Consider the following 126,401-nt stretch of genomic DNA (forward strand, 5'->3'; position numbering starts at 1 on the left):
TAAAGAGGGGTGCAGGGAGGTGTACAAGGGTGACAAATGGGTTTAGAAAAGTGAACATGGGTGACAAGGATGTGGTCAGAGGGTTGGACAATGGAGGGTGAACATGGGTGACAGAGGGTTGGATGGGGGGGGGGGTGGACATGGATGACAGGAAGGTGGATATGGGAGACAGGATCAGAGGGGTGGACAAGGGGGTAAAAGAGGGACAGGAGTGACGGGTGGACTGGAGTGACAAAGGGACAGATGGGTGACAGGGTAGACGGGGGTAAACATGAGTGATGGGAGTGGACAACGCAGACATGGATGACGGAGGGTGGACATAAGTGACGGGGGGGACAAGACGGACATTGATGACTGGGGGTGGACAGGGAGGTGGACAAGGCGGACATGGATGACAGGGGGGTGGACATGGGTGACAGGGGGTGGACGGTGGGGGGGGTTGGACAGGGTTGAGAAGGGGGTAACAGGGGTGGAAAGGGTACAATAGCTTAAGCAAGCCGGCCCGCGCAGCTTGCAGTTCCACGGCAGGCACGGGAGTCCGGCACAGATGCAGCTCGTTCCGCCCCAGGGCAGCATTTTCGGCTAACAGCGGACGCAAGGGGGAGGGGGGCGCTGTGTGCGCAGTGCGCACGCAGGCTTCCCTTCCCCCACGCGCCGTCATAAACGCGCATGCCGGGGCGGGACATTAAAATCTTGCGGCGCCGCAGGCAGTGCAAAACGGCACACACGTGTGCCGCGGCACCGAATCACTGCCCTATGCGAAGGATAGGGGATAATCGGGATAGGAGGGGAAAAACTCTGGACCCGTTGCAATAAACTTCAGAAGTCACTGGTACAATGAAAATTTTCTTTATTCACCTATGTCAGACGCGTTTCGAGGTTTAGGATACCTCTTTCTCAATGACCTTGGTGCTTATACAGACAATATAAAATAACAGTTTTATATAATAAAAGATGGATGCCTTAAACGGTGTCAGGTGGTACTTAAGATCTGTCATAGACATGCGCTGATGTAGCGCTGCTAGCTGACGTGTGTCGCTCCCACGTCAGTAGTTCATTCATAAAAAAATACTCTAACATAGTAAAACATACGATAATATTAAAAGATACTTTGTTTCAATTTTCAAGTGAAATTGAAACTAAAAGTTTCTTTTAATATTATCGTATGTTTTACTATGTTAGAGTATTTTTTTTATGAATGAACTACTGACGTGGGAGCCACACACGTCAGCTAGCAGCGCTACATCAGCACATGTCTATGACAGATCTTAAGTACCACCTGACACCGTTTAAGGCATCCATCTTTTATTATTTAAAACTGTTATTTTATATTGTCTGTATAAGCACCAAGGTCATTGAGAAAGAGGTATCCTAAACCTCGAAACGCGTCTGACATTGGTACAATAAAAATTTTCTTTATTCACCTATGACTTCTGAAGTTTATTGCAACGGGTGGCGCCGAGGATCCAGAGTTTTTCCTCTCCTATCCTGATTATCTATCTACTATCGAGTGAGGCTGCCACCTCCTCGACATCTCTGGACGGCTGCACCATTACTTCCACACCGAGACAATCCAGGTTGCTGCATGCCTAATGCAACCAGGCAAGGTGAGTGGTTTTTGCATATACCGCTCACTCTAAATATTTACATCTGGTTCACACGTACTGCCCTATGAGAGCTCTGTCTTTTTTTTTTTCCCCTTTTTTTTTTTTTTCATTTTTATACAGTACAATGGATAGGGGATAAGATGCCTGATCACGGGGGTCCAGCCATTGGGAACCTCGTGATCTTTCACGCAGCACCCAGTTACCATCAGCCCGCGGTGTCACGCCCCCTCCAATAGGCTTGCATTACGTTAATACTGAAATCAAAGTCTTACCAAAAAGTCCCATCAAACTACAGATCACAATGCAAAAAAAAAAGCCCTCATACAGTCCGGTATACAGAAAAATATAAAAATATTAGGGGTAAGAAGGACAATTTTAAGCATACTCATTTTCACACAAGTTATAATTTGGTATTGTTTTAATCGTATGGCCACATAGGAAAAAAAAGATTTAATTTTCAGTGAAAAGTGCACTGTGTGGATACGAAAGCCTCAAAGAGTTGCAAAATAGCATGTGTTTTTGTGATGTCATTACAAAGTACATCTGGTGGTGAAAAAAAAGCCCTTATATGGGTCTTTAGGGGGAAAATTGAAAGCGTTAAGGCTATTAGGAAAGGAGGAAAAAACTAAAGTTCAAAAAAATAAAAAATTCCTGTGTTGTTAAGGGGTTAAAACCTTTACTACAAAAATCCATTGCAAAGGGCAAGTCCACCTTTTCAACAAGACGGTAGCAGTTTGTAGTTGAGTCCTTAGATCCAGATGACAGCTAGAGGCCAGGACCCAACTACAAACTGCTACCTTCTTCCCATTATGAGTAGTGAGTGGCAGCTTTTAGACAAAACTTTCACATAAGCCCCTAAATGAGTGTTGCTTCTTAAAGGGGTACGAGTGCGGAGCCGTGACATCACAATACTCTGGCACCGTTATCGGCCGTCATCAAACCCGGATCGAACATGCTCCGGGGCTGATGGTAAAGGGGTGCTGCATGAAAGATCACGGGGGTCCCCCGTGATCAGGGGATAAGATGTACGCCGGAGTACTCCTTTAAGAAGCAACGCTCTCATTTAGGGGCTTATGTGAAAGTTTTGTCTAAAAGCTGCCACTCACTACTCATAATGGGAAGAAGGTAGCAGTTTGTAGTTGCGTCCTGGCCTCTAGCTGTCATCTGGATCTAAGGACTCCACTACAAACTGCTACCGTCTCACTGAAAAGGTGGACTTGCCCTTTGCAATGGATTTTTGTAGTAAAGGTTTTAACTAGGGATCGACCGATTATCGGTTTGGCCGATATTCACGATTTTGGAAGTTATCAGTATCGGCAATTGCCATGCCGATAATGCCACGGCCCCCCCGGCCAGAGACCACCGCCGCATTGCCTCCCCCAGCCCCGGTTTTATAATTACAATTACCTGTTCCCGGGTCCACGCTACTTCTGGCTCCTGCGGCGTCCTGCGCTATTGCTGTGACGAGACACTGCACAATGACAAGTGACGTCCTCAACGCACAGTGACAGCTCAGGACTTCGCCGGAGCCAGAAGCAGCCCGGACCCCGGGAACAGGTAATTATAAAACCGGGGATGGGGGATGCAATGGGGCAGCGGCTGTGGTTGGACTCAGGACCGGCAGGGGGAGAGAAGCGGGCGGCGGCGGCGGTCTCTGGCCAGAGGATAGGCGGGGGGGGTGGGTGTTAGCGGCAGTGCTGGTTGGACTCAGGAGGACCCCAGGACAGGCAGGGGGAGAGAATCGGGTGGCGGCGGTCTCTGGCCCCGCAAAAGTCGCTGCAGTTCATTGATTTAAAGCGCCTGCTTTAAATTATCTGCAGCGGCTTCTGGGGGGGGGGGTTATAGCCGATAAGTTATACTGGAATATCGGTATAAGTTATCGGCTATCTGACTCAAAAATCACAGATTATCGGTATCGGCCCTAAAAAAAAAAATCAATATCGGTCGATCCCTAGTTTTAACCCTTTAAGGACAAAGGAATTTTTCATTTTTTGAACTTTAGTTTTTTCCTCCCCTCCTTCTAATAGCCTTAACGCTTTAAATTTTCCACCTAAAGGGTACGTTCACACGAGCGGATTTTTTTTTGCGGGTTTTCCGCTGTGTATTTGAAAGTGGGCGGGCTCTTGGGCGGTGGAATTTACGCTGCGGAAAATCCGCCACATGTGCCATTGAAGTCAGTAGTGACTGCGGCGCATTTTCTGCCGCGCAAATTCCACCGTGGAAAATCTGCTGCAGACAGCCGAGAAGAGCCCGCCCACTTTCAAATACGCAGCGGAAAACACGCAAAAAAATCCGCTCGTGTGAACGTACCCAAAGACCCATATAAGAGCTTTTCTTTTTTTTTTTTTGCGCGCACCACCAATTGTACTTTGTAATGACATCACAAAAACACATGCTATTTTGCAACTCTTTGAGGCTTTCGTATCCACACAGTGCACTTTTCACTGAAAATTAAATCTTTTTTTTCCTATGTGGCCATACGATTAAAACAATACCAAATTATAACTTTTTGTGTGAAAATGAGTATGCTTAAAATTGTCCTTCTTACCCCTAATACTTTTTAATTTTTTTGTATACAGGACTGTATGAGGGCTCTTTTTTTGCATTGTGATTAGAGATGAGCGAACTTGCAGGGTTGTGATCAACTGAGAAGATGGGGCGGAGGATGCCTACATGCCTCCATCCTGTTCCAATAGAAAAGAGAACCTCAGCAGCCTGCACTAATACTGTAATCAAAGTGTTACCAAAAAGTCCCATCAAACTACAGATCACAATTAGAGATGAGCGAACTTACAGTAAATTCGATTTGTCACGAACTTCTCGGCTCGGCAGTTGATGACTTATCCTGCATAAATGAGTTCAGCTTTCAGGTGCTCCCGTGGGCTGGAAAAGGTGGATACAGTCCTAGGAAAGAGTCTCCAGCCACCGGAGCACCTGAAAGCTGAACTAATTTATGCAGGATAAGTCATCAACTGCCGAGCCGAGAAGTTTGTGACGAATCAAATTTACTGTAAGTTCGCTCATCTCTAATTGTGATCTGTAGTTTGATGGGACTTTTTGGTAACACTTTGATTACAGTATTAGTGCAGGCTGCTGAGGTTCTCTTTTCTATTGGAACAGGATGGAGGCATCCTCCGCCCCATCTTCTCAGTTGATCACAACCCTGCAATTTGCTGTGGTCCTGATCAGCTCCCTAAGTTAGCCAGCAACTATATTTCCCCCATTTTGACAAAGTTTGCAGCATTTAAACGCCAGATATTAGCCTGAACAGCAATGTCCAGTATTAGCTGTGGGTTTTGGCTGTTGATAACAGCCGGGACCCACCTGGTATGAAGCTTACTCAGCTCCTGAGCACACTTTAAATACCGGGAGCAGGGCATAGGTACATTTTCACCCTGCATCCTTAAGGGGTATTCAGACTTAAAGGAGAACTCCAGGATATAAAAATTGTTGCCCATACTGCCGGCAGTAAAAAAAAAAATAAAGATTTACATACCTTCCTCTGCTCCCCCGGGGCCTCCGGTAACTGGCTCCGGTCTCCGCCACGATCCACTTCCTGGTTGCCGGTGGTCGGAGAATCATACTGCGCTCAGCCAATCACCGGCCGCAGTGAAGTCCCGACTCGGCCGGGGATAGGCTGAGCGGCAGTGTGAGAACGCTTCAGGACACAAAATTCTTCACTACACCGGCACCTGCTGCCGGAGCCAAAAACGTCAGGCTGAGCGGCAGTGTATCGCCGGCCGAGTCGGGACTTTGCTGCGGCCGGTGATTGGCTGAGCGCAGTAAGACTCTCCCACCACCGGCAACCAGGAAGAGGATCACGGCGGAGACCGGAGCCGGTTACCGGAGGCCCCAGGGGAGCGGAGGAAGGTATGTACATCTTTATTTATTTTTTTACTGCTGGCAGTATGGGGAACAATTTTTATATTCTGGAGTTCTCCTTTAAGGTGGAGCAGTTGCTTAGGACAATTCCCAGAATATATTGCTTTCCCTCCGCTCTTCATCACTACCCTCCCATCCAGCTTACTCCCTGCCCAGAGCTGCTGCAAAATGTTTTACAGCATATTGTCTCTTCACACCACCAGTGAGGTAATGAGCCAGCAGCAGCAGCTGCTGTCCCTGTCTGCTCCTCTGCCTGTACCATTGTTAACACAAGGCAGCATCCTCATTCTATCCTGTGCTGCAATAAAGATGTACAGTCATGGCTGGCCGTAAATGTTGGCACCCTTGAAATTTTTCTAGAAAATGAAGTATTTCTCACAGAAAAGGTTTGCAGTAACACACATTTTGCTATACACATGTTTATTCCCTTTGTGTGTATTGGAATTAAACCAAAAAAAGGGAGGGAAAAAAGCAAATTGGACATAATGTCTCACCAAACTCCAAAAATGGGCTGGACAAAATTATTGGCAACCTTTCAAAATTGTGGAAAAATAAGATTTCAAACATGTGATGCTCCTTTAAATTCACTCATAAAAATCACACCTGAAAGCAGATAAAAAAGGAGAGAAGTTCACTTAGTTTTTGCATTGTGTGCCACACAAAGCATGGACAACAGAAAGAGAAGATAATTGTCTGAGGACTTTAGAACCAAAATTGTGGAAAAATATCAACAATCTCAAGGTTACAAGTCCATCTCCAGATATTTAGATTTGCCTTTGTCGACAGTGCACAACATTATCAAGAAGTTTGCATCCCATGGCACTGTAGCTAATCTCCCTGGGTGTGGACGGAAGAGAACAATTGATGAAAGGTGTCAACGCAGGATAGTCCGGATGGTGGATAAGCAGCCCCAAACAAGTTCCAAAGATATTCAAGCTGTCCTGCAAGCTCAGGGAGCATCAGTGTCAACGCGAACTATCCGTCTACATTTAAATGAAATGAAATGCTATGGCAGGAGACCCAGAAGGACCCTACTGCTGACACCGAAACATGAAAAAGCAAGACTACATTTTGCCAAAATGAGCTTGAGTAAGCAAAATCCTTCTGGGAAAATGTCTTGTGGACAGATGAGACCAAGATTGAGCTTTTTGGTAAAGCACATTATTCTACTGTTTACCGAAAACAGAATGAGGCCTACAAAGAAAAGAACACATTACCTATAGTGAAATATGGTGGAGGTTCAATGATGTTTTGGGGTTGTTTTGCTGCCTCTGGCACTGGGTGCCTTGAATGTGTGCAAGGCATCATGAAATCTGAGGATTACCAACGGATTTTGGGTCGCACTGTGCAGCCCAATGTCAGAAAGCTGAGTTTGCATCCGAGATCTTGGGTCTTCCAGCAGGACAGTGACCCCAAACATACATCAAAAAGCACCCAGAAATGGATGGCAACAAAGCACTGGAGAGTTTTGAAGTGGCCAGCAATGAGTCCAGATCTAAATCCCATTGAACACTTGTGGAAAGATCTTAAAATTGCTGTTGGGAAAAGGCGCCCTTCCAATAAGAGAGACCTGTAGCAGTTTGCAAAGGAAGAGTGGTCCAGCATACCGGCTGAGAGGTGTAAGAAGCTTATTGATGGTCATAAGAAGCGACTGATTTCAGTTAGTTTTTCCAAAGGGTGTGCAACCAAATATTAAGTTAAGGTTGCCAATAATTTTGTCCAGCCCATTTATGGAGTTTGGTGTGACATTATGTCCAATTTGCTTTTTTTTCCTCCCTTTTTTGGTTTAGTTCCAATACACACAAAGGGAATAAACATGTGTATAGCAAAACATGTGTTACTGCATGTGTTACATTTATGGCCATGACTGTATTTGTATTTATTATAGGGAGACGGTGATGTAAGCTGTAGGGGCTGATCAGAGGTGATGACATCACTCGGGGCAGAGCTTGAGCTCAGAGACCAGACCCAGACAAGCTTTTTCAGACAGCAGAGGATGATGCGTTGTCTCAGGAGAGAGGGGCCAGGGAGACTGTTAAGACAATACCACACTGGTAATGAAAGGGATATACACAACTTCCTGTCAGGGTTAAATAAAGCACAAACATGCTGAAGCCAGTACAGTTAGTGATAAAACTATATTGGAAAATTTAAATAAAACTATCTACCTAAAGACACAATTTTCTGATACCAGAATACCTATTTAAACACACTATTAGAATGCCTACTAAAAATTCTTGTTTAACATAAAAACTTAAAGGGGTACTTCGGGGAACTAAACCCATAGCCCATCCTTTCTATCTAATCAACCTATTTAATTGTCTTAATATCATTCATTAGCTATATAGAGCAGATTCCCCTCTTTGGTTGTCACTTACATGCACCCCACCCTCCTCAGAGACATAAACCATGTTTTCTCTGAGCTGCACTGAGTCATGCTCCCTTTAGCTGGGAGGTGTGTGCAGCCTTAGCCAATCACACACTGAACTCCTGAACACACGGGTGGGGGCTGGTGAGCTGGCTAGCAGAGCTGCACTGATTGCTGGGAGATGTAGGCAAGGGGAGGGAAAAATGGCAAAAAATATCAAGCAGCCAGAGAAGACAACAGTGGCCACAGGAGCCATGCATAGCCATCAGGCTTTTATTTTTTTTGCTTTTTCTTGACTGTGGGAGGGGCTAAATTCAGGTTTCTGCATGAATTTATTTAGGAATCTGAATTCATTTAGGTGTCTGAGTTTTGAATTTAGGAGTCTGAATTTATTTATAGGTCTGGGCTATGAATTTATTTAGACGTTTAGCAAATTCATTTATTCAGGGGTCCAGGGTCTGAATTTATTTTAGGGGTCTGAGGTATGATTTTATTTAGGTGTCTGGAGTCTAAATTTATTCAGGGGTCTGGGATATACATTTTATTTAGATGTTTAGGGAAGTAATTTATTCTGTGGTCTGGGGTATGAATTTACAGTAGGGGTCTGGGTTGTTGCTGTAGAGGGTGTGATGTTTTTAAAAATGAGGGGCCGGAATTGCAGTTGTCAGTAGAAGTTGTCATGGCGGTCTGGGCCAGATGGAGAGAAAAAAATAAGAAAAAGTTAATGACTCCAATCAGAAAAGGCCTCACCTTTGAGTTACTGGATTATAGAAGATCTGTCACCTCTTCTAAGGGAAATAATTGAATTGCCCATGATATAATTTTAGTGTGTCTTGTATCTTTAGTGTACTCTGTTTTCTGTCCCTTTTTTTTGTTATTCCTCTTGAAAATGTATGAATAAGGCCTGGTCTACAAAGAGACTTTTTGTAACACAATGATTTATCAGTACAACCTTTGTTACCAGTCCTTTGGTCAATATGATGTGTCCCTACATACTCTGATACGGTCAGCATGTAAGGACAAGGATGAAGGGACACTTTTCATATATTTCCAGGAACAATAATAGGAATAACACAATATAGGGGGAGATTTATCAAAACCTGTCCAGAGGAAAAGTTGCTGACTTGCCCATAGCAACGAATCAGATGGCTTCTTTCATTTTTGAAAAGGTCTCTAAAAAAAAAAGAAGTGATCTGATTTTTGCTATGGGCAACTCGGCAACTTTTCCTCTGGTTAGGTTTGATAAATTTCCCCCATAGAGTTTTAAGAAAAGATGCTCCAGAAATATGTTATCAGCATAAACAAGAAAACAACAAAAAAAAGGTTCTTTGGCCACTGGTTTCCTTGAACACTGGATGTAATATCAAGTAAGATTATTATTATTATTATTAATAAGTATTATTATTATTATTTTGTGAAGGATACAAGTGTTTACTACAAAAGATGTGACAGAAAAACATACAGATCCTCTGTAATTCTGTATTCTGCCTGTGTATGTGTATGATCAGACTTGTATTCTCTTTTTATATTCTGCAGCGTGATCATCTATAAAGTGCCTATTCAGACCTGGTATCCTCCATGTGATCACCGTACGGCAGTATTAGTGGTTATATTGGCACATGTGCATGTCCTTGTACACGTCCCTGTACATTTGTCTTATGTACATGTCCCTGCTTGTATGATTTAGGTTTCTCAATATTTCATTTTTATTTTTATCACCAAAGTAAAGCCTAATTTGCTGCAGCACAATGCTTTTATATTGTGCCAGGGCTGCTTTTTAGTCCCAATCTGAACCTTATATTGTTAAAGGGGTTATCCAGGAACAGAGCCAATTTCTTTCCACACCTGTCCCTAAGTTGTGTGTGGTATTACAACTTGGCACCATTCATTTTAATGGAACTGAGCTGCAGAACCACGCCCAACCTGGAGACAGACAGGGAGCGGTTATTGAAAGAAATTAGCTCTGTTTTTTTTTATTTTCCTGGATAGCCCCTTTAAGCTGTTAGTGTCCCCCATATTATTACTAGGATTGACCAACTGTTGTATTTTATGGCTCCCAAAATCATCGTACCAGCAGTTGGGACACTGTATTGCTCCACAACTAAGGCAAGATTGAAGGTATCTCCTTCACAACATTTATGCAAATTAAGGCAACATTGACTGCCTGTCAATGGCAAAACTTGTAATGAGCACCATGACGCCATATTTTCTTCTGCTAATCGCATGGAAGTAGTTCAGGCAGAGCCAGGGGTGTATAGTGAAAGTGCAGCTGTGTCTGGATGGTGAACAAGGAAACTATTCCTCTCTACTGGTGATCCGTCCAGAGCATGTTTGCCATGTGTGCGTGCCTTCATGAAATCACTGCTCCTCCGTGGTCAGAATGGCCAAGATGGTGGGAAGTTTGTCTAAACCACCATCCTTCTCTATCCAAGGAAGTGCCCCCTTTCAAGATCTGTCAACTGGCAAAATGCACAATTTTGCAGCAATCCAAGATTTCCATCTTTGAGCGTTCATATTTTTTCTCAATGGCCCAGATTTATCAATCTGCCTGAAACCCGAACTGTCTGGTTTTCCCATAGTATCCAATCACATCTCAGCTTTAACCCCTTAAGGACGCAGCCCTTTTTCACCTTAAGGACTGAGCCCTTTTTCGCAATTCTGACCACCATCCCTTTACGCATTAATAACTCGAAAATGCTTTTACCGAATATTCTGATTCTGAGATTGTTTTTTCGTGACATATTCTACTTTATTTTGTTGGTAAATTTTCGGCGTTACTTGCATCCTTTCTTGGTGAAAAATCCCAAAATGTTATGAAAATTTTGAAAATTTTGCATTTTTCTAACTTTGAAGCTCTCTACTTGTAAGGAAAATGGATATTCCAAAGAAATTTTTTTTTTTCATTCACAAATACAATATGTCCACTTTATCTTGGCATCAAATATGGACATATTTTTACTTCGGAAAAAAATTTGAGGGCGTCAAAGTAGAGCAGCAATTTTCAAAAATGTCATGAAAATGGCAAAATCTGAAGGGACAGATGTTACAGAACTACAACTCCCAGCATGCCTGGGCAGTCTAGGCATGCTGAGAGTTGTAGTTTGGCAACATCTGGAGGGCTACCGTTTGGGCACCACTGTAACAGTGGTCTCCAAACTGTGACCCTCCAGATGTTGCAAAACTACAACTCCCAGCATGCCCAGACAGCCTTTGGCTGGGAGTTGCAGTTTGGCACCCACTAGGAAGGGCAGCAGTAAATATTGCTTACTGAGACCCCCCCCCCCACCACCACCGTCGTTTCCCTACCTGCGTCTGTCTCCAGCGACGATCTGCGGTCCCCACGCATCTTCTCCTCCAGGTACCGGCCTCCATCTTCTCCACACGTTCCCCCACGACATCCAGGGGTGGGCAGGACGGGGGTTGCCATGGCAACCCACTGTTCTGCGCTGCCATTGGTCAGAATCAGTTCTGACCAATGGCAGGGGATAGGAGGAGATTGCAGCACTGCGACCTTGCTCCTATCCATCAGGATGATCGGGGGTGTCACTGACAGCTCCGATCATCCCTATTTTCCGGGTGATCGGGTCACCAGAGACCCGATGAGCCCAGAATAGCAGAAAATCGCATGTCTGAATTGACATGCGATTTTCTGCGATCGCCGACATGGGGGGTCTCAGGACCCCCCTCGGCGATGTGCCGGGATGCCTGCTGAATGATTCCAGCAGGCATCCCGGTCCGGTCCCCAATCGGCTAGCAGCGGGGACCGGAATTCCCACGGGCGTATGCATACGCCCCACGTCCTTAAGGACTCGGGATGCAGGGCTTATGCATACGCCCGGCATCCTGAAGAGGTTAATTTAACAAAGCCTGTTATGAAACATTGGGTGTTAGGTCATTTGGCAGTCAGGCCTTTTGCAGACATCAGCCATAGTTGCTCTACTAATACAGCCTGCCTCAGGCAGTATGAACAAGCAGAGCACCTATCTCACTGATCACTGTTATGCAATTGCATAGCATTGAAAATGTAAGCAATCGAAAGACTTAAAAAGTGTCAGGAAAATAATTAACCCATTATTTTTGCACTTTGTTTTTTTCCTCCTTATTTTCTTAAAATCATAACTTTTTTTTTTTTTTTTTTGTGCCACCAATTTTACTTTGTAATGACAACATCTATGGTGAAACCAGAAAAAAAATAAAAACCATGACATTTTAGGGGCTTCCGATTCTATGCAGTGCACTTTTCGGGGAAAATGACACCTTATCTTTGTTCTGTAGGTCCATATGGTCGCAAGGATACTCAATTTATATAGGTTTTATTTTGTTTTACTACTTTAAAAAAAATTATAACTACATGCACCAAAATTAGTATGCTTAAAATTGTCATCTTCTCACCCCTATAACTTTATTTTTCTGCATATGGGGATGTATAAGGGCTAATTTTTTGCACCGTGATCTGAAGTTTTTATCGGTATCATTGTTTTACCGGTATTGTTTTGATGGGACTTTTTGATCACTTTTTATTAGTGTTTTTAGGGTATACAAAATGACCAAAAATACCCAATTTTGGATTCTTTTACGTATACGTCATTGACCGTGTAGTTTAATCAACGTTATATTTTTATAGTTCAGATATTTAAGCACAGCAATACCACATGTTTGTTTATATTATGTTTACATATTTTTTATATTTAATTTCTGAATAGGGGGGTGATTTAAACTTTTAGTATGGAACGGGTTAATTTACATTTATAAACTTTTTTTTTTTTTTTTACACCATTTTTAGTCCCCATAGGGGACTATTACATGCAATCTTCTGATTGCATGCACTGTTCAATGCTGTGCCATAGCATAGCATTGATCAGTGTTATTGGTGCTTTGCTGCTCCAGCCTGCTGAGCAGGCATGGAGCAGCAGATCGCTGATCGGACGGAGAGTAGGCAGGTGGGGACCCTCCCCCTGTCCTCTCAGCTGTTTGGGATGCCACATCTACATGCCATGGCAGTCTAGAACAGCCCGACTGAGCAGCCGGGAACCGTTTACTTTGATCAATTTTGACCGCCGCATCTAAGGGTTTAATGGCGGGCATCACCGCGATCGGTGATGTTCGGCATTAGACACGGGTCCTTGCAGCTGATAGCCCCCGGGACCACCTTGCTATGACGCGGGGTCAGCCCATGACCCCGTGTCATAGCAGAGGAGCGGGACCAGGGCGTACAGGTACGCCCTTGGTCTCCAAGGCGTTAAACTGAATATCAATACATCCCCCTACCTAAGGAATTAAAATCAGCCCCTTTTCCCTATTGTTAAATAAAGAAATGTAATAAATACAAACCATATTTGGTGTCACCATGTGCAGAAGTGTTCAAGCTATTAAAGGAAAACTGTCAGCCTGTTCACTCACACTAAACTCAATACACTGGGTTATAGTGTGAGTTAACAGGAGTCCAACAAGGGGTCACTTACTTAACTATGCCCAGTAGGTTTTGAGATATATCCCCCAGAAGATCCTCTGCTAAATACAGTAAATCATGCGCAGGGGGTGGGGCTTCACAGGGGGCAGGGCTTCATGACTTCACTGTGGAGTCACAGACAATGAATATGTAAATTGAGCTGGCGAAGCCCCGCCCCCTGAACGCAATTCACTGAATTCAGCAGAGGATCTTCTGGGGGACATATCTCAGGACCTACTAGACATATTTAAGTAAGTGACCCCTTGTTGGACTCCTGTTCACCCAAACTATAACCCAGTGTATTGGGTTTAGTGTGGGTGAACAGGCTGACAGTTTTCCTTTAACTCCCCTTAATGACCAAGCCCCATTTTTAAATTCAAATAATATTTATATTGGTAATAACTTTGGAAGCTTCTACTGATTGTGACATATTGCACTGTATATTATACGTTTTGGATGATGTGTTCAGCGGTTTGTTTGTTTTTTTGTGAAAAAACAAACAAAATTAGCATTTTTTTTTTTAGAAAAGAAATTCTCTACTTAAGAAATACTCATGCTAAATCAGTTAATTAACCATTACAATATGTCTACTTTATGGCATTATGAAAATGTTTTATATATATATTTTTTTTTTTATAAATGAAAATGTTTTTAAATTTTTAAGGGAACATCCATTCTAAAGTGGCCTATATGCTAGAAACCACCATAAATCACCTCATTTTAAAAACTGCACCCCTCAAATTATTCAGAATGACTAAGTTTATTAATCCGTTTGATAGTTCACAATTAAAGCAACCAAGCCCATTTTCACCTTAAAGGGGTACTCCGCCCCTTGACATCTTATCCCGGGACCCCCGCGATCTCTCCTGCTGCACCACCGTACATCAGCAGCCTGTAGCTATGTTTGCTCCGTGGCTGATGACGGAAGATACAGGGGCCGGGGTAGCGTCACAATACCCCGGCCCCTGTATCGCCCATCATCAGCCACGGAGCAAACATAGCTCCAGGCTGTTGATGTACAGGGGTGAAGCAGGGGAGATCGCAGGGGTCCCCGGCAGTCAGACTCCGCGATCAGACATCTTATGCCCTATTCTTTGGATAGGGGATAAGATGTCTAGGGGCGGAATACCCCTTTAAGGACCAGGCCATTTTTCCTTTTTGCACTTTTGTTTTTTCCTCCTCTCCTTCTAAAAATCATACTGCTTTCAATTTTGCACCAGGGGCTTGTTTTTTGCCCACCAATTGTATTTTGTAATAACATCAACCATTTAATAACCAAATCTACCGCAAAACCAAAAAATTATATATTTGTGGGGTGAAATTGAAGAAAAAAAAATGTATTTTTATTTTTGGGGGCTTCTGTTTCTACACTGTACAATTTTCGGTAAAAATGACAAATTATGTTAATTCTGTAGGTCTATATGGTTACAAGGATACCTAATTTATATAGGTTTTGTTTTATTTTACTACTTTAAAACAATCCTAACTACATGCACCAAAATTAGTATGTTTAAAATTGTGATCTTCTAACCCCTATAACTTTTACATTTTTCTGCATATGGGGCTATATGAGGGCAAATTTTTTGCGCCGTGGTCTGTAGTTTTTATCAATGCCATTTTTGTTTTGATCGCTTTTTATTAGTTTTTTATGGTATATGAACAATTTTGGACTTAAGTATTTTTTTCACATAAACGCCATCGACCCCCCCCCCCCCCCCCCCCCCCCCAATGTGAATGTACAGGGTACATTCACACGGGCATGTTTACAGTAAGTTTCCTGCTTCAAGTTTGAGCTGCGGCAAATTTTCTGCCGCGGCGCAGACCCCAAGCGGGAAACTCACTGTAAACCCGTCAGTGCTAATGTACCCTAAAAACACTACACTACACTACACTAACACATAATAAAGGGTAAAACGCTACATATACACACCCTTACACTGTGTCCCCCCCCCCAGTAAAAATAAAAAACATATTGTACGGCAGTGTTTCCAAAACAGAGCCTCCAGCTGTTGCAAAACAACAACTCCCAGCATTTCTGGACAGCCACTGACTGTCCAGGCATGCTGGGAGTTTAGCAACAGCTGGAGGCACCCTGTTTGGGAATCACTGGCATAGAATATCCCTATGTCCACCCCCTATGCAATCCCTATTTTAGTCCTCAAATGCGCATGGTGCTCTCAAATTTTTACACTAACATGCTGATGTTGCCCCATGTTTTTTATTTTCACAAGAGGTAAAAGGAAAAAAAGACCCCCAAAATTTGTAACGCAAATTTCTCCTGAGTACGGAAATACCCCATATGTGGGCGTAAAATGCTCTGCAGAAGCACAACAAGGCTCAAGAGTGAGAGCGCACTGAGGCCTAAATTGGTGATTTGCATGGGGTTGGCTGATTTTACAGCGGTTCTGACATAAATGCAAAAAAATAAATACCCACATGTGACCCCATTTTGGAAACTACACCCCTCACAGAACGTAACGAGGGGTATAGTGAGCCTGAACACCCCACAGGTGTTTTGACGAATTTTCATTAAAGTTGGATGGGAAAATTAAGAAATGCTAAAATGCTGGTGTTACCCTAAATTTTTCATTTTCACAAGGGAAAATAGGAAAAAAAAGCCCCCCAAAATTTGTAACCCCATTTCTTCTGAGTAAGAACATACCCCATATGTGGATGTAAAGTGCTCTGCTGGTGAACTACAATGCTCAGAAGAGAAGGAGCGCCATTGGGCTTTTGGAGAGAAAATTTGTCTGGAATTGAAGGCCACATGTGTTTACAAAGCCCCCATAGTGCCAGAACAATGGACCCCCCACCCCACCTGTGACCCCATTTTGGAAATGACACCCCTCACGGAATGTAATAAGGGGTGCAGTGAGCATTTACGCCCCACAGGTGACTGACAGATTTTTGGAACAGTGGTCCGTGAAAATGAAAAATTTAATTTTTCATTTGCACAGCCCACTGTTCCAAGGATCTGTCAAATGCCAGTGGGGTGTAAATGCTCACTGCACCCCTTGTTAAATTCTGTGGGGGGTGTAGTTTCCAAAATGGGGTCACATGTGGGGGGGGGGGGGGGGGGTCCACTGTTCTGACACCACGGGGGGGCTTTGTAAATGCACAAGGCCCCGATCTCTATTCCAACCAAATTCTCTCTCCATAAGCTCAATGACGCTCCTTTTCTTCTGAGCATTGTAGTTCACCCGTACTTGACATCCAAACATGGGGTATTTCCATACTCAGAAGAAATGGGGTTACAAATTTTGGGGGGCATTTTCTCTTATTACCCCTTGTAGAAATGTAAAATTTGGGGAAAAAACAGCATTTTAGTGAGGAAAAAAATAAAAATGTATTTACACATCCAACTTTAACTAAAAGTTGTCAAACACCTGTGGGGTGTTAAGGCTCACTTGACGCCTTGTCACGTTTCCTGAGGGGTGTAGTTTCCAAAATAGTGTGCCATGTGGGGTTTTTCTTGCTGTTCTGGCACCATAGGGGCTTCCTAAATGTGACATGCCCCCCAAAAACCATTTCAGAAAAACTCACTCTCCAAAATCCTATTGTTGCTCTTTCCCTTCTGAGCCCTCTAGTGCACCTGCCGAACACTTGACATACACATATGAGGTATTTCCTTACTCGAGAGAAATTGGGTTACAAATTTTAGGAAGATTTTTCACCTTTTACCCCTTGTAAAAATTCAAAAACTGGGTCTACAAGAACATAGGAGTGTAAAAAAAATAAAGATTTTGAATTTTCTCTTTCACTTTGCTGCTATTTCTGTGAAACACCTAAAGGGTTAACACACTTACTGAATATCATTTTGAATACTTTGAGGGGTGCAGTTTTTTAATGGGGTCATTTGTGGGGTATTTCTAATATGAAGACTGAACTGGTCCTTGAAAAAGTCTGATTTTGAAAATTTTTTGAAAAATTGGAAAATTGCTGCTGAACTTTGAAGCCCTCTGATGTCTTCCAAAAGTAAAAACATGTCAACGTTATGATGCCAACATAAAGTAGACATATTGTATATGTGAATAAATATATAATTTGGAATATTCATTTTCCTTATAAGCAGAGAGCTTCAAAGTAAAAAAAAAAAAAAATACAACATTTTCACATTTTTCATCAAATTTTTTAATTTTTCACCAAGAAATGATGCAAGTATCGACGAAATTTTACCACTAACATAAAGAAGAATATGTCACGAAAAAACAATCTCAGAATCAGAATGAAAGGTAAAAGCATGCCAGAGTTATTAATGCTTGAAGTGACAGTGATCAGATTTGCAAAAAAGGCCTGCGTCCTTAAAGGAGAACTCCAGAATATAAAAATTGTCCTCCATACTGCCGGCAGTAAAAAAAAAATAAAGATGTACACACTTCCTTCGCTCCCCCGGGGCCTCCGGTAACTGGCTCCGGTCTCCGCCACGATCCTCTTCCTGGTTGTCGGTGGTCGTATCGGTAGTCATACTGTGTTCAGCCAATCACCGGCCGCAGCGAAGTCCCAACTCGGCCGGCGATAGGCTGCGCGGCAGTGTAAGAACGCATCAGGACACAAAATTCTTCGGCCGGGGGCTGAAAACGTCACACTGACGCTCAGCCTATCGTTGGCCGAGTCGGGACTTCACTGCGGCCGGTGATTGGCTGAGCGCAGTATGACTCCCCGACCACCAGCAACCAGGAAGAGGATCGTGACCGGAGGCCTTGGGGAAGCGGAGGAAGGTATGTACATCTTTATTTTTTTTACTGCCGGCAGTATGGGGGACAATTTTTATATTCTGGAATTCTCCTTTAAGGTGAAAATGAGCTGCATCCTTAAGAGGTTAAGGCATTGAGGCCCAAATTGGCTTAGTCACTAAGAGAGAGATATATCAAAACCTGTCTTAGGAACCACATTGCTTCTTTCATTTTGCAGAGGCCTTGTTAAAAATGAAAGAAGCGAGCTGATTGGTTGCTATGGGCAACTGGTCAACTTTTCCTCTTGACAGCATGATAAATCTCCCCCTAAAGGAAAAAGTATTTGGGGTCCTCCATTGGTTGGTCTCACTTAGTCCCAGACCAGTAGGGTTGTTAGCTGTAACCCCTTCCCTTCCAGCAGGCACACTAGAGCACTATGAAGCGTGCCCTTCTGCCCTTCAGCCCCCTAAGCGCTGCTCTGTACCCCGCCCTTCACCTCAGGTGTCTCTCGGACCGCTCACCCTCTCCGAAGCCCCGCCCTCATATAACTTCTATCCAATCATCCAGAAGAAAAACAAGTTTTGCTTTACGCCCCTTCACTCTGGCCAATCAGTGAGCGAGCAGGCAGGGGGGCGGTGTCAGTCAACGCCACTGTGCAGCACGTGTGTGTCACCGAGCTGTGAGTGACAGCTGCAGATTCGGCATGGAGGGGAGCAGCAAGGGCAGGAGGAGGGAACCCGAGGTGAGGAGGGGGGCTGCGGGGTCATTGCGCTCCGGGGCGACGCCATAACGATATATAGGGGCTATACAAGGGCTCCTGGTTGCGGGGGTCACCTCTGGGAAGTGAGTTTGTAATAAAAGTTATAGGAACATTAGGAAGAGATAGCAGGGGGAGGGGTCAGTAGTAGTGTGCTATGGATTTTGGAACTTGTGGTTCCACAGTAGCAGAAATAACTGAAGTTGCATTAGTTATGGTCAAAGTATAGTGTGCTGTGGAAAATGTCAGCTTCTGGGATCTGTGTTTCCTAGTGTGTCTCCAGCTGTTGCAAAACTGCAACTCCTAGTGTGCCTCCAGCTGTTGCAAAACTGCAACTGCCAGCATGCCCGGACAGCCATCGGCTGTCCGGGCATGCTGGGAGTTGTAGTTTTGCAACAGCTGGACATACATGTGTTAGGGTACACTTCTCTAGTGACATGTGCCCCTGCAGTGTTACACCCCCCCTGTAGCTGCACTTGCCAATCTTGTGTGGCATTTTGACTGTATGCCAGTCTCCAGAGATCAGCGTGCCACTGTATAGCGCAGACAGTTATTCAGGATCATACTATACGCAGTCACATAACTCCCAGCAGCCTCTAGTTGCCCGTCCACTTTATTCTAAGCACTAGCACTTTATCCTAAGCAGTGAGTGCCAGCCCACGTGCCCAAACATGCCATAAGGAATCCTATTAACCCCTTTACGCTTTAGTTTTTCCCTCCTCGCCTTCTAAAAATCATAACTTTTATATTTTCATCCACAGACGATTATGCGGGCTTGTTTTTTGCGCGACCAGTTGTCCTTTGTAATGCCATCACTCATTTAACCATATAATGTATGGCGCAACCAAAAAAAGACTATTTGTGTGGGGAAATTGATATTTGCATATTTTGGAAGGTTTCCTTTTTAACGCTGTACACTTTATGGTAAAATAGACATGTTTTCTTTATTCTGTGGGTCAATACGATTAAAATCATACCCATAATTAGATACTTTCTTTTTTTATTATTGTACCGTTTAAAAAAAAAATCTCTCTCTTTTTAACCAAATTAGTACGTTTAAAATCCCTCTTTTGCTGACCTATAACTTTTTCATTTTTCCGTATAAGCGACGGTATGAGGGCTCATTTTTTGCGCCATGATATGTACTTTTTTTTTATACCACATTTGCATATATAAAACTTTTAATACATTTTGTTATCAATTTTTTTTGTAATAAAATGTTATAAAAAAGCAGCAATTAGTTTTTGTTTTTTTTACGTTCACGCCGTTCACTGTACGGGACAATTAACATTATATATTAATAGTTCAGATATTTACGCATGCGGCGATACCAAATATGTTTCTTAAAATTTTTTTTTTACAGTTTTTGGCGGTAAAATTGGAAAAAAGGGACAATTTACATATTGGGGGAGGGGATTTTTCTCTTTTTTCTTTTTTTTTTTTTTTTATAAACTTCTATTTTTACACTTTAATAGTCCCCATAGGGGACTATTTACTGCAATCAGTTGATTGCTAATACTGTTCAGTGCTATGCATAGGACATAGCACTGATCAGTATTATCAGTCATCTTCTGTTCTGGTCTGCTTGATCTCAGACCAGAGCAGAAGACACCGGGAGATGGACAGAGGCAGGTGAGGGATCTCCGTCCGCCGCTCTGAATGATCGGATCCCCACGGCAGCGCTGCAGGCGATCATCTGTTTTAGTGACCGCACTCCCGCAGATGCCTTTGATCTGTATTGATCACTGCATCTGAGGGGTTAATGGCAGACATCCGCACGATCGCGGATGTCGTCCATTGCCGGCGGGTCCCTGGCTGCTATAAGCAGCCGGGACCTACCACGCATGACCCTAGCATCGCTTTGATTCTCGCGGTTATGTACAGGACAAAATGTACGTCCTGGTGCGTTAAGTACCACCACACCATTTATGTCCTGCGTCGTTAAGGGATTAATGCAAAGCCCAAATGCAGAGCAGTACTTTTTACATTACTCATTTTAGCATCTTTTTTTTTTTTTTTTTTTTTACAGTCCACTTTACGTTAGCACTGATACAGTCTATTTATTCTGTGGGTCAATAAGATTAAAACGAGGCCCGTAGTTACATTGTTTTCTACTGTACTACTTTAAACCATCGCAACCAACTCCACCCCAAAAGAAATTTAGCAGAAAAATCCCTTCAAGTGGATGGATTTTGCCTGCCATCTAGTATCTCTAACTCATGCAGACATTATGGCCAGTTTTATAAGAAGCCAATTACCCTGTATGTTTTTGAAGCGTGTAAGGAAACCATAGTAAACCCAGATATAACACACAGATTCCCCCCCCCCCCCCCCATGCAGATGTTTTCCCCAGATAAATTAAAGGGGTACTCCGGTGCAAAACAATTTTTTTTTTTTTTTTAAATCAACTGGTGCCAAAAAGTTGTACAGATTTGTAAATTACTTCTATTTAAAAAATCTTAACCCTTCCAGTACTTATCAGCTGCTGTATGCTCCACAGGAAGTTCCTTTTCTTTTTTAACTTCTTTTCTGTCTGACCACAGTGCTCTCTGCTGACACCTCTGTCCATGTCAGGAACTTTACAGAGTAGGAGAAGTTTGCTATGAGGATTTGCCCCAACTCTGGACAGTTCCTGACATGGACAGAGGTGTCAGCAGAAAGCACTGTGGTCAGACAGAAAGGAAATTAAAAAAGAAAATAACTTCCTCTTTAGAATATATCAGCTGATAAGTACTGGAAGGATTAAGATTTTTAAATAGAAGTAATTTACAAATCTGTTTAACTTTCTGGCACCAGTTGATAAAAACAAAAAAAAAAAAAACACTACAGAACTTATCCATGAGATCATAGGCAGAAGGGCACTGCCAGCAGAAAGTACCCCTGAGTTACAAGACAGAGGTAGAATAAATTTCTCTCTAACATAAGTAAAAGGCTGGGGTCACATTTGGAAGAATGCTGCTGCAGTTTTCTGATCCAAAGACAGAAGTGGATCCAGCAAAAAGATGAAGTATAAGTTTGTTCTTTGTATTTTCCATTCCCAATAGATCCACTATTGGTTTTATGGCCTAAGGGTAGGGTCACACGGAGTGCATTTCCCCCTGTGGATGCACAGAGGGCAGGCACAAGAGTGAGCTCTCTGCTGCAGCTAGGTAGCTCTGTGTGTCTGCTCATAGTAGCGGAGTTCCTGATGGCAGTCAGAAGCAGACACACAGAGCTTACCATGCCACAGCAGAGAGCTTGCTCTTTTGACTGCTGTCAGTGCATTTGCTCCACCTGACCCTACCCTTAGGCTTGCTTCACATGGGTGTATTATGGCCGTAATACAGACCTGTATATGCGTCCATAAGTCCCAGATCTGATTACCTGAAATGACCTACAGTCAGGCCGGGACTTGCGGCCATAATACCCTGTAAAGGGGGCATGTTACTTGTGCAGGTGCTGCAGTTTCTTCATTGTTTACCTCGGCTTTTGCTTGCATTGCCATTCTACTAGTAGTGTTGGTGCAAGGTACTGCAGTGTTGTCCCATTCGAGTGAACAGGGCAAATGCTGCATTACTAGACACAGTGGAGGAGATTTATCAAAACCTGTGCAGAGGAAGAGTGGTGCAGTTGCCCATAGCAACCAATCAGATTGCTTCTTTCATTGTTAAAAAGGCCTGTGAAAAATGAAAGAAGGGATCTGATTGCTTGCAATAGGCACCACTCTTTTACACAGTTGTTAATAAGTATTCCCCGGTGTATGGAGAACCATTGTGATCTTTTTGGTAAAACAACACATCTGTTTTCAAAATCTGCATTACACTTTTGAAGGTTATGACAACCAATGCCAAGTAAAGCAACTATAAAATATCAGCTTTGCTCCTGTACAGTGAGTCTCCATGAGTACAGGCTGCAAACAAGCCCTTTAGTTGTAATAGAAGAACGAAAGGAAGATCCAGCGCTTCAAAACAGAATTCAGCTTTATTGCAACGGCAAGCAATAAAACATCCTGCAGACCCATAAGACGTGTTTCAGGTGCATGCACGCCTTTCATCAGTGATATTTCACCCCTTCTCACATACAAACTTAAATACCCATACTGACTGCAAGTACAGCAAATCCTACCTCCACATTTAAAGAAGCCTCTCTGATCGAACCAACAATCAGTTTGCTGTCCCAAGGGCACTATACTGGGGGACATTTAGATACAATGTGACATCCATTTTCCAACAGTCTGACAGAAGTTTCATGAGCAGGTGTAACAAGGGAACTATGTTGGATTTTGGCTACTGCTCTTTTGACCCTAGACAATACATGTACCTCTTGGACCAGTGGCTGAGGCAACTGGTCCAACCAACTAGACAAGCTCTCCAGAAGTGAACCAGAATTGGACACAATTGGTCGCATTGGGGGGGGGGGGGGGGGGGGGGTTGGCACCGATTTTTGAGTCTTAGGCATGGCATATATGACTGGGACAACAGGTTCCACCACAAGATGATCCCTATTGCCCTCGGATTGTTCTCAGAGCTTTTGAAAATACAGAATGGTGTCCAAAATGGTGTTGGTTGTCTTGCAATGTTGTTTCCCTGTATACCCTGGACTGTTGCAATGTAAGTTTTAGAACATAATCTTTGCACCCCTTAGCCAATGCACACTTGACTTGTATGAGTCAATATGTGCAACATGCACATGATTTCTCATGACACAAAATTATTTTACTTTTGACTGCATATATTATGTTCAAAATACTAGGGTATCTATGGGTGTGAGACACTAATTGTCCCATGCAAACCTCAGTGTCTTTTTGGGAGTCTCAGTACATTTTTACTGTATCCAATTCATTTTTGGTACAGAAGATTTATAGATTAACTCCTCCTGGTCTGGCAGGGTGATGTCTTCCATACCGCTGTATATTGGTTACATCAATGGCAATCAGTACAATCTCAAATTCACATTCCATATAGAGCCTGTGTCCATCACAAAGGGTTAAGTGGGGAAGGATATTTCTGTTGCCACATATCGAAAGCCTACTTTGGGTGATACTATTTTTTTGAGGGCATAGTAACCATCCTCCGCATACCACCAGGTCTATTCCAGTAGGCAAATGAACTTTGTTTAAAGAGAAATTGCAGCAATCCCAGGCAAAAGAATTGATCTTTAGAGGAGGGGGTTCCCCTTGAAACGGGTCATCAATTGCTTGTTCTTTTTTGTGTCTTCTTTGCTAATAAACAAGTTCAGCCATGGACTTTTAAGAATACTTCAGTTTTGCAAAATTTTTATGTAAAGAGTCAGCAGCGCCTGAAACATAAGGGTCTTTTTTCCTGTTTTCCTCTACATATCCATTCAGGACAGGCTGGCCTGGTTACTGGGACATTCTGGAACAGCAGCTACTCAACACTTTTGTACTCTTATATACATGGGGGTGATAGGCGCATTTATTTCCATTGTGAGGTATGTGGCTATCTACTATAGGTGGTGGTCACTGCTGTACCTCTGTACCATCACTCTGCTAAGGGTAATACACGAGACACTGTTTTGCAATTTTTTTTCCCCCTATACTTAAGAACTGATGTGCAGAATCCATTGGATAGGGGATAAGATGTCTAAGGCTGGAATACCCCTTTTAGTAAACCACCCAAAATTGCACAAGAAAAGTGGTCTTAGGGGGGTGATCGCATAATGAATGATGGGATTGATAATCGGTCACAAGAAATCTGGTCTGTATAAGGGGTTAGTCTTCTAAACTTTTGCAATTTAATAATTAACGTGATATAAATAATAATATAAAATAATTTAGTAATTAGAGTTAGATACTGATTAAAGTAAATGTCATTAGAAAATGACCTATTGCTTTAATTTAGTTTTTAGGTTAACCGTTATGTTTAAGAATGTTGGTGTTTTTTTTTTTCAAATTTTCCATTGTACTAAAATAAATAAGGCACCCCGTGCAAATGCCCAGGGGGGGGGGTCATTAGACCCCCCCCCCTCCCCATGTCGGTGATCGGCGCAAATCGCAAGTTAATTCACACTTGCGATTTGCGCCGATTCCGGGTCTATGGTGTATAAGGGGGATCGTGACACCCACGATCCCCCTGAACCAATAGGAGTGAGGTGGCACGGGTGCCACCCCTCCTATCCCTGCTATTGGTGGTCTAGACGCGACCACCAATAGCAGATCGGGGGCGGGGGTTACTTTAGTTTTCCCCGTCCTGCCCACCCACAATAGGTGGGCCAGAATGGGGAAAACGAAGAGGAGTGGTGCCGAAGATCACTTACCCGTTTGGAGGCTGCGGGCGACGGAGATCTGCAGGCGGCGTGCATCAGAAGAGGACGGCTCCCTGGATGCGACGGAAGCCGGTGAGTTGCCTAGCAACATCTAGAGGGCTACAGTCTGAGACCACTATAGTGGTCTCTAGACTGTAGCCCTCCAGATGTTGCAAAACTACAACTCCCAGCATGCCCACACAGCTGTTTGCTGTCTGGGCATGCTGGGAGTTGTAGTTTTGCAACAGCTGGAGGTCTACAGTTTAGAGACCACTGCACAGTGATCTCTATACTGCCATCTAGATCTTGCAAAACTACAACTCCTAGCATGCCCACACAGCTGTTTGCTGTCTGGGCATGCTGGGAGTTGTAGTTTTGCAACATCTGGAGGTCCACAGTTTGGAGATCACTGTTCAGTGGTCTCTAAATTGTAGCACTCCAGATGTTGCAGAACTGCAAATCGCAGCATGCCCAAACAGCTGTCTCGGCATGCTGGGAGTTGTAGTTGCGTACCTCCAGCTGTTGCATAACTACATCTCCCAGCATGCCCTTCTGTGATCAGTACATGTTGGGAATTGTAGTTTTGCACAGTTGGAGGCACACTGGTTGGAAAATACTGAGTTAGGTAACAGAACCTAACTGAAGGTTTTCCAACCAGTCTTCCTCCAGCTGTTGCAAAACTACAACTCCCAGCATGTACTGACAGACCGTGCATGCTGGGAGTTGTAGTTTTGCAACAGCTGGAGACACACTGGTTGGAAAACCTTCAGTTAGGTTCTGTTACCTAACTGAAGGTTTTCCAACTAGTGTGTCTCCAGCTGTTGCAAAACTACAACTCCCAGCATGCACGGTCTGTCAGTACATGCTGGGAGTTGTAGTTTTGAAAGAGCTGGAGGTTTGCCCCCCCCCCCATGTGAACGTACAGGGTACATTCACACGGGCGGGTTTACAGTAAGTTTCCTTCTTCAAGTATGAGCTGCGGCAAATTTTTCGCCGCAGCGCAAATTCCTAGCGGGAAACTCACCGCACGCCAGTGCGAATGTACCCTAAATACACTACACTACACTACACTAACACATAATAAAGAGTAAAACACTACATATACACCCCCTTACACTGTCCCCCCCCCCCCCAATAAAAATGAAAAACTTATTGTACGGCAGTGTTTCCAAAACGGAGCCTCCAGCTGTTGCAAAACAACAACTCCACACATTTCTGGACAGCCACTGACTGTCCAGGCATGCTGGGAGTTTAGCAACAGCTGAGGCACCCTGTTTGGGAATCACTGGTGTAGAATACTTCTATGTCCACCCCTATGCAATCCCTAATTTAGTCCTCAAATGCGCATGGTGCCCTGTCTCACTTCGGAGCCCTGTCGTATTTCAAGGAAACAGTTTAGGGTCACATATGGGGTATTTCCGTACTCGGGAGAAATTGCACTACAAATTTTGGGGGGCTTTTTCTCATTTTACCCCTTATGAAAAGGAAAAGTTGGGGTCTACACCAGCCTGTTAGTGTAATTTTTTTTTTTTTTTTACACTAACATGCTGGTGTTGCCCTTTACTTTTTATTTTCACAAGAGGTAAAAGGAAAAATAGACCCCCAAAATTTGTAACGCAATTTCTCCTGAGTACGGAAATACCCCATATGTGGGCGTAAAATGCTCTGCGGATGCACAACAAGGCTCAGGAGTGAGAGCGCACTATGTACATTTGAGGCCTAAATTGGTGATTTGCGCAGGGGTGGCTGATTTTACAGCGGTTCTGACATAAACCCAAAAAAATAAATACCCACATGTGATCCCATTTTGGAAACTACACCCCTCACGGAATGTAACAAGGGGTACAGTGAGCATTTACGCCCCACAGGTGTCTAACAGATTTTTGGAACAGTGGTCAGTGACATGGCCCCCGACTTCCATTCCAAACAAATTATCTCTCTAAAAGCTCAATGGCGCTCCTTCTCTTCTGAGCATTGTAGTTCACTCGCAGTGCACTTGACGTCCAAACATGGGGTATTTCCATACTCAGAAGAAATGGGGTTACAAATTTTGGGGGGCATTTCCTCCTATTACCCCTTGTAAAAAAAAAAGTAAAATTTTGGAAAAAAACTGCATTTTAGTGAAAAAATTTTTTTTTCATTTACACATCCGACTTTAACAAAAAGTTGTCAAACACCTGTGGGGGGGGTTAAGGCTCACCGTACCCCTTGTTACATTCCTTGAGGGGTGTAGTTTCCATAATAGTGTGCAATGTGGGGGGGGTTTGCTGTCCTGACACCATAGGAGCTTCCTAAATGGGACATGCCCCCCAAAAACCATTCCAGAAAAACTCACTCTCCAAAATCCCCTTGTCGCTCCTTCCCTTCTGAGCCCTCTAGTGCACCCACCGAACACTTGACATACACATATGAGGTATTTTCTTACTCGATAAAAATTGGGTTACAACTTTTGAGAGGATTTTTTTCCTTTTACCCCTTGTAAAAATTCAAAAACTGGGTCTACAAGAACATGCGAGTGTAAAAAATTAAGATTTTGAATTTTCTCCTTCACTTTGCTGCTATTGCTGTGAAACACCTAAAGGGTTAACACACTTACTGAATGTCATTTTGAATACTTTGAGGGGTGCAGTTTTTATAATGGTGTCATTTATGGGGTATTTCTAACCAGAAAACCCTTCAAATCCACTTCAAACTTGAACTGGTCCCTGAAAAATTCCGATTTTGAAAATTTTGCGAAAAATTGGAAAATTGCTGCTGAACTTTGAAGCCCTCTGATGTTTTCCAAAAGTAAAAACATGTCAACTTTATGATGGAAACATAAAGTAGACATATTGTATATGTGAATCAATATATAATTTATTTGGAATGTCTATTTTCCTTACAAGCAGAGAGCTTCAAAGTTAGAAAAATGCAAAATTTTCTAATTTTTCATGAAATTTTAGAATTTTTCACCAAGAAATGATGCAAGTATCGACGAAAATTTACCACTAACATAAAGTAGAATATGTCACAAAAAAAACAATCTCGGAATCATATTTATAAGTAAAAGCATCCCAGAGTTATTAATGCTTAAAGTGACAGTGGTCAGATTTGCAATAAATGCTCCCGTCCTTAAGGTCATAATGGGCTCTGTCCCCAAAGGGTTAAGACACAGATACAAATGAATAGCTGGACACAGCCTGGAGCAAAGAAACATTGTGTGTGGCAGTATTATACCATAGGGCACAGTGTGGGGCAGTAATATATCAGGGGCACAGTTGGTAGTAGTTATATGTTTAGGAACACAATGTGTGTCAGTATTATACCGGGGCACAGTTTTTGACAGTAATATACCAGGGGCATAGTGTGTGGCAATATTATACCAGGGGAAAATTGTGGGGCAGTAATATATCTGTGATCACAGTGTGTGGCAGTAATCTACCAGGGGCACGGTGTGGCAGTAATCTACCAGGAGCACAGTGCGTGGCAGTAATCTACAAGGGGCACAGTGTGTTGCAGTAATCTACATGGGGCACAGTGCGTGGCAGTATTCAGATCATAAAATAATTCTGAAATCTTGCAGTTTTCATTCTGACTACTAAGCTTAAAACATAGCTTCTGGCCTAGTAGAGACTTCCTGTTCTGTACAGATTACTTCCCAGCAGTGCCCTTCTTATTATCACAGGCAAGATTACAGTGAAAGGTAACCAGTGTATAGATCTGTATAGAGTACACACAATAGATATTGCTCACAGATCTGCTTCCCTCTGTCTGTGGAATGACATCTGGAAAAGTCGCAGAGAATGCCCAGTAACATTTCCAAATCATGTGACTTGGACATTTCCTATCTATTATAGTGCTGGGCGGTATACCGGATACCGAAATTTTTGTCCTGCACGATATGAATTTTTCCCATACCGTAATACCGGTTGGGCCCCTCGGGAATGAATTATCAACCCTGCGCTGTCCCCATATCGGAGAACTAATCATATGTGACCTGCGAGCGCTGTTCTGCTTCTCCCCCCCCCCCCCCCCCCCAATTATCAGCCCAGCGCTGCGCTGTCCCCATCGGGGAACTAATCACACGTCACCCGCAATCGCTGCCCTCCTCGTCCTCCTGTTTGTTGCTTGCCGCCGGCCCTGGAACTCTGTACTGTACGCTGTATCACTATGCCCGGGCTGCAAAAGATAAACAAAATTTACTTTAACTCACCTTCCCCCCGTTGGAGAGCCGTCAGCCTATCACCAGCCGCACCGATGTTCTGTCTTGGCCAGTGATAGGTGTAGCGCACTGTCATGTAAGAAGCCTATTACCGGCTGAGGCTGAACATCGCTGCGGCAGCTGATAGGCTGACGGCTCTCCGATGTTCCCGTCCCCAGGAAGCAGGTGAGGCCGGTACCGGACCAACGGGAGATGAGTTAAAGTTTATTTTGTTTATCTTTTGCATCCCGGGCATAGGGATACAGCCTACAGTATAGAGTTCCAGCGCTGGCGGCCTGCAACAAACAGGAGGACCAGGAGGGCAGCGCTTGCGGGTGACATGTGATTAGTTTCCTGATGGGCTGATAATTAATTAAGGGGGGGGGGGGGAAGAAGCAGAGCAGCGCTCGCGGGTCACATGATTGATTTGTGGGGGGGGGGGGGGGAGAAATACTGTTATAGACCGTGGAGCTGGCATAAGTTACAAAAATACCATGATACACATTTTTGGTCATACCGCCCAGCTCTAATCTATTGTTGCCTAATTACAATCGAAAAAAGAACATGTTTTGGTAGCTGGCTCCAATCAGTAAAAAAAAGGATTGTGCCACCACAGGAGGAATGGAGTGTGACACACAATAGCTGTCCAAGTAATGCTGGTTCTCTAGAGTGAGATGTGCTCTGCTATAGATGAAGGTTCAGTAGAGGGGCGTCCCGCTGTTGCCTCAGAATACATTATTTGAAAACTATTTAAATAGATGGAATATATTGCGCCTACAACCTAAGTGAAGTCCTCTCTGTGTTCCTCCATGTAACTTTACATAGATAGTCCTCGACCAGATGGTGACTCTCGGCTTATTTTTAGCTTTTGCTGTCTGTTACACACCCTAAGCTGACATTCTGACCAGTTCACACATTGGGTTAGGAAGGGTTTGAAAATAAGAAAATATCCCGTATGTATACACATTAATGACCATAATGAAGAATATGTAACACATTACATAATCTTTTGTTTGGACACAAATCTGCCTCATGAATAGAAGTCAAGGTCCTATACATTTCACTTTAGGTCTTGGTTCACAGTAGCCTAATCTGGATGTATTTTTATGTCTGTGTCACGACTACAAGTCCAGGCACCACCACAATTCTGATCACCTGAACTAACAGATGTCTTTTCAGGTTATCAAAACCAAGGTCAGGCTGAGACTTGGGCCGTGATATGTACATAAAAATGTGTCTGTATTAGGCTAATGTGAACTCAGTCAAGTGGTGACAAAATTCACTGTATGCCCAATACACCCCCTTGTTAATGTATTAGCATGTAATGGCTCACTTAAAGGGGTACACCGCCCATAGACATCTTATCCCTTATCCAAAGGAATAGGGGATAAGATGTCTGATCGCAGGGGTCCCACCACTGGGCACCCCCCCGCAATCTACCTGCTGGACCCGATGTTCGTTTAGAGCTTCGGGTGCAGCGCCAGAGGCTCGTGATGTCATGGCCACGCCCCCTCCCGTAGACTTGCATTGAGGGGGCATGGCACTAACGTCATGAGCGGGGTGTGACCGTGAAGTCACGAGCCTCCGTCCCGCATCGTCAGTTATCCGCACTGAGCGAACTCCGCTCCATGCACCGGATGTCTGGGGTGCCGCAGCAGAGATCGCGGGGGTTCCTAGCGGTGGGATCCCCGCAATCAGACATCTTATCCCCTATCCTTTGGATAGGGGATAAGATGTCTGGGGGCGGAGTACCCCCTTTAAGAGTTGTGTGTCTAAACAGACATGGGATTGCCAAGGTACATGTCTTAAAGCAAATCTATTTTTATTATTATTTTTTTTATGTTTTGCGGTTTATACATCTGAATCTGGCATTTCTGGACTTAAATTTAACAGGAAATGGGAAAAATGTCATAAAGCCCCAAATCATTTAGTGTATTTCATACATGACATTTTGTAAAATGAGCTGCATTGTATGTTATGAATCAACTTGTCTATTATATTTGTATCTTTATGTGAACCCTTCTAGTTCGATTCTTATGATTGACAGAATGATTTGTTTGGTAGAAGAATGTTTGTAGCGATGGAGAATGAGCATGGTACTGTAGTTTCTATTATGCATTTACATGGCAGTGTTATGATTTCCTCTTGTGGAAAACTGAGAACAGATCTGAAAAGGGGAGAAGTATAAAGATTTCCTATTTGTTGGATCTGTTGGTAATCTTTTTTTAATTAGCAGTTAAAATGATCTTACCTGTAAACTGATTTATTGTAGGGCTTCCAGGATGGGCCAAGTCTGGAGTTTGAGTACAATGATTCTGACCACTTGTCAGCAGAATTATCAGGTAAATACATAAAATATTGATAGCAGGTGGCCTCAACTCTATGCAATAAAGGTAAGTACTTCATTGCAACTAATGCAGGTTTGACCAGTGTTCCAATGTTTTTCATGTGCAGCTCCATGTGCAGATTCTGTTGAAATGACTTGAGGTGAGCAGAGAAAAAATTACTGCAGGTCATTATTCTTTCTCCTCTTAACACCGGCAAAACAATGGACACCAGATGGAAACCTGACGGACCCCATTCAAAGTTAATGGGACCTGTTGATGTCCGTTGTGCTCTGGACTGTCCAGCACTATGAATGGACTGCAATGGAGTGCCCGAATTGAGCACAAACGCAGATGGGAACAAACAGCACTCTGCTTAATTTGGCAGACTTGTAGAGTTGAATGGAACGCTGGCACACATGGCAACCACTGCTTCTACTTGGGGGACACAGAATCTGCATTCTTGTAATCTGGAGTCCCAGTTGTCGGACTCCTCACCGTGTTGTTAGTGGCAAAACCCCTTTAAAGTGAAATACATTACTTGATATCCACAACAATTCTGGTGATGGAATGCCCCATGGAATTAGATGTTATTGCTAGAGGAAGCCACTTGCAAATGTAGCAGTGTACAGTGTCTATTCAAGTGAAAAAAATTATATTTCTGACATTAAGGTGAATGAAGTCTGCCAAAGCAAGAGCTGCTCTGTGTAGCGGCTTTTCTCTCTGATTCATGGGACCGTGGTCATTAGTAGTGGATACCCCCTTGACATCCAGGTTCCCCTGAATATACATATATATATATGCATGATAAAACCTAACATTGCTGTCTTCATCCTAGAACTGTACAGCTACACAGAGGAGCCAGAGCTACACCTTAACCGCAGGTGTTTTGAGGAAAAGTTTAGACTCCAAGGTAACTTTTGACAATGTATGTGTCTCTGGGAAATTTGTGTCAACCATCCATCTGGACATCTAAAATGTTCTAAAATCTGCTTTCTTTCAAGAAATGTAATATTATCTTTTCAAAATGAATCTTGGGATAAATGTCCCTTTGGTGTATGCAGTTATACAGACTAAGTGTGGTAGTTCACGAGACCTGTGACTGATAACTGAAAATGCTTATTAATATTGCAATAAAATCCTTCTTCCAGGAGAGGAGGCCAGATGGAAATCTCTGGGTTCAGCTCAGCACAGAGCTCATGTCATGCGCCTCATTGATGAGTTAGAGGTGGTGATCAGGGAGAAGCGACTCTCTGCTGCCAGAGCTATTTTGTACTTAGCACAAGGTAAGCACTTGAAGTTGATTCTACTTCTTGTAGTGAATAGTACTTTACATGTCTCTTACTTTCTTTTAAATCCTGTAACTTGTTCTAGATTTATAAATTTCTTCATAGTCCATAAACACTGCGCATCAACTAGGCAGCAGTGATGCAGCTTAAAGGGGTATTCCAGGATTTTTTTTTTATTTGACTATGCTACAAGGGCTGTAAAATTAGTGTAGTTCATAATATAGTGTCTGTACCTGTGTGTGACAGTGGTCTCGCAGTTCTTCTGTGATTTTCGCCCCAATATTATTTTTATCAGCATACAAAATTACTCAGGTCTCGGGTTTTCCCAGGTTGCAGTGCATCGAGATGAGACATCACTAGTCAGGTGATCAGAGGTGATATCCACAAAGAAAGTACACCAATTAGGTAAATGTATAAAACATAACTTTTACTTATAGATCAAAAACATAAAATAAATCAAATATAAGGTTACTGCAATAACACCATCAGTGTGGGGGAATGGGGAAAAGGGTACAGGTGAATACCTAATCTTGACTACCTACGATGGGCCCTTCCTAATGTAGTGTGGATAGGGTAAGGGAATTAAAAGCAGATGGTGGCAGAACTCCAATGCGTTTCATCCTGTAATGTGCAGGACTCATCAGGGAGTAGACATAAATTGGTAATGCTATCAATATTCAAGATCTAATACCAATAAACAGTAACACATATAAAACAGAAAGTAAGTTAGGTCAGTCAGGCACTGTCATATGCAGTCAGTAATACGGTCGGGTGGTAAGGAATAGTGACAGAAAAGATGTAACATATAACTTTACACAATAGGCACTGTTATATCAATACAAAATCAGAATATAGACTAATATAGAATAAATTCCCAGGGGATCCAAATTTGATCTGAGATGTACAATATCCCTAACAGATAAGTACTGGGTGATTGTTGTAATAGTAATAGAAGGTGTAACAGTGAAATAAGAACGGTCTCTATAGTCACTAAATTCCGGTCCCGATTATACCAGATGATTAGGTACAGATATAGACCCAAATGCAAAATGACTGCTAGTGGCTGAAGTGGATACTTCAAGAAAGTAGCAACCAAAAGACCACAGTGCTGATCGGTGAAATCACCTATGGCCCAAGTAAGGTGAATGAGGCAGCAAGGATATCGCCGATGATCCCTCCAGGTGGAGGACGCCACAGGATGAAACGCGTTGGAGTTCTGCCACCATCTGCTTTTAATTCCCTTACCCTATCCACACTACATTAGGAAGGGCCCATCGTAGGTAGTCAAGATTAGGTATTCACCTGTACCCTTTTCCCCCTTTCCCCCACACTGATGGTATTATTGCAGTAACCTTATATTTGATTTATTTTATGTTTTGGATCTATAAGTAAAAGTTATGTTTTATACATTTACCTAATTGGTGTACTTTCTTTGTGGATATAATTTACTTTACATCAAGGGTATGCATCATCTGTTAGGGTATTAGAGGGACCCTTATTATCTTCCCTTCTACATAAGACTTAAGATCAAAGGTGATAACCACAGCAAAAAAAAATCACGGATCATCATTGGCGAGCCCGTCGAATCTGCGCTTCATGAGCATCCAACCAGTCTGCAGCTGCCACTTGGGTATCAAACAAGTGGGTAGTGCCCAGGCCACAACCATCAGTCTGGCTGAATAAAGCATGGAATAGATCACATTGAGGGCATGTAAACGTCTCTTGACATCCATATATTTAGCTCTTTTCTTTTGAACCTCAGCAGAAAAGTCTGGAAACGCAGAGACACGATTGCCATTAATGGCAAGCTGTTCCATGTCCCGAGCTTTGCATAGAATAATGTCTCTATCCTTATAATGCAGTATATGAATAAGCACAGCTCAAGGCGGAGCTCCTGGCGGGAGAGGTCTGGTGGGCACCCTATGCGCCCATTCCACTGCAAAGAGGGGCGTCAGAGTCTCTTTTCCAAAAGTGGTGAGGAGCCAGTTCTCAAAGAATTCTCCGGGGTTGCGGCCCTACAATTTTTCCGGTACCACTACAAGTCGCACATTATTCCGCCGAAGGCGGTTTTCCATATCCTCTGACTTGGCAGCCAATGTGGTCAGATTAGTAATCACACAGTGCATGTCCCGCTTTAGGGGGGGGGGCCTGATCCTCCAAATCTCCAACTCTTTCCTCCACTGCCCCAATCTGCTCAGACACTTTCTGCATATCATGGTGTAACAGGTTAATGTCTTCACGCATACCAGTGCCCTTTGGAATAGCAGTGCCCTTTGGAACATGAGGCCCCATAATGGCAGAGGAAGGGTTAAGGCCAGGTGAAGCATGTCCTGGCATTACAATGACCACCCCAGCATAGGAGAGGGCAGCAGGAGACACAGGCACAGGCATGGAAGTAGATACAGTGAGGGAGTTTGTAGCAGTCACTGCAGGGGCTCCAGCAGCGATAGTTAACTTCAGGTTGCACTGTACTCACTGACCGGCCTGGCATGTCCTCGGGCCCTGAAGCCGAGTAAGGAGCCACACTGCCCCTGCATCACTGACATCGCTCCAGTCATTAGCTGCAGCCCCATCCAGCTCAGGAGGTTCCGTGACCCGGGCGAATCACTGTAGCCGCTCTGCCACGCCAGCCATCACAGCGCAAGATGGTGCCTGCACACCATGCGGCCCGGTCCCGCCACCTCCCTGCGCCATATTCCCCTTATTCTGGTTGCTGCGCCCGGCCATCTCACACCACACAGCTTCAGGAGAGGTACGGCAGCACACTGTAGGGGTCGGGGCTGTTAAATGTGCCAGATGCCCAGGATAAGTGTAGGATCAGCAGCGGAGCTTCGGGATGCTGCGACCGCTCAGATGCCGCGCTAAGTCACAACATAGCCATTTAGCCCTGAGACAGCACAGATCCTTTCTAAGCATGTCCAATTCTGTCTGGCAGGGGTTATGATGGATAACCCCTTTAAACAATGGCAAAGCATCCTGTGGTTGTGTTCAATTGTTTCTGTGAGAAATTACTATGGTGTCAGGACATCATTGCAGTCCTGGCCCCATGAAATTGCATTGCTACTGTTGCGACTCCACTGCAGAAAGCACATTTATTCAAGGATTGTGGCCTCTTCACTGCAATGCTAACATATCTTTCTATGGCCACGCAGCTGTGTGTGCATCCCAGTCCACATCATATTCCTACTGACTGGTTGGGGTCTTTTCCATATACTCGCACATTGCTGATATAAAGGGTCATCAGTATTTCACCCTGATAGTAACCCACCTTTAAGATGCTTCAGAATATTTTGTTGTGCTATTAAAAAATGTTACTTCTGCTTTTAGATAATTTGTTTTACGACCTCTCTAATTCTTCTCCTGACCAGGAGTGTTTGGAGAGTGTGAAACGGAATCTGATGTTCTACACTGGTCCCGCTATAACTGCTTCCTGCTATTTCAGATGGGTACATTTGCTGTCTTCCTGGAATTGCTGAACATGGAGAATGCGTACGTTAAATAAAAACATTTTAATAAAAATATAAATCAGCTGTTATTCTCTTAAGCAACTCTGTCCAATATGTAACAAGGCCATGTTGTTAAGTGATAAAGTTATCTGTCTAGAGCCACCATAGGAAAGTTTACCACATGTATTTATATACCTTCCATTGCACTCAATGATGAACCTGACTTCAGTAAGCTGCCTGTAGTGGAGGTAGCAGGCAGCCAGAATGGTTAGGTATTGGGGCTCAACTACAATTCCAGACAAAGCCAATGGACAAGTTGTGGTCCTGTTTCTATGTTTGTTAACCCCTTCACAACATATGATGTAAATATACGGCATATGTTAGGTGGAAAAGTATTGAGTAGGCTCAGGACCTAAGTAAGCTTGCCTTATACCCGGCAGATTACCTGGCAGGTGCTGGCAACTATCTGCAGCTGACAAAGCTGACCAGCTTTGGAGTTTACTGTGAAGCTGATTGCTTACTTCCCACATGGTGTATAAAATAAAGTTTGCATGTCACCGCACAGAAGACATGCCCTTATACAGCTCCACAGATGGAAAAAGTTTAAGGGATCGGAATTTGGCAATGCAAAGCGATCTTTAAAAAAGTTTTCAAAGATGATGACCAACATCAGCACCCCTGCATCACATTACCTTCTGAAAGCCTTCATGCTGAATGATTAAAGGGGTACTCCCATGGAAATGTATTTATTTTTTTTAAAATCAACTGGTGCCAGAAAGTTAAACAGATTTGTAAATTACTTCTATTAAAAAAATCTTAATCCTTCCAGTACTTTTTAGGGGCTTTATACTACAGAGATTATGCTTTTCATTTTGGATTTCTCTTATGTCATGACCACAGTGCTCTCTGCTGATCTCTGCTGTAAATTTTAGGAACTGTCCAGAGCAGGAGAAAATCCCCATTGCAAACACATGCTGCTCTGGACAGTTTCTTAAATGGACAGCAGAGGTCAGCAGAGAGCACTGTGGTCATGACATTAGAGTAGATTTAAAATAAAATAAAAAAGTATTCCACAGGAGTACCCCTTTAAAGGGTTACTCCACCCACAGACATCTTATCCGTCCCGCTGGGACCCACCACGATCTCCTGTGCCACACCCCGCATTCTAAATACCCAAACCCAGCATTCTAAACATCCTGTTTAGAATGTCGAGTGCTTCAGAGAGATCGCAGAGGGTCCCAGCGGTGGGACCCCCGCGATCAGACATCTTATTGTATACGGGAACCGTATAGCAAAATCTTGATGTGAATGCACCCTTATGCAATGGCATAGCATTGATCAGTTGTAAAAGTCCCCTAAATGAACTTAAAAAGTATAATTTAAAAAAAATGCCTCTCCCCCAATTAAATAAATTAAAATAAGAACTATCCACATTATTAAAATATAAAGTTACTGATACTGCATGGGGAGCAACATAAAGTTAAAAAGCCAGAATTGCTGGTTTTGTTGTCACATCTTATATCAGAAGAAAATTATAAAAAGTGATCAGAAAATCCCATCCACGCTAAATTGGTAAAATCCACTGATCACAGCATGTAATTTTTCAATTTAGTTTTTGCTGTACATATTATGGTAAAATGAAAGCTGTCATTACAAAGTGAAATCACATAGGTCTGTAGATGGGAAAAAATAAATGAGTTATATCTTATGGAGGGTAAGAAGAGAAAAACGAAAACAAAAAAATGAATGCCCCTTCCCTCTAGAATTATGCAATTGCATTTTTCTTTTAGTTTCACTCCTCAATATACTTCACAATACATTATATGATAAAATGAAGGCTGCCAATAAAAGCACTACTTGTCCCTCAATAAAAGCCTTCTTATGGCTTTGTTGATGAAAAAATAAAACTATTAAGGGTGCTGTAAAATATAATAAAGAAAATATTGGCTATAGCAACCGTTGAGAACGCTCCTGGTTTAGTCTTCATTTAGAAAAATAAATGTTGTTGGTCTCTTTGCGTATATTACTTATGTAAAACAGATGCAACAAGGTTTATGGATAAGTAATAAACTCCTATTAACAGTATATAGCTTCTTTTTGTTTCCAGGAACAGCCAAGCATGTAGTAAGGCTCTGAGGAAACCAGCTCTATCTTTAGCTGACAGCACTGAGCTCAGGTAATACGGATCCAAATTTATTTATGGTTACCCTTTTGTTTTTCACCTGGGTTTTTGCATAGGTTAGTGTCTGTATACATTTTCAGAACTGCCAGTAAATTATAGGGAATCTCTTAGCCATCTGCATTGTGTGAGCTGCAGACCTAGGCTGACAGATAAAATTGGGCTATAAACTGAATGTTACCTTTTCACTAGTATGTGTCCATGCAGGCAGGGGGGCAGTTGTTTGACTGGCTTTTTCAGTATGAAATACTGAAAATGTTCTAATGAAAGCAATTGCAAAACCTATTGGTTGTGCATGCTTTACAACATATCAAAAGCATCTGGGCGCCCCGGATGAAGCAGTAAGCAAAACGTCGGGTTCATCGTGTGGCTAAATAAGTATACTGTTTCCCACTGTGGTTTTATATGTACAATACTGTTTATTCTGAATTTTATGGTGTGTATAGTGTGTATACCTTTGTGGATTTCGCCACATTGTATTAGGGGTGGACCATAACATGCCTTCCCTTGCACTTTATAATATATTCTATTATTTACCTTAGCCACCGCTCTCAGTTCTGGTCCATTGGGACTATCATTACTGCGTTTGTGTATTTTTATGCCATCTAGTGTGTGTCTTTATCTTTATTTGTAATAATAAAATGTCATTGTTGATCCGTAAACACATGTGGTTTATTTTTGTTCTAAGCCTATGTATGCAGCCCACAGCATGCAGATGGGTTGAAAGATTCTCTTTTAGAGTAGGGTCACACCTACAGCAATAGCAGCGTATTTTGCCTTATATTTCCTGCTGCTAACTTCAATGGGTAGTAAAATCAGCAGCAGAGAATATGAAGCAAAATACGCTGCTATTGCTGTACGTGTGACCTTACTCTTAAAGAAATTATCAGTTTACCTATTTTCATTGTATAAAGCAAGTATAGGCACCCTTCGGCACTGCAGATGTTTTGGACTACATTTCCCCTGATGCTCTTACAGCCAAAATGCTGACAAAAAGCATCATGGGAGATGTAGTCCAAAACATCTGCAGTGCCAAAGGTTGCCTAGTAACAAATTATTTGTCCACTAAAATAGATGAACATTCAAGTCATCATGTTTCACAATGCTGTCCAAAAACATATATCTAGTCTTCCTAGTCTCCGTCTCTGATAGGGCTCACAAATTCTGATCTCCCATCTCCAAATCTCATGCAACCGTTAGGGATAATTTAAACTGGCTTGTTTTAAAGAGATCCTCTTGTATTGGGTGAGGAGAGTGTGTTATCTCTGGAGGCATTTTGATGCAGTACAGTCCGGGGTGTGGATTCCCAGCAGGAAAAATTTTGATGTTTTGGTATTTTCATAGCTGAAGTTTCATGAGATATTTGAAGGAGTTATTCAGTGTCATTGAAAAAGCAGTAGACTCCCATCTATAATTCACAGAAGGAGCGTAGCAAAATACATGTAGATGTGGAGAGCTTCCTTAAGAGTAGTTGTAGAGTTGTATCAAGAACAGGGCAACTTTGATGAGAACTGATTGGCGCATGGCTTGAAATGCCATGGTAATAGGCTTTATAAGGTTTAAGCACACTGTTGGATACTTTGAGCCACAGAAAAAAGCAGGATGATCTTCTGAGATGTTTTGGGGAAAGATCCTTAAATTAAGTATGGATGATAAAATGGAGGACTGATCATGAGTTCATGAGTTATAAAAACCCAAGAGATGCTGGTCACACACTGCAAGCCTTACACTTCATGCTGTCACTGGATCTTGGACACAGAGAAAGATTTAAAAAAATAAAAAATAAAAACACTTTGCAAGTACTAAATGATTTTAACATAGTTACAGCTGTTTCTATATTTGAAAGCAGGCTGGAAGATGAGCGCAGCAGTCCGACTGGTTGTTGGGTATTTCTCTGGTTGGCACAGACCTTTATAAATTTATTTTTTTTCCTTGTTGGTTAAGGGAACATGAATATTTATTAGTGCTAGAATGCTTTCCAACAAAGGCTATATGGTTATGCTTATTGCTTCATTTAGGGTGTTCTTGAGTGTTATGTATCTACTGGTGGAGAACATAAGGCTGGAATCACCAGAAGATAATACAGAATGGAAAACGCAGAGGGAAACGTTCCGCACAGAGCTTGGTGAGTAGTTGTATCAGTTTGGTTTATAGAAAACAAGTGTTCAGAAATAGCAAATAACATACAGTCAGCAGTAGCTGATTTTTCTTTATTTTTATTCTAATTTTACTGAAAAGTCTTTTATCATACATGTCCTAACATAAGTATATCAATCCTATAGCTTATTATTAGATTGTGTGACAATTCTAATGTGATGTATGTTTTATTATTCAAGCTTTCCCATCTAATGATGAAGAACCATTTGCTCATCTCCTTTTCACAATGGTAACCAAATTCTGCAGTGGTCACTCTCCTCATTTTCCTATGAAAAAGGTCCTTCTGCTGCTTTGGAAAGTGCTACTGGTATGTTTCTTTCAATGGGACCTCGTGTTTTCAGACATTTTTAATGACTCTTGCCCCTTTATTTCAGCTCGGCACTCCTCAGTAAACTAAGCATGCTGTGTACAGACTCACTGAACTTCTTTTAGACTTAAGTTAAATCTGTACACATGCATGGCTTTCCCAGGAGAGCTAAGCAAGAACAAGGGGGCACAACACTCAGCTGAGCACTTTAGCCCCTCTGTACTAGCAATCAGTGGGGGTCTCAGCACCTGAACCCTCAGATATCCAAACTTCTCATATGTTTCTAAAAGATGTCCAAAGGTTAGTTAAAGTTTAGGTATTGTATAAATCTAATGTAATTGATGGATCAGTTTACACTAGGAGGATTTACAGAGCTGCAGAGGACTAAGGAGCAGAAGAGAGCTGAATTGGGTCTCCTACCATTATCTGAAGACTGCATCCAAGTAATGAGGAACATGAAAGCCACAGCCCCACCATCTTATGGCATTGAATTAGGGGAACAGCCAAAACGTGGGCGTCGCAGCCGGAGGGTATGACTTTGTTGAGTTGGTTTGCATCTAGTGTCATTTCATTTTAGGCTATAACAGAAAATTGGGGATATTCCCATCTCCTGATATGGATTTCCAGGTCCTCATTGGCCTGTTTGCTTTCACCGAAAGTGGTTGGCTAGCAGAAAACAGCCGAAGCAGGGAAATTACACGATTTGCGTTACTCCCATTGACCTTAATGTAAGTTGCATAAATGGCACAGCCCCACAAGCTACAATGTTAATATAACTCCCATATCTATGAAAACACTGTAGCTTGCAGGGATACACTGTTTGCGCAGCTCCCTCTAAAGTCAACAGGAATTATGCAAATTGTGTAACTTCCCCACTCTAGCTGCTTGAGCTTCCTGACCACCTCCGGCGGCTGCAAGCTGGTTGGAGGGGCTAGGAAGACAAAATTAGGGGATAAACATACCTCTTAAAATCAAACAGCTGCTGTTATTAAATAATCTATCGTTAAAGCTCATGTATTCAAGCAACTTACTAGAAGTGACTTTGGTCTTACCTTAATAATATCTAAACTAAGTTAAATATCATTTCATACAGGACAGCCTGGATCTATACAATGAGAAAGATCCTTTCAAGAATGAAGAATCTACTGGAGCAGAAGAAGAAGAGAATGAGGATTCAGAAAATATGATGGACACGGAGTCTGATGTACAAGAGCGGGATCTTATGTCACAGCCTTTATCTGCCCTCAGGAATCATATGGAGATGGTGTGCTTCCCTAAGGGCCTTCCTTGGGCACCCAAAGTAAGGTAAGACAACCTTTTTTTTAATGTAAATAAATTATTTCTTTATAAATTTTTATAGAAGTGTATACATCAATATACAAACGATCAAGTGCTCATACACATATTCAATATGACAAAGCCTGAGGGCCACAAATAAGTACAAATTCCTATTTCAAATAGTATACCATCGTCTCTTATCCCACCTCTCCAACCCACAACATCCCTGTCTAATCTCTTACCCCCCCCCCCCCCCCCAGTCTCTACCCCCTAACTATCTTCTCCGGATAGATCTCCCTCTGTACTTATTTCTAATCTTTAAATCTTGAGAAATTTTAATTCACCTAGGGACTTATCTCCTATCTAATGATTTATCCAGTTTACGTTAACCTTTCCTGTTTTATCATATAGCAACTCATTATGCCAATTTTTATCCATTTGTTTAACCTTTATACTCTATGTACTTTATGTTGTATAAGCTCTCATTATCTTTTTATATTCACCACTTTCCGTAAATGACATCCACGGTGCTCAGATGCTACAAAACCTCTCTATTGTGCTATGACTACTGGATATAACATCCTCCATATGCATTAGATCATTCACCTTTGTTACCCACAAAGCAACGGATGGTGCTGTCCTCTTTTGCCAGAGCAGTCGGGATACATGTGTGAACTACTAGAACCAAAAAACAGAATAGAGAGCGCTTATATATTCTGCTTGGAATCTCACTGTGTTGAAGCAGGAAGAGAGCTGCATTGAGTTCAATGTCAACCTCTGTAATTTTGGCAATCAGAGTTTTTGACTTCATCCTAATAGAGATTGAGTTCAGTACATGTCCAGAAAATATGTAATAAAGTGCCTTCAGCTCTCTCACATCTCTAACACAGGGAACTTTCTCACAGCCAGATCTCATGCATTTTGGAAGGAACCCTGTACCATCTTGTTAAAATTTTATAACGTCCTTTCTAAAAGTTTTGAACACTGCACCGCCTGAAGGGTCAGATTACAGATTTCTGATCATTGTTGGGATGTGAATGAAACGTCTAAGTCGCTTTCCCATTTCGTTACAATTTTTGGTTCACTAGGAGTCGTTTCACAAGGATTATTCCAGATAGCATAGATTTATTTTTAACATTTTATAAGTAAACAGCAAAATACAATAAACGTACAGCTCGAGCACAGAGCTCCCCAATCCTCCACCAATAATGATATGAAAAATCAGAGTAAGGAAATGCCATAGGAATAGACAATCAAGGAGAACCGTGCCCGGACTGACAACAAGACAACAGACAAACACCCAGACCTAACACACACACACTTCCGGAGTAACCCCCCACTTCCCAGGCCAGGAAAATAGCAATCTCACTGCTCAGGAGAATTCACCTATTCTGGAGGCACTATTGATTCTCCTAATAGCAACCAGGGCATCCAGACTTTGTCAAATTTCTTTGGGCACCTGTCCTATACAACATACTTATTAACTATATTAAACCACTGCATAATGGGAGGAGGAGATGTATCCTTCCAGGCCATAATCAGAACCTTACGTGCGCAGAACAACAGAAACCGAATGAGTAGACGCCTATGGGAGCCCGAAGCTAGATCGTTAACACCCAACAGGCCTAACAGGGGAAAACACAAAGGGGAACTCCAAGTGATCTGTCAAAAACTGCATCACCTCTCTCCAAAAGGGTTCCACGCAAGGGCTACTCCACATAGCATGTGAAAGAGAGCCAACATCTGCATGACACCTGAAACAAGAATCAGCAGAAGAGACCCCAATGCGGGACAACTTGACTGGCGTGTAATACAAACATAGGATTAATCTAGCTTGAATAAGCATATCCCTAGCACTAACCACCGTAGAGTAAAATGTTTTGGTAACCTCTTGCCACTGATCCTCTGTCAAATCTCAAATCAGGAATATCCTCCATTCACTCCACAAAAGCCAACTCAAACGGACCCGGACCCACCAATGGAAGTAATGCATAGGCCTGAGTCAGAGGTTTGGCAAGATCGGTGGCACCCAAAAGCATCTCCACATCAGAAAAAGCTGGGGTTACATCTAAAGAACCAAACTGCGCCACTACCGCATGTCTCAACTGGCAGTACCGGAACCGAGCACTCCGAGGGGGACTAAAGCAGTCACACAAATCTTGAAATAAAGGGAAAGAAGGGAATTCCCCAAACAAATGTATGGCAAATTTGACTCCATGATCACTCCAGAAGCCGGCTGCCTCCAACTCCTGCAGGTGCTCAAAATGAGGATTCCCCCACAGAGGCGCTCTAGGAAATATTACCGGCATCGCAAAGCATCTGGAAACCACCGACCACACGTCAGCCACAGTTCAATAGGGGGCAACAACTGGGTAGTAGAAGTATATCTACATAAGGTATTAGTCAATGTTTCATACGAACCCATAAGAGCTCCTTCCAGAGCAGTAGATGCCTTCGCCAGATCCAGGTCGATCCACCAGGCAGCATACACCAACTGAGATGCTAAAAAGTAATTATGCATGTTAGGAGCAGCTAAGCCATCCCATTGCTTGGACGCCTGGAGGAACGCCTGACCCAATCGTGGAGGTTTATCTTGCCAATAGAAGGATCTCAGAATGCCACCCAGCTTTACAAAATACTTCTTAGCTTCTTAGGGGGAATCACAGGAGAAAGATGGAAAAGATATAAAAACTTGGGTAAGTATATAATTTTAAATATAAAAATCCTGTCTACTAGGGAAAGGGGCAGAGAGGACCAGGCTTGCAATTTAACCATCGCAGATGACAAAAAAAACGTATATCAGTTCAACCTTACACAATCCCTCACACAAGCAGAAACCTCCACCCCAAAATATCTAAATTGAGTAATTGTTTGCAACCCATAGGGAAGAGAAGATACGGGATCCGCTTCCACAGATAAAGACCATCAGCAAAGACTTAGCCCAATTAACCATGAGACCCGAGAAGGAGCTAAAATCATCTAGGAGAACAAACCCTGCACATCAGCTAAATAAACCAGAATGTCATCAACGTACATGGATATTTTTTCCTCCAAGGAACCTCTACGCACCCCATGAATACAGGTGGATGCTCGGATGGCCGCTGACAGGGGATTCGACTGCCAGAGCAAACAAAAAGGGCAATAGAGGACAGCCCTGCCTCGTACCCCTACCCAGCGGAAAGGACTCCGAGACCTCCAGATTTGTGCGCACTCTGGCTCTAGGGTTATCATATAGTAACCTCACCCAGATAGCATAGATTTTTGAAAGGGAATATGTCATAGAGGGTCACTGAAATGACGCAGTGTCGCAAATGGTGGGGCCTTAGTCTTAAACTGTTGCCAGTGTGCTTATAGAAAACCATTGCTCATTTAGCTTAAATTTAATGGAATCTACAAAACACCCATTCTGATCCACTGTCTTAAAAACGCATCTCCTATTCCTGGTGGAAAACCGGGTTACCCAAGTTTGCTTCACAGCGTGAGTTTAGGAGGATCATCACTGATCGAACTCTCGGTATTGTGCAAACTTTAATTGTGGTCCCTATAGTAGGATGTTTCTTGAGTTCGTTCATATCCCTCTGACACCAGGGAATGCATTTTAAAAGGATTTTCAGCCTGCTTAATTGTCACCCATGGTTTAGGATTAACTGTCTTTCACCACTGAAGTACACGTGAGGTGCAACGCCATATAATAGCCCCTAATATCTGGGAGACCATCCCCCCCCCCCCCCCCCAAAGTTTAGGTCTGAAAAGAGTCGCATTCGTAACTGAGGTGCCTTCCCTCCCCACACAAAGCGTCTTTGAAGTGCTGTTACTGAGCGAAAAAAGGGCTTGGTAGATGGATCGTAAGATACTGTAAAGTGTAGAGTAACTTCGGGAGAATTGACATTTTAAAAACTGTAATCCTCCCAAACCATGAGAAAGATAGTTTGTCCCAGTTGTCACACAGCTTTTGAATCCCACGCAGGAGAGGGGGGAAATTAAGATGGTACAAATCATCATATCTAGCCGAGATATGAACCCCAAGATACTTTACTGCCCTAACCGCCCAATGAATTCGGAAAGATAGTTTCAAAGTATTCACCAGGGATTCTGAGTGAGTGAGATATTTAAAGCTTCCGATTTGGTATAGTTAACTTTAAAGTTGGAAAGCCGGGCCATTCTATCCAGCTCAAGGAGCAAGGCTGGTAAGGTCGTTTGGGGTTGTGATATAAGAAAATATCAAGTTATCTGCATTTTTGGAGTATTTTTGTGCATGTTTTATAACTTCCTTAACTAATCTAAAAGGGTTGCTAATTATTATTTTTTTATATGTGCGCCATGTTTTATTAGAATCCCTCTTACCACTCATTTATGGGTTTCCCAGATGACCGTGAGTGATACATCTCACGTAAGATTTGTTTAAAAAAAAATGCATCATGCTAGATCTTAAATCTTCCACTACCACTGGGCCCAACAGTAGCAGTGGGTTCAACTTCCACTGCCATTGATGGGAATTTTGAGAGAGCAATCTGACCACTATCTTAATTAAGGCATGGTCTGAATATGTTATTGATTCGAATGATGTAGCTTTTGACAAAAAAATTATCAAGTCTCGAAAAGGAATCATGTGCAAAGTAGGAGTAGTAGTCTCTTTCTTTCAAATGAAAAATGGGCCATGTATGGATAAATTGATGTAGGGTTCTTTGACAGCGCCTTTAGACATGTCTAACTCAGGATCCAGTGTAAAATTAAAATCCCCCAACAATTAGAATGCCTTCCATGAATTCTTCTAATTTGTTCAGGATAGTTGCTAATGCCCACTCTTGCTTAACATTTGGTAAGTATAAAAGCCAGGGTAAATTATTTGTGAAGAAATACACCCTTTAATAAATAAAAAATGACCCTCCACATCCCTGCATGTTTCTATATGCTCCCATGGGGTCTCGCAGGGAATTGCTATACTAGATCCTTTCGATTTAGGATTGTTAGTAAAACTATGACAAGCCAAAGGAAAGTTTCTGTCCATTAAGTTGAACAATGAATATGTGTGTCTTGGATAAATGTAATATTTAGATTCTCCTTTTTTAAGGTATCTCAACATAATAGACCACTTTCCATTGTCTTGAAGCCCCTTCACATTTAGGGAACCCGGACAGATAACTTTCTTTATTTCCATCATGACCACCTATCTGGGTGTCAGAGACAACAAGGGAGATGGGCACCATGTAGGGGGGAGACCTGGAAAGAGTCAAAAATAGGGGAGAAAAAAAAATGTATCCAAAAACCGATACGTTTGTCCTTAGTAGGAAAAAGATTCTATTATTAGGGTGTGGGGGAAGCCAACAAATGTGGCCATGGTCCTCTGACCTAACTTATGGACTTGGACTATGACTATTAAATACGTTCATCTAGGGCATTGCTATAGAACATGCCACTAAACTAAACTTATTTATAAGCCACCTTAGTTTATGAAAGCAATGTTCCTGTAGAGGTTCTTTGACAGCACCTTACCCACCTGGGTAAAGTTGCAGAGAACCACACATTTCTCACTGAACCATTGCAGTGGAAAAGGACTTACATAGCAACCATTTAACCTGCACCAATGATGATGGTACCTGCCTCGGGTAGGTGTTTAAAATTCTTGGCAACTTCTGAGCCCGAGACTTGCCTCAAAACAATCAAGATCTGAGGACATAGTTGCAGGAAGTTCCATGCAAGTCTGTGTGACTTCCGGGAAATCCTTCTCCTGAATGAGAGAGTCTTGGGGCAAGTCTCATGCTCAGAAGTTGATGGCAATTTTAAACACACATCCTGCTGCTTGAACTATCATGGGCACCCATGTAATACATGTCTGAGTTGACGGAGACAGAGAAGAAGCTGCTTCTTCTTAGTGGGCATACTGGGCATATTGGCTGACTTCATGAGACAACCTCTTTTCAATGCATTAATTTCTTTCTAGTTAATTATTTATAAACTATTGATCTGAAAAGTTAGAAAGTGAAAGCTCATGGCCCTATAAGCGCTGGTTGTCAGAGTGTTCTTATGTTTTAAATATAAAGCTATACATCCTATTCTGTCTCTCTTGGTTTTCCTTCAGACAGAAAGACATTGAAGATTTCCTGGAGATGAGTCGGAACAAATTCATTGGGTTCACCCTGGGACAGTGCGTATTAATACAAATCATATTCACCTTATTTATTATTTGTTTACCTTATGCAAACCTGCACCTATGTTGCTTTACTGTTTGTGTTATATTGTAATATATAATAATTCAGACACATACCATCACAGATTATACTTATATGGCATATCTAGCTGCTATGCCCTGTATGAGCTTAGTAGGGAATGCAGTTTAAAGCACCATCACACATAAAGAAACATAGTAGGATCAGGCTAATTTTTGCTTTTTGTATATACAGACGAAGTAACCTTTCTTTTTTTTTTCTACCTCCTCCCTGATCAGTGACACAGACACATTGGTGGGATTGCCCCGTCCTATCCATGAGAGTGTGAAAACTTTAAAGCAGGTAATATTACAACTATCTGTATAGCTGGGGGGGTGTAGCCCTTTATAGCATTTGGACCACAAGTATGATTTTCCAAGTGAACATGCTGAATATTATCACATCTCTAATTAAAATAAATAAATAAATAAACAAAAAATTGAAAAGAAACCTGTCACCCTGTGTGTCCTTGCTATACCTCAAGACTACCTCCAATCGGCTGTACACCAGGGTACCTACTAATACAATAGATGGATACTCAAGTAATTTACTTAATCATTTATCAAATCATTTATCATTTAACCCAAAGCCAGAAGGGGGGATCTGTCAGGAAGGAGAAATTCTTCCTTTATACAGGGTGGGCCATTTATATGGATACACCTTAATAAAATGGGAATGGTTGGTGATATTAACTTCCTGTTTGTGGCACATTAGTATATGTGAGGGGGGGGGGGGAAACTTTTCAAGATGGGTGGTGAACATGGTGGCCATTTTGAATTTGGCCATTTTGAATCCAACTTTAGTTTTTTCAATAGGAAGAGGGTCATGTGACACATCAAACTTATTTCACAAGAAAAACAATGATGTGCTTGCTTTTAACGTAACTTTATTCTTTCATGAGTTATTTACAAGTTTCTGACCACTTATAAAATGTGTTCAATGTGCTGCCCATTGTGTTGGATTGTCAATGCAACCCTCTTCTCCCACTCTTCACACACTGATAGCAACACCGCAGGAGAAATGCTAGCACAGGCTTCTAGTATCCGTAGTTTCAGGTGCTGCAGAATGGGCAAAACAAAAATTGGAACAGGACCCTCTGTTTACGCAGAAGATTTTGTTCAGTGATGAGGTAAACTTTTATGTGAATGGTGAAGTTAACAAACTTATTCTATTCACTGGATAGATCCCTCCAAGACTGTTGGAACACAAAAATTGAGGGTATGGTGTGGAAAGTGGATTGGTCGTTGTGGGCCAGTTGAACGGCCCCCAAGGTCTCCCGATCTGACCCCCTTAGACTTTTATCTTTTGGGTCATCTGAAGGCAATTGTCTATGCTGTGAAGATACGAGATGTGCAGCACCTGAAACTACGGATACTGGAAGCCCGTGCTAGCATTTCTCCTGCGGTGTTGCTATCAGTGTGTGAAGAGTGGGAGAAGAGGGTTGCATTGACAATCCAACACAATGGGCAGCACATTGAACACATTTTATAAGTGGTCAGAAACTTCTAAATAACTCATGAAAGAATAAAGTTAAAACCAAGCACATCATTGTTTTTCTTGTGAAATTCCCAATAAGTTTGTGTCACATGACCCTCTTCCTATTGAAAAAACAAAAGTTGGATTCAAAATGGCCGACTTCAAAATGGCCGCCATGGTCACCACCCATCTTTAAAAGTTTCCCCCTTCATATATACTAATGTGCCACAAACAGGAAGTTAATATCACCAACCATTCCCATTTTATTAAGGTGTATCCATATAAATGGCCCACCCTCTAGTTACCATTCCATTTAAAATCTACTTGGGGCCTTGACCTAAAAAATTTAGTGGAAAACTACTGTGGAAGTTTTCCAGAAATGCTGTGTGTAAATCACTCCCTAAGGGGTTAAAAAAAAAAAAAGTTAAATTACTTTTGAATAATCCTCCAGTCAGGCCTCTGTAAGGGGTACTTTGCGTCTAGGGCACGCACTAAATCACTATTTACCTGTAAATTCTTTAACCACATATATAAACCCCTTGTATAATACTGCTCAATTTTAGTGTTTGCTTGAATGTAGCTGTGGGAAAATTAGTCTATTTTTTTCTCACACAGTTATTAGCCCAGATGAGCTTATCAGTATCCAAAAGTCAAAGCTACTTCTTAAGAGCTGAGCATGTGAAACCCATATCCCTATTCAGTCTAGGTCAGAGATTAATTTATAGGAAGTTGACTAACCAGTAGCAGAGTTTATTTCCGTACAGAGTTCTGCTTATAATTGTACATGTGTTTATTTCTGCAGCACAAGTATGTTTCAGTTGCTGATATCCAGATCAAAAAGGAAGAAGAATTGGAGAGATGTCCCATGTCACTGGTAAGAGCAGTGCTCTAGGTTGTCGTGTCATGAAGAAGCTGTACTTTGTCTCTTATAAAACTGTCTATACATTTTTTTACATCATTTTTCACTTTACAGTGATGTGACCCACCCCATAAACACATTACAAATGTTGTTTAGTTATTAACTGAGAAGTGATGGTAATCACACAGACGGAAACAATTTCTTGCCGGATTCCTTTCTCTTTATGATCTTGCTGCACAACCTTATTGGTACATGATACGTCACCCACCTGGCTTAGGTGGAATAGCAATAGGTTAAATAAAAGCACATCCATCCAGCACTGTAGCCATAAAAATATTATTTTATTGAAGTTAGGCATAAAAACAGCTCACCAGTGTGCTGGGCAATATCACCAGTACTTTTTTTTTTTAAGTATTTATTTATGACTTTAATGATTTAGCAATACAATACAAAAATAAAACAACATCCAGCCAGAGATAGATCCATCCCCACCACCTGAAAAAACAGGAGCAAATGAGCAGCAGTACAACCCCTTGAAGTAAGCAGTCGAGGATATCTACCCCCGGCTGACACCAAAACACTTAAAGGGGTTCTCCGGTGCTTAAACATCTTATCCCCTATCCAAAGGATAGGGGATAAGATGCCTGATCGCTGGGGACCCCCGGGATCATGCACGCGGCACCCCGTTTGTAATCAGTTCCCAGAGCGTGTTCGCTCCGGGTCTGATTACGGGCGACTACAGGGTGGGCGGCGTGTGACGTCATGCTCCGCCCCTCAATGCAAGCCTACGGGAGGGGGCATGATAGCTATCACGCCCCCTCCCGTAGGCTTGCATTGCGGGGCGGAGCGTGACGTCACACACCGGCGCAGGCGTGACTTCACACGCCGCCCACCCTGTAGTCGCCCGTAATCAGACCCGGAGCGAACATGCTCCGGGGACTGATTACAAATGGGGTGCCGCGTGCATGATCCCGGGGGTCCCCAGCGGTGGGACTCCCGCGATCAGGCATCTTATCCCCTATTGTTTGGAACTCCTCTAACAGAAACACAGACAACACACACACTCACACACATTCCCAGAGTATCCCCAACTTTCTTGCCCAAGATAGAGACAACCAACCTACCCAGGGGAACCAACTTGTTCCGGAGGGACAACAGACTCTCCTATAAGAAGTCAGGGCATCCAGATTTTATCAAATTTGTTGGGGCACTTGCGACTAATGTACAGCATCCTGTACAACGGAACATATTTGTTAACTAACTTGCTATGGGAGGAGGGGAAGTATCCTTCCAGGCCATAGTCAGAACTTTCCAAGCACAGAACAATAGGAACCGAATAAGCAGGCACCTATGGTAGCCCGAGGCTAAGTCATCACTAACACCCAACAGACAAACAACAAGGGAAAACACATGAGGAAATTCCAAGTGGTGTGCCAAGAACTGCAGCACCTCCCTCCAGAAGGGTTCCACACAAGGACAACTCCACATAGCATGCAGAAGAGAGCCCACATCCGCATGACACCGAAAACAAACATCTGAAGAAGAGATACCTATACGGAATAGCCTAACCAGAGTATAATATAATCGGAGGATGAACCTAACCTGAATAAGCAGATCTCTATCACTAACCACCTTGGGGTAGTAGCCTGAGTCAAAGGTTTAGTGAGGTCAGCGGTACCCAGAAGCAACTCCACATCAGAAAAGGCCGGGGTCACATCAAGGGAGCCAAACTGCACCACCACCGCATGTCTCAACTGGAAGTACCTAAACTGGGCACTCCGAGGGAGATAGAAGCGGTTACACATTTCCCGGAATGAAGGGAAAGCAGGAAACTCCCCAAACAAATGCATGGCGAATTTGACTCCGTGAGCGCTCCAACTCCTGCAGGGGCTCAAAATGAGGATTTCCCCACAGGGGTGCCCTGGGAGACATTACTGGTAGTGGAAAGTATCTAAAAACCACCGACCACACCTCGGCCACAGTACTAATAGGGGACAATAACCTAGAAGAAGGGGTATACCTGTACAGGTTATTACTGAGTGTTTCATACGAACCCATGAGAACCCCCGCCAGAGCAGTGGAAGTGTTCGCCAGATCTAAGTCGATCCACCAGGTAGCATACACCAGTTGAGACGCTAGAAAATAATTGTGCATATTGGGAGCAGCTAAGCCACCCCTCAGTTTGGGCGCCTGGAGCAGAGCCTGACCCAGTCTTGGATGCTTGCCCTGCCAATAAAAGGATGCACAGTAGAAAGATATCACCAGTACTTTATTATGTCAGTGATGGCAGTAAGTACAGCATATGGCAGTTGAGGCCAGTGACTGGCTGCAGTACAGCATATTATTGCCAACCAGAGGTCACTGGAGGATGTGCTTGGGATTAGAAGGGCATTGCTTCATGTTTATTTTTTGCTCTTTGCCCTACTCCTTTATCCAAAGTATTCTGAGCTTTCCTTTTGCTGTTTACTGTGTCCCCTCTGCACTACACTTCCTTTACTTACCCTCGTAGTAATGTGTTCACTTGGCAAGAATAAACAGAAGGGCCACATTTACATGTGAAAATGTGACTATACTGCAGATATACATCAAGTACCAGCAAAATGGTATTCAAGCTTACACCACAGCATAGCCATAAGGTCCAATTGACCTAACAATTTATATTTGTTTCTATGTTCGGTCTACTTTTAAGGCAGTATATATTTTATTTGTGGGGCAGAATAGTGTCATGTGTTATGCTATTCAGTCCCACAAATAAAAGTTGGCTGATATAAAGCCGACTAAATGTAGTCACAGGCTATATTTAGTCTAATGAACCGTATGGCTATGTTTTGGTGTACACTTGAATATCATTTAGCTGGATAATAAAGATGAGTAATTTGCTGAAATTTATGCATTTCCTATTTAGGTACTGTATTTTTTTATTTTTTTTTCATGCTGCCTGAACCAGGAGTAATCTCCCCACCCCGCCAGCCTTGATTGATCTCTCTCTATACCTAAACATGGAGATAAAACAAATCGCTGGACACAAGTAAACAAATCAACCTGCAGGCTCCAGGAAGCACAGAATACGGCCATCAACACCTAGCTGCTAAAGTATTCTCTGCCCCCAGCAAGCTCTCAGTAAAAGGACTTTATGTCCAGGAGGCTTAAATGAAACGTTTGAAAATGCTCATTGATTTATTTCCTTGTGTCCAGCGCCTCTCAATCCCATTGCCAAGTTGGAGGAAGTTACGTTTTGTGTTTAAGTTCTGAAGTGGAGCGGCTGCAGACACTTGCACTGCTATCCTTTTCCATGGTTACACTTGGGGGAGTGTAACTTCGTGTGGTAAGCACCACTTTTACCACCTTAATCCTGGTTTTAACAGTATCGCACTACGGAGATCTGTCTGTATAGGCTGTTGAGAGGGAAGAAGCCCCAGAGACTGCCCTGATGACTTGCAGCTAAGGCAAAATGAAAGCAAAAATGGGTTTAATAAAGACAATGGAAGCTTAAAAGAGATCCAAAGTTTTGTCTAAAACTGGCCAAATACTGTATTGACTTATATTTTCAGTGCGAGTGTTGTTTCTTCTTCAGCTAATACTATATATAACAAATTTTGACAATATTGTCCAACATCCTGTAAAGATAAATGTTTCATACTTGTAGGGAGAAGAGGAGGTGGAGGAGACTGCAGCAGAGTGTCTGTACAGGGCCATGTTGTTCAACATACCTCAGTACATGGTAAGTTGCATTCCAGACAATATCAATTTTATCAAGCTTTTTTTTTTCATTCATCCATTTATTGCTGCATTTAAAAGTTTTTTGTAATGTTCTTTAGAGGAGTTTTCAGACTTAAAAAAAGAAAGTATGTGCCTTTCTGTTATAAAGTCCTTGTGCCGTAAAAACACAAGACTGCTACAGCAAATCACTATCTGACCATTTTTGTTTTCCATGATTGTGCAAATGTTTGTTCAGCTGCCAATAAAAGGAAAATGAGGAGGAAGGTTGGTTGTGTGTGTGTATGTATATGTGTATATAGATGTGTGTGTGTGTGTGTGTGTGTGTGTGTGTGTGTGTGTATATATATATATATATATATATATATATATATATATATATATACACAAATCATAAAATGTTGCAGTATCTTGTAATACCTTTTTTATTGGACTAACAGCATTTTGTAGAGACAAGCTTTTGGGATTCCTCCCTTTATCAAGTCCAAAGCAAATCTAAGCTCACAAGCAGAAGACACAGGTTACATCTCACAAATATGCAGGGGTTAAGACAATAGATGTGGAGAATTCACACTAAGATGGGCCATAAATTGTCCTGTTATGGGAACATAGACTAAATAGATAAGAATGAGAAAAGGGGGGAGCAGGGGAGAGAATGATAATTAGCAGGACATAGTGAGATGTAAAAGAGAACACAGTGCAGGTTATAAGAGAATCCAGTACAGCACAGGTTATAAGAAATTTCTATACACATTTTTATTCCCTTTGTGTGTATTGGAACTAAACGAAAAAAGGGAGGAAAAAAAGCAAATTGGACATAATGTCACACCAAACTCCAAAAATGGGCTGGACAAAATTATTGGCACCTTTTAACTTTAATATTTGGTTGCACACCCTATGGAAAAAAATAACTGAAATCAGTTGCTTCCTATAACCATCAATAAGCTTCTTACACCTCTCAGCCGGAATGATGGACCACTCTTCCTTTACAAACTGCTCCAGGTCTCTCTTATTGGAAGGGCGCCTTTTCCCAACAGCAATTTTAAGATCTGTTTACAGGTGTTCAATGGGATTTAGATCTCGACTCATTGCTGGCCACTTCAGAACTCTCCAGCGCTTTGTTGCCATCCATTTCTGGGTGCTTTTTGACATATATTTGGGGTCAGTGTCCTGCTGGAAGACCCAAGATCTCGAACGCAAGCTCAACTTTCTGACACTGGGCTGTACAGTGCGACCCAAAATCCATTGGTAATCCTCAGATTTCATGATGCCTTGCACACATTCAAGGCACCCAGTGCCAGAGGAAGCAAAACAACCCCAAAACATCATTGAACCTCCACCATATTTCACTGTAGGTACGGTGTTCTTTTCTTTGTAGGCCTCATTCCGATTTCGGTAAACAGTAGAATGATGTGCTTTACCAGAAAGCTCGATCTTGGTCTCATCTGTCCACAAGGTGTTTCCCAGAAGGATTCTGGCTTGCTCAAGTATGTCAGCAAAGGGGTCCTCCTGGGTCTCCTGCCATAGCGTTTCATTTCATTTAAATGTCGACAGAGTTCGCGCTGACACTGATGTTCCCTGTGCCTGCAGGACAGCTTGAAATCTTTAGAACTTGTTTGGGGCTGCTTATCCACTATCCGGACTATCCTGCGTTGTGTTACGCCGAGCGCTCCGGGTCCCTGCTCCTTCCCGGAGCGCTCGCGGCGTTCGTCATTGTGCAGCGCCCCGGTCAGACCCGCTGACCGGGAGCGCTGCACTAGTGTCACTGGCGGGGATGCGATCCGCGTAGCGGGACATGCCCGCCCGCGGGTCGCATCCCAATCTCCTCACCTGCCCCGTCCTCTGGCTGTTCAGTCCCGGCGCGCGCGGCCATGCTCTCTAGGGCGCGCGCCAGCTCTCTGAAATTTGAAGGGCCAGTGCACCATTAATTGGTGCCTGGCCCAATCATTACCTGCACCTGTGCCTTGTATATAAAAACCCACTTCCCCTTCCTGTCCTGGCCGGATCTTGTTGCCTTAGTGCCCTGTGAAAGCGTTTAGTGTGTTCCCAAGCCTGTGTACCCAGACCTTCTGCTGTTGCCCCTGACTACGACTCTTGCTGCCTGCCCTGAACTTCTTCTACGTCCGACCTTGCTCTTGCCTTGTCCCTGTGTACTGCGCCTGTCTCAGCTGTCAGCTGGGGTTGAGTCGCTATCGGGTGGAACGACCTGGGGGTTACCTGCGGCTGCAAGACCATCCCGTTTTGCGGCGGGCTCTGGTGAAAACCAGTAACCCCTTAGACTCCGTTCCCCTGGTACGGCCCAGGTCATCACACCACTGACACAGAGGATCCACCACCAGTGTCCTCGCTGCATACCAGTCCGGATCCTGACACGTTGACACATTTTCATACATTTTTCTCTTCCGTCCATGTCCAGGAAGATTAGCTACAGAGCCATAGGTTGCAAACTTCTTGATAATGTTGCGCACTGTGGACAAAGGCAAATCTAGATCTCTGGAGATGGACTTGTAACCTTGAGATTGTTGATATTTTTCCACAATTTTGGTTCTCAAGTCCTCAGACAATTCTCTTCTCCTCTTTCTGTTGTCCATGCTTAGTGTGGCACACACAGACACACAATGCAAAGACTAAGTGAACTTCTCTCCTTTTTATCTGCTTTCAGGTGTGATTTTTATATTGGCCACACCTGTTACTTGTGCCAGGTGAGTTTAAAGGCACAGCACATGCTTGAAACAATCTTATTTTTCCACAATTTTTAAAGGGTGACAATAATTTTGTCCAGCCCATTTTTGAAGTTTGCTTTTTTTCCTCCCTATTTGGTTTAGTTTCAAAGGGAATAAACATGTGTATAGCAAAACATGTTTCTGCAATCCTTTTCTGTGAGAAATAATTAATTTCAGGGGTGCCAACATTTACGGCCATGACTGTGTGTGTATGTATATATGTGTATGGTGGTCCCTCAACGTACGATGGTAATTCTTTCCAAACGACCCATTGTTTGTCGAATCCATCGTATGTTGAGGGATCCGTGCAATGTAAAGTATTGGAAGTTATAATCACCTGTCCCGCTGCTCCGGCGTCTTCTTCGGGATCTTCCGGCGTCTTCCACATCTTCTGCAGGGTCCGGGCCTCGCTTTATGGTGACGTTATTACGCTGCTGCACCGGCACGGCGTGCGTAGTGACGTAATAACGACGCCGGAAAGCGAGGCCCGGACCCTGGAGAAGATACAGAAGACTCCGAAGGATCCCGAAGTGGACCTGGAGCAGCGGGGATAGGTGTGCGAACCTGTCCGGGATGCTTAAACTGCTATCCGGCAGCAGCTTAAGCATTTTGCGCTGTCGGATAGCAGTTAATGCGATGGTCCCGACATATAAAAGCATCGTATGTCGATGCTGACATCGACATGCGATGGCCTCTGAGAGGCCATCGTATGTCGATTTCATCATATGTCGGGGCCATCGTAGATCGGGGGGTTACTGTGTGTGTGTGTATGTGTGTGTGTGTGTTGCCTTGGAAAGGCGCTGCACTCAAAACTTCTTAGAGAGTACATCTATGACATTTTTTTATTTTAATTGACCCCTGTTCATTTCATATACACCTTGCTGACACAACAGACAAAACAAGAAGGTGTTTGCCTCCAAAATGGCCACCCTGTATAGCTATTACCTGAATTGCTCCCTTTACAGGCAGGAATGATTTAGGTAACAGGAGAGATCATCTGCAAGAAAAGCACCATCAACAGAATGCAGACCTCATATTTACTTTCACCTGATTCATAAGCAGCATGTGTGGAATATTCTGTGTTTCCTTTACTAGGGCGCCTCTATATCTCAGACTGAAGACACATGCTTTGTGATAAATACGTTGGGGAAACACATTGTATATCTGGGTAATGTGTGCCAATAAATGTGTGCTATTCTTTGGCAGATTGCCCTACTGAAGATACTCCTGGCAGCTGCACCCACTTCAAAAGCCAAGACTGATTCCATTAATATTCTGGCCGATATCCTTCCTGAGGAAATGCCGTGAGTAGTACTGTAGACCTCTCTACATGACTTATGTTGCGGAGCAGATAATTAAAAAGTATTTTATTTTATTTGTTTTTAATGCAACCCTCTTTTTACATGTTTTATGAAATATGTTCCTTATGGAACCCCATGCTTCATGTTAGACATTGCAATAGCAGTTAGGTCTGTACTTGCCCTCATTATCTATGCAATGTATGCAACACGTGTACATGCCATGGCTACCGGGGAGAGGGGGTTATATTTTTAGAAAAAATAACAGGAATTCCCTCTTTTTCATTATGTACATGTGTAGGAGAAGGTAACTTAAATAGTTATAAAAACAGTAGTAATGAGGTTGAGCACTGCTGCAGCCACTGATTGGGTGTTTGAAATACCCCTTTAAGATTTTAGTGGGAAAGTCAGTCAAACTATAATTCTTATCCAAAGATAACACTAAAGTTTACATTCTTTTATATATACATCTCTTTTCATTGTATCTTTAGGGTAACTGTACTGCAAAGCATGAAGCTAGGAATAGATGTGAATCGCCACAAAGAGATCATTGTGAAGAGTGTGTCTGCCCTGTTATTGCTGCTGCTGAAACACTTTAAGCTAAACCACATCTACCAAGTAAGTCATGTTACATCTGTACTACACACTAGGGTTATTATTCTTAAAATTGGGAAAGAGACTTAGACTAGGTCATCACAGTCACTCATGCTGTTTGGTAAATTTGGCACATCTTTAAACACTGTTGTCTAACTTCATACCACATAAATTCAGCCTTCCCAAAACAAAGCCAGGGCTTCATTATTTCAACCTAACTCAGAGGCCAAGGTACGAAATTGAGTGGCATATCGGCTCACCTCCGAGGTACCTTGAAATAGCCGAGGCATAGATAAGGCAGCAGAGCAAGCCTTTCAAATACCATTTGTAAACTGACCAGAAAATTTGAAGCTGTCTTTATGTTTTCAAAGAGGAGAGGCCTGGGCTACAGCTTTGTCAAATAGTGGAGAAATTATAAAAGCCATTTGCCTCATCTGAAAAAAAGGATGGTATTCTGGTTAGAACAACCCCCCCCCCCCCCCCCCCCTCTTGGAGTAACATCTCAAAACAACACATGTATGTTTTGCTGTGCTGAACATATATATATGCATTTGAGGAGAACAGAAGAGATTGTTGTTATTCCAATTTTAAGCCAACATCTATTCAAACCATATGGCCACTTTAAGGCACTGCTGACTGTAGAATACCTGCTTGCAAACATGCTTCTTTATAGGCCAGAAATTGAATTACATTTTTTTTTTTTTTTTTTTTTATTGATTGAAAGTGCATACTCCATATCTACATATTTGGACTTTCCATGCATACAATGCATCCTCACAGGTCCGCCATTAAGTAGCGGCCAGCTGCTGACAGAAGTCCCCCCCAGTACTTCCCTGATGATTCCCTGCATTTTTATTTCCTCCAAGCAGTCATTTGTTCCCATCTCACCTCCCTTCTCATCTGGAGAGGGATGCATGAGTATTCCCTTTCATGGTCACCAGCCTAAGTGTCAGCTGATGAATTTGTCTCATGTGAGTATTTAGCTGAAAGAAGCTTGTTATGTAGATCTTAATAGGAAGTCTCTGCTCCAAGCACCTTCTTCTCTTTTCTGAATCATCTCTTCACATAGGCCTTGTATGGTTTTATTCCCTCTGAGAGGGATGATGATAGTTGGATGCTGATACGAAGATTGCCTGGCACCATTGTTTGCCATATCCACCCACAAGGTGGTGTTATGCCTAATGTTCTAAAGCCTAATTTTTAACACTCTTTTTAAAATACAGTGGTTAGAATTCTCTTACAAGTCACCGGTGCCTTAGACCAGTGTACATACAGATAGACCTTTGGACTTTTTGCTGCTCTCCAGGACATGTCATAGTTAATAATTCACAGTTCGACTTTACTATACAACTTTCTGTATGCAAACAGGAGTATGGTCATTACAACTACTGACCTTGTATTTGAGAGCTCCCCCTCAATTTGCTCCCCCTCAAGCCTTGCTTGGCAAAATCTAGATGACAACTAATACAATGGGCCCCGAGAGCATGCCAGGTGAATAACCATGTAGAGTCTCCACTATGCCACACACACACTGTCCTCCAGCCCACTGCCACTCTTGCCTCCAGTACACTGTTACATCCTAATAATTAAAGGGGTATTCCAGGATTTTTTTTTATTTGGCTATGCTACAGGGGCTGTAAAGTTAGTGTAGTTCATAATGTCTGTACCTGTGTGTGACGGTTTTCTTACAATTCTTCTGTGTTTCTCACTCTATTTATTTTTATCAGCATACAAAATTACTGTTGTCTCAGATTTTTCCCAGCTTGCAATGCGGCCAAGACCTGACTCACTAGTCAGCTGATGACAGGGAACCTGTTTGCTTCAATGGGTGGAGGGATTGCTTGGTGGGAGAGATCAATCTGCAACTAATGCAACAGCTGTAGCCACCCTGATTGAAAACCACAGGTCTTTGGATGGATGCAGCTCATTTATGTTTCAATGGGTAGGGTGGCTGATGTGTGGGAGGGAAGAAGATGGAATTGTGGGATTTGTGGTAAAAAAAAAAAAAAAAGTGAAACAGGAAATACCAGTTCACAAAAGCTATCCACAGTGTTATGGTAATCTCACAGCATTTAGCCCAAGACAAGCGCAGATCCTTCCTAAGCATGTCCATCACTGTCTGCCAGGTACATACTAAAATCACCTTATGGTGGATAACCCCTTTAAGCCCACTGTGGCCTCTAGCTCACTGACACAGTTTTAATAGACGGAACCCAGTTTCCACAGGCCAATTGCAGGACTACTTGACACCACACAGACTTTTTGATCTCAAATCTATTGGTTGACTTACTTTTCACCAATATTTACACCAAAATTTTGACGCACAGTGTCACATTTCAGGTCATGTCACATTTAAGGTCATGTCCTCTTTCAATGAAACCATGTCTCCTTTGTCAAATGAGGCAAATCAAAAGACTAAAACACAAAATAAATGTGCTGCAAGACAGGAACACAAGTCTTTTGGTATACATTGACCCAGGATTGTGGTGCATTTGGAATAGTAAATCTCCCCTATTATACTTGATTACTTTTCCTATTCCAGTGAACATACAATATAACATTCTAATTTATAATAAACAAAAAACACTTTTTTACTTTTGGGAATACTGGAATACAAGTATTGTGTGGAACTGTAGTATACAGCATATTCCACAATATGGTGCATGGTATTGAACAACACCAGCAACTGTAATAAACCAGAATGAGAACAAATGGGAGAGAAGCATGTGGCTGAGGGCTCCTCCCCAACTCTCTGTGTATGGGACTAAGATGGTCCCATAGACTTCCAATATGAGACTGTCTAGGTCATGTGGGTTAGAGCCTCAAGAGAACACTATTTGCGCACAATTCTCCCATCTAGCATTTAAAATATATGAATGACAGTGCCAATCTAAGGCTGGGTTCACACCACGTTTTGTTAAATACGGTTCCCATATACAGCTGGGAGGAGGGGGGGCGGTGCTTAATCGCGGCGCCCGCACTCAGCCGTATTCAGCAACCGTATTTAATATATGTCTATGAGCCGACCGGAGTGAACCGCAGCCTCCGGTCGGCTTTGTTTTCGGCCGTATCCGGTTTCCCGACCGTAGGCAAAAACGCGGTCGACCACGTTTTTGCCTGCGGTCGGGAAACCGCATACGGCCGAAAACGAAGCCGACCGGAGGCTGCGGTTCACTCCGGTCGGCTCATAGACATGCATTAAATACGGTTCCTGAATACGGCTGAGTGCGGGTGCCGCGATTAGGCCCCGCCCCCCTTCTCCCAGCCGTATACGGGAACCGTATTTAACAAAACGTGGTGTGAACCCAGCCTAATAAGTATTCAGTATAATCGTCATTCCCCTCACTGTATACTGGTGGCCTTGTGACATTGTGCAGTTACTGGCATTACGTTATATTCTTGTTTTGCAGTTTGAGTACATCTCCCAGCACCTGGTGTTCGCAAACTGCACTCCTCTGATCCTGAAATTCTTCAATCAGAACATTATGTCCTACATCTGTGCCAAGAACAGGTGGGAGCTGAGGCTGCATGTTTGCTGAGATTTTATTTACTCACATACACAATAACTTGGTCAGGGTTATAACATGGTTTTCCTTTTAGATAAGATGAGGGGCATTGGGAATGGCATGTGACCTATAAGACTGGTGTGAATTAATAGGGACGTTAGTAATGACAGTCTTATTCACTTGTTGTTTTACTCTCCACAGAATGTTAACAGATTTTCCTCTGGCACCAAATTATATATGCCAGTGACTGGAGCCAGGGACCTCTCTGTGCAGCTCTTACTTCTTTTTATTTTGGCTGCTGTCTGTACAACATGATGCCACCAGTGTGTCCTGGCATTTATCATGGAGGTCTTAATGACAGCAAATTTGAGGGTTTTTCCAAATTTACAGAATTTAAATTTGTCCATTTTGTTTGTGTGACTTTTTCGCTTCATTAGTCTACGGCAGTGGTCTTCAACCTGCGGACCTCCAGATGTTGCAGAACTACAACTCCCAGCATGCTGGGAGTTGTAGTTTTGCAACAACTGGAGGTCCGCAGGTTGAAGACCACTGGTCTACGGAGTAAAAGAGTTGAATCTAGCGGCCGGCTGGGGAGTGAAGAGTGCTGCTGAGCACCTCAGCTGGCTATTACTGATGATCACTGTGGGTTTCAGGACTGAGACTTGGTGCAAGCTAAACTTTTGACTCTCGTGACAATATGTCAAAATCATCTCCTTTTCCTGTGGAAAACTTTTTCTTTTTTAAAATCGACTGGTGCCAGAAAGTTAAACAGATTTGTAAATGACTTCTATTAAAAAATCTTAATCATTCCAGTACTTTTTAGGGGCTGTATACTACAGAGGAAATGGTTTACTGTAGGGATGCACCGATATATCGGCGGCCGATACATATCTGCCGAAAATAGCTGTTTCGGGGAAATGCCGAAACAACAAAAAATGTGCCGATAATGACCCACCTCCCCTGCCCGCCCACAGCACAAGTTACAAACACTGCCAGTTGCAGAGGCACTCGTGGGGGGTGCAGGGGGGGCCGGGCGCAACATCTGGGGGGGCGCGCTCTCTGGGATAGGAATACTTCTTTTTATGTGCCCAGGCCAGCTCCCGTGTGTGGCTGCAGGCGGGGGCCGACCAGAGCATATAAAACGTAATACTGTATACTAAAAACCAGGGGGCCTCCAGCTGTTGTGAAACTACAACTCCCAGCATGCCCGGACCGGCAAAGTCTGTCCGGGCATGCTGGGAGTTGTAGTTTCACAACAGCTGGAGGCCCACTGGTTTTTAGTATACAGTATTACGTTTTATATGCTCTGGTCGGCCCCCGCCTGCAGCCACACACGGGAGCCGGCCCGGGCACATAAAAAGAAGTATTCCTATCCCGGACATCCCTGTGTCCCGAAAAATCTTTTCGGGACATAAACATAAGGATGTCCGCAGGTCACTCACCATTCCCCGGCGTCCTCCTGCGATCCTCCTTCGGTCCTTCGCTTCTCCGCCTCTATGGTCGTACGCACGGGACGTCACTGACGTCCCGTGCGTACAACCATAGAGACGCAGGAGGACTGCAGGATCGTCGCAGGAGAACGCGCGCTGGCCGAGGCCTGGTAAGTGACCGCGTCATCTTGTTCAGTGTTCCAGTCACCGCTCCCCCGGTCCCGGCACCTACTGCTATGGTCCTTAGGCCATAGCAGTAGATGTGACCCCTGGCTGGAGGAGCGGTGACCGGAACACTGTGGGGGCAGCAGTACAGACATACAGCCTCCAGCTATACACTGTATATGGCTGGAAGCTGTATGTCTGTGGGGTGGGGGGAAGCTGCCTACTATTGTGGGGGAGCTGCCTAATATTGTTGGGGGGCAGCTGCCTACAAATATGGGGGGGGGGGAGCTGCCTAATATTGTTGTGGGGGAGCTGCTTAATATTGTGGGGGGGGAGCTGCCTAATATTGTGGGGGGGAGATGCCTAATATTGTGGGGGGGAGCTGCCTACAAATGTGGGGGGGGGGAGCTGCCTAATATTGTTGGGGGGAGCTGCCTACAAATGTGGGGGAGCTGCCTAATATTGTGTGGGGGAGCTGCCTAATATTGTTGGAGGGGAGAGCTGCCTAATATTGTGGGGGGGGGGGGGGGAGCTGCCTAATATTGTTGTGGGGAGCTGCCTAATATTGTTGTGGGGAGCTGCCTAATATTGTGGGGGAACTGCCTACTATTGTGGGGGAAATGCTGACCTAATGTGGGGGAGCTGCCTATTAATGTGGGGGAGCTGCCTATTAATGTGGTGGAGCTGCCTATTAATGTGGGGGAACTCCCGACCTAATGTGGGGGAGCTGGCAATCTAATGTGGGGAAATCTAATGAGCGGAGCGCTGCATTTTACTAGAAGACGGGGAGAAGTCATTTTCGGTTTCGGCCGGACATTTTTTTTTATTTCGATTTCGTTTCGGTTCTGAAATTTCCATTTCGGTGCATCTCTAGTTTACTGTTTAGATTTCTCTGATGTCATGCCCACAGTGCTCTCTGCTGACCTCTGCTTTCCATTTTAGGAACTGTCCAGAGCAGCATATGTTTGCTATGGGGATTTTCTCCTGCTTTGGACAGATCCTAAAATGGACAGCAGAGGTCAGCAGAGAGCACTGTGGTCATGACATCAGAGAAATCTAAAAAGTAAAGCATTTCCTCTGTAGTATACAGACCCTAAAAAGTACTGGAAGGATTAAGATTTTTTAATTGAAGCAATTTACAAATCTGTTTAACTTTCTGGCACCAGTTTATAAAAAAAAAAAGTTTTCCTGCTGACCTTACACATTAGATTCAAGTTGGGCCGAACGCATTGCAGGGATCAAAAATGGCAATCTGGCATCATAGGGGAGAAAGGGGACTCAATTACAGTAACATGGTGGACTTAAAATCTGTCATATAGAATTTGGTCTGGATAATGGGGGTGGTCTTTTTGAGAGGTTTCACTCAAAACTACATCTAAATTGTACCACATAAAAAAGCTATGATATTTGCCCTCACCTTAACATCAACTTCATAAGTTTTTGTTGTCAAAAATTGCAAAGATTGCATGACATTGTGTTGTATGATTTTCACACAATTGTAATATTGGTGCAGATCCAACCTGACTGCATGTGAAATGACCCGACCTAACAGGATTATTGGTTTCAGCAGTTGGTTCTGTATTTAAGGTTGTATTACAGACACAAAAATGCACTAGAATTACATTGATGTGAATTACTTCCTACAAAGACCATACATTATATTGTTATGAGATGGAAGAGAAATTATGGAAGCTGGTTGTCATTAATAGAATAGAAATCACAGAATGAACTGCACATCCTAAAATATATCCTTTATTAGAAGCGATAAAAAACACCACATCAATGTGAAACCAAATCAACATAGCAGCGCCCAATCAGCGCCATGGGCGCAATTTTCTGTGTTTAGGGGTCAGTTACTTCATGCCTTGCTCCAGGCACGCCCCTCCCTCCCTATTGGCTGGCCTTATGAGTCTAGCTAGCTGCATGGAGCAATTTCTCCTCACTGCAGCTGACAGGAGACACAGATCTGGGTGAGAAAGTGCCTGTCTTCTCCTTTTTGCCCCATTATGTCCATACCCAGGGCTGTTCATCCCTCTAAACAGAAACCGGGGAATTTAGTGACTTACTATACCTGTAAGCACTGTAATACCAAGATGCCTGGCTCCGCTGAGCCCGCTTGCTCTGCCTGCTCCTCTGCTCCCCCAGAACCCCTGGTGCCCCCTGATGCCCCTTCGGTCCCGGTGAGTTCAGCGGCTCCTCCAGCCTAGGTTTCTTCCCTGACCCAGTGTATGGCTGACTTGTCCCAATTCTCCCGTGCGGTGGCTGAGGCCTCCCGCGAAATGTTGTCTACTTTGAAGGGGTCATCCCGGCGCAGGACCTCTGATAGGGCCCGCTCTTCGTCCCCTCATACCTCACGCTCTCTCAAGCATGTTAGGGGTGCCTCGTCTGACTCTTCCATTGAGTCTTCTGATAGAAGTGGGCGTTCCCCTCGCGGGTCCCTCCCCTCCCTATCATCTGGGCACAAACGTTGCTCCTCTAGAGGACGTTCTCGGAGTCGCTAGAGCCGCGAGCCGCGTACCCGGTCTGGATTTTCCCATTACAAGACTGCCTCTACTCATTCACATTCCCCTGGTGAACTAGTGGACGAGACTTCCGAACCGGCATCTGACCCAGAGGACCGCTCAATTGCTATGGTGAACTCATTGGTGACAGCCATAAGAGACACCTTTTCCTTGGAGGACCCAGGATCTTCGGATGTCAATCCAGAAGTATCCTTTCATCGTACTAAGCCAGCACTAAAAAGGTTTAGCTCTCTCGCTGACTTTGACATTCTGGAATCCGCATGGAAACATCCGGACAAGAGATTCCCGGGAATCAAGACAATTCAAGAGCGTTATCCATTTGACAAGGACCTTGTCGCTAAGGTGGCTTGCCCTCCCTCTGTGGATCCACCAATCTCCCGGATCTCTAAGGCGACTACACTGCCTCTGGCAGATGCCGCTGCCTTCATGAATCCCGCGGACAAGAAGGTAGAATCTTTAGCGAAGTTCGCTTCTGAAGCAGCTGGCTCTTCTCTTATTCCCATCTTCGCCTCAACATGGGTGTCCAAAGCCCTGTCGGAGTGGTGCCAAAAGCTCCATCAGGATATCTTAGCGGGATCTCCCCCCCCCCCCCCCCCCCCCCCCCCAGAGGATCTATCTGCTCTGGCTCTCAAATGCGCTAAAGCTGGGGACTTTCTGTGCGCAGCTTTCATGCAGTGAGCCCGTTGTTCTGCCTTTGCTGTGGGTCACCTAGCGGCCTCTGCCGCTCTATGTGGCTTAAAGCTTGGAATGCGGATGCCGCTTCCAAAAGGTCTCTCACTGAGCTTCCCCTTCGGGCGGGCCGTCTTTTTGGCAAACGCCTTGATGAGATTCTACTCTGAGGCAATGGGAGGTAAGAGTTCCTTGTTACCTCAAACTAAGGCTCGCCCTACTTCCCAAAGGAAGCCCTTTTCCTTTCGTTTTTTTTTGGACCTCTGGCCCCAGTAAAGGGTCCGGGCATGCGCCCTCGCGGGACAAGAAGGCTCCCTCGTTCCAGGCACGCCCGTCTTGGAAGTCAGACTCCAACCGCCCAAACGGACAACCGCAACCCACTTCTGCGTGAAGTGAGGCCCCCACCCGCGGTTTCTTTTCGGGTGGGAGGTCGTCTCTTGATTTTTCCGAGACATCTGGACCTCACACATTCAGGACCCTTGGGTCAACCCTTGGGTCAGAGACGTGGTGTCCAACGGTTATCGGATCAAATTCGCCTCGCTTCTTTCGATCCCGGGCCCCCCTGCCTCTTCCTCTGGCAAAGCAATTTCGGGCGGCTCCCCATTCTCTGCTTCTCCAGAGGGTTATCGTTCCCACCCCTCCGAGGGAACGTTTTTCGGGGTTTCTATTCAAATCTTTTTGTGGTCCACAAGAAGGACTGTTCTGTGCGACCAATCCTAGACCTCTAGCGTCTCAACCATCTCCTTCTCATCCGCCACTTTTGAATGGAATCTTTCCGCTCGGTGGTGGCGTCCCTGGAACAAGGGGAGTTCCTTCATCGGTGGACATCAGGGATGCCTACCTCCATGTGCCAATATTTCCGGGCCACCATCGGTACCTCTGCTTGCGGTTCCGGAGGGGCATTTTCAATTCGTAGCCCTCTTCTTTGGTCTAGCCACGGCTCCTCGGGTCTTACAGATCCTTGCGCCTGTGATGAGCTTGTTACGGTCGAGGGGTATCTCGGTGATACCCTATCTGGACGACCTTCTGATCAAGGCTCCAACCAGAGCCCAGACTCTGGAGAATCTGGACGTCACTCTCCACACTCTCTGATTCACTTTGGGGGGATGGTCAACCGGGACAAGTCAGTCCTCCGTCCTACCCAGTCTCTAACCGCTCTGGGTTTTCGATTCGACCGGCCTCTGCCCGAATTGGTCTTCCGCCGGACAAACGTCTGGCGCTTCGTGCGGGGGTCCGCTCCCTTCGGACCCAGGTATCAGTCTCCATCCGCACTTGTATGGAAGTCCTGGGTCGGATGGTGGCAACTATGGAGGCCGTACCCTTTGCCCGTTTTCATTACCGCCCCCTTCAACTGGTGATTCTCTCTCGATGGAACAGGTCTCCTCTATCCCCTGATCGTCAGATTGTTCTCCCTCTCAGGGTCCGTCAGTCTCTGCTCTGGTGGCTTCGCTCCTTTCTTCCCCTTCACTGGCAGGTTGTTACAGCGGATGGCAGCCTGTTGGGCTGGGGCGGCGTGTTCAGGGATTGGACGGTTCAGGGACTCTGGTCTCCTCCGGAGACCCTTCTTCCAATAAACATATTGGAAGTACGGGCGATTTTTCTTTGTCTTCTTCATTGGGAGTCACATCTTCAGTCCTGTCCTGTCCGCGTTCAGTCGGACAACGCCACGGCCGTGGCGTACATAAATCGATAGGGCGGCACTCGCAGCTCGACAGCCATGGCCGAGGTGACCAAGATTCTCACCTGGGCGGAGAACAAGGTTCCGGCCTTTTCGGCAATTCACATTCCGGGAATGCTCAACTAAGTAGCGTACTTCCTCAGTCGGTCCTTGCCCGCCCCGGCGAGTGGTCTCTTCATCAGGAAGTCTTCACTCAGTTCTGCGGCCTCTGGGGCATTCCTGACGTGGATCTCTTGGCGTTTCGGCACAATCGGAAAATTCTTCCGTTTGTGTCCAAGTCCGGGACCCTCAGGGTTTGGCCTTGGACGCCCTAGTGATTCCTTGGGCGGGGTTCAATCTACCGTATCTGTTCCCTCCTCTTCCGCTCCTTCCCAGGGTGCTGCTCGAGGCAGAGGACGTCTCTGCCATTCTGGTAGCTCCAGATGGGCCCTGAAGGTTGTGGTACACCAACGTAGTCAAGCTCCTGGACGACGCTCCTCTGCGCCTTTCGCCCCACCCGGATCTACTATCGCAGGGTCCTCTTTGCCACCCCAATTTAAAGTCGCTGTATTTGACGGCGTGGCGGTTGAGACCGCGGTTTTTAGGGCCCGCGGATTCTCTTCCCCAGTCTTTCACACCATGCTCAAGGCTCGTAAGCCCTCCTCCGCAAGAATTTACCATCGTACTTGGCGGTCATATTTCGTTGGTGTGAAGCTCAGGACTTCTCCCCGATGACCTTCTCGGTCCCCCGTCTTCTCTCCTTTTTGCAGTCAGGGTTGGAACTGGGTTGTCTCTCAGTTCTCTTAAAGGTCAGGTTTCAGCCCTTACTGTTCTTTTCCAGCTGCCCCTGGCTTCTAATCCTCATGTCTGGTCCTTCCTGCAAGGAGTGGCGCACGCTGTTTCTCCTTATCGGTCAACTTCTCCCTCTTGGGACTTGAATTTGGTTCTGAGTGCCCTCCAGGGTGCACCATTTGAGCCCCTTAGAGAGGTGTCTCTCCGCCTTCTTTCTTGAAAAGTGGCGTTTCTTGTGGCTATCACCTCCATCCGGAGGGTGTCTGATTTGGCAGATTTTTCCTGCCGTTCTCCCTTTCTGGTGATCCACCTGGACAAGGCCGTTTTCCGGCCAGATCCTTCCTTTTTACCTAAGGTGGTCTCGGCCTTTCATCTCAATGAGGACTTTGTCCTCCCGTCCTTTTGTCTGGTTCCTTTTCATTCTAAGGAGCGCTTACTACACAAGCTGGACGTTGTTCGAGCTGTTCGGTCTTATCTCTCAATCACTTCTTCGTTCTGTTGGGGCATCCTGGGCTCTCCAGAATAGAGCCTCGGCCTCGCAGATTTGCAGGGCGGCTACCTGGTTGTCTTTGCATACTTTATCAAGGTTTTTACCGAGTTCATACTTTCGCATCGGCTGATGCTAGTCTGGGCCGTAAAGTGTTGCAGGCGGCAGTGGACTGGCCGTCTGCCTGATTACTTATCTGCCCACCCAAGGGACGGCTTTGGTACGTCCAACGGTCTGTTTCCCCCAAGGAGCCGATAGAGAAAAGGAGATTTTTTAACGCTTACCGTAAAATCTCTTTCTCGAAGGATCCATTGAGGGACACAGCTCCCGCCCTTTTTGTTTTTTTTCCCTTTGGTTCTCTCTCCGAGGGTGTGTTCAGTTATGTTTTTTCTTCTGGTTCTCGGACAGTTTTTGGGTCTTTCTTTGACCTATTGGTCTCCTCCTATTGCTCTGGAACTTAAACTGACTAGCTCAGAGCCTGAAGGCGAGTATATCCTGCTGGGAGGAGCTGACTTTTTTTTTTTTATTACCATAGTGTCACACCTCCTAGAGACAGCAAGATACACCCATGGTCTGTGTCCCCCAATGGATCCTTCGAGAAAGAGATTTTACGGTAAGTGTTAAAAAATCTCCTTTTTTGTGGGAGGAGATATTGCTCCAGGCCTAGGCAGAATGTAATGCCATGAGAAGGTCCTGCACTGGAACCTGTCCCTCCGTGACAGCTGCACTATAGCTTCTCAAAATCCACCAAAGATAGGTAACACATCAAATGTATACTCCATCACAAGTACACACAGTAGGTCAGGTAATAGGCCAGTTTAACAGTTACTGGCCTGTTTTTCTGGCATGAATATATGTTGATTTGTTTTCACATTGATGTTTTTTGTATTGCTGATTGCTAATAAAGGTTAGGTTGTGCACTTTATTCTGTGATTTCTACATGGTTACAGAATAAAAACTTTGGCATTTAAATGTAGCCTTGTCGCTATGTCTTATCTGCAGGACACCGGGATCCCACTACAGCTGCCAAGATGAAGATCGGGCTGGTCTTGGCAGCGTTAACCCCATAGATGCCGTGAGTACTGACCACGGAATCTGTAGGATTGACAGGGAGAGGGGTTTCCCCTGACCTTCATCGACAACCTCACAATGTGATCACGGGGTCTCGATGTTGCCATGGCAGCAGAAGGCCAGCTGATGGCCTCCTGTCTGCAAAGTATGGAAGCCTGTGGGGTCCAGCCAGTGATTGTCAGTGTAATACTGACAGTTATCCTGTGCGGCAGTACAGATGTATCGGCAGTACAGATGTACGCACAGTGTAAGAGTAAAAAATATAAAAATAAAAGGTTTATCAATTAATAAAGTGTAAATAAAATAAATGCCCCTTTCCCAATAAAGCCCTGTATTATCACAAAAAAATAAATAAATCAGCAAAACAAAACCAATACATAATGGCCCTGATTTACTATTGTAAACCTGACCTGTTTTGTTTTGTGCCAGAATTTGTGGGGGGGAAACCTGACCAACTCTTCATTGTACTGAGAGAACCCCGAAAACAGGCATGGCCACTGGGAAAAGGGGCGTGGTGCCGAAAAGGGGCATGTCACCAAAATTTTTTGAAAAAATCCCTACATATTTACTAAGGTTTCCACAGAAAATGTGGTAGCTTTGAGCTCTGGAAAACCCTACAGCTCAGAACTTGTGTAAACTATTTGGCCGCCAAATTGTGAGCTAAGTACCTCATTTTTTGCATTGTAGCAATATAGCATTTCATGTTTTATCTGTATCTTTGTGCTAGCAGTGTGCTGCTGTATTCTCCTGTTTATGTATGTATGTATGTATATATATATATATATATATATATATATATATCCAATAAATAATATGATGAAGGAGCACCGTAACAAGGCTTCAAGCCTATAAAGTATCAATGCGGGTGCTCAGCCAGCTCCAACCTCGACCACAGGTATAAGAACAACAGGAATCCAATAGGAAGCAAACAGCGGCACTCCAGCAGTTTCAAGAAGAAGAAAAATTCCTTTATTCACCCATATGGTGCTACGTTTCGACTCACTCAATGGAGTCTTTATCAAGCAAGGCATGCTTGATAAAGACTCCATTGAGTGAGTCGAAACGTAGCACCATATGGGTGAATAAAGGAATTTTTCTTCTTCTTGAAACTGCTGGAGTGCCGCTGTTTGCTTCCTATTGGAGATATATATATATATATATATATATATATATAAATATATATACATACACACACACACACACATACATACATACATACATATACACACATACACACATAATCATGGAAAAATATCTGCTGGGGTACAGGTACTACCAGTACGCAAGGACGTACCCATATGCCCAGCGTCTTGAAGACGTTAAAGGGTTTTTCCAGATCGGAAGAAAATTGACCAGAGGGGCTGAACTGTCATTAAATAACTAAAGACATGTTAGTCGCCTTATATTCTGTTTCAATCACAGCACTGCTACTCTCGTGGTCCTGGTTGGTCTTTGTTTACTGTGCTGTGGCGATGATATAAGTTACATTATTGCTGCAGCCTTGGCTCAGTGGTGTATGGGTGATTTGCGAAGTCACATAAGGTACATTGACTTGTTATCCGTGCAGCACAGTAAACCAAGAATTGTAGGCCACTGCTTGGCCACTTGGCCACTGCTTTGTGAAATAGTGGTGGATTTATCAGTTAAAGTTTTTTTGTTTTAGTCAAATATTTTCTAATCTCCAAAAAATAAAAAATAAATCCTTTAGGGGAACAGTCACACATACAGGATCTGCTGAAGATATTAATGTAACTAAATGATTGAACACAGCATCAAATCTGCAGCAACTCTTGTATGTGTGAACATACCCTGATGGTACGTTCACAGGTCCGGATCTTCTTGCTGTGGGGAGATTACAGATTACATTGACTTCAGTGGGTTCTGCTGTCGAAAATCTGCTACAGCTTGAACCTGCAGATGGAAACTTGCAAAAGATCTGGCCTTGTAAATGTTCCTAAAGCTGTAACAAGTCATAGGTATATAACTATAACCCTGTATAACTTTAATATGTTTATTTTTGTTCCCTTGGTTTCCTAGTATTTCTATTCTGGATTTTCCATCTTGTGTTGTCCATGAGTTGCCTGAGTTAACAGCTGAAAGCCTGGTAAGAGATCTGTAGTTGACCGCAACTTCATCCACAGCCATGTTCTTTTAGAGTAGGGTAACACATAGCATATACGCAACGTATTTTACGCTGTGGAAAATAACTTTGCATATTCTCCTATGAGGAGACACACAGGGCTACCCGGCAGCAGCCCTGTGTGTGAAGTGAGGTTTGAACGTGGGCTGGGCTTGCCTCCAAATCTTACTGCACACACAGAGCTGCCCAGATATCCTGTGTGTTTTCTCATAGGAGAATATGCAGTGTATTTCCCTCTGTGCAGCAGATTTCGCGCAGCATTAAATGCGCTGCATATACCCTATGTGTGACCTTACACTTACAGGGCAGGCATTGTCTTTTTTGTGTTTTTTCCTGTATGATGGATTATAGACCAACAAGCAAGTGTTTACTGTGCATCACTCAGCTCTTAAACAATACTGATTAGGATTATTCAAAACCTATTATTTTGGTGCATATTCATTATGTCTTATTTTATAGTGCAAGTTACATGGAAAATATTGGAATGACCAAATTGATGGCTAACATGTGTTTTTTTTTTTTTTTTTTGAAAATGCAGTGAACTATTTTTTTATTAGTTCCTCTTGGGTGTAATAAATGACTGATCAACTATGTGCAGGATACTGTAAATGTGAATTGACCCTTAAAGAAAATCTGTCAGCTGTATTGTTAGATGCACCCATTACCATTGAAGTGTTGGAGGGGGCTTTGCCTAATAAATGAATACCTCAAACAGTTTAGTGAAGTGTTTCTACCTCAACTACTGATGGTCATGGAACGCCAGAGGATGGTGATGGCCTACCCTTTTCTGTGTTGGAGGCAATTATAGTCTTGCTATATGCAGAATACATGCCAATGTTGTTATTGCTTTCCAATGTCAAGTTACTTGCAAATGTTCTGGCAAATCGCTTATTATCTGTTATCCTCCATGAGGATCCAACTGGTATACTCCTGGGAAATTCTCAGCGTACAACATGAGGAAGACTCATGTTGAACCTTCAGCTGATACCAGAGGGCCATTCTGTCACTCGACGCTGCCTAGGCATTTGATAGCATTGAGTTGAAGTTTATTTGGTTTGTTATGAGGCATATACGCTTTGGTGCTTATCTGGCATGGGTCCAGCTTCTATATTCAACTCCTAGGGCTCGTATTTGGATTAACGGCATGCTTTTCCTCTCCTCTTCCCTGGGACAGGTTAAGCATCAAGGGTGCCACCTTTAGCCCTTCTTATTTTCTATAGCAATAGAGCCACTAGCCCGGTTGATTAGGCATCTGCAGAGTTTAGGGGCTTTAGTGATCGTAAGGTGGAGCAGCGTATAGCTTTGTACGCAGACAATGTGGCCCAGTCTCTTCTCCCTCTTGTGCATCTTATTGAGCAGTATGGTGGATATTCCTGCCTGGCTATAAAGTCACATAAGTCTACAATTCTTCTCTTATATACCTTGCCTTAGATCCTCGGTATTGCTAGGGTAAGTATGCCTGTGGTGACGCAATTTAAGTATCTAGGAGGAGGAGGGTTTAGATCACTCCATTTGTAATTGACTATCTTGGTCTTAACCCCTTAAGGACACATGACGTTCTCATACGTCTCCATTTCCGAGTCCTTAAGGACACATGAGAACGTCATGTGTTTTACCGGCCCCCCGCAACCATCTGGAGCGGAGCCGGTTCCCGATGCCTGCTGAAATCGTTCAGCAGGCATCGGGGCATATCGCCCAGGGGGGTCATGATGACCCCCCATGTCGGCGATGGCCGCAGATCGCTGGACAATTCAGTCCAGCGATCTGCGGCGGATTCCGGGTCAATCGGGTCTCCGGTGACCCGGAATTATTGGCTGATCGGGGCCGTCAGAGACAGCCCCGAACAGCCAGAGCCAGCAGGGGTGAGGTGGCACTGGTGCCACCTCACGATCGCCCTGATTCGTCGGCCGGATTACCAGCCGACCAATCAGGGCGCCTGCTGCGGGTGTCACTCCCGCAACCCGCTCCGCCCCTCTTCCGGAGGACGTGAGCGGGTGCGGGACGTTCACCCCGGGTGCTGGGGACCCCGATCCCCGGCGTCCCTGTTGGGATCGGGGTCCCAGGAGCAGCGGCGGCGACGACGAGGGACTGACCTGTGCGGCGAGGATCGTTGGAGGTGAGTGACAGCCTCCTGCTGTTGCTTAGCAACAGCTCCCAGCATGCAAAAAGGGCATGCTGGGAGCTGTAGTTATGCAACAGCAGGAGGCAGACCACCACAACTCCCAGCATTCCCTTATGGGCATGCTGGGACTTGTAGTTTTGCAACAGCTGGAGGCACATTCTTTCTATGGAAAAGTGTACCTTCAGCTGTTGTATAACTACAACTCCCAGCTTGCACAATCAGCTAAAGTGCATGCTGGTAGTTGTAGTGGTGCATCTGGTGGTTGCATAACTACAACTCCCAGCATGCCCGTTGGCTGTCGGTGACTGCTGAGAGTTGTAGTTTTGCAACAGCTGAAGGCACACTGAGTTAAGTAGCAAACCAGTGTGTCTCCAGCTGTTGCATAACTACAATCCCCAGCATCCCCAGCCAAAGTAGTATGCCTCCAGCTGTTGCATAACTACAAGACCCAGCATGCCCTTCCGCTGTCCGTACATGCTGGGGGTTGTAGCTTTTGCAACAGCTGAAGGCACACTGGTTGCAAAACACTGAGTTTGTTACCAAACTCGGTGTTTCACAACCAGTGTGCCTCCAGCTGTTGCAAAACTACAACTCCCAGCATGCACTGATAGACCGTACATGCTGGGTCTTGTAGTTTTGCAACAGCTGGATGTTCCCCCCCCCCCCCCCCATCCTATGTGAATGTGCAGGGTACACTCACATGGGCGGAGGATTACAGTAAGTATCCGGCTGCAAGTTTGAGGTGCGGCAAAATTTCTGCTGCAGCTCAAACTGCCAGCGAGAAACTACTGTGAACCCCCCGCCCGTGCGACTGTACCCTAAAAACACTACACTACACTAACACACAATAAAATAAAAAGTAAAAAACACTACGTATACACATACCCCTACACAGCCCCCCTCCCCAATAAAAATGAAAAACGTCTGGTACGCACTGTATCTAAAATGGAGCCTCCAGCGGTTGCAAAACTACAACTCCCAGCATGCACTGATAGACCGTACATGCTGGGAGTTGTAGTTTTGCAACAGCTGGATGTCCCCCCCAATGTGAACGTACAGGGTACACTCACATGGGCGGAGGATTACAGTAAGTATCCGGCTGCAAGTTTGAGCTGCGTCAAATTTTCTGCCGCAGCTCAAACTGCCAGCGAGAAACTACTGTGAACCCCCGCCCGTGTGACTGTACCCTAAAAACACTACACTAACACAAAATAAAATAAAAAGTAAAAAACACTACATATACACATACCCCTATACAACCCCCCTCCCCTCCCCAATAAAAATGAAAAACGTCTAGTACGCCACTGTTTCCAAAACGGAGCCTCCAGCTGTTGCAAAACAACTACTCCCAGTATTGCCAGATAGCCGTTGACTGTCTAGGCATGCTGGGAGTTTTACAACAGCTGGAGGCACCCTGTTTGGGAATCACTGGCGTAGAATACCCCTATGTCCACCCCTATGCAAGTCCCTAATTTAGGCCTCAAATGCACATGGCGCTCTCACTTTGGAGCCCTGTCGTATTTCAAGGTAACAGTTTAGGGCCACATATGGGGTATCGCCATACTCGGGAGAAATTGCCTAACAAATTTTGGGGGGTATTTTCTGCTATTACCCTTTTTAAAAATGTAAAATTTTTGGGAAAACAAACATTTTAGGTAAAAAAAATATATATTTTTTTACATATGCAAAAGTCGTGAAACACCTGTAGGGTATTAAGGTTCACATTACCCCATGTTATGTTCCCCGAGGGGTCTAGTTTCCAAAATGGTATGCCATGTGTTTTTTTTTTTTTTTTTTGCTGTTCTGGCACCATAGGGGCTTCCTAAATGCGGCATGCCCCCAGAGCAAAATTTGCTTTCAAAAAGCCAAATGTGACTCCTTCTCTTCTGAGACCTGTAGTTTGCCAGCAGAGCACTTTTCACCCCCATGTGAGGTGTTTTCTGTATCGGGAGAAATTGGGCTTCAAATTTTGGGGGGTATTTTCTGCTATTACCCTTTTTTAAAATGTAAAATTTTTGGGAAACCAAGCATTTTAGGTAAAAAAAATATATATTTTTTTTACATATGCAAAAGTCGTGAATCACCTGTAGGGTATTAAGGTTCACTTTACCCCTTGTTACGTTCCCTGAGGGGTCTAGTTTCCAAAATGATATGCCATGTGTTTTTTTTTTTTGCTGTTCTGGCACCATATGGGCTTCCTAAATGCGGCATGCCCCCCAAAAACCATTTGTCGCTCCTTTCCTTCTGAGCCCTCTACTGCGCCCACTGAACAATTAACATAGACATATGAGGTATGTGCTTACTCGAGAGAAATTGGGTTTCAAATACAAGTAAAAATTTTCTCCTTTTACCCCTTGCAAAAATTCAAAAAATGGGTCTACAAGAACATGCGAGTGTAAAAAATGAAGATTTTGAATTTTCTCCTTCACTTTGCTGCTATTCCTGTGAAACACCTAAAGGGTTAATACACTTACTGAATGTCATTTTGAATACTTTGGGGGGTGTAGTTTTTATAATGGGGTCTTTTATGGGGTATTTCTAATATGAAGACCCTTCAAATCCACTTCAAAACTGAACTGGTCCCTGAAAAATAGTGAGTTTGAAAATTTTGTGAAAAATTTCAAAATTGCTGCTGAACTTTGAAGCCCTCTGGTGTCTTCCAAAAGTAAAAACTCATAAATTTTATGATGCAAACATAAAGAAGACATATTGTATATGTGAAACCACCAAAAATATATTTTGAATATCCATTTTCCTTACAAGCAGAGAGCTTCAAAGTTAGAAAAATGCTAAATTTTCATTTTTTTCATCAAATTTTGGAATTTTTCACCAAGAAAGGATGCAAGTTACCATAAAATTTTACCACTAAGTTAAAGTAGAATAGGTCACGAAAAAACAATCTCGGAATCAGAATGATAACTAAAAGCATTCCAGAGTTATTAATGTTTAACCCCTTAAGGACCAAGGACGTACCGGTACGTCCTTGGTCCTGCTCTTCTGATATAACGCGGGGTTACACAGTAACCCCGCGTCATATCATGGCGGGCCCGGCGTCATAGTGAAGCCGGGACCCGCCTCTAATAGCGCGCAGCGCCGATCGCGGCGCCGCGCGCTATTAACCCTTTAGCCGCGCGCTCAAAGCTGAGCCGCGCGGCTAAAAGTGAAAGTTCCCGGCTAGCTCTGTCGGGCTGTTCGCGATAGCCGCGGCTAATCGCGGCATCCCGAACAGCTGACAGGACAGCGGGAGGGCCCCTACCTGCCTCCTCGCTGTCCGATCGCCGAATGACTGCTCAGTGCCTGAGATCCAGGCCTGAGCAGTCATCCGGCAGAATCGTTGATCACTGGTTTCTTATGAGAAACCAGTGATCAACATAGAAGATCAGTGTGTGCAGTGTTATAGGTCCCTATGGGAGCTATAACACTGCAAAAAAAAGTGAAAAAAAAAAGTGAATAAAGATCATTTAACTCCTCCCCTATTAAAAGTTTGAATCACCCCCCTTTTCCAATAAAAAAAAAAACACAGTGTAAATAAAAATAAAAATAAACATATGTGGTATCACCGCGTGCGGAAATGTCCGAATTATAAAAATATATCATTAATTAAACCGCTCGGTCAATGGCGTGCGCGCAAAAAAATTCCAAAGTCCAAAATAGTGCATTTTTGGTCACTTTTTATATCATTTAAAAATGAATAAAAAGTGATCAATAAGTCCTATCAATGCAAAAATGGTACCGTTAAAAACTTCAGATCACGACGCAAAAAATGAGCCCTCATACCGCCCCATACACGGAAAAATAAAAAAGTTATAGCTGTCAGAAGATGACAATTTTAAACGTATTAATTTTCCTGGATGTAGTTATGATTTTTTCCAGAAGTCCGACAAAATCAAACCTATATAAGTAGGGTATCATTTTAATCGTATGGACCTACAGAATAAAGATAAGCTGTAATTTTTACCGAAAAATGTACTACGTAGAAACGGAAGCCCCCAAAAGTTACAAAACAGCGTTTTTTTTTCAATTTTGACGCACAATGATTTTTTTTCCCGCTTCACCATAGATTTTTGGGCAAAATGACTGACGTCATTACAAAGTAGAATTGGTGGCGCAAAAAATAAGCCATCATATGGATTTTTAGGTGTAAATTTGAAAGAGTTATGATTTTTTAAAGGCAAGGAGCAAAAAACGAAAATGCAAAAACGGAAAAACCTCCGGTCCTTAAGGGGTTAAAGTGACAGTGGTCAGAATTGCAAAAAACGCTCCGGTCCTTAAGGTGTAAAATGGCCTGGTCCTTAAGGGGTTAAAGAGGATATCCACCATAAGGTTATTTTAGTACTTACCTGCCAGACAGTAATGGACATGCTTAGATAGGATCCGTGCTTGTCTTGGGGCTAAATGGCTATGTTGTGAGATTAACATAATGCCATGGCTATCTTTTGTGATATGGCTATTTCCTGTTGGAGTTCCCTCTCATTAACTACAAGTCCCAGGATTCCTTGTTTGTAAGTGGGAGGTCACTTTTTCCTTCCCACACACCAGCCACCCCACCCTTTAAAATACACCTTTGCTCCCTTCCATGCAATAGACCAGTGATTTCTTAACAGGATGCCTCCAGCTGTTGCAAAATTACAATTCCTTGCAGAATGATCCCCGCTCCACCCATTGAAGTAGATGCGCTCCCTCTGAACACTTGACTAGTGATGTAACGTCTTGGGCCATGCTGCAGCCTAAGAAAACCTGAAATGACATATTGTATGCTGTTAAAAATAAACATTAGGGCAAAAATCACTGAATTGAAAGACCACCATCACACACAGGTACAGACACTATATTATGAACTACACAAACTTTACAGCCCCTTAAGCATAGTCAAACAAAAAAATCCTGGAATACTCCTTTAAAGGGTTACTCCGCTCCCCAGCGTACGGAACATTGAGTTCTGAACGCTTTGTGCGAGCTTCCGTGTTCACGCCCGCCCCCTTTGTGATGTCACGGCCTGCCCCCGGAACGTGACATCATGAGGGGGCGGGAGTGAACACGGAAGCCCGCACACAGGGTTCGGAACTCAGAGTTCCGGACGCTGGGTAGCGGAGTAACCCTTTAACCTTGCAGTGCTCATAAGCTTCCTTTATCTGTTATTGGAAGGTCAAATTTCACTAAAAATATACTCATGCCCCAGTTCCTGTATATTTTGCATAACTCTTCTATTTGGATTCCCATGTCTTAATTTAATAGAATACAGTCTCTATTTAGGAAACTGATTTGTAATGATAAATCTGCTAGAATCTGCTTGGAAACCCTGTAGAGTGAAACAAGAATGCAGAGTGCCTATCGATCCCTAACCCCTTGGTTATACTTCTTAGCGGCACAAATCCAATAGCTGAAGGGATGAGCTTTGTTTTACTTCCATGGGCCCTAAAGGGAGATTGGTTTCCCAACAAATGGGAAGGTTGATCCCCTATGTATCTGTTAGAAATTGCAGCTCAGACTAGGATTTCTGATCTGACCCCCATGCTAGATCTAATTCGTAAAGCATGGCTGAAATTTAAAACTATTCTACATAACAATGATTTTACCACTTATTCTACCTTGTGCAACAATCCTAACCTTATAGGTTTCCTGCATTATCTTTATTTATCTCAGGTATATGATGGTGTGGTACTAAAAATTTCATCCAGTTACAGAAGGACTTTTTCATGCCTCTCACCTCATTCTATAGATACCTAAAACGGTGACATGCAGTTGAAGTTGAGTCTAAATCCCATGACCTATCCATATGTGCTTCAGCTACTATGGATGATCTATAGACGCATACTAGTACTAAGGGGGTTATGTCAGTTTTTATTTGGTGATTTATTGTCTTCTTTACATCAGGCTTATTCCCAGGTTGTTAAATAGAGGGTTGGTCCCTTATGGGATGATCAATGGGCCCAGGTTGTTGCTATGACCCTGACTTTTGAGGTGTCAGAATCACGTTGTTTATCCCAATTGGTTTTTTCTCGGTCGCTCTTCATTGAAGGACACCTATACTGATGGGTATATGCTCTTGCCACTAGGAGGCTCTGACACTAGGAAAAAGTCGGCTCCTCCCTGGCAGGATATACCCGCCCACTGGAAGTGAGGTAAAATCAGTTTTAGCTAGTGTCCGTAGGAGGCAATACACAGGTCTGGTTCTCTCCAGACCTGGTCTTTTTTTATTATTTTCTAGTAAGGGCTGTTTAGCTAGGTTCTTTGTTTCCTTTTTTCAGGTGGGGGTTCAGGAGTATGGCGCTACCTGTTACCCCATATGCGATGAAGGGGCACAGACATAGAGTATGTACTGTTAACCCCTTCTTGCCAACGGCCAGCGCCTGGAGTTTGTACCCTGCGTCTGGGTCCCCCACTTGCCCCTGCTCTCCCCGCTATCTTAGCCTGGTATGATGCAGCCTGGCCATAAGCTGGTTGAAGACTTTAGGGGGAGTATGAGAAGACTGAGACTGTGGGTGAGTATGTACTACAACCCCTCTTCCCCTTCTCCCTTCTTCCCTTTTGCTCATCTGGGGTCCCCTTTCTCTGCTTTGCCCAGCTCCTTAGCCGTCATTACACTTAGCTGTGCTGGGCCGGACCTGCCCCCCCCCCCCTCCCTCTTCGGGTCCCACATGTATTGCGGCCAGGCACACTGCCTTGGCCGTGTTTTCCTCTCTATCGGACGGAGACTCTGTCCGCTTTCCCAGGTGGGGTAGGTAGGGGGGGGGGGGGGGGCGGGTGTAACCAGTCCGCCTTTTTGCTACCTTTTTTGTGCGGCCAGGCACTGTGTCCTGGCCGTGTTCTTTATTAATAATATAGGAGGGAGCATATGATGCGTGTAGACCTATGTGTAATATTCAGTTGGCAATAGGAAAAAACACTAGGATACTTAAAAACATACTTTTATTGGTGTACATTTGTTATATAGGCACAAAAAATTCACACAATTTAAACAATAGAAGGTACAATACAATGTTTGTAAAATTCTTCACAAACCTAGCTTGTCCTATTTTGAGGATAGTTTGCTAGAGTAAGGCTATACTGGCCCTACTAGTCGCATAGGACCCCCTACCTGTTACTGCGGGGAGGCCTTCCTAGAGAATGCCAACCTGCAACAGGAACCTCCTATCTCTCCCTGGTTCTGGAGGGAATGGAGGCACCGGGTGCAGTACGTATAGCACGTCACCAGCAAAAAATCAGCCGGTTTGTAGACCTCAGCTGAATTATTCGGTGAGTATACAACTGTAAGCACATCAAATTGGTACAATGATTGCATACAGATATAGTACAAATTAGAACCACATATTTCCAACGCGTTTCGTTGCGGCACAATTTCAAGCGTCGCAACTCTTCAGGGACAAGTGTTTGGAGAGCAGGAGTATAGTTTCTCCCGTCACCTATCTCACTGAATAGTAGTATGATCGTGATACGACATAGAGGTATAGATAGATATTCTGATGTGCTTAGATAATGAAGGCCCAGATGAAGTTATGTGGGTAATGGTCCAAGGGCTTGTGTTCCCTCTTGTATATAGATAAGTACCATCCTGAAATTAAATAGAGATTCTGTATATAGAGTGTTGTTTTATACACATTGTTTGAGATTTTGAATAATATTAAAGCCTACCTTAGATTGGTACGGCAAATGTGTAGGTGCAGAGGCGATACTTGCATGGATACAATGGTTTAATATGATTTTAATTTGTATTGTAGGCTGGTAGAGGTAAGCCTAACAGGGAGGAACATAATATTATTACACTATCATAGGTTGGGTTGGTATAGTGACAGGGGAAATAGATAAATGTATTATTTACCTAGTATGTGAGGGCACAGGGCATTTACCCACAGGATGAGGTTTCCACATTCAAAACAGGGCAATATCTGTGGATAAATAGATGGGTAAACTAGATGGGTGAAACAGTGGGAGTGCCAGGTTATGCAGAGTGGTATACATATAAATAATTAATTATAGATGTCCTACCATATGGCGTCCTTGGGATAGTTTAGGGAGCCATTAGGATGCAGGTACCTGCCTATAGGACAAAGTAAATTACCTAAGGCATGGTTTAAAACTAGATAGGCATAGATAATAGGAGAATAGGGTAAATTACTTACAGTCAGCTGATTCGGTGGTCAGCAAATGCAGGGGTGCAGGATGGCGCGGCATCTACCTAGTGCCGGCACCCTGCTTATTTATAGCTCCCCGGCATGCGGGCGTGTATGCGCCAAACGGAAGTGAGATCACTTCCGGTTTGCGCATCACTGTGGAGCGCATAATGACACGCTGAGTGCGCAAGTGCAGTGCTGTCATGCGCTCCACCGTGGAACGCATCGGGGAGGGGGCGGATGCTCCACAGTGGGGCGCATCCGATGCGCACACTCCCGTCGGCCATAGTTTGCTTGCGCTCCACAGTGGGACGCAAATAAAGAACACATGAGTGACAGAGTCGGCAAAATCTGTATATTTAACCGCCGGTTTCTCTCATTGTAAGGGTACAGTGATCTCTAGGTCGGCATTATCTATGGATTTAACCGCGGGTTTGTCTGCCTCATTAAAAGGGTGCAGTGATCTCTATCTGGTGTTATTTAAGGGTGCTACTCTTATTCTGGTCTCCCTATTTAGGTTGATAGGCTAAAAGAACGATTATGGAAGGGGAACTGGGGGGTAAAGGAGAGTCGGGGGGAGGGAAAAGGGGAGGGGGGTGTGGGTGAGGATCAGGGAGGAGTGGGCCATTACCTAGATGTTTAACATATGTGTAGAGTACATGTATGATAACTGGGCGGCACTGTGTCCTGGCCGTGTTCTTTATTAGGCTGACCGGAAACCTACAGCTACAGGCAGCGGGTCTCCGGTCCCATATGGCTGCTCGTTTCCTCAGTGCCGGCACACCAGCCCGACTCTGCCCGCTTTCCCAGGTGGGGTTGGGGGGGCAGGCGTAAGCAGCCCGCCCGTTTGCTACCTTTTTTGTGCGGCCAGTCGTGTCCTGGCCGCATTCTTTATTAGGCTGACCAGAGACCTACAGCTGCAGGCAACGTGTATCCGTTCCCACGTGGCCAAAACTACTGGTCTCTCAGACAGTTTGGTGGTGTTTGACGCCCTCTTGTGGCCATCAATTATATTGCACCCTGAATTTTTTCATTGATGATTGTGGGCTTTCCCTTGTGCTAACCAAGCGCTATTAGAGCCTTGGTCTGTCACATCTGTTTTTAATCTGTTTAATATTTGCAGGGTCCCTTTTCTTGGGATGGTATTGTTGGCCGTTTTATTCCTTCAGTCGCCCTGTACATTGTCAGTTGAGGTATGCCTCTGGCGTATCTATTTTCTGCACGATCCCTTGGAAATTGTCGGTGATATATTCGGTGACTGTTCTCCCCTAACACTGAGTGCCATGCTGTGCCCACGGCCGAATTCCAGTCCCTCCCTACCAAGGCAAGACACTGGTTGGGTGCCCTTGCAAGAGTTTTTTGCATTCCTGGCGGATTCCTCCACAGGCTGCTGCATCTGCGGCTAGTACTCCGGATCCTCATGTCTAGTGTGAGGTCTCTGTGGAAGTGCCCCTGCGTGGGCATTGATTGGTCCTGATGTCGATATGTCTGACAGTAGTCTAGCTCATCTCTCAGCTGCCACGTCCATGGATGGCACTCCAGTACCCCACTACTCGTGCAGGTGTCTGACGGAGTGACCCATTGTCTACTATGGACCCATACCAGTAAGGCAGACAGTGGTCTGCATGGTTTCCTTCACCGCCTCAAATGCGCATGGCGCTCTTTCATTTCGGAGCCCTGTCGTATTTCAAGGAAACAGTTTAGGGCCACATATGGGGTATTTCTGTATTCGGGAGAAATTGCACTACCATTTTGGGGGCCTTTTCTCCTTCTACCCGTTATAAAAAGGAAAAGTTGGGGGCTACACCAGCCTGTTAGTGTAAAAAAAATCCACTAACATTACACTAACATGCTGGTGTTGCCCCATACTTTTTATTTTCACAAGCAGTAAAAGGAAAAATTGTAACGTAATTTCTCCTGAGTATGGAAATACCCCATATGTGGGTGTAAAATGCTCTGTGGGCGCACAACAAGGCTCAGGAGTGAGAGCACACCATGTACATTTGAGGCCTAAATTGGTGATTTGAACAGGGGTGGCTGATTTTACAGCTGTTCTGACATAAACACAAAAACATAAATACCCACATGTGACCCCATTTTGGAAACTACACCCCTCACGAAACATGACAAGGGGTATAGTGAGCCTTAACACCCCACAGGTGTTTGACGAATTTTCATTAAAGTTGGATGGGAAAATGAAAAAAACATTTTTTTTTTCACTAAAATGCTGGTGTTACCCTAAATTTTTCATTTCCACAAGGGAAAATAGGAAAAAAGCCCCCCAAAATGTGTAACCCCATTTCTACTGAGTAAGAACATAACCCATATGTGGATGTAAAGTGCTCTGCGGGCGAACTACAAGAGAAGGAGCGCCATTGGGATTTTGAAGAGAAAATTTGTCCGGAATTGAAGGCCACGTGTGTTTACAAAGCCCCCATAGTGCCAGAACAATGGACCCCCCCCACATGTGACCCCATTTTGGAAACTACACCCCTCATGTAATGTATTAAGGGGTACAGTGAGCATTTACACCCCACAGGTGTCTGACAGATTTTTGGAACAATGGTCCGTGAAAATGAAAAATTAAAATTTTTCATTTGCACAGCCCACTGTTCCAAAGATCTGTCAAACGCCAGTGGGGTGTAAATGCTCACTGCACCCCTTATTCAATTCTGTGAGGGGTGTAATTTCCAAAATGGGGTCACATGTGGGGGGGGGTCCACTGTTCTGGCACCACGGGGGGCTTTGTAAATGCACATGGCCCCTGACTACCATTCCAAACAAATTATCTTTCCAAAAGCTCAATGGCGCTCCTTCTCTTCTGAGCATTGTAGTTTGCCCGCAGAGCATTTTATGTCCTAACATGCAGTATTTCCATACTCAGAAGAGATGGGGTTACAAATTTTGGGGGGCATTTTCTCCCATTACCCTTTGTAAAAATTGTAAATTTGGGGGAAAAACTGCACTTATTTACACATCCGATTTTAATGAAAAGTCGCCAAACACCTGTGGAGTGTTAAGGCTAACTGGACCCCTTGTTATGTGCCTTGAGGGGTGTAGTTTCCAAAATGGTATGCCATGTGGGGTTTTCTGCTGTTCTGGCACCATAGGGGGTTTCTAGATGTCACATGCCCCCCAAAAACCATTTCAGCAAAATTCACTCTCCAAACTTCTGAGCCCTCTACTGCGCCCGCCGAACACTTGACATACACATATGAGGTATTTCCTTACTCGAGAGAAATTGGGTTACAAATTTTGGGGGGCTTTTTTGCCTATTACCACTTGTAAAAATTCAAAAACTGGATCTACAAGAACATGCAAGTGTAAAAAATGAAACTTTTGAATTTTCTCCTTCACTTTGCTGCCATTCCTAAAATTAAACACCTAAAGGGTTAACACACTTACTGAATGTCATTTTGGATACTTTGAGGGGTGCAGTTTTTATAATTGGGTCATTTGTGGGGTATTTCTTATATGAAGGCCCCTCAAATCCACTTCAAAACTGAACTGGTCCCTGAAAAATTTCGATTTTGAATTTTTTTGGGGAAAATTGCTGCTGAACTTTTGAAGCCCTCTGATGTCTTCCAAAAGTAAAAACATGTCAACTTTATGATGGAAACATAAAGTAGACATATTGTATATGTGAATCAATATATAATGTATTTGGTATGTCTATTTTCCTTACAAGCAGAGAGCTTCAAAGTTAGAAAAATGCAAAATTTTCGAATTTTTCATAAAATTTTAGAATTTTTCACCAAGAAATGATGCAAGTATCGACGAAAATTTTACCACTACCATAAATTAGAATATGTCACGAAAAAACTGTCTCGGAATCAAATTTATAAGTAAAAGCATCCCAGAGTTATTAATATTTAAAGTGACAGTGGTCAGATGTGCAAAAAAATGCTCCCATCCTTAGGGTCATAATGGTCTCCGTCGCCAAGGGGTTAAAGCACCGGCGGCTCACAGGAGGATGGGAGAACATATGATTAGTTCCTCGATGTTGTGACAGCTGCTGCGGCTGATAATTCATTCGCGGAGGGGGGGGGGGAGGGGCCCAACCAGTATTGCGGTATACGAAAAATTTACATTGTACAGAAAAAAAATACCAGTATTCGTTATGAACCTGTATACCGCCCAGCACTAACCGCACCCGCCCATTCTTTATCTTTTTTACGGATTATTTTGGTTTTTTATCTGGGATTCCTTTCTAGGGTCCTTCGTATATATTTCTTTGTTGGCTTCTCCTACTGCTTTGTGACAAAACTGATTAACTCACTTCCAGTCGGTGGGTATATTCTGCCAGGGAGAAGCCGACTTTTTTTTCCTAGTGTCAGCGCCTCCTAGTGACAAGAGCATATACCCATCAGTACGGTGTCCCCAATGAAGGCTACGAGAAAGAAATTTTACAGCTAGTACAAAAAAAATCTCCTTATTACATCGTGCATATCAGGTACCTTCTTTCCCTAAAAAATTGGTCAGTCCAGATTTGTGATGTCCTAGATGTACACAACCTGATGCCCTTTTGATACACATGATGTGGGAGTGCCCTCATCTTGAACAGTTTTGGAGTGATATTATCCAGGTAATTGAATGGATATATGGTCCCACCATTCCTATGTCTCCTGTAGCAGGGGTTTCAAACTCCCGGTACAAAAGTTTGTGGCCGCACCAGGGATGTGTGATTTGTATTGCCCGACGCCCACGACATGCAATTCTGGGCGCCGGGCAGGTGGTTTCTTCAGGCATTTAGCCCTGCTTCAGGCTAGCAGCGCTAAATGCCAGAAGGCTTCACTTACCCCACCCTCCTCCTCCCGGTCTATGGTTGGCCGGCCGGCCAGAGTCTGATGGGGTTCCTCCGCAGACCCGCACAGGAGAGGAAGTGACGTCAGGCCGCTGCCGGAGAGAACCGCAGGACTGGTAAGTGTGTGCATGTGTGGGTGTCTGTCTGTGTGTGTGAGAGAGAGTCAGGGGGAGGAACGACGCTTCTACCTAATGTGGGGAACCTGCTTCTACCTAATGTGGGGAACCTGCTTCTACCTAATGTGGGGAACCTGCTGCTACCTAATGTGGGGAACCTGCTGCTACCTAATGTGGGGAACCTGCTGCTACCTAATGTGGGGAACCTGCTTCTACCTAATGTGGGGAACCTGCTTCTACCTAATGTGGGGAACCTGCTTCTACCTAATGTGGGGAACCTGCTTCTACCTAATGTGGGGAAACTGCTACTACCTAATGTGGGGAAACTGCTACCAACTAATGTGGGGAAACTGCTACCAACTAACGTGGGGAACCTGCTACCAACTAACGTGGGGAACCTGCTTCTACCTAACGTGGGGAACCTGCTTCTACCTAACGTGGGGAACCTGCTTCTACCTAACGTGGGGAACCTGCTTCTACCTAACGTGGGGAACCTGCTTCTACCTAACGTGGGGAACCTGCTTCTACCTAACGTGGGGAACCTGCTTCTACCTAACGTGGGGAACCTGCTTCTACCTAACGTGGGGAACCTGCTTCTACCTAACGTGGGGAACCTGCTTCTACCTAACGTGGGGAACCTGCTTCTACCTAACGTGGGGAACCTGCTTCTACCGAACGTGGGGAACCTGCTTCTACCTAACGTGGGGAACCTGCTTCTCCCTAACGTGGGGAACCTGCTTCTCCCTAACGTGGGGAACCTGCTTCTCCCTAACGTGGGGAACCTGCTTCTCCCTAACGTGGGGAACCTGCTTCTCCCTAACGTGGGGAACCTGCTTCTCCCTAACGTGGGGAACCTGCTTCTCCCTAACGTGGGGAACCTGCTTCTCCCTAACGTGGGGAACCTGCTTCTCCCTAACGTGGGGAACCTGCTTCTCCCTAACGTGGGGAACCTGCTTCTCCCTAACGTGGGGAACCTGCTTCTCCCTAACGTGGGGAACCTGCTTCTCCCTAACGTGGGGAACCTGCTTCTCCCTAACGTGGGGAACCTGCTTCTCCCTAACGTGGGGAACCTGCTTCTCCCTAACGTGGGGAACCTGCTTCTCCCTAACCTGCTGCCTATCTAATGTGGGGATCCTGCTGCCTATCTAACGTGGGGATCCTGCTGCCTATCTAACGTGGGGATCCTGCTGCCTATCTAACGTGGGGATCCTGCTGCCTATCTAACGTGGGGATCCTGCTGCCTATCTAACGTGGGGATCCTGCTGCCTATCTAACGTGGGGATCCTGCTGCCTATCTAACGTGGGGATCCTGCTGCCTATCTAACGTGGGGATCCTGCTGCCTATCTAACGTGGGGATCCTGCTGCCTATCTAACGTGGGGATCCTGCTGCCTATCTAACGTGGGGATCCTGCTGCCTATCTAACGTGGGGATCCTGCTGCCTATCTAACGTGGGGATCCTGCTGCCTACCTAATGTGGGGAACCTCCAGAAGTAGCACCCCCATAATCTGTCAGCTCATGCTATTACAACACGGGGGTAGGGGGAATGGGGGGTTGCTGGTGGATGATGAGGGGTGCATGATGGGGGCAATATATGTGAGGGGCGCATGATGGGGTCATTATATGTGAGGGGAGTATGATGGGGTCATTATATGTGAGGGGAGCATGATGGGCTCATTATATGTGAGGGGCGCATGATGGGGGCATTATGTGTAAGGGACGCATGCGGCATAGCCTCACCCAGCTGCTACCTCCAGTGGCCCCCGGATAATTTGAGTTTGAGACCCCTGTCCTATAGTGTGTATCCTCTGCTTTCTGGAGGGGAGTGATGAGTGGAGCGAGGTACAAATTGGTGTCTGTAGAATCTTTATCAGGCACGGAAACTAATTGGGCAACATTGGTTGAGAATCTCCCCACCGACTAGCGAAAATGATCACTAAACTGAACCATGTTATCCATTTGGAAAAGGGCATGTATAAGAGGAAGCTTATGGGAAGTTTGAGTCTATTTGGGGCCCCCTGGATTCATGCCCCAGTTCTACCCTCATTGCATATTGAAAGGTCCCCATTAAGGTGTTTCTTAGTAGGGTTGGAGAGCCTAGGGGGAGATGTATTTTTTATTCTTCTGAATTTCTCTGGACCAAATGTGAGCCTTGTGTTTTCTGTGCATGCGGTTACGTTGTTATATTCACTATTGCATTACCCAGTATATCCATTTGCCATGTGCTCTTCATGTATTCTCCTCTGTTCTGTCTGAATAGACATTCTTTTCTCTGTGTATGTATGCAACAAATTTGATGTTCGGGTTTGACCCTGGATGCTGGAAGGGGAAGAGTTGTGTTTTAGTTACTGTATTTTTGTGTATATTCTTATGCAAAAAGTTTAATAAAAAATGTTTTTATTCAATAAAAAAAAAGCTGCAGACATTGTTAAATAGCTGTCCCTGTACCGCAGCCTGCATGTCTTCTGCCCACCCTCACTTTCCAGCCACTCCTTGGCTTATATACGGAGCCCTATATATCAACTATTGTGGGGCTGGGAGGCAAGGACAGGCAAGGAGGTATGCCAGGCAGCTTGACCCCGCATCCCTGACACTTTTATAAGTTTTCCAACCATCATTAGCTCCAGGAAAGCTTTTATACTCTAATAGCTATCCATTCTTATTGAGACTGCAGTTCTTAGCAGCAAATACAGCTGATAAAATTCCCATAAAGTGTCTATGCACACGTACAGTATCCTGCGTATATTTGATGCTCAGGATTTGAAGCGGAGTTCAGTCAGTTAGTTTACATTGACCTCTCCAGCATAAAATCTGCAGCTTCAGATACTGAATTTGTGAATGCATTATTAAGGGGAGATCCGATGCTAAACTCAAAATGATGCTAAATGTTCGGGTCAAGCATGGAGTATGCGGTCAAGCATGTATGCTGCAGGTTCACCTGTGGGGTGCATGGACAATTGACCTGCTTTCTCATGACAGCAGTCGGACCTCCACCAATCAGCTAGCTTTTCTCTATCCTGAGGATAAGAGGCAAACTGTGAATGAAAGGAAGCTGGACCTGCAATTGGTTGATCGGCTGCTATAGGGGCATTGTAGAATTATATGGCCACTGTTCAGATAAATGGCTTCCATGTAATATGTGGAGGGTCCAGGTACACAAGGGTGGGAGCTACCAATATTTGGCTGCTCCTTACCTTGGCTCATAGAGGGCAAATTAGATAACCCCTTTTTAGCACATGTTTAGAGAAGACATTTTAATTCTGTTTAACTTTCAGCCACATTGTGTATGAGTGAGTGGCAACTTTTAAATACCCATATACAAGTAGTGCACTGGAAATTTATGAACCCTTGCCGATTGTAACTGCACTATTCTCAATCCCCGCCAGTTTGGTGACATTTCTTCCATTGTCTTTTATAGTAAACGTGACAAACAAGACAGCATGTACACTTTAACATGAATGCATCAGTATTGGCTTAAGAATCTAACCAACATTCGTCTTAAAAAAAAATAATAATAAAAAAAAAAGATAATCTTTTGCTGCCACCAAGTGGCTAATTACTGGTACAGCAGTACATACCAATGTGAAATACCTGTGTATTTGCTTTTTGTATCCCGTATTTATCATTATGCAAAGAGACATCACATTTTATGATAAAAGCTCTGTTGCATATATGTGTGTATATATATATATATATATATATATATATATATATATATATATATATATAACCAGATACAGACGCAGCACTCCAACAAAATAAGTGATTTAATATCTCATGTCAGCATTACAACGTTTCAGCTCCTCCTGGAGCCTTTTTCAAGCATGAAAAAGCTTGAAAAAGGCTCCAGGAGGAGCCGAAACGTTGTAATGCTGACATGAGATATTAAATCACTTATTTTGTTGGAGTGCTGCGCCTGTATCTGGTTTTTATCTTGGATGGACTCTGATCAAGTCCTTTGGGACGCTGGCACCAATTTTTTGGTTGGACTGGATAAGTAGTGCTGCTTTATTTTGGGTATATATATATATATATATATATATATATATATATATATATATATAAACAAAGAATATGAAAATGTTGCTGCCATAGATATATATATAGCCAAAAAATTGCAGCACTACCTCGACTCCAATGCCCGGTGCCCGCACTCCAGACCTTACCACGGTCCAAGGTAAATAGAAGAACAGCAGTGCGGCACTCCAAAGAAGATTTTAAAAAAAGTGCATTTTTGTCTCACATCATAGCAGCAACGTTTCAGTTCCTCACTGGAACCTTTCTCAAGCTTGAGAAAGGTTCCAGAGAGGAACTGAAAGTTGCTGCTATGATGTGAGACAATAAATGCACTTTTTTTTAAATCTTCTTTGGAGTGCCGCACTGCTGTTCTTCTATATATATATTATATATATAATGTGTGTGTGTGTATATATATATATATATATATATATATATATATATATATATATATAGTCAGCTTCTGTAGGGGCCAATATCTGACTACTTGGTTCAGAACTGTTCAGGAGTGCAGGCTAGTAGCTAGTGTAGCTCTGCTGGGGAAATAAGGGTCGTGTTTTATCTATATACTACATATGTTCACATAGACTTACACTGGTGACAAAACAGATATCTAGGCCAGGAGTGGGCAACCTTTTGGTAGGACTAGGTTTATTGTGGGTGAGGTTTGTGGGGGTTTGGATTGTCAAGGGGAAGGGATTTTTTTTCATAATTTTCCCTATAGAGAGAGAAAAATACAGAGGGAGGGGATTGCACACAACAGCTATTAAAGTTTTTGTTCATAATACAGACCCCAGAATCAGACCCTAGTATTACCCCCTGCATAATACCCACCCCAGAATGACGTCTTCTCTGATTGGAGTCGTTCACTTTTCCTTTTCTCCTCCATCTGGCTTGGACCGCCGCAAAGACTTCTCCCAGCTATGACTTGTTTTTGCAGAATCTGATACACTCATTTTAGGCTCCTTTCTTCAGCACCATCCCCTCCTCATTACAAACTCCCCATCAATATTGCCTCACATAGTAATAGTGCCCATACACAGCCTCCATGCATGCACACACGCACCTATATTCACATACAGCCCCCATATACACAGCCCACATACACATCCTCCATATAAGTGAATACCATAGTTCTCCTCAAGTGCTGCTGGATGTTCTGCCCCTCTATCACGGGCGCCGGACAGGGAGAGGGAGGGACACGTTGGCCGACATGACTGGCCCAGCAGTGGCTGCTAGTAACTGATTTGCTGCCGTGAGGAGGCATGTTATTGATCTCTCCCTCGTGTGCCAAGGGTTACTGACCCCTGATCTGTGCGGTAGTCCAAACGCCTTCCAGCGGATATGGACTCCATTGTTTAAGGTCGTTCAGATCCTGTGGCTGAAGGGACACATACACAAAGTCTTTCATGTAGCCCCACAGAATAAAGTCACAGGGTATTAGATTTGGTGATTGTGGAGATCAGAACAACATTTGGAAATTGTTGTTTCTAATATGACCGATTCAACGTTCTGGTAAGTTCCATTCAGATATCTGGGGGTAACCACGGGCAACGGTCCGTATCACGCGACATCGCGCTTCATCAGGCCCTTCGAGGGCCTGATGAAGCACAATCTTGCGTGATAAGGACCGTTGCCCGTGGTTACCCCCAGAACCCGTCCACCCTCCTTACCCTTTTACCGCTTACCCCGACATAAAGAAATACAGATTATGAAGGCATCTCAACGTGGTATGTGCTCCGTTTCTTTTCTTTTCTTTGCATAGTGATTATACCTGTTGTGAACTTTCTATATACGTGAGCACTACCCTGTATTGCCTAGAAGGGGTCATCAGTGCATACAGGTGGTTTTGGACTTTGAATAGTCAAGCACGGCAGGATATTCAGTTTGAGTGGCGGTGCCGGTGTATCTATCTTGTTTACGTTGTGGATTACATAGACTTGCACTATTTATAGACTATGTTTGGCAGATCTTCCTCTATCTGTGGTATAAGCTATACCTTTAAAGGGGTTATCCAGGAATAGAAAAACAGAGCTAATATCTTTCAAAAAACGCTCCCTGTCTATCTCCAGGTTGGGTGTGGTTCTGCATCTTCCATTGAAATAAATGGAGCCAAGTTGTAATATCACGCACAACCTGGGGACAGACGTGGAGCTGTTTTTGAAAGAAATTATCTAAATTTTTCTATTCCTGGATAACCCCTTTAACATGCCTAGATAAGAGTGGCCAATGACTGTATACTCGTCAAAAAAGAATTGGCCGTAGACCAGTGGTTCTCAACCTTTTTGGTGACTGTACCCCCAAAGGCTGAAAGTATGTCCGCGGGTACCCCCTCGCGCGGAACTTGCACGCGAGGGGTACCCGCAGACAAAAGGCGTGTTCTTACCTTTATACTAATGCATCCCCCCCTCCCTCTTAATCCCCTTGTGCTATTATTCCCCCCTCCCTCTTAATCCCCTTGTGCTATTATTCCCCCCTCCCTCTTAATCCCCTTGTGCTATTTTTCCCCCCTCCCTCTTATTCCCCTTGTGCTATTATCCCCCCGCCATCTTAATCCCCTTGTACCAATATCCCCCCCTCCCTCTGATCCCCTTTTTGCATTATTATCCAATATGGCAAAAGGGGATTAAAATGGAGGGGGAATAATGGCAAAAGGGGATTAAGATGGAGGTGGATCAGAGGGAGGGGGGGTAATAATTGCCCAAGGGGATTAAGATGGAGGGGGGATAATCAAACCCCCCCCTCCATATTTAATCCCCTTGTGTCATTATTCTCCCCCCTCCGTCTGATCCCCTTTTGCCATTTTTGCCCCCTCCATCTTAATCCCCTTGTGCCATTATTATCAGATATGGCAAAAGGGGATCAGAGGAAGGGGGAATGGCACAAGGGGGATTAAGATGGAGGGGGGGGGGGGGGGGAATGATGCAAGAGATGAAGATGGAAGGGGAGAGGGATAATAGCGGAGGGGGGATGGGGAGTAATAAAGCACAGGGCATTAAATTGTAATGCCTTGTGCTTTATTACTCCCCATCCCCCTCTCCCCCTCTATCCCTCTCCCCCTCCATCTTAATGCCCCCATACAGTCCCCCTCCGGCCCATACAGTTGTTTTTAACTATTTTTTTTTTCCTGGCGTCCTGCGGTCCCCTGTTAGGGGTTCCGTCACGCAGCGCGTCCCGTTCAGCAGGGCCGCACTGAAGTGTGACGTCCTCCTGCACTGTGCGCCAACTCAGCGCAATGTCAGGGGAGGTCACACATCTCCCTATTAACCGCGCAGCTCACTTACATGGCCGGTATTCGTCAGTGCTTGTCGTGTACCCCCAAACAACCCATGGCGTACCCCGGGTTGAGAACCCAGGCCGTAGACTTTGGGCCAGCTCATTGCACAGAATACATTTACTTTGGGTGAGGCCCTCATGCACTAGCAACATGGTTTTTCTCACCCCCATATTCTATCATTGTAGTGATTGACCTTCCCACTAAGGTAAAAGGTTGCCTCATTGCTGAACACCAGCCTGTCAGCAAATTCATGTTTTTCAGGCCGGCCCTGCAAGACATTTGGCTTCTGGTTTCAGCTCCTGAAGAAGATGTAATCTGTATTGCTCACAATGCAGATGTTTTCATAGTATATGCCATACTGTGTTTTATGGTACCTGTAGTTCTCATCTAGTCACCTTGGGCAACTTTTTAGGACTACACTTGAACATTGCTTCAATTCTGTTCTTTGTCTCTTCTGATGTCTTTGGGCAGCCAGACTTTTACCATAAACACCCAGTGGTTTTAAATTGCTTCGACCAAAGCTAAATGAAGTTTCTATGCGGAGGACATTTATAAAATGTATTTTGAACGTTTCACTGAACTGTCACAGCGGACCCTGTTGTAGCAAAGTCCAACACAAAAAGCTTCAATGTCTCCCACTTATGTCACACTATGTAAGCACATTCCAAATTTGTCTCTTAAAAATGAAAGGTCTCAGTTTCTGGCCATGTACCACTGACGTTACAGCACTTTACACCCTAAGAAGGAGATTTATCAAGCTCCGTAGTAGATTTTTTTTGTGTAAAATAAAAAAAAAAAAAAGTTGCATGTACGACTTTTCTATACATGCTGCGACTTTTTGATTTTTGCTTATTCCAAAGCACATTTCTGAAATCTGCTCACGTAGTACGGTAATTTTATTTTTTTTTTACTTTGCAGTGGTCATGTATTTATCAAATGCGATAGTCACTATTTATGAAGAAAAAAGTTGCATCTCCATTTAAAAGTCGCATATGTATTCCAGGTCCACCCTGGCTTACAGAAAGGGCATGCGTCTGCAGAAAAGGACATTAACACCCACTTTAACAACTGTTCTTGTTCTGCATCATGAAACAAAGCTACTACATTAATGTTAATTATAGAAAAAAAATAATTATATAACTAATAATTCTATTAATTTTAAGGTTGAGAATACACACTGCACACCTTGTTAATTTTAGGACACGTACATGCTGGCGTACCCTCTACCTTTTAAAATGAATGTTGTGTTAAAATAGAATAAGGCACAACATATTTGTGTAAGAATTTTTACAGACTATGTAAATAACCCACATGTGGCACTAAAATTTTTCCTTAAAAAAAAATGAAACATCCATTGTAATACAGCATGCACGTTTTGGGGTGGGTAACGTACCAAGCTGTTTTTTATTTTTTTTAAATTGTGGCTTCACTATTGTTTATGTGGCTATTGGTGCTGCGCTGTCCTTCTTCCTGAGGTAAACTCCAGCCTCAGTGCAGCGACGTAAGACTTCGCCAACCAATGTCGGAGGTCAAAATGCAGGCTCAAATTTAAACAAAAAAGCCTCCAGAGTACTGATATTCATGGTGCAGCATAGTATGTTTTTTTAATGTATTTTTTAATTTCTGAGGAGGGTGGATGGGTTGTTGCGGGATAGTTGGATTGCAGCTATTTAGTGCCAGGCAGGCCAGTCAGGGTGTCACCTGATGCGATATGCCCCCCATCACTCTTCAGCAGCGCTACTGGTAATAAAGGGTAGATAAAGAACTTTGTCTGATAACATAAGGGGAAATTTTCTGCTTTAAAAAATGCTTTTGTTAGCGGGTTTCCTGGGTTTTGCTTACGTGCGATTTATTTATCAAGGTCGTGTGACCATTTGATAAATAGGTCGCATTTAAGCAAAAGTAAGTTAAAAAAAAAATTGTCATATAAAAGCCATACGTTTGAAAAGAATGATAAATCTGCTTCTATAGGTATATAAATAGTATGGGGGACATTTATTAAAACCTGTCTAGAGGAAGTGTGTTGCAGTTTCCCATAGCAACCGATCAGATGGCATGCAACGTCACCACTTTTCCTCTATATACATGTTTTAACAAATCTTCCCCTATGCCTTGTGAAAAAAGTATTGCAGATACAAATCACTGCATGTGTTCAATGGATATTGATGAGAACTTGTTACTTTTGATACATGGAAATGTTTATTGACATAAGGAATAAGCCATGATCTGTTGTGTTTCCTTGTAGGAATCAGGAGACAACAATCAGTTCTGCTGGAGAAATCTATTTTCCTGCATTAATCTACTGAGGATCCTAAACAAGCTCACTAAATGGAAGCACTCCCGCACCATGGTAGGTGTACAGCGCATATACCAGCCATAGGTTATCTATAGGTATAGCTTTATTCATAGGCATCCTCAGGACTGTTCACACTACCTATACACAATGTAGTGAAGTTGCAGCCTTTAACCATTCCTCTGCTCTAATGTTAAAGGGAAACTGACAGCCTGTTCATCCATACTAAACCCAATACACAGGGTTATAGTGCAGGTAAACTGGGTTAAAATCATGTAGAAGTTAACCGGACCTTTACCTACATATAAGAACTCTACATAAACCAGTATTGTTTTCTATGACAACACATAAATATTACCGTATATATCTTTACAGTATAGACAATAGACTCCTGCATATCACAACTTGTCCTTTTTCTGTTGCCAGATGCTGGTGGTGTTTAAATCTGCCCCCATTTTAAAACGTGCCCTAAAAGTAAAGCAGGCAATGATGCAGTTATATGTGCTAAAACTACTGAAGCTCCAGACCAAATACCTGGGTAGACAGTGGAGGAAGAGCAACATGAAAACAATGTCTGCTATCTACCAAATGGTGCGCCACAGAATGAACGATGACTGGGCCTATGGCAATGGTAGGTAGAGATCACTTAATATGCCACTGTTCTAATCAACATTAAGTTATCTTCTATGTGCTTGGTTTACTACTGTTGATTATTAGATGGCATATAGTATACTTGTTTGTTCATGTCCTCAGCTGATTTCCGAATTCAGCTGGATTCCTGTTATTCTAGAATAGTGTGTTGTGGGTGATTAGGTGACGGCTACATAGTGAAGCCATTTTAGGGGACTCTAAAGTTCTAGTAGTATCTGATGCATATTTGTTGCTGCTGATTTTGCTATCCATTTACTTCAATGGGTAGGAAAATCAGCTGCAGAAAATATGCAACAAAATAGGACACGTTTGAAAATACCCTTATAGTGTAACATAAAATTCTGACTTCCTGCAACAACCTCTAGGTGACTTAAAGGGTTTGTCCAGTGAAAGAAACAATTTATTGTCTGAACAGTCTACTATAGCCCTGTGCAAAAGACCCAGTTATCAATTGATGAACAAGCAATCGCTTGTCAGTCAGCTAATCACTGGGATTGTGCGGCCCTAACAATCATGCTTGGTTGTAGGGCTGGGCGGTATACCGGCTCATACCGAATACCGAACTTTTTGTGCTCCATGATATGAATTTTAACCCATACCGCAATACCGGTTTGGCACCTCCCACTCGGGAATGAATTATCAGCCCAGCGCTGTTCTGTCCCCACATCGGGGAACTAATCATATGTGACCCGCTATCGCTGTTCTGCCCCCCCCCCAATTAATTATCAGCCCAGCGCTACTACTCACATATGTCACCCGCAAGCGCTGCCCTCCTGGTCCTCCTGTTTGCTGCGGCCGCCGGCGCTGACACTCTATACCAGTGGTCTTCAACCTCCAGATGTTGCAAAACTACAACTCCCAGCATGCCCGGACAGCCGTTGGCTGTCCGGGCATGCTGGGAGTTGTAGTTTTGCAACATCTGGAGGTCCGCAGATTGCAAACTCGCCTTCCCCGTCGGTCCAGACCAGCTTCCCAGGGAATGGAACGTTGGACAGTTGTCAGCCTATCACCGGCCGCAGCCATGTTCCTCCTCGGCCGATGATAGGTTGAGCCCACTGTCATGTAAAAAGCCGGCTTCTTACATAACAGTGGGCTCAGCCTATCACCGGCCGAGGCGGAACATCGCTGCGGCAAGTGATAGGCTGACGGCTGTCTGATGTACCCGTCCCCAGCGGAAGGCCGACGTCGGAACATGCATTAGTTTATTTTGTTTACCTTTTGCAGCCCGGGCATAGGGATACCGCACAGTATAGAGAGTGTCAGCGTCGGCAGCTGTAACAAACAGGAGGTCCAGGAGGCAGCGCTTGCGGGTGACGTGAGTATTTACCCCAATGGGGACAGTGCAGTGCAGTGCTGGGCTAATAATTAATTTTGGGGGAGGGGGGGGGAATACCGTTATATACTGTGGAACCGCCATAAGTTACAAAAATACCGCGATACACATATTTGGCCATACCGCTCAGCCCTACTTGGTTGGCCAAACATCTCATGGGATGTGCAGCAATGATGAAAGTAAAGGGTTTCATGAACCATTCAGCATATGTTCATACAGCCTTGGTCATGCATACATTGAGCCATGCGAAAGGCTCATCTGCTAGGTCTGTGCTCTTATTGTGCATGCATTGGTTGGTCTAGAAGTCAAAAATCAGTACTCACTATGATACCAACACTTCCTTAAGCTACTTCAGATACTACCACCATTTCATAGCAATCTAACAATTCCACACAAAGCAGTGAGTACAAAGAATGGGTCAATATTCATCAATACATTTTAGTTATTCATGGTCACATGACATAACATTTTTATAAGGTTTTCTTTCTGTTATTCCCATCAGATATAGATGCCAGACCTTGGGACTTCCAGGCTGAAGAGTGCACCTTGCGGGGCAACATTGAGAGTTTTAACAGTCGGAGATATGAGAAGGATCCAAATTGGGAGTTTGCCCCAGTAGATAACTGTTTGCAGAGTGTTGTGGGACAAAATCTTGACCTCCCGGAAGATTTTCATTATACATATGAGCTGTGGCTAGAGAGGGAGGTGTTCTCTAATCCAATTCAATGGGAAGACCTTCTCCAATATTCCTGACTAATGAATGTACATTGTAGGTAATGTCAGTCCTTTTTTGGTCCACTGTTTGTTTGGATTAGAGCAGACAACACAAACACTGTCACAGAAAACTTTCATAGTGGCATTATAAGGAGCAGTAGGAGATCTGTAGATCGGAATAAGTTTAACCCTATCATGTTTCACCAACTTTGCAGGGATTCAGTATGAAGCTAAACTGAGATACAGTAGCAGCAGAACTAATCCTGCAATTGGACACCTAGCTGCCTACTTAGGAATGAGAACAGCTCAGACTGCTACCTCTACATAGCAAGACAGCATTATTATAAACTTGAAGAATACAGTTGTACTTCCTGAAGGAGTTTTTTGGTTTTAGCCAATAAAGCTTATTCAATGTATAGGGAAAATTTAAGTACTTTATGTAAGAATTCCTTGTGGTTTTTAAGATCTCAGCGTCATTGAATGCTGGTCATGTGATAATCATTTAGCAGCATGGATCATTACAATATGTGCGTCACATAACCCGGTCAGATTTTCATCCCCGAAAGAAAAGCATGAAATTCACAAACAATGACTAAAAGCCAAGGTCTGGAACACTATGGGGGTTTAATACATATACATATAAAAGAAAATAGCAAAAGATTAAAAGGGGTTATCCCAGGATTAAAAGTTAACCTCTAGTCACAGGATAGGAGGATAACTAGCTGATGAGTGAACATCTGACCACTGGGACCTCCACTGATCATGAGAATAGAGGTGAATTGTCCCACAAGTAAATGGAGTAGTAATGCACGTGCTTAGCCACTGCTCCATTTATGGTCTATGGGATTTCCGAATAGAGCAGAGTTCAGTATTCAACAATATTTGTAAGTCCTTTAAAGAATGAATGGAGTCGAGCATGCATGCTGCTGCTCCATTAATTCGGGTCACTTCATCTCCATACTTGTGATTTGTTGGAGTTCCAGTGGTCAGATGTCCACCGATCAGCTAGCTATCCTTCTAATGTTTAATCTTAGGATAAGCCATTTATTTGCAAAAACTGGTATGCCCCTAAAATATATTTGTTTCACATAATATTACAGTCTTATTATTATATAGTCTTACAAAAGCTGTCAATAACCAGCATTATTTGTAGGAGGTAAATGAGAAAAGTTGTGGAAATTACGTATTCGCCATTGCATTTTGTTTCTAACAGTGATTCGTTAATTTTAAATCATACATCACCTCATAGACTTCACTGAAAAGTCTTTATTATACAGTATTTTGTAAAGATACAATAAAAATGAACAACCCCTATCTGCCATTGATAAACTAACCATGGGAATCCTTCTGCCAACACCCCCATCTTACCATCAGCTGTAATTTCTGGGGCAAGTAAAGTAGCAATGAAGCATTAAAATCAATGGAATGGCCCTATATTGCAGACAATCCAGGTCATGAAACTCTTTGTAGGAGCTTTCTGATTTAAAGGAGTAGTCCAGTTAAGAAAGATTCTGTGCCATCATCCTCGGGCTGTCTGCATATAAAATTACAAAGTGGACTCGCCTGCCACCGCTCCCTCAGTGTCCCAGTATTGCTGCTCCAGTCCTCCATTGCGGTGGTGTTCCTGGTTGCCGGTGGTCAATGCGTCAAACTGTGGTTCAACTTATCACCGGCCTCAGCAATGTCCTGCTGCAGCCCACAATAGTCTAAGCAGCAATGTGTTGCACAGACCACCGGCACTGGTCCCCTTTCTGGTGCCAGGGCTCGATGCATCTTACTGCCACTCAGCCTATTGCTGGCCAAGGCAGGACATCTCTGAGGCCGGCGATAGGCTGAGCCACAGTGTGACACGTTGACCACCAGCAAATAGGAAGAAGACCACATCGGAGGACTGGAGTGGTGATACTGGGACACCAAGGGAACGGCAGAAGGGGAGTCTACTTTGTTATTTTATATACCAGCAGCCCTGGAATGACAGCACAAAACTTTTCTGAACTGGACTACTCCTTTAACATAAATTGGTCCAGATCAATATGCACTAATATGGAAAGGGCTTGTCTAAAGCAGACAGGCTCTGTAAAGAGGTTGTTACCTGAAAAGGTTATCAGCTATTGACAGGACCCCTACCGATCCCAGGAACGGGACAAGAGTGTCTCCAGAATGAATAGCGTGCACTGCACATGTGTGGCCAATGCTCTGTTCATTCTCTAAGGGACTGCTGAACATTGTCAAGTTTAGTGACCCCATAAAGAATGACTGGAGCACTAGATTGTGCGGTGCACACAGTTCAATTTAGGGACAGTTTTGTCCGCATTCTAAGGATCGATAAAGGTCCCAACAGTCAGATAGGAATACCCCTTTAGGATATGTATCTCCTGCTGGAAAACCTATTTCAGAATTTATCAATAAAGCATCATTTTAATGTGACACGTACAAAACCTTGGGGCAGTTGTGTCTCGCCTCACCGCACAGTATTTTTTTTTGTTTTCTGTATTTAAAAAATATTCATGGATTATACCAAAATGTCTACAGTTCTTTTATTTCATTTGTTATCAAGGATTTTTATGTGAAATGAAAAATAAATTAACAATATTGCTTAACATTCCTGGTGTGAGATTCTATTTTGGACTTGCTGCTTTGGAAATAGCATTCTAGAACATTTTATCGGCTGTGAGATTATAAAATATTGGTGACAAATCATTATACTGTTTTTCACATTTAAACAGGCACTGTGAAAAACAAAAAGTTTTTATATGTTGTACATGTTGGCAAAACATTAACCTTTCTAATATACTTTATAAGAAAATGTTGTTTCCTTTTTATAGAAATCATGGCTTATAAAATCATGGCTTTGTACAAGCTGAAGCACAGGCATGGCCAAAGTTCTGTAAGTGAGGGTGGGCTAGTACTCCTCTGTGTTCTCTCCTGTCTGATAGTACTCCTCTGTGCTCTCTCCTGTCTGATAGTACTCCTCTGTGCTCTCTCCTGTCTGATAGTACTCCTCTGTGCTCTCTCCTGTCTGATAGTACTCCTCTGTGCTCTCTCCTGTCTGATAGTACTCCTCTGTGCTCTCTCCTGTCTGATAGTACTCCTCTGTGCTCTCTCCTGTCTGATAGTACTCCTCTGTGCTCTCTCCTGTCTGATAGCACTCCTCTGTGCTCTCTCCTGTCTGATAGTACTCCTATGTGCTCTCTCCTGTCTGATAGTACTCCTCTGTGCTCTCTCCTGTTGGATAGGACTCCTCTGTGCTCTCTCTTGTCTGAAAGCACTCCTCTGTGCTCTTTCTTGTCTGCTAGCACTCCTCTGTGCTCTCTCCTATCTGACAGGACTCCTCCGTGCTCTCTCCTGTCTGATAGGACTTCTTTGTGCTCTCTCCTGTCTGATAGGACTCCTCTGTGCTTTCTTGCCTCTGTACTCTCTCCTGCCTGATAGGACTCCTCCGTGCTCTCTCCTGTCTGATAGGACTCCTCTGTGCTCTCTTCTGTCTGATAGCACTCCTCTGTGCTCTCTCCTGTCTGATAGCACTCCTCTGTGCTCTCTTCTGTCTGATAGCACTCCTCTGTGCTCTCTGCTGTCTGATAGCAGTCCTCTGTGCTCTCTGCTGTCTGATAGCACTCCTATGTGCTCTCTCCTGTCTGATAGCACTCCTCTGTGCTCTCTCCTGTCTGATAGTACTCCTCTGTGCTCTCTCCTGTTTGTTAGTACTCCTCTGTGCTCTCCCCTGTTTGATAGCACTCCTCTTTTCTCTCTCCTGTCTGATAGCACTCCTCTGTGCACTCTCGCCTCTGTACTCTCTCCTGCCTGATAGTACTCCTCTGTGCTCTCTCCTGTCTGATAGCACTCCTCTGTGCTCTCTCCTGTCTGATAGCACTCCTCTGTGTTCTCTCCTGTCTGATAGCACTCCTCTGTGCTCTCTCCTGTCTGATAGGACTCCTTTGTGCTCTCTCCTGTCTGATAGGACTCCTCTGTGCTCTCTTGCCTCTGTACTCTCTCCTGCCTGATAGTACTCCTCTGTGCTCTCTCCTGCCTGATAGTACTCCTCTGTGCTCTCTCCTGCCTGATAGGACTCCTCTGTACTCTCTCCTGTCTGATAGGACTCCTCTGTGCTCTCTCCTGTCTGATAGGACTCCTCTGTGCTCTCTCCTGTCTGATAGCACTCCTCAGTGCTCTCTCCTGTCTGATAGCACTCCTCGGTGCTCTCTCCTGTTCTATCAGAGGAGTACTAGCCCACCCTCACTTACTGGACTTTGTCTTTGCCTGTGTTTCAGCTTGGACAAAGCCATGATTTTATAAGCCATGAATTCTATAAAAAGAAAATTTTCTTATGAAGTTAATGTTTTGCCAAAATGTACAACATATAAAAAGTTTTTGAATCTGACAGAGCCTATTTAACAAGGAAACAAGGAAAAAATGCACATGTAATGTAAGGTTATCCCACACTCGCTAGTGATTTCAGTTTGCTGACACTTAAAGTGGTACTCCGGCTCTGAGACATCTTATCCCCTATCCAAAGGATAGGGGATAAGATGTCTCACCGTGGGGGTCCCGCTGCTGGGGACCCCTGCTATCTTGTATTCGCCACCCACCTGTTGGAGCTGCACGCCGCGGTGCCAGCTCACAAACAGCCAGGTGGCTGTGCTCTCTCCTGTTGGATAGGACTCCTCTGTGCTCTCTCTTGTCTGAAAGCACTCCTCTGTGCTCTTTCTTGTCTGCTAGCACTCCTCTGTGCTCTCTCCTATCTGACAGGACTCCTCCGTGCTCTCTCCTGTCTGATAGGACTCCTTTGTGCTCTCTCCTGTCTGATAGGACTCCTCTGTGCTTTCTTGCCTCTGTACTCTCTCCTGCCTGATAGGACTCCTCCGTGCTCTCTCCTGTCTGATAGGACTCCTCTGTGCTCTCTTCTGTCTGATAGCACTCCTCTGTGCTCTCTCCTGTCTGATAGCACTCCTCTGTGCTCTCTTCTGTCTGATAGCACTCCTCTGTGCTCTCTGCTGTCTGATAGCAGTCCTCTGTGCTCTCTGCTGTCTGATAGCACTCCTATGTGCTCTCTCCTGTCTGATAGCACTCCTCTGTGCTCTCTCCTGTCTGATAGTACTCCTCTGTGCTCTCTCCTGTTTGTTAGTACTCCTCTGTGCTCTCCCCTGTTTGATAGCACTCCTCTTTTCTCTCTCCTGTCTGATAGCACTCCTCTGTGCACTCTCGCCTCTGTACTCTCTCCTGCCTGATAGTACTCCTCTGTGCTCTCTCCTGTTTGATAGTACTCCTCTGTGCTCTCTCCTGTCTGATAGCACTCCTCTGTGCTCTCTCCTGTCTGATAGCACTGCTCTGTGCTCTCTCCTGTCTGATAGCACTCCTCTGTGCTCTCTCCTGTCTGATAGCTATCCTCTGTGCTCTCTCCTGTCTGATAGCACTCCTCTGTGCTCTCTCCTGTCTGATAGCACTCCTCTGTGCTCTCTCCTGTCTGATAGCACTCCTATGTCCTCTCTCCTGTCTGATAGCACTCCTATGTCCTCTCTCCTGTCTGATAGCACTCCTATGTCCTCTCTCCTGTCTGATAGCACTCCTCTGTGCTCTCTCCTGTCTGATAGCACTCCTCTGTGCTCTCTCCTGTCTGATAGCACTCCTCTGTGTTCTCTCCTGTCTGATAGGACTCCTATGTCCTCTCTCCTGTCTGATAGCACTCCTATGTCCTCTCTCCTGTCTGATAGCACTCCTATGTCCTCTCTCCTGTCTGATAGCACTCCTCTGTGCTCTCTCCTGTCTGATAGGACTCCTTTGTGCTCTCTCCTGTCTGATAGGACTCCTCTGTGCTCTCTTGCCTCTGTACTCTCTCCTGCCTGATAGTACTCCTCTGTGCTCTCTCCTGCCTGATAGTACTCCTCTGTGCTCTCTCCTGCCTGATAGTACTCCTCTGTGCTCTCTCCTGTCTGATAGGACTCCTCTGTACTCTCTCCTGTCTGATAGGACTCCTCTGTGCTCTCTCCTGTCTGATAGCACTCCTCGGTGCTCTCTCCTGTCTGATAGCACTCCTCGGTGCTCTCTCCTGTTCTATCAGAGGAGTACTAGCCCACCCTCACTTACTGGACTTTGTCTTTGCCTGTGTTTCAGCTTGGACAAAGCCATGATTTTATAAGCCATGAATTCTATAAAAAGAAAATTTTCTTATGAAGTTAATGTTTTGCCAAAATGTACAACATATAAAAAGTTTTTGAATCTGACAGAGCCTATTTAACAAGGAAAAAATGCACATGTAATGTAAGGTTATCCCACACTCGCTAGTGATTTCAGTTTGCTGACACTTAAAGTGGTACTCCGGCTCTGAGACATCTTATCCCCTATCCAAAGGATAGGGGATAAGATGTCTCACCGTGGGGGTCCCGCTGCTGGGGACCCCTGCTATCTTGTATTCGCCACCCACCTGTTGGAGCTGCACGCCGCGGTGCCAGCTCACAAACAGCCAGGTGGCGACCACGGGGCCGTCACGCCCCCTCCCATAGACTTGCATAGCGGGGGCGGGGGATGACGTCACACGGGGGTGGAGTTGCGGCGTCACGATATTCTGGCCCCGTGATCACCACTCGGCTGTTTGTGAGCTGGCACCACGGCGTGCAGCTCAAGCAGGTGGGTGGCGAATACAAGATTGTGGGGGTCCCCAGCGGCGGGACCCCCGCGATGAGACATCTTATCCCCTATCCTTTGGATAGGGGATAAGATGTCTCAGGGCCAGAGTACCCCTTTAAAGGGAACCTGTCATGTTGAACATGCAGTTTGGATGGAGAATAACTTTTAATGTTTAATTCCTTTAACCCCCTTAATGGGCACTGTCATATACAAAAACTTTTGATATGTTGTAAAGCATGCAGAACCAATAGATTTTGCAATTGCTTTCATTAGAAATTTTTCAGTATTTCATACTGAAAAAGCCAGTTAAACTGCCCCCCTGCCTGCTTGGACACATACTAGTCCTGCTGTGTCCATGCATCATCCTCTATGTCATGGACACACTTCCTTGATTGACAGCTGTGAGCGCAGGGCTCACAGCTTGAGGAAAAACCCTCCCACTGTCAGCTTGTGTCCCGCTACTGTCAGTGAGGACAAGCTGGGAGTTGTAGTTTTGCTAATGCTAGGGTAGATGTGAGCAGACAATATACTGAGGAAGGGGGCGGAGATCTGCACTGAGGCCACGCCCCCTCCCTTTGTGAGGAATAGTGAGCTAAATTAAAAGTGTAATAAAAAATAAATAAAGGTGCTAGACACATAAAAATTAGATGTACATGGTCAGGATTAGGTACTGAGTGATATATTGGAAAAAAACATTTTTTTGTTGGATCTAATGGGTCCAATCAGTGTGCCTCCAGCTGTTGCAAAACTACAACTCCCAGCATTCCCTGACAGCCTTTGGGCATGCTGGGAGTTGTAGTTTTGCAACAGCTGGAGGCACACTAGTTGGGAAACACTGTTCTAGCATATTCAGGATGCATACACATTGTGTTACACCAATGTTTCCCAACAAGTGTGCCTCCAGCTGTTGCAAAATTACAACTCCTAGCATGCGCAAAGGCTGTCAGGGCATGCTGGGAGTTGTAGTTTTGCAACAGCTGGAGGCACACTGGTTGGGAAACACTGTCCTAGCCAATTCATCATTCACATCATGTTACACCAGTGTTTCCCAACCAGTGTGCCTCCAGCTGTTGCAAAACTACAACTCCTAGCATGCCCAAAGGCTGTCAGGGCATGCTGGGAGTTGTAGTTTTGCAACAGCCTGAGGCACGCTGGTTGGGAAACACTGTCCTAGCCAATTCAGCATTCACATCATGTTACACCAGTGTTTCCCAACCAGTGTGCCTCCAGCTGTTGCAAAACTACAACTCCCAGCATGCCCTGACAGCCTTTGGGCATGCTGGGAGTGTCATTTTGCAACAGCTGGAGGCACACTGGTTGGGAAACACTGTCCTAGCCTATTCAGCATACACATCATGTTACACCAGTGTTTCGCAACCAGTGTGCCTCCAGCTGTCGCAAAACTACAACTCCCAGCATGCCCAAAGGCTGACAGGGCATGCTGGGAGTTGTAGTTTTGCAACAGCTGGAGGCACACTAGTTGGGAAACACTGTCCTAGCCTATTAAGCATACACATCATGTTACACCAGTGTTTCCCAACCAGTGTGCCTCCAGTTGTTGCAAAACTACAACTCCCAGCATGCCCTGACAGCCTTTGGGCATGCTGGAAGTTGTAGTTTTGCAACAGCTGGAGGCACACTGGTGTTAACATGATGTGTGTGGTTCACATACATACCCCCCTCCCCCGCGCACAGAAAATAACAAAAAAAAGATACACACAATGTCCCACGCAGCGATCTTCAACAGCCGGGTCGCGTGCGTCCTTCTCCACAGGGCAGGCGCAGATGAGTGACGTCATCGGCGCCTGCGTCAGGGCAGAGGTCATGGGCTGCTCTGAACTGCATGCGCGTGTGCATACAGCTCAGAGCAGCGCCGGTAGCAGGAGGAAGTTGGGTAGGAGCTTTTTACTTTACCGGTGAGCGGGCGAGCGATAGGGGGGAGAGGGGAGGGGGGTTAGTTTGACCTTTAAAGAGGCAGTGGCCGCAGGCATGTGTGGCAGAGGAGCCCTGCTGCATTCTGACTAATTGGCTGACTGTATATAGTCAATCAGTCAGCAAGCAGCGTACAGTGGTGGGCCCCCAGCGGTCAGTGAGTGACAGACACAGTCACTCACTGACAAGCAAAAAAAAAAAAAAGGACATGGCCGAACTGGCCTCCCTGAAGCTCTGAGCCCCTCCTTACAGGAGTATGGGTTGTACCCCCCTGATGGCGGCCCTGGTTATAGGAAGCAACTGATTTCAGTTATTTTTTCCAAAGGGTGTGCAACCAAATATTAAGTTAAGGGTGGCAATAATTTTGTCCAGCCCATTTTTGGAGTTTGGTGTGACGTTCTGTCCAATTTGCTTTATTTCCTCCCTTTTTTGGTTTAGTACCAATACACACAAAGGGAATAAACATGTGTATAGCAAAACAATCCTTTTCTGTGAGAAATACTAAATTTTCTAGAAAAATTTCAGGGGTGTCAACATTTACGGCCATGACTGTAGGAATAAAAAGAGCTGTGTGGAGTAAATGTCATAGTAAAATACTGAGAGAATAAAGGGATGGAGGAGTGAAGTGAGGTCATGGTGATTTAATGAGAGAATGTAGAAGTGGATGAGAAAAGATGGGCAAGCTGATGAACATGGGTATAGACTGTGTGTGTGTGTATGAGCCATATATATATGGATATATTAAAATATAATATAAAAATAAATATTAATATAATTAATATTAAAATAAAGTATATAGATATGAAAGGTCATCTGACAGTCTGTATGTGTTGAGTAAAGAGTAAGAGAAGATATGATGAGTAAATCCAGATGTGTGAATGACAAATTAAGGGTGTATGTTACTTGTAGTATTACACATGTAGAGAAACACATGGTAAGATTGGAAAACATATATATATATATATATATATATATATATATATATATATATATATATATATATATATACAGTAGCAGAAACATCCTTCATGTATACTGAAAGGATGTATTAGGCACAGTGTGGTTGCCCAAGAATACAATGTTGATAATATAAAAGAGATTCAGGCAGAAGAAAAAGGGGCAGATATCAAGGTCATAGGTTGCACTCAATCCATTCGTTGACACCATGAGGAACCAGAGTACCCAAAGCATGAATCCAGTAGTTCTCTCTGCGTCTCAGTGTGCTGTACCTGTGCGAAACCTCTTTGCTGATTTGTTCAATGGGAGTGGCCTTAATGAGACCAAAATGACCTGCATGGGACTCATTCATGTGGTGGGATACGCTATGCAACAGGAAACCACCAACCATGTTGCTTGTTGATGCGTTCCCTGAAACATTGGATGGTCCACCCCACATACTGGAGTCCGCAGGGACATTGAAGTAGAGAAATCACATATTGTGAACCACAGTTAAGCAAGGTGGTCAGAAAAGTGGAGGTGGTAGTGTGGGTGGTCTTAGACCTAAGCTTACTGGGTGCCATGTTGCGTATGGTGCGCCCCCTGCAGAAGGTCAAAGGGGGTTTGGGGGGAAGAATAGAACTCAAATACTGGTCTTTCAGCAGGATGGGCCAATGTTTGGGTAGAATCTTCCTAATGGAGACATGTTCCCTACTGTAGGTTGTGATGAAATTGAGAGCTTGGTTGTGAGTGTCTCAGCGGAAGGTTTAGAAAGTAAGCAGTCATGTTGTGATAGGGTGCTGGCCCTGTTGAAGGAGGACTACACCAGTGTACGGGGATAGCCCTTAAAGGGGTACTCCGCCCCTAGACATCTTATCCCCTATCCAAAGGATAGGGGATAAGATGTCAGATCGCCGGGGTCCCGCTGCTGGGGACCCTGGGGATCACTGCTGCAGCACCCAGTTATCATTACTGCGCAGAGCGAGATCGCTCTGCACGTAATGACGGGCGATACAGGGGACGGAGCATCGTTACGTCACAGCTCCGCCCCTTGTGACATCACGGCCCGCCCCCGTCAATACAAGTCTATGGGAGGGGGCATGGCGGACGTCACGCCCCCTGCCATAGACTTGCATTAAGGGGATGGGCCGTGATGTCATGAGGGGCGGAGCCATGACGTCACGCTGCTCCGGCCCCTGTATCGCCCGTCATTACGCACAGAGCGAACTTGCTCTGCGCAGTAATGATAGCAGGGTGCCGCAGTGGCGATCCCCGGGGTCCCCAGCAGCGGGACCCCGGCGATCTGACATTTTATCCCCTATCCTTTGGATAGGGGATAAGATTCCAGGGGCGGAGTACCCCTTTAACCTTGAAGAATATTGCTTTGGGCTAAAAAAAAATCCCCTTTACTGGTGCAGTTTCTCCTGATCCTTTTAAACTGGCCATAGGGCACATTACATAACCATTTTTTATAGTGTCCACTGCCAAAATTAAGGTAGCTTTTGCTGTCTACCTGCGTGAAGTATGTTTTGGTGGACAGGGAGTTACCATTGCTATGTGAGACCAAGACGTCAAGATATTCGTTGTTACTAGAGATGAGCGAAGTTACAATGATACGATTCGTCACGAACCTCGTGGCTCGGCGGTTGCTGACTTTAGCCTGCATAAATTAGTTCAGCTTTCAGGTGCTCCGGTGGGCTGGAAAAGGTGGATACAGTCCTAGGAGACTCTCTCCTAGGACTGTATCCACCTTTTCCAGAGCACCTGAATCAGCTACTCCTGTACAAATCACCAATTTAGGCATCAAATGTACATGGTGCACTCTCACCCCTGAGCCCTGTTGTGCTCCCGCAGAGCACTTTATATCCACATATGGGGTATTTCCGTTCTTGGGAGAAATTGTGTTACAAATTCTGGGGGTCTTTTTCTCCTTTTACCTCTTGTGAAAATGAAAATGTATGGGGCAACACCAGCATGTTAGTGATAAAAATCTAATTTAATAAGGGGTAAAAGGAGAAAAAGACTCCAACATTTTTAACACAATTTCTCCCAAGTACAGAAATACCCCATATGTGGCACTAAACTGTTGCCTTGACATACGACATGGCTCCGAAGGGTACAGTCACATTGGAGGGGGTTTACAGCGAGTTTCCCGCTGGGAATTTGAGCTGCGGCAGAGAATTTGTGAAAACCTCAAGCTGTTGCAAAACTACAACTCCCAGCATGCACTGACAGACCATGCATGCTGAGAGTTGTAGTTTTACCTCATTTGGAGGCACACTGGTGGGGAAACAGTGAGTTAGGTAACAGACTAACTCAGTGTTTCCCCACCAGTGTTCTTCCAGCTGTTGCAAAACTTCAACTCCCAGTATGCACTTACAGCCGAAAGGCATGCTGGGAGTTGTAGTTATGCAACCGCTGGGGGCACACTACTACAACTCTGAGAATGCCCTTTGGCTGTCCATGCATGCTTTGAGTTGTAGTTATGCAACAGACTAAGGGTGCCAAACTAATAGATAACCTATCAAGAAGCACTAAGACAAGAATAATAATGCAAAAGTGTACAAACTTTATTAAAGTGTTTACCAATAGACACAAACAATCTTAAAAACCTTTAAAAAGGGAACAGGTACAGGTGGACAAACAGGCATCTGAGCTCGGCGTATAAAAATGAGTGAGGGAAAACCACAATAAACCTGTCCTGCCAGGTGTGAATCACAGGCCAAAATTCTGTATAAATATACTAGCTAAAGGATAGATAGCACTGACACACCTGGGTATGGACAATAAAGGGTACCACTAAAACACTATTCTAGGGTCACACACAGAAAGGAGAGATGTATACTAACATGCTAGGCACGGTGCTGCATCACCAAGCCAATACCAGCGGAATGCAAGCAAGGGACAAAGGGCATCAGGCTAACTACCAGCCAAAGCAAACCGTCCATCTGCTGAAATCCAAGAGTACTGGTAGGTACAATGCAGCACAGTGTCAGCGTTGTCTGGGAGAACCCTTACCGAGAGAGACCGCCACCCCAACGTCGTTTCGCTTTACACTTCCTCAGGGAATGTATGGTACAACAGACAAACATTATATTTATATGCTCCATGGACCAATAAACATTAGACAAACAAATGATTTAGTACCTGCAGGTGCGTTCCACAAGTTTCACCGGGCCGGCGCCATGTTGGATCCCACTGCGCATGTCCCAGCGTATAGGTGACGTGGTGCGTCCACCACGTCATCGCGCCTGGGAGATCCGCAGCGAGTCGACGACCTGCGCCCGCGCGAAATATCGCGCGAGCACATAGTGAGACCGTGCGCATGTGCCGCTCACTTCTTGTTTTCCCCGGCCATCTTGGAGATGGGCACAGTGTGTGGGCATATTGCCCCATGCTAATAAGAGCCTACATAAACGTAAATCACGCTTAATGCCTATATTAACCATAGGTACTAGGGATGAAAATAGAAACCAGCTAAATATAACATAGCCCCAAGGTAAGTGCGAAAATACAATTCTAATTACATCACTGTGTAGTTACAGAATAAAGTGCATCATGAAGGGAGTGCATATATCTAGAGTGCTAAAGAAATAGTGCTCAAAGTGAAAAAATAAAAATAAAAAGGGGGAGTGCCCAGATGTGATCACGCGTGTCATGCAGTGACTAGATACAAAAATAAATATGGAGATGAGAAATACTAATAGTACATAAGTGAAAAGGGTCACATATCCATAATAATAAGTGAAACAATTTTTGTGTGATGTTGAATAAAATTACTATTTATATAAATTAGATATTACAATTAATATATTAAGTGTATAAAGTGAAAACAATCATCCAAATATACATGGGCTATAGGATATTCTCCTCTATATGTAAAATTATACAAATAGACAACATATTTGAATATATTACTGAAAACATCCCCACTAATAAAAACGCAATATAAATATACAATATGGCACATATTCCTTCAGCCAGTAGACATTTACAGCTCCAACTCCAGGATCATCCGGCTCCATATTCTGAAACAACAGACATAAAGAAGCCAAGGTACAATAGAAAAGAACAAAGACAAGAAAAGAAAAAAGAAGAAGAAAAAAAGAAAAAGAGAAAGAAAAAGAACAGAGACAAAAAGAAGGACAAAAAACCCCAACAGACAACAAAACCAAAAACAACCACAAACCCACACAAAACACAACACACAAAACACAACACACACACAAAAAATATATTAGTAGCCACAAAGACAAGAAAAAGAAGAAGAAAATATGCAGAAATAAGAAAGAGAAAGACAAAGGAAACAATAAACAACAAATTGATTAGTACATATAACAAGGAGCATATAAACAGGATAAAATCATTTAAAACCATATTATGTAAATAAAAACAAGATCAGTATCAACAATATAACATACTAAGTCTATACATCTATTGAAGGAAAGGTGCTAAACTATTATGGTCATTAAGACCATATGGACTGGTGGTTTTCACACCACATTTTTGCAATACAGTTCCCGTATCAGGTTTTTGATGAAAAACAAATTCCTCAAAACCGGACTAAATTATATCAAAATGTCTATACAAATTTTAACCCGTATAGGGTTTGAAAAATGAAGTCCGGCTGCATCCATTTTTAAAGAAAAAAACGTATATGTTTTTAACTTTTCACGCCATTATGAATAAAGTTTCACTTGTTTGATTGAAATTCGAAGAAAAAAAAATTGTGCAAAGTCAAAAACCATATGGTGCAAACCGGATGGAATCGTACGCACACATCAGCTTTTGGTTTTCTTTCATTTGCAATTCAGGGTTGGTTCAATCCATGGAGCCTGCACTTGAACATTGGAAATATTTATAGTATTGTCCTATCTTCGTGTGTATCTCCTCCTGTTTAACCCCTTGGGGACAGAGCCCATTATGACCCTAAGGACAGGAGCATTTTTTGCAAATCTGACCACTGTTACTTTAATAAGCATTAATAACTCTGGAATGCTTTTACTTATAAATTTGATTCCGAGATTGTTTTTTCGTCACATATTATACTTTATGTTAGTGGTAAATTTTCGGCGATACTTGCATCCTTTCTTGGTGAAAAATTCTAAAATTTCATGAAAAATTTGAAAATTTTGCATTTTTCTAACTTTGAAGCTCTCTGCTTATAAGGAATATGGATATTCCAAATAAATTATATATTGATTCACATATACAATATGTCTACTTTATGTTTGCATCATAAAATTGAGTTTTTACTTTTGGAAGACATCAGAGGGCTTCAAAGTTCAGCAACAATTTTCCAATTTTTCGCAAAATTTTCAAAATCAGAATTTTTCAGGGACCAGTTCAGGTTTGAAGTGGATTTGAAGGGTCTTCTGGTTAGAAATACCCGATAAATGACCCCATTATAAAAACTGCACCCCTCAAAGTATTCAAAATGACATTCAGTCAGCGTTTTAACCCTTTAGGTGTTTCACAGGAATAGCAGCAAAGTGAAGGAGAAAATTCAAAATCTTCATTTTTTACACTGGCATGTTTTTGTAGACCCAATTTTTGAATTTTTACAAGGGGTAAAAGGAAAAAAATCCTCTCAAAATTTGTAACCCAATTTCTCTCGAGTAAGAAAATACCTCACATGTGTATGTCAAATGTTCGGCGGGTGCACTAGAGGGCTCAGAAGCGAAGGAGCAACAATGGGATTTAGGAGAGTGAGTTTTTCTGAAATGGTTTTTGGGGGGCATGTCCCATTTAGGAAGCCCCTATGGTGCCAGAACAGCAAAAAACCCCACATTGCACACTATTATGGAAACGACACCCCTTAAGGAATGTAACAAGGGGTACGGTGAGCCTTAACACCCCACAGGTGTTTGACAACTTTTTGTTAAAGTCGGATGTGTAAATGAAAAAAAAAATTTTCCACTAAAATGCTGGTTTTTCCCCAAATTTTACTTTTTTACAAAGGGTAATAGGAGAAAATGCCCCCCAAAATGTGTAACCCCATTTCTTCTGAGTATGGAAATACCCCATGTTTGGACGTCAAGTGCACTGCGAGCGAACTACAACGCTCAGATGAGAAGGAGCGCCATTGAGCTTTTAGAGAGATAATTTGTTTGGAATGGAAGTCGGGGGCCATGTGCATTTACAAAGCCCCCCGTGGTGCCAGAACAGTGGACCCCCCCACATGTGACCCCATTTTGGAAACTACACCCCTCACAGAATGTAATAAGGGGTACAGTGAGCATTTACACCCCACTGGCGTTTGACAGATCTTTGGAACAGTGGGCTGTGCAAACAAAAAAATTAAATTTAATTTTTCATTTTCACGTACCATTGTTCCTAAAATCTTTCAGACCCCTGTGGGGCGTAAATGCTCACTGTACCCCTTATTACATTACACGAGGGGTGTAGTTTCCAAAATGGGGTCACATGTGGGTATTTATTTTTTTGCATTTATGTCAGAACCGCTGTAAAATCAGCCACCCCTGTGCAAATCACCAATTTAGGCCTCAAATGTACATAGTGCTCTCTCTCTCCTGAGCCTTGTTGTGCGCCCGCAGAGCATTTTGCGCCCACATATGGGGTATTTCCGTACTCAGGAGAAATTGCGTTACAAATTTTGGGGGTCTTTTTTTCCTTTTACCTCTTGTGAAAATAAAAAGTAAAGGGCAACACCAGCATGTTAGTGTAAAATTTTTTTTTTTTTACACTAACAGGCTGGTGTAGACCCCAACTTTTCCTTTTCATAAGGGGTAAAAGGAGAAAAAGCCCCCCAAAATTTGTAGTGCAATTTCTCCCGAGTACGGCGATACCCCATATGTGACCCTAAACTGTTTCCTTGAAATACGACAGGGCTCTGAAGTGAGAGAGCGCCATGCGCATTTGAGGACTAAATTAGGGATTGCATATGGGTGGACATAGGGGTATTCTACGCCAGTGATTCCCAAACAGGGTGCCTCCAGCTGTTGCTAAACTCCCAGCATGCCTGGACAGTCAGTGGCTGTCCGGAAATGCTGGGAGTTGTTGTTTTGCAACAGCTGGAGGCTCCGTTTTGGAAACACTGCTGTACAATACGTTTTTCCTTTTTATTGGGGGGGACAGTGTAAGGGGGTGTTTATGTAGCGTTTTACTCTTTATTATGTGTTAGTGTAGTGTAGTGTTTTTAGGGTACATTCACACTGGCGGGTTACGGTGAGTTTCCCGCTAGGAATTTGCGCTGCGGCGAAAAATTTGCCGCAGCTCATACTTGAAGCAGGAAACTTGCTGTAAACCCGCCCGTGTGAATGTACCCTATACGTTCACATCGGGGGGGGGGGGCAAACCTCCAGCTGTTTCAAAACTACAACTCCCAGCACGGTCTGTCAGTACATGCTGGGAGTTGTAGTTTTGCAACAGCTGGAGGCACACTGGTTGGAAAACCTTCAGTTAGGTTCTGTTACCTAACTCAGTATTTTCCAACCAGTGAGCCTCCAGCTGTTGCAAAACTAAAACTCCCAGCATGCACGGTCTGTCAGTACATGCTGGGAGTTGTAGTTTTGAAACAGCTGGAGGCACACTGGTTGGAAAATACTGAGTTGGGTTCTGTTACCTAACTCAGTATTTTCCAACCAGTGTGCCTCCAGCTGTTGCAAAACTACAATTCCCAGCATGTCTGATCACAGAAGGGCATGCTGGGAGATGTAGTTATGCAACAGCTGGAGGTACGCAACTACAACTCCCAGCATGCCGAGACAGCTGTTTTCTGTGTGGGCATGCTGGAATTTGTAGTTTTGCAACATCTGGAGTGCTACAATTCAGAGACCACTGAACAGTGATCTCCAAACTGTGGACCTCCAGATGTTGCAAAACTACAACTCCCAGCATGCCCAGACAGCAAACAGCTGTGTGGGCATGCTAGGAGTTGTAGTTTTGCAAGATCTAGAGGGCAGTATAGAGATCACTGTGCAGTGGTCTCTAAACTGCAGACCTCCAGCTGTTGCAAAACTACAAATTCCAGCATGCCCACACAGCAAACAGCTGTCTGGGCATGCTGGGAGTTGTAGTTTTGCAACATCTAGAGGGCTACAGTCTAGAGACCACTATAGTGGTCTCAGACTGTAGCCCTCTAGATGTTGCTAGGCAAATACTCACTGGCTTCCGTCGCATCCGGGAGCCGTCCTCTTCTGCCGCACGCAGCCGCAGATCTCCGTCGCCGCCGCCGATCCCCGTCGCTCCGCTGCCTCCGGAGTGGTAAGTGGACTTCGGCACCGCTCCTCTTCGTTTTCCCCATTCTGGCCCACCTATTGTGGGAGGGCAGGACGGGGAAAACGAAAGTAAACCCCTCCGCCCCTGATCTGCTATTGGTGGTCGCGTCTAGACCACCAATAGCAGGGATAGGAGGGGTGGCAACCCTGCCACCTCACTCCTATCGCTTTAGGGGGATCGTGGGTGTTTTAGACACCCGCGATCCCCCTTCTATTCCGGGTCACCATAGACCCGTAATGACCCGTAATCGGCGCAAATCGCAAGTGTGAATTCACTTGCGATTTGCGCCGATCGCCGACATGGGGGGGTCTAATGACCCCCCTGGGCATTTGCACGGGGTGCCTGCTGATAGATATCAGCAGTAGTGTTGCTCGCGAATATTCGCAATTCGAATTTTATTCGTGAATATCGCATATTCGCGAATTCGCGAATATTCGCGAATATAGCGCTATATATATTCGTAATTACGAATATTCGTATTTTTTTTTTTTTTTTTCACAGTACACATCACAGTGATCATCCCTCTCTGCTTCCAGCTTATGTGGTGTAAGAAGGCTCTAATACTACTGTGTGAGACTGGTGTGCGAATTTTCGCATATGCGAAAATTTGCATTTGCTAATTTTCGTATATACGAATTTTCGCATATGTAAATTTTTGTATATACAAATTTTCGCATATGTTAATTTTCGCATGTGCGAATATTCGCATATGCAAAAATAAAACGAGACTATTACGAATATGCGAATATTCGCGAATATGACGAATATTCGTCCATATATTCGCGAATTCGAATATGGCCTATGCCGCTCAACACTAATCAGCAGTCACCCCGGCCCGGTCCCCGCCCGGCGCGTGCCGAAATTCCCACGGGCGTATGGATACGCCCTTCGTCCTTAAGTACCAGGACGCAAGGGCGTATGCATACGCCCTTCGTCCCCAACAGGTTAACAGTAACAGCTAAAGTAAGAGAGAGAGGCCTTCCCAGTACAATAGCCTTGGCTACTTTATATTACTTTGCAGTATACAGTATAATAAAGCCAAGCCAAGTATAATAAGCCAAGTTTCATAAAGTATATTGTAACTCTATACATTGACACTGACTGTTTGCAAAATTTGCCACCCGAGGCTGCACTCTCCAGAGACGCCTGTGATTGCAGAAGTGGCAGATATTGCCCATTGTATATCTCTGGTTTTCAATCAATCTGGCTTCCAAAGAGGCCTGGGATGCCAAGCTCCAGTTCCAGCAGAAGCAACCTGTCAGGGATTATTTGTGCCAGGACGGCTTTGTCAGCAGACATCTAGGGAAGAAGTAAGAAGCGCTGCAGGAGGTTAAAGGAGTACTCCCGTGGAAAACTTTTTTTTTTTTAATCAACTGGTGCCAGAAAGTTAAACAGATTTGAAAATCTTAATCCTTCCAGTACTTTTTGGGGCTTTATACTAGAGAGGAATCCAAAAAAGAAATGCATTTCCTCTGATGTCATGACCACAGTGCTCTCTGCTGACCTCTGCTGTCCATTTTAGAAACAGTCCAGAGTAGGAGAAAATCCCCATAGAAAACAGTTCCTAAAATGGACAGCAGAGGTCAGCAGAGAGCACTGTGGTCATGACATCAGAGGAAATGCATTTCTTTTTTGGATTTCTCTTTAGTATACAGCCCCTAAAAAGTACTGGAAGGTTTAAGATTTTTTAATAGAAGTGATTTACAAATCTGTTTAACTTTCTGGCACAGTTGATTTAAAAAAAAAAGTTTTCCACGGGAGTACTCCTTTAACCCCTTCCCGACCTATGACATACCTGTACGTCAAGAGTGGCAAGGTGTTCCCGACCCATGACATACAGGTACGTCATGAACATTTTTGCCGCTACTCGCGGCATCCCGCAGCGCCCGGAAAGAAGGGGGCTATCACTGATAGCCAGCCATCTTACCATGCGACCACGGGGGGTTTCATCCCCCCCCCCCCCAAGCGATCGCTGCTATCAGCTGGTCAAATCTGACTAGCTGATAGCAGCGTTTCGCTATCAGAATACTTAGCAGCGCAGTGTGTGAGTCCCGATCACGGGGATCGGGACACACACCGCTCTGCTAAGTGTCCCTTACTCGTCCCCGGCGTCACTTACCCGGCCATGCGGTGTCCCGAGCGGTCCCGGCGCGAGCGGCGTCCTTCAGGCGGTCTCGGGGGTGGTGCGTCCCGGCGGTGAGTTTCCGGCAGCAGGGCGGTATCTTCATTGGCAGCAGTGAGATCGCCGTAAAGCGATCTCACCGCTGCCTCTGCGAGTTTCAAAACTGCAACTCCCAGCATGCCCAGACAGCCTTTGGCTTTCTGGGCATGCTGGGAGTTGCAGTTTTGCAACATCTGGAGGTCCACAGTTTGGAGACCACTGTATAATGGTCTCCAATCTGTGCTCTTCCAGATGTTGCAAAACTACAAATCCCAGCATGCTCAGTCTGTCCAGGCATGCTGGGAGTTGTAGTTCTCTAACATCTGGAAGAGCACAGATTGGAGACCATTATACAGTGGTCTCCAAACTGTGGACCTCCAGATGTTGCAAAACTACAACTCCCAGGATACCAGACTGCCCAAGCATGCTGGAAGTTGTAGTTCGGCAACATCTGATCCTTCAGATATTGCCGAACTACAACTTCCAGCATGCCTGGGCAGTCTGGGCATGCTGGGAGTTGTAGTTTTGCAAAAACTGGAGGCACACTAGTTGGGAAACATTGTCCGTTTCCTACCTCAGTGCCTCCAGCTGTTGCAAAACTATAACTCCCAGCATGCACTGACAGACCATGCATGCTGGGAGTTGTAGTTTTGCAACAGCTGGAGGCACACTGGTTTGGAAACACTAAGTTTAGTTGCAAAACACTTGAAAGTTTATTACTTAACTTAGTGTTTCCAAACCAGTGTGCCTCCAGCTGTTGCAAAACTACAACTCCCAGCATGCACGGACAGCCAAAGGGCATGCTCGGAGTTTGCAACAGCTGGATGTTTGCCTCCTCCCCCCAATGTGAATGTACAGGGTACACTCACATGGGCGGAGGTTTACAGTGAGTGCTGCAAGTTTGAGATGGCGCAAATTTTGCGCTGCAGCTCAAACTTCCAGCGGCAAACTTGCTGTGAACCTCTGCCCATGTGACTGTACCCTAAAAACACTACACTACACTAACACTAACCTAAAATAAAAAGTAAAAAACACTACATATACACATACCCCTACACAGCCCCCCTCCCCAAAAAAATGAAAAACGTCTGGTACGCTACTGTTTCCAAAACGGAGCCTCCAGCTGTTGCAAAATAATAACTCCCAGTATTGCCGGACAGCCATTGACTGTCCAGGCATGCTGGGAGTTTTGCAACAGCTGGAGGCACCCTGTTTGGGAATCATTGGCATAGAATACTCTTATGTCCACCCCTATGCAAATCCCTAATTTAGGCCTCAAATGCGCATGGCGCTCTCTCACTTTGGAGCCCTGTCGTATTTCAGGGCAACAGTTTTGGGACACGTATGGGGTATCGCCGTACTCGGGAGAAATTGCCTTACAAATTTTGGGGGGCTTTTTCTTCTTTAACCCCTTATGAAAAGGTGAAGTTGGGGTCTACACCAGCATGTTAGTGTAAAATAATAATTTTTTTACACTGACATGCTGGTGTTGCCCTATAATTTTCATTTTCACAAGAGGTAAAAGGGAAAATAGACCCTCTAAATTTGTAATGCAATTTCTCCCGTGTACGGAGATACCCCATATGTGGGCGCAAAGTGCTCTGGGGGCGCACAACAAGGCCCAGAAGGGAGAGTGCGCCATGTACATTTGAGTTGATTTGCACAGGGGTGGCTGATTGTTACAGCAGTTCTGACAAACGCAAAACAATAAATATCCATATGTGACCCCATTTTGGAAACTACACCCCTCACGGAATGTAATAAGGGGTGCAGTGAGAATTTACACCCCACTGGCGTATGACAGATTTTTGGAACAGTGGTCTGTGAAAATGAAAAATAAAATTTTTCATTTGCACAGTCCACTGTTTCAAATATCTGTCAAACGCCAGTGGGGTGTAAATGCTCACTGCACCCCTTATTAAATTCCATGAGGGGTGTAGTTTCCAAAATGGGGTCATATGTGGGGGGGTCCACTGTTCTGGCACCATAGGGGCTTCTTAAATGGGACATGCCCCCCAAAACCCTTTCAGAAAAACTCACTCTCCAAAATCCCACTGTCGCTCCTTCCCTTCTGAGCCCGCCGAACACTTGACATATACATATGAGGTATTTCCTTACTCGAGAGACATTGGGTTACAAATTTTAGGGTGATTTCTCTCCTTTTACCCCTTGTAAAAATTCAAAAATTGGGTCTACAAGAACATGCGAGTGTAAAAAATGAAGATTTAGAATTTTCTCCTTCACTTTGCTGCTATTCCTGTGAAACACCTAAAGGGTTAAAACACTTACTGAATGTCATTTTGAATACTTTGGGGAGTGTAGTTTTTATAATGGGGTCATTTATGGGGTATTTCTAATATGAAGACCCTTAAAATCCACTTCCAACCTGAACTGGTCCCTGAAAAAGTACGATTTTGAAAATCTTGAGAAAAATTGGAAAATTTAAGCCCTCTGGTGTCTTCTAAAAGTAAAAACTTGTCAATTTTTTTATGCAAACACAAAGTAGACATATTGTATATGTGAATCAATATGTAATTTATTTGGAATATCCATTTTCCTTTCAAGCAGAGACTTTCAAAGTTAGAAAAATGCTCAATTTTCAAAATTTTCATGAAATTTTTAGATTTTTTACCAAGAAAGGATGCAAATATCAGTGAAATTTTACCAATAACATAAAGTAGAATATGTCCCGAAAAAACAATCTCGGAATCAGAATGATAAGTAAAAGCATTCCAGAGTTATTAATGTTTAAAGTGACAGTGGTCAGATGTTCAAAAAATGCCCAGGTCCTGAAGGTGAAAATGGGCTGGGTCATGAAGGGGTTAAGGACCAAGCCCATTTTCACCTTAAGGACCAGAGCATTTTTTGCACATCTGACCACTTTAAGCATTAATAACTCTGGAATGCTTTTACTTATGAGTTTGATTCCGAGATTGTTTTTTCGTGACATATTCTACTTTAACATAGTGGTAAATTTTCGTTGATACTTGCATCATTTCTTGGTGAAAAATTCCAAAATTTCATGAAAAATATGAAAATTTTGCATTTTTCTAACTTTGAAGCTCTCTGCTTGTAAGGAAAATAGACATTCCAAATAAATTATATATTGATTCACATATACAATATGTCTACTTTATGTTTGCATCATAAAGTTGCCATGTTTTTACTTTTGGAAGACATCAGAGGGCTTCAAAGTTCAGCAGCAATTTTCCTATTTTTCACAAAATTTTCAAAATTGGAATTTTTCATGGATCAGTTCAGTTTTGAAGTTGATTTGAAGGGCCTTCATATTAGAAATACCCGATAAATGACCCCATTATAAAAACTGCACCCCTCAAATTATTCAAAATGACATTCAGTAAGTGTTTTAACCTTTTAGGTGTTTCACAGGAATAGCAGCAAAGTGAAGGAGATAATTCAAAATCAGCATTTTTTACACTCGCATGTTCTTGTAGACCCAGTTTGTGAATTTTTACAAGAGGTAAAAGGAGAGAAATCCCCCACAATTTGTAACTCAATTTCTCTCGAGTAAGGAAATACCTCATATGTGTATGTAAAGTTTTCAGCGGGCGCAGTAAAGGGCTCAGAAGGGAAGGAGCGACAAAGGGATTTTGGAGAGCGAGTTTTTGTGAAATGGTTTTTGGGGGCATGTCATATTTAGGAAGCCCCTATAGTGCCAGAGCAGCTAAAAAGAACCCATGTGGCATACTATTTTTGCAAACAACACCCCTCAAGGAACGTAACAAGGGGTACAGTGAGCCTTAACACCCCATAGGTTTTTGACGACTTTTCGTTAAAATTGGATGTGTAAAAAATTTTTTCACTATAATGTTGTAATAGGAGAAAATGCCCCCAAAATTTGTAACCCCGTTTCTTCTGAGTATGGAAATACCCCATATGTGGATGTAAATGCTCTGCTGGTGAACTACAATGCTCAGAAGAGAAGGAGCGCCATTGGGCTTTGGGGAGAGAATTTGTTTGGAATAGAAGTCGGGGGCCATGTGCCTTTACAAAGCCCCCTGTAGTGCCAGAACAATGGACCCCCCCCCACACATGTGATCCTATTTCGGAAACTGCACCCCTCACAGAATTTAATAAGGGGTGCAGTGAGCATTTTTCTGGCACCAGGGGGGCTTTGTAAACACACATGGCCTTCAATTCCAGACAACTTCTCTGGAATGGCACTCCTTCTCTTCTGAGCCATGCTGTGCACCCGCAGAGCACTTTACGCCCACATATTGGGTATTTCCGTACTCAGGAGAAATTGTGTTACAAATTTTGGGGGTCTTTTTCTCCTTTTACTTCTTGTGAAAATGAAAAGTATGGGGCAACACCAGCATGTTAGTGTAAAAAAATTTTTTTTTTTTTTACACTAACATGCTGGAGTAGACCCCAACTTTACCTTTTCATAAGGGGTAAAAGGAGAAAAAGCTCCCCAAAATTTGTAACACAATTTCTCCCGGGTACGGAGATACCCCATATGTGGCCCTAAACCGTTGCCTTGAAATACGACAGGGCTCCGAAGTGAGAGAGCGCCATACGCGTTTGAGGCCAAAATAAGGGATTTGCATAGGGACGGACCCGGATGCAAGAATTAAACTTGCCTCCGATACCAAAAATACTCTACGGCAGTGTTTCCCAAACAGGGTGCCTCCAGCTGTTGAAAAACTTCCAGCATGTCTGGAAAGTCAATGGCTGTCCAGCAATACTGGGAGTTGTTTTGCAACAGCTGGAGGCTCCATTTGGCAAACAGTGTCATACGAGAATTTTTTTTATTTGGGGGGGACGACTGTGTAGGGGTATATGTATATGTAGTGTTTTAAACTTTATTATGTGTAAGTGTAGTGTAGTGTTTTTAGGGTACACTCACACGGGCGGGTTCACAGCGAAAATTCGCCGAATCTCAAACTTGTAGCAAGAACTCGCTGTAAACCTGCCCGTGTGAATGTACCCTGGGGGGGCAAACCTCCTGCTGTTGCAAGACTACCACTACCAGTATGCCCTTTGGCTGTCCGTGCATGCTGGGGGTTGTAGTTATGTAACAGCTGGAGGCACACTGGTTGTAAAACACAGAGTTTGTTACTTAACTCAGTGTTTCGCAACCAGTGTGCCTCCAGCTGTTGCAAAACTACAACTTCCAGCATCTATGGTCTATTATTGCATGCTGGGTGTTGCAGTTTGAAATTGTTGGTGGCACACTGGTTGCGAAACACTGAGTTAGGTAACAAACTTTGCAACCGGTGTGCCTTCCGCCGTTGCAAAAACTACAACTCTCAGCATGCAGTGACAACTGAAGGGCATGCTGGGGGTTGTAGTTATGCAACAGCTGGAGGCACACTGGTTGCAAAACACAGAGTTTGTTACTTAACTCCGTGTTTCCCAACCAGTGTGCCTCCCGCTGTTGCAAAACTACAACTCCCAGCATGCCCAGACAGCCAAAGGACATGTTGGGAGTTGTAGTTTTGCAACATCTGGAGGGCCACAGTTTGGACACCACTTTGCAGTGGTGTCCAAACTATAGCCCTCCAGATGTTGCAAAACTTCAACTCCAAGCATGCCCAGACTGTCAAGGCATGCTGGAAGTTGCAGTTCTGCAACATCTGAAGAGCCACATGTTACAA

The 126,401-nt window shown here is 44.0% G+C and overlaps 1 protein-coding gene across 4 annotated transcripts; it reads left to right on the plus strand.

Moving 5' to 3' along the window:
* The first annotated feature begins 18,582 nt into the window (after positions 1-18,582).
* Positions 18,583-103,479, plus strand: STRIP2 (striatin interacting protein 2). Of its 4 annotated transcripts, none has more exons than XM_056573138.1 (22): positions 18,583-18,721; positions 31,432-31,501; positions 32,322-32,396; positions 32,635-32,769; positions 36,141-36,261; positions 38,326-38,394; positions 40,416-40,522; positions 40,734-40,861; positions 41,212-41,391; positions 41,955-42,166; positions 48,219-48,284; positions 48,585-48,648; positions 50,624-50,695; positions 54,327-54,401; positions 58,327-58,424; positions 58,910-59,036; positions 62,423-62,523; positions 73,349-73,415; positions 98,144-98,248; positions 98,618-98,822; positions 100,678-100,948; positions 101,105-103,479. In XM_056573138.1, the coding sequence occupies exons 1-21, from the start codon at positions 18,683-18,685 to the stop codon at positions 100,926-100,928; spliced, it is 2,367 nt and encodes a 788-aa protein (XP_056429113.1). In that variant the 5' UTR covers positions 18,583-18,682; the 3' UTR covers positions 100,929-100,948; positions 101,105-103,479. The 4 variants fall into 4 exon arrangements, with proteins under 4 accessions (XP_056429113.1, XP_056429115.1, XP_056429112.1 ...); XM_056573140.1 differs by having other exon boundaries at positions 100,678-100,944; XM_056573141.1 differs by adding an exon at positions 31,614-31,646 and having other exon boundaries at positions 18,686-18,721; positions 100,678-103,479.
* Positions 103,480-126,401: the final 22,922 nt, after the last annotated feature.

This window comes from Hyla sarda, chromosome 4 (genome assembly GCF_029499605.1).
Source record: "Hyla sarda isolate aHylSar1 chromosome 4, aHylSar1.hap1, whole genome shotgun sequence".
Classification (NCBI taxonomy): Eukaryota; Metazoa; Chordata; class Amphibia; order Anura; family Hylidae; genus Hyla; species Hyla sarda.

Excerpts from the sequence above, each read along its gene's own strand:
- STRIP2 (XM_056573137.1), top strand. The coding sequence starts at position 18,683 with ATGGAGGGGAGCAGCAAGGGCAGGAGGAGGGAACCCGAG. Across the intron at positions 40,862-41,211 it reads TGCTTTGGAAAGTGCTACTG|TTTACACTAGGAGGATTTAC; the intron begins GTATGTTTCTTT and ends TTGATGGATCAG. Across the intron at positions 48,285-48,584 it reads ATTGGGTTCACCCTGGGACA|TGACACAGACACATTGGTGG; the intron begins GTGCGTATTAAT and ends CTCCCTGATCAG.